The sequence below is a fragment of the Mobula hypostoma genome (genome assembly GCF_963921235.1).
Source record: "Mobula hypostoma chromosome 10 unlocalized genomic scaffold, sMobHyp1.1 SUPER_10_unloc_1, whole genome shotgun sequence".
NCBI lineage: Eukaryota > Metazoa > Chordata > Chondrichthyes > Myliobatiformes > Myliobatidae > Mobula > Mobula hypostoma.
The window spans coordinates 237,181-377,155 of NW_026948136.1; the positions used below are offsets into that span (position 1 = coordinate 237,181).

General features: G+C 54.7%; 3 protein-coding genes across 4 annotated transcripts in view; 2 read left to right on the forward strand and 1 right to left on the reverse strand.

The window, feature by feature from the left end:
- Nucleotides 1-714: 714 nt before the first annotated feature.
- On the reverse strand, nucleotides 715-55,169 carry LOC134341233 (ER membrane protein complex subunit 9-like). 2 transcript variants are annotated; one of them, XM_063039080.1, is made up of 6 exons: nucleotides 54,868-55,169; nucleotides 52,170-52,404; nucleotides 38,335-38,411; nucleotides 13,846-13,915; nucleotides 5,912-6,006; nucleotides 715-1,028 (listed from the first exon to the last, which is right to left on the reverse strand). In XM_063039080.1, exons 2-6 carry the CDS (start codon nucleotides 52,374-52,376, stop codon nucleotides 848-850), a joined length of 630 nt encoding a protein of 209 aa, XP_062895150.1. In that variant the 5' UTR covers nucleotides 52,377-52,404; nucleotides 54,868-55,169; the 3' UTR covers nucleotides 715-847. The 2 variants fall into 2 exon arrangements, with proteins under 2 accessions (XP_062895150.1, XP_062895151.1); XM_063039081.1 differs by lacking the exon at nucleotides 54,868-55,169 and adding an exon at nucleotides 54,436-54,619.
- Nucleotides 55,170-62,297: 7,128 nt separating this feature from the next.
- Nucleotides 62,298-90,272, forward strand: psme2 (proteasome activator subunit 2). The gene is made up of 11 exons (XM_063039079.1): nucleotides 62,298-62,646; nucleotides 66,759-66,791; nucleotides 71,019-71,081; nucleotides 74,946-75,029; nucleotides 78,530-78,575; nucleotides 79,827-79,924; nucleotides 81,575-81,643; nucleotides 86,209-86,276; nucleotides 88,624-88,678; nucleotides 89,520-89,606; nucleotides 90,024-90,272. The coding sequence occupies exons 1-11, from the start codon at nucleotides 62,605-62,607 to the stop codon at nucleotides 90,105-90,107; spliced, it is 729 nt and encodes a 242-aa protein (XP_062895149.1). The 5' UTR covers nucleotides 62,298-62,604; the 3' UTR covers nucleotides 90,108-90,272.
- Nucleotides 90,273-103,986: 13,714 nt separating this feature from the next.
- Nucleotides 103,987-139,975, forward strand: part of rnf31 (ring finger protein 31) — a 95,205-nt gene continuing 59,216 nt past the window's right edge. The window contains exons 1-10 of the mRNA XM_063039084.1: nucleotides 103,987-104,083; nucleotides 105,187-105,396; nucleotides 113,063-113,209; nucleotides 114,623-114,778; nucleotides 116,616-116,669; nucleotides 117,389-117,452; nucleotides 126,095-126,214; nucleotides 126,560-126,737; nucleotides 136,673-137,039; nucleotides 139,285-139,518. Coding sequence (XP_062895154.1) covers nucleotides 105,220-105,396; nucleotides 113,063-113,209; nucleotides 114,623-114,778; nucleotides 116,616-116,669; nucleotides 117,389-117,452; nucleotides 126,095-126,214; nucleotides 126,560-126,737; nucleotides 136,673-137,039; nucleotides 139,285-139,518 — 1,497 coding nt within the window. The 5' untranslated portion in view covers nucleotides 103,987-104,083; nucleotides 105,187-105,219. The remainder of the gene's footprint in view (nucleotides 104,084-105,186; nucleotides 105,397-113,062; nucleotides 113,210-114,622; nucleotides 114,779-116,615; nucleotides 116,670-117,388; nucleotides 117,453-126,094; nucleotides 126,215-126,559; nucleotides 126,738-136,672; nucleotides 137,040-139,284; nucleotides 139,519-139,975) is intronic.

Here is a 139,975-nt window from a genome sequence, read left to right on the forward strand (position 1 = left end):
TACAGGAGCAGGGAGGTACTACTGCAGTCGTACAAGCCCTTGGTGAGATAACACCTGGAGTATTGTGTGCAGTTTTGGTCCCCTAATCTGAGGAAAGACATTTTTGCCACAGAGGAAGTACAAAGAATGTTCACCAGATTGATTCCTGGGATGGCAGGACTTTCATATGATGAAAGACTGGATCAACTTGGCTTATACTTCCTGGAATTTAGAAGATTGAGGGGGGGATCTGATTGAAACGTATAAAATTCTAAAGGGATTGGACAGGCTAGATGCAGGAAAATTGTTCCCGATGTTGGGGAAGTCCAGAACGAGGGGTCACAATTTGAGGATAAAGGGGAAGCCTTTTAGGACCGAGATGAGGAAAAACTTCTTCACACAGAGAGTGGTGAATCTGTGGAATTCTCTGCCACAGGAAACAGTTGAGGCCAGTTCAGTGGCTATATTTAAGAGGGAGTTGGATATGGCCCTGTGGCTAAAGGGATCAGGGGGTATGGAGAGAAGGCAGGTACAGGGTTCTGAGTTGGATGATCAGCCATGATCGTACTGAGTGGCGGTGCACTCTTGAAGGGCCGAATGGCCTACTCCTGCACCTATTTTCTATGTTTCTAGGGCTGGTCTCCTGATCGGTTGGGAATCTGTGAGAGTAGACAAACACACACACAGATCGGTCGGGAATCTGTGACAGAGTACACACACACACACGGATCAAGGTTCTGAGTGATTTTGTTTATTCTTGGCTGTTACAGAGACCCCGTCTCTCACCTGCCCCCTCCCCCAGAATCTCTACCTCAGCAGGGGAGGGGCGAATGAGGGGCGCGGTTCCTGCCCAGCCCCCACCCGTAGGTCATACGGCGTGGTTGGAGGGAGCAGCCAGTGCCTCCACCTTGTCGTTGATGGGTGCGTTGGTCCAGTCCCGGCGGATATCATCCAGGTGGTCATCGAAGTCCACCAGCCCGCCATAGGCCCGGGCTGTCATCAGCTCTCTCAGCACCGAGCGCGTCACCACCCAGTCCTGCCACATCACCCTGTGGGGGCAAGAATCCCAATCAGTGGGGGCGTGGGGGCTTGAGGGGTAGGGAAGAAGAATAGAGGGCTGAAATGGCATGGGGAGGGGGGAAGGGGGAGAGGTTTTCTCTCTCACACAGACACTGGGTGTTTCCCACCACCCTGCTTTTCACACCACAAGCTTCCCCCGTTAACCTTTCAATCAATGGCTTCACTGATAATTTATCCCCGTTGCAACCCTGGCCTCGCTCTATCAGACATTCCCTATCAGACCATCTCTCCGTCACACCCCTCGACACCTATTTGGACCCCTGCCCCTGTCTGGAATGAAAACTATCATTCCCTATTGGACCATCTCTCTCTCTCTTTCACACCCCTCATCCCCCATTTGGATCTCAAGCCCCACCTGGAATGAATGAAGACTGAATGATTTTATGGGAAAATGCCCCACCAGTGTCGATATAAAGTGCGTGCCTATTCACTCAGGCCCCGTGATGAGCCCTTTGACACAGCCCAACTCACTGGGCCACAATCCTGCAGCCGCTCCTCGGGCCATTCATTGAATGATCAGACATTCCTTTTCTCCTCTCCATCCTCTTGCAACTTGAAACTAGCTCTTTCGGTTCTGATGAAGAGTCGCAGCCCGACAGAAGCTGAGTGAATCCCGCCATCGCTTGCTTGTCGGATTAGGCCAGGCTCAAGTTCAGTTCTACTCCAAGTTCGGAGGTGAGGTGAAGGTCATCAGCGTCATAATCATCTTGACGTGAGAGGCCCCTTGGGTAAGAGTGACCATAATATGGTGGAATTCTTCATTAACATGGAGAGTGACGTAGTTAATTCAGAAACAAAGGTTCTGAACTTAAAGAGGGGTAACTTTGAAGGTATGAGACATGAATTAGCTAAGATAGACTGGCAAATGACACTTCAAGGATTGACGGTGGATATGCAATGGCAGGCATTTAAAGGTTGCATGGATGAACTACAACAATTGTTCATCCCAGTTTGGCAAAAGAATAAATCAAGGAAGGTAGTGCACCCGTGGCTGACAAGAGAAATTAGGGATAGTATCAATTCCAAAGAAGTAGCATACAAATTAGCCAGAGAAAGTGGCTCACCTGAGGACTGGGAGAAATTCAGAGTTCAGCAGAGGAGGACAAAGGGCTTAATTAGGAAGGGGAAAAAAGATTATGAGAGAAAACTGGCAGAGAACATAAAAACGGACTGTAAAAGCTTTTATAGATATGTAAAAAGGAAAAGACTGATAAAGACAAATGTAGGTCCCCTGCAAACAGAAACAGGTGAATTGATTATGGGGAGCAAGGACATGGCAGACCAATTGAATAATTACTTTGGTTCTGTCTTCACTAAGGAGGACATAAATAATCTTCCAGAAATAGTAAGGGACAGAGGGTCCAGTGAGATGGAGGAACTGAGCGAAATACATGTTAGTAGGGAAGTGGTGTTAGGTAAATTGAAGGGATTGAAGGCAGATAAATCCCCAGGGCCAGATGGTCTGCATCCCAGAGTGCTTAAGGAAGTGGCCCAAGAAATAGTGGATGCATTAGTGATAATTTTTCAAAACTCGTTAGATTCTGGACTAGTTCCTGAGGATTGGAGGGTGGCTAATGTAACCCCACTTTTTAAAAAAGGAGGGAGAGAGAAACCGGGGAATTATAGGCCGGTTAGCCTAACGTCGGTGGTGGGGAAACTGCTGGAGTCAGTTATCAAGGATGTGATAACAGCACATTTGGAAAGCGGTGAAATGATCGGACAAAGTCAGCATGGATTTGTGAAAGGAAAATCATGTCTGACGAATCTCATAGAATTTTTTGAGGATGTAACTAGTAGAGTGGATAGGGGAGAACCAGTGGATGTGGTATATTTGGATTTTCAAAAGGCTTTTGACAAGGTCCCACACAGGAGATTAGTGTGCAAACTTAAAGCACATGGTATTGGGGGTAAGGTATTGGTGTGGGTGGAGAATTGGTTAGCAGACAGGAAGCAAAGAGTGGGAATAAACGGGACCTTTTCAGAATGGCAGGCGGTGACTAGTGGGGTACCGCAAGGCTCAGTGCTGGGACCCCAGTTGTTTACAATATATATTAATGACTTGGATGAGGGAATTAAATGCAGCATCTCCAAGTTTGCGGATGACACGAAGCTGGGTGGCAGTGTTAGCAGTGAGGAGGATGCTAAGAGGATGCAGGGTGACTTGGATAGGTTGGGTGAGTGGGCAAACTCATGGCAGATGCAATTTAATGTGGATAAATGTGAAGTTATCCACTTTGGTGGCAAAAATAGGAAAACAGATTATTATCTGAATGGTGGCCGATTAGGAAAAGGGGAGGTGCAACGAGACCTGGGTGTCATTATACACCAGTCATTGAAAGTGGGCATGCAGGTACAGCAGGCGGTGAAAAAGGCGAACGGTATGCTGGCATTTATAGCGAGAGGATTCGAGTACAGGAGCAGGGAGGTACTACTGCAGTTGTACAAGGCCTTGGTGAGACCACACCTGGAGTATTGTGTGCAGTTTTGGTCCCCTAATCTGAGGAAAGACATCCTTGCCATAGAGGGAGTACAAAGAAGGTTCACCAGATTGATTCCTGGGATGGCAGGTCTTTCATATGAAGAAAGACTGGATGAACTGGGCTTGTACTCGTTGGAATTTAGAAGATTGAGGGGGGATCTGATTGAAACGTATAAGATCCTAAAGGGATTGGACAGGCTAGATGCGGGAAGATTGTTCCCGATGTTGGGGAGGTCTAGAACGAGGGGTCACAGTTTGAGGATAGAGGGGAAGCCTTTTAGGACCGAGGTTAGGAAAAACTTCTTCACACAGAGAGTGGTGAATCTGTGGAATTCTCTGCCACAGCAAACTGTTGAGGCCAGTTCATTAGCTATGTTTAAAAGGAAGTTAGATATGGCCCTTGTGGCTACAGGGGTCACGGGGTATGGAGGGAAGGCTGGGTTCTGAGTTGGATGATCAGCCATGATCATAATAAATGGCGGTGCAGGCTCGAAGGGCCGAATGGCCTACTCCTGCACCTATTTTCTATGTTTCTATGTTTCTATGTCACTGGGTGCTGGGTGGTTGGGAGTGGACAGCTGCCCACTGGTCGGAGGTGAGGTTGAAGGTCAGACAATGCCCCACCTCTCAGGAGCAGAGCAGGATATCATTGTGAATCCTCCCCACCCACCCCACCAGCCCCTCCCGCCTGCAATTCAGTGGGAGGTAAATCCCTGTTGCCTGCCATTCCAATTCTCTGATCCACTCCCAGAGTGAACAAAGCACCTTCAACTTCCCAGTGGGAAATGGGAAAGCAGCACCTTACTCTCTGACTGGAGACTTTGTGACTCCCCACGCTCAACCTCTACTTCAACCAATCCTGATAATCAGCCTTTAGCTCTCACTAGCATTCCTTCCCTTTACAACCACTTTCGGGGTCTGGTTTTGCTGGGAGGGTCAGAGTTTATCACCCACCCTGCCTCTTCCTGAAACCTGGGAGTGGACTGGATCTGCCCTCAGGCAGGCAGTGGAACTTCTCAGCAGCTCCGGGAGCATCTGTCGGGAGGGAATCAAAGCGGGTCCCGGAGCACACCGCGTCCCGACGACCATGAAGAGTCGCGCAGTGGTGCAGCAGTTAGACCTGCCGCCTCCCAATTACCGGGGTCCCCGGTTCAATGCTGACCTCTGGCATGGCCCGGCTTGAGAATCGGCTCACTATGTGAGCACACGATGGTTCCCAGTTGGGTGGGGTGATCCCTTGGAGGGGAACCTGCAGGTGACAGTGCTCCCCCCACACCTGTCACAGGTACGGGGCGGCGTTTTACAGGGAGCAGTCTGCTGGTGCAGGGTCTCAATCTTCTTCTGCTGACGGATTTGACACATCTCCCTCCCTCACACGATGGACGAGCCTCCCCCATCCTTCCCCTGCAGTCACCACCTTTCCCTTACATCACCCAGGCCCCCCCAGTCCCCACCTTGTGGTTGGCTGGCGCTCCCTCTAATTCCCCCCACCACCCCTCCCCTCTCACGGGTGAAAAATCTAACGTTCCGAGGGGAAGGAAGGTCATCAGCTTCCCCGCTCCTGCTCTTTGCCTTGTGCGTGACTTGTTCTCCCCACGTTGCCAGCAGCTGATAAACCCAGCAGCCCATGTATCTCTGGGATGTGGGAGGGGACCAGAGCCCCTGGGGTGGGGGTGAGGGGAGCCCACACAGACACACAGAAGGCCCCCTGCCCCTTCCTTCTCTCAGTGACCCGTGACCCAGTCCATCTCCAAACGGCGCTCCCGGGTACCGAGGAGAATGCCGTCCACTCCTTCCCATCCGGGATGTCGGATCCGTTTCCTCTTTCCAGCCTTCCCCAGTTTTTATCTCGGACCTGTGGCATCCGCTGTTTGGCCTTCTGCTTTCCTGACCCTTGCTCAGAGTTTGTTGGGGCGAGGAAGGATGAGCATGTGCCCATCCGAAAGCTCGGTGGGGGGGGGGGTGGTGTAGCAGGATAATATATTAACACTCCTCGTGTGGGTTGGTGGGTTTATCAGCCTGTGGGAATGGCTCCCCCACCCTCTCTGAGTGTGTGGGTGAGAGGGAGAGACTGGGGTTTGTGGAAACGTGGGAAGGACAATACACACAGAAGGGAAAGTCCTGGAATGGGGAAGCTGACCACCTTTATTTCCCCTGGAACGTGAGGAACGTTAGGAATGAAGAGTGTGAGGGGAACGCCCGCCACAAGGAGAGAGGTCAGGAGGACTGGGACGATACAAGTGGGAGGTGGCGCCTGCAGGGAGAGGCTCGTCCGTCACCATGGATACACAGATGGAGGGGGATGTACCCTCGGGGCATTAGCTCCCCATTCCTATCCCACTACTACTGCCAGCAAGGTCAGAGGCCACTCACAAGTTCTTGTCTTTGGGCGTCCACTTGTTGTCCTGGCGCTCATACACGACAACGGCTGGCCCACTGTACTCGCCCGACAGCTTAGTGTTGTCCAGCTGGAAGGGAAGCGAGGATATTTGGTGTATTAGCGACCGTTCCTAGGGACGAACGTCTCCCAGCACCCTGCCCTATTCCAACCACGTAGACAGCAGGGCCCAGAAAGCTCAGACACCCCTACTTCCTCAGGAAGCTGCAGAAATTTGGTGACTCCCACCAACTTTTTATTGATGCCCCTAAGGCGTACCGTGCCACTGTAGGGCGGCACTGTCGTGTAGCATTTGGCACCAGTTCAATTCCCGCAGCCACCTGGAAGGAGTTCATACTGTGACTGTGTGGGTTTCCTCCGGGTGCTCCGGTTTCCTCCCACAGTCCAGTGGTGTAAAGATCAGTATGGATCGGTGAGTTGTGGGCATGCAACGTTGGTGCCCAGCGTGTGGCAACACTTGCAGGCTGCCCCCAGCACACGTGGGCCATTGTGTGAGTGGCCAGTGCTGGAGCGGGCCAGTGTGTGAGTGGCCAGTGCTGGAGGGGCAAGTTTATTTCTTCCTCTATTTTTCACTCCTCATCGGCTAAGGCAGAATTAGTTCAGTAACAATGGCTCCAGGAACCGTGTTTTGTTCGGTATGGGGGATGTGGGAATTCTGGGAGACCTCCAGCCTCCCGGATAACCACATCTGCACCAGCTGCACCGAGGTCCATCTCCTCAGAGAACGTGTTAAGGAACCGGAGCCGCAGCTCGGTGACCTTTCACTCGTATGGGAGAATGAGAAAGTGATAGATAGGAGTTACAGGGAGTAGTCACCCCTAGATGGCAGGAAGCAGGTAACTGGGCGACTGTTAAGAGAAAGGGAATGGGCAGTCAATGTAGAGTATTCCTGTGGCCATTTCCCTCAATAATAGGTAGAGCACTTTGGACACAGTTGACGGGGAGGAACTACCACCAGGAGATAGCCGCAGCGACCAGGTCTCTGGCAGAGTTTGGTGCTGTGGCTCAGAAAGGAAGAGAGGTGAGGAGGACTGCAGTAACGACAGGAGATTTCATAGTCGGAGAAATAGAGAATAGAGATTCTGTGAACGTGATAGAGACATCCGGATGGTATATTGCCTCCTAGATGCTAAGGTCAGGGATGTCCACGGCATCCTAAAGGGCAAAGGTGAGCAGCCAGAAGTTTTGCTACATATTGGCACCAATGACATAGGTAGGAAAGGTGAGGAGGTCCTGAAGGGAGATTTTAGGAAGCTATGAAAAGTGGAAAGCAAGACCCCCAGGGCAGTAATCTCCAGGTTGCTATCTGGGCCGCGCTCTAGTGACCAACACCCTTGCGGGCAGGTTTGCTAGAGCAGTTCAGGAGGGTTTAAACTAATTTGGCAGGGGGTTGGGAACTGGAGTGATGGTGCTGAGGATGAGACAGTTGGTTTACAAACAAAGGCCGTGTGTACTGAGACTGCTAGCAAAGAGAGGCCGATGATAAGGCAAAATTGCAATGAACAGGATTCATTACACTATTAAAAAGGGGGGACAAAACTGAAAAGGGTGATGAATACAGGACTGAAGGTTTTATATTTGAAAGCACGCAGTATACAGAATAAAGTAGGTGATCTTGTAGCACAGTTATACAGTGGCATGTATGACATTGTGGACATCACTGAGTCCTGGCTGAAAGACCATAGCTGGGAGATTAACGTCCAAGGATACACACTGGATCAAAAGGACAGGCAGGGAGGCAGAGGAGGTGGGGTGGCTTTGTTGGAAAAAAAGTGAAATCAAATCATCCAAATAAAAATAAAATTTAAAAAAAAAAGAAATAGGATTGGAAGGTGTAGAATCATGGTGGCCAGAGCCAAGAAACTGCAAGGGTAAAATGACCCTGATGGGAGTTCTATATAAACCCCTTAACAGTAGCAAAGATGTGGGCTACAAATTACACAAGAGAAAATACATGTGAAAGGGCAATGTTACTATAGTCAGGGGGAATGTCAATATGCAGGTAGATTGGGGGAACCAGGTTGGTGCTGGATCCCAATGCAGGGAATTTGTAGAATATCAGATGGCTTTTTAGAACAGCTCATGGTTGAGCCCACCAGGGGATCAGCTATCCTGCATTGGGTGTTATACAGGGAACAAGAATTGATTAGAGAGCTTAAGGTAAAGGAAGACCTAGGGGCCAGTGATCATAATATGATAGAATTCACCTTACAACTTGAGGAGAAGTTAAAGTCAGATGTATCAGTATTTCAGTGGGGTAAAGGGAATTACAGAGACACAAGAGAGGAGCTGGTCAAAATTAATTGTAAGGGAACACTAGCAGGGATGATGGCAAAGCAGCAATGCCTGAAATTTCTGGGAGCAATTCAGAAATAGCAGGATAGATACATCCCAAAAAAGTATTCTAAAGGCAGGATGATTCCACTGTGACTGACAAGAGAAATCAAAGGCAACATAAAAGCCAAAGAGAGGGTGTATAATAGAGCAAAAATCAGTGGGAAGTTAAAGGATTAACAAGCCTTTAAACACCAATTGAAGGCAATTTAAAAAGTCATAAAGAAGGAAAATACGGAATACTAGGCAAGTTAACTAATAATATTAGAGGATACCAAGAGTTTCTTCAGATATATAAAGTGTAATAAAGAGGTGAGAGTGGACATCGGACCACTGGAAAATGATGCTGGAGGGGTAGTGATGAGGGCAAGGAAATGGTGGATGAACTGAATAGGTATTTTGCTTCAGTCTTCATTGTAGAAGACACTCGCAGTATGTTGGAAGTTTAAGAGTGTTGGAGGCAGAAGTGAGCGTAGTTGCTATTACTAGGGTGAAGGTATTTGGGAAACTGAAAGGTCTGAAGGACAAGAAGTCACCTGGACCAGATAGTCCACACCCCAGGGTTCAGAAAGAGGTGGCTGAAGAGATTGTGGAGGCATTGGTAATGATCTTTTGAGAATCAATGATTCTGGCATGGTTCCGGAGGGCTGCAAAATTGCAAATATCACTCTACTCTTCAAGAAGGGAGAGAGGCAGAAGAAAGGAAGTTAATCTAAGCTTAGTGGTTGGGAGGATGTTGAAGTCAATTGTTGAGGATGTGGTTTTGGAGTACTTGGAGGCACATGATAAAATAGGCCAAAATCAGCATGGTTTCCTAAAGGAAAATCTTGCCTGACAAATCTGTTGGAATTCTTTGAAGAAATAACAAGCAGGATAGAGAAAGGAGAATCGGTTGATGTTGTATACTTGGATTTTCAGAAGGCCTTTGACAAGGTGACACACGAGGCTGCTTAACAAGATAAGAGCCCATGGTACTACAGGAAAGATACGAGCACGGAGGAGGCAAAGAGTGGGAATAAAGGGGGCCCTTTCTGGCTGCTGGTGACTAGTGGTATTCCACAGCGGCCTGTGTTGGGACTGATCCTTTTCACGTTAGGTCAATGATTTGGATGAGGAATGAATGGCTTTTCAACATGTTTCCAGACAATACATGGATAGGTGGAGGGGAAGGTGGTGTTGAAGAAGCAGAGGGTCTTTAGAAGGATTTAGACAGATTGGGACAATGGGCAAAGAAGTGGCAGATGGAATACAGTGCCAGGAAGTGTAAGGTCATGCGCTTTGGTAGGAGGAATAAAGGCAGAGACAATTTTCTAAATGGAGAGTAAATCCTTCTACATCCGAATGCGACGGTATTCCTGACATACTATGATCACTGCCTCCTAAGGGTTCCTTTACCCGAAGCTCCCTAATCAAATCTGGTTCATTTAACAACACACAATCCAGAATTGCCTTTCCCCTTGTGGGCTTAACCACAAGCTGCTCTAAAAACCTGTCTTGTAGGCATTCCATAAATCCTGTCTCTTGGGATCCAGCATCAACCTGATTTTTCCAATTTACCTGCATATTAAAATCCACCATGACGATCGCAACATTGCCCTTTTGATATGCTGTTTCTATTTCCCATTGCAATTTGTATCTCATATCTGGCTTGTATACAACTCCCAGCAAGTTCTTATTGATTTTGCAGTTTCTTAACTCTACCCACAAGAGTTCTACATCTTCTGATCCTATGTCACCTCTTTCTGGGATTTGATTTAATCTTTTACCAACAGAGCCACCCCAGCACCTTTCCCTTAACTGTCTGACCTTTCAATACAATGAGTATCCTTGGACATTCAGCTCCCAACTATGATCTTCTTTCAGCTACGACTTATTTCTGCCTACATCATACCTGTCAATCTTTAACTGCACTACAAGATCATTTACCTTTCTCCATATACTGCATGCATTCAAATATAACAGCTTCGGTCCTGTATTCCTCACCCTTTTCGATTTTGTCCCCATGTTACACTTCACCTCATCCCACTGACCACAATTTTGTCCTATTATCTGCTTGCCTTTCCTCACAATCTCGCTACACAGTGCATCTTTTTTCCCCCAAAAATATGCTTTATTCAGAAATATTCCAAAATAAACTTATTTACAAAAAAAACATTCGTTGACTCTCAGTCCTTATTCGATAAATAAAGTTATTTACAATAAGTCATGCGTTGACTCTAAGTCCTTATTCAAAATAAGGATGTTTACAATAAATCATTTGTTGACACCTGCAAACCTTAGTCAAGAATAAAAACTTACTTAGAATTAAAAAAATTTACAATAAAAACCAGGCGTTGACTCTCATTTCTTTACCGAAGTTCCTTTACTGTCTATACCTTTCCACAATTCCAGCCACTCCTGGGGCACCATGTTGATTCAACTGTCCACACCGCTGATGAGGGGTATACTCCCCCCCCCACCCGACCCCTCCCATTCCTGCGGGTGACGAACCTTAAACTGTGCTCCTTCCCCACCGGGCCTTCGCGGTGGCCGCACCAAGCTTGAGTGCATCCCTCAGCACGTACTCCTGCAGGCGAGAGTGAGCCAGTCGGCAGCGGTCAGTCACCGACATCTCCATGTGCTGGCAGACCACCAAGTTTCCGGCAGACCAAAGCGCGTCTTTCACCGAACTGATGATCTGCCAGCAGCACCGGATGTGTCCCCGGGAACAGCCCGTAGATCAGGGAGTCCTCGGTAACGCAGCTGCTGGGGATGAAACGTGACACTAGCCCGTCCCTACCATTCTCCTCCACACCTTCGTGAACCCACAGTGTGCAAAGAGGTGGGTCATCCACTCCACCTCATTACATTCCTCCCGTGGGCAGCAGGGTGTGGAGACAACGTTCCAGGCGTACAGGAGGGATCTGACTGGGAGGGCCCCTCTCACCGGCAGCCAGGCGAGGTCTTTGTGCCTGTTGGTGAGGTGTGGTGATGAGGCAATTTGCCAGATGAACTGGACGGTCTGCTCAGGGAACCACCCCACTGTGTCCATCACATCCTTCTCCTGCAGTGCCTACAGGACAGTACGTGCAGACCACTGTCTAATTGCCTTGTGGTCAAATGCGTCGGCCTTGAAGAACTTTTCTACGAAGGACAGGTATGGAGGTAACGAGCAGCTGACTGGGGCGTTGCGCGGGAGTGGGGCCAGACCCATCCTTCGTAGCTAGGGCGACAGGTTAGTGTAACTTAGTGCCCACGTATCTGGGATCCACGGACAGCCTGATGCAGTCACTCACGAAGCTGGCCATCAGGGTGAGGGCGACGTTGGGGACGTTCTTGCCCCCATTGTCCAGGGACTTGTGCATGACGGTCCGTCTCACCCGCTCCATCTTGGATCCCCAGACGAATCTGAAGACAGCTCGGGTAATTTCCGAGCAGCAGGAGCGGGGGACGGGCCACACCTGCGCCAAGTACAGCAGCCCTGAGAGCACCTCACACCTGATGACCAGGTTCTTGCCCGTTATCGACAGGGAGCGCCCTCCCCACAGTCCCAGTTTCCATATCACCTTGGCAGTCCGCTCCTGCCAGTTCTTGTTGCACGCCTCGGCCCCTCCGAGCCAGATCCCCAACACCTTCACGTGGTCAGACCCGATGGTGAAGGGGACGCTGGATCGGTCGGGCCAGTTGCCGAAGAGCATGGCTTCGCTCTTCGTGCGGTTGACCCTGGCCCCCGACGCTAGCTCGAACTGTTCGCAGATGCCAATCAACCTGCAAACTGACCTCGGATCAGAGCAGAAGACGGTGACGTCGTCCATGTACAGGGAGACAGTGCATCAACTGTACAGCAACTGCTTCATCCTGAGTCCCATCAATCTGGCTCCCATCACCACCCCCTGGTGTTATAAGACTATTGAATCATTCCCTAATATGATAAAATGGATTCTTGATGTCACAGTCCTCCAAGGGGACCACAACCTCGTTGTAGGGTTTGGAGGCTTGTGTGCCTCAGTGACTCAGAGAGCCACGTTGGCTGGAGTCAGGGCTTTCTGTTTTGGCTCTTGGTAGGGTCACCCATGCCAAACAGGTCAAAGGGCAGAGGCCAGACTAACAGCGGTCCACCGGTCCTCCAGGTTCGGGGGTTCAGCTCAGAGCTAGCAACCCTGACTGGTCAAACAAAACTGTTACAGAAACATCAATGAAGAACCCTCCCACATCTGAGCGTGACGATATTCCTGAGTCTCCACCCGGGACTTGCGTGACGGACAGGAGTGAAAACCCAGAGGAAGCTATCGACACGATGAAAAGGGAACCTTGACACCACCAGAGATGGCGGACCTCCATTGCTGCCGAAACACCAGAGTCATAATGGGCAGTGTCTACTTACTGCCCATTGTGTCTACGCAATCTATCTCATTGTGACCCTGCACCTTCCTGTCTGCCTGCACTGCACTTTCTCTGTAGCCGTTACTATTTATTTTGCATTATATATGTTTCCCATGTTTTTTTTACCCTTGCAGTTTCTTAACTTCACCTACAAAGATTCAACATTCTCTGACCCTATGTCACCTCTTTCTAAAGATGTAATTCCATCTCTTACCAATAGAGCCACACCACCGCCTATGCCTTCCTGCCTGTCCTTTCAGTACAAAGTATATCCTTTGATGTTCAACTCCTCACTGTGACCTTCTTTCAGCCACGATTCAGTGATGCCCACAACGTCATACTGACCAATCGCTAATTGCACCTCGAGTTTGTCCGCCTTATTCCAAATACTACGTGCACCTTCAGTCCTGAATCCTTCGCCCTTTTGAATTTTGCTTCTATGGTACAATTTAACTCCATCTTGCCTGCATTTGTACCCGATCATTGGCTTGTCCTTCCTTACATTCATATTACACCCATCATCTACCTGTAAACCTGCTGGCTCATCCTCAGCTCTATCATACTGGTTCCCATTCCCCTGCCATAACAGCTTAAACCACTCCCAACAGCTCTAGCAAACCTGCCTGCGAGAACATAGGTCCTCCCTGGATTCAAGTGCAACCCGTCCCTTTTGTACAGATCCCACCTGCCCCAGAAGAGGTCACAATGATCCAGAAATCTGTATCCCTGCCCTCGCTTCAATTCTTCAGCCACGCATTTATCTGCCTCCTCATTCCATTCCTATCCTCACTGTCACATGGCACAGGCAGCAATCCTGAGATCACTACCCTTGAGGTCCCACTTCATGATCTCCTCCTCTTTTCAACCTTTGTCATTGGTACCAATTACGTACCACGACTTCTGGCTGTTCACCCACCCTTCTCAGGATATTGTGGACTCATTCAGAAACATCGTGGAGCCCGGCACCTGGGAGGCAAGCTACCATCCGAGCTTCCTTTTCGCGTCCACAGAATCACCTGTCCCCTGTGGGGGGACTGTGGTCTCACTGAATGATGGAAGGGTCAGGAACGATGGGCCGAGTGGCCACACTCGTTTCTCACCTTGTGAAAGGAGGAGGGGGTGAGAGTGGAGGAGGCAAAGGTTGCAAAGACAGGCAGTGCCACTGGAGGGGCTTACAGCACAACTGCCCCCTTTCTGTGCAGAGAAGACTCACCGTGATCAGCACGGCTCCTCCCAGGTGTTCAGCTATACGGTCCCCAATCTTCATTGCGACCAGGTTGGGACTGTTGCCGGGAAATGATGCAGCATGGTCGGAGAGAGGTGGAGTGGGGGGAGTGAGAGAAGAAACAAGAGTTAGTAGCGGAGTGCCAGCTTTGATCAGACTTACCACGGGCGAGGGGGAAACAAGAAAGGCAGAAATATCCAGCAGGTCAGGCAGCATCTGCGGAGAGAGAAGCAGAATTCACTTTTCAGGTCAATGACCTGTCATCAGAGAAGTTGGAGTCCAGGTTAACACTTTCTGTGCCAGTGCTGAGGGCATCCTGGCCCCACCCACCTTCAGGCAAAACGTTACAAATGCTACGTTTTGTAGGGGAACTTTCCCTGGGTCTGGACAGCAACAACACTCGCCCATTCAGCAGGAGCCAAAACGCCGCAAGTCCGACATTAAAAGGCAGCAAGTGTTGGGAACACCCAGCAAACTGGGCGGCGACTGTGGAGGGAGAGGAAAAAAGGTGTTGCTTCAGGGCAATGCTTCTTCTCATCAGAACTAGGAGCAGTCGGAAAATGCTGGAGGGATTTGGTGTCTCAGGCAGCATCCATGGAGGGAATAAAGAGTTCCAGAATCTGCAGAATCTCTCTGGTTTCCTGTTGGAAACCAAGCCCGCTTTATGGTTTGAGAAGGGGGAGCAGTTGGCGAGCATGGACGATTAAGATTTAGCTTTATCTGACACATGTACAGTCCATCGAAACAGGCAGTGAAATGCGTTGAAAGGCAGTGAAAAATCAAATCGGGAGCGCCGGTGACCGTGGGGGTGACTCGGAGAGATGAAAGGGCACGTGGCAGGTGGTACCCGTCAGGAGAGGGTGGGGAAGGTTTGTTCATTAAACCTGATCTGTCTGAGACAGGAATACGCTGCAAAATCCAGTGCAGGGTCGTCTAGCATAGAAACATGCCCTTCAGCCCGTCATTTCCATCCTGACCTTATTGCCCACATTCACTGATCCCATCTGCCTGCATTAGAATTGGTTTATTATCGTCCCCTGTGGAGGGACTGTGTATCTCACTGAACGAGGGGAAGGGTCAGGATCAAAGGGCCAAGTGGCCAATTCCCACTCTCGTTTCTGGCCTTGTGAAAGAGGGAGGAGGGGAGAGTGGGGGTGGCAAAGGTTGCAAAGACAGGCAGTGCCACTGGAGAGGGCACGAACCGGGATACAGTGAAATGTTTGTCTGTACATACAGATCAGATGCATTGAGGTGGAACAATCACAAGATGCAGAATAGAGTGCAACAATTACAGAGAGAGTTCAGTGCAGGGAAATAATAAGGTGCAAGGTCATAATGAGGTAGTGAGATCAGGAGTTCATCTTATTATACTAGGGAAACATTCAATAGTCTTACGACGCTGTGGCAGAAGTGGTCCTCGAGCCTGGTGGTGTGTGCTTTCAGGCTTTTGCATGTTCTACCTGATGGGAGGGGAGAGGAGAGATCGTTCAGGCTGATTTCCCAAGACAGTGCGATGTTCGACAGAGACCATGAAGCAGCAGACGCTGGTTTCTGTGACGTGCTCAATTGTGTCCACAACTCTCTGCAATCTCTATTTAAAACACAGAAACAGGCCCTTCGGCCCAATTCAAAGTGTCTATCCAAGCTGGTCCCACTTCCCTCTTACACAAATTGCTGTCCAATTAACTGTCCAACAAGCCTTCCATCATAGCCATTCCCACCGCACAGCCTTCTCTCTACACTGACACAAGCAATGAAATGCATTGTTCCCTTTCATTGCCAACGCACCCGAGGCTGTGCTGGGGGCCACACAGCACGTCCACAATGTTGAACACAACACCCAACACAGAGCAACGCGCCCCCAGCACAACACATTTGTTTTGATGTCCATATGACAAATAAAGCTAATCTTCCTTCCTTCAACTGCAGTTCACCTCTCTCCTAATCCCAATTTCCTTACTTATCGAATCCAACTCCGTATCTTCCTCCAGCAGCTGCCCTCCCACCACAACTTCCACCTGTTTTTTTCCTCTTTCCTTTCTCTCTCCCACTCCCTACTCCCCACTATCAATCATCCACCCAACCCTCTCCTCTCCCCTTGCAGGCACAACCTGTCTGTCAATGTACACCCCTCCTCAGTCCACCCATCACCTTACACACCTGTGGCATCACTCAAAAAGCTCAAAGTAAATTTTATTATCAAAGTGCATATATGTCACTATATACAACCCTGAGATGCATTTTCTTGCGGGTATTCTCAGCAAGTCTATAGAATAGCAACTCTGACAGGATGACTGAAAGATTAACTAGAGTACAGAAGACAACAAACTGTGCAAATGCAAATATAAATAAATAGCAATAAATAATGAGGGCATAAGATAATGAAATAAAGAGTCCTTTAAAGTGAAATAATTGGTTGTGGGACGTTTCAGTGATGAGGCAAGTGAAGTTGAGTGAAGTTATCCCTTTTTGTTTAAGCCTGAAGATTGAGGGGTAGTAACTGTTTTTGAAGCTGGTGGTGCGAGTTCTGAGGCTCCTGTACCTCGTACCCTGATAGCAGTGAGAAAAGAGCACGGCCTGGGTGGTGGGGATCTCCGATGATGGATGCTGTTTTCCTATTTCAGTGCTTCAAGTCGATGTGTTCAGTGGTTGGGAGGGCTTTACCCGTGATGCTCTGGGCCAAACCCACTACCTTTTGTAGATTTTCCATTCATACGCTTCCCTCTTTATACTGGCCGTGTCTGCTCTCCATTTTCAGTCCTGATGTGGGGCTTTGACCTAGATCCTGTATGATCTTGTTGAGATCCTCCATTAGATAGTGGGCTGTCCAGATTCCAGCATCTGTGGGGTCAAATCTCCAATTCCACCCCCCACCCCACTGATCCCACTAAATCCTGATGAAAGGTCTCAGCCCGACAAGTCAACTGTTAATTCCTTTCTATAGTTGCTGCCTGACTTGCTGAGCCACCCCAGCATTTAGTGTGTGTTCCTCTGGACTTCCAGCATCTGTATAATCTCTTATGTTTATAATCTCACCTACAAAATGGTTAGCATGTTCTCCCAGCATTCCCAAGATTCTGCCCCACACTCAAACATTGGGGGGCAATTTACAGGTGCCCCACATGTTTGGGACGCGAGAGGAATCCCATGTAGTCATAGGGAGAATGTTATTGATGGTATGCCACAGCAGATGATGTGGACGATCATGGTCTTGACCATCATTGTTCCTGGCTAATTCTTCTACAGAAGTGCTTTGCGTTGCCTTCTTCTGGGCAGTGTCTTTACAAGATGGGTGATCCCAGCTTAGCCATTATCAATATCCTTCAGAGACTGTCTGCCTGGTGTCAGTGGTCGGATAACCAGGACCTGTGATCTGCACCGGCTGCCCGTACGACCATTAACCAGCTGCTCCCGTGGCTTCATGAGACCGTGATCAGAGGGTGGGGGGCTACCAGGTCCTGCCCCTTGCCCAAGGGTGACCTGCAGGCTAACGGAGGGAAGGAACACCCAACTCCTCCACTGGTAGAGACGCACCTCCACCCCCTCCCACCTCAGGGGGCTGGTGAAACTTGGTGTCTGAGGGAGATGGAGGAGGAGAGGATCTGAATGACGAATAAAATTATTAGAAGAATCAAGAGATAAATCAGATGGGAACAATAAATAGTTACAGCAAAGAATGAATTCATCAGTCCTGTGACGGACATAGAGTGTGCCTTTAGGAGGGGGAGAGGGGGAGAGGGGGAGGAGGGAAGGGGGGAAGGGGGGAAGGGGGGAAGGGGGGAAGGGGGGAAGGGGGGAAGGGGGGAAGGGGGGAAGGGGGGAAGGGGGGAAGGGGGGAAGGGGGGAAGGGGGGAAGGGGGGAAGGGGGGAAGGGGGGAAGGGGGGAAGGGGGGAAGGGGGGAAGGGGGGAAGGGGGGAAGGGGGGAAGGGGGGAAGGGGGGAGGACAGTAGTGCTGCCTGCTTCTGGGTTGCCATGGTGAGAGTTATGTGATGGACAGTTCGATGCTTACAGATGCTTCGCAGCGTGTTTATTTAAGCAAGGTCAGATGACTCTCACGGACACACAGAGTGGAACACGGTTAAGGCGACCGGTCAGTGAAAGGAAGCCAGTGGCAGCTAAGTCACTGGGTGGATCTTTCGAGTGCCCACAAGGGTGGGTTGAAGATCGATCAGTGGCTGTCACGGTGTGTGGAAGGGCTGACCCCGTGGAGGCTACCGGTGTGTCTACCCTTGCCTGGGTGGTAGCTCACCCTCGAAGATGGTCCCATTTGTGATAAGCTACGTCTGGCTGACTCGAGAGTGGATTTGGAGTCCGACGACGGAAGACAAATGGCACCCGCTTATTCGTTCCTCTCCTACTGTGGATTTCACCTCGGCTTACAAACACCCCTCTCTCCCCACCACCGACTCCGTGCATTGAACTGAACTTCCTTACATTACCATCGTAAGCCTTTAATCTTCCCATCCGAGTCTGAACGGGTTTGGGCATTATATTTACACACATATACACACTGCATAACACTGCTAACTTTGGATTTACCTGGTTTAAATTACTATATTAAGTAGTTACTAATAAATGGTGGCTTTCTCATCAAAACCAGACTCCAGGTGTGTTCTATTGCTGCTGGTTCATTTAAACCATTGCGTGTACATTACAGTCCAAAATGTGCCAACCTTTTATCTTACTCCACGATCAATCTACCGTTTCCCTACCGCACTGCCCATGGCCCTCTACCGCACTGCCCATGGCCCTCTACCGCACTGCCCATGGCCCTCTACCGATGTTAGCGTCTCTGAATTGTCCCTAACGGATCTACTTCCACCGGCACTGCCAACAATGCATTCTACGCACATGATACAATAAATTGGGGCCTTGTCGGTGCCCATGTGTTGGACGAGGATCCAGATTGCAGTTTGCTTGTAGTTTTAGCTTTCTTTACCCTTGCTTATACGCTTATTTGATCACCTCTTTGTGGACTTTCCCTGGTGTATTTGGTCCCACATTTTGGTGGTGTCTTCACAGCAAAGTTGAAGTGCGACTCAGTCAGTAGCTGGTTCAGACTGGGTTGCAACACAAATGGAGAACATGTGCTCAGGCCCCTTTGCCTTGCTTGCCAGTACAGGCTGCTCCTGTCTGATCTGAACCATGACGAACATCTAATCTAACAACTGTAACCACAAAATTTGCACCTCCTTCATGACTTCCGAAGAACCTTCCGGACAACATCACCTCCAGATCAGCAGATCTTCCGGCCTATTTGATGTGATTCCGTGTTAGCACAGCTCACGTGCGGGTGACGTTCCACAGTGCTGGAAGACTATTTCCCGTGAACGGATCAGGAGGCACGCCATGCCGATACCAGGAGCACGGTGACAACTGTGTTCTGCCCCCAGCACATCCTCAATGTGTGGTGTCTCAATGTTCAGGTGACCAAAAAAAACTCATCTTGATGGTTTCAAGGGGAATGTGGGAACTGGGCTTCTTTTGAAATTGAAGGCAGCGCAGTAACAGCACCCTGAGGTGAGCTTAAAGGGTGTGTGGGGTACAGGGACCCTGGACCCCAGTGGGATTTAAGGGAGTATGGGAATGGGGACTCCTGGTGGGGGGGGATCAGTGTGGGGTAACAGGCTCACTGGGGGGGGTCAGTGCGAGGGAATGGGCTCCTGGGGGGGGGTCAGTGTGGGGGGGGAATCAGGCTCCCAGGGAGGGGGGGGGAGGTCAGTAGGGGGGGGAATGGGCTCTCTGGGGGGGGTCAGTACGAGGGAACGGGCTCCTGGGGGGGGGTCAGTGGGGGGGAGAATAGGCTCCCAGGGGGGTTAGTGTGGGGGGGAAAAACAGGCTCCTGGGGGTGGGTCAGTGTGGGGGGGCAGCAGACTCCCAGCAGGGGGGGGTCAGTGTGCGGGGGAACGGGCTCCCAGGGGTGGGTCAGTGTGGACGGAATGGGCTCCCGGCGGTGGGAGGGTCAGTGTGCGGGGGAAACGGGCTCCCAGAGGGGTCAGTGTGGGGAATGGGGATGGCAGTGGAAGAGGGATGAGAGTCCACCCTAGCCCCAGTCAGTGTTTAATCCCCTACATCAGGGTGACACGATGGAGGTACATCCCACTGAAAGTTTCTCTAATCACTTCATCCCACATTCTCATCTGTCCCCTGTTCCCTCCAACCCCCCAGCAGATTCTGTCCCTCATCGACACACCAGGGGAGGAACACAGCCTCCGACTGACCCACCGACTCATGTCTTTCGGATGTGGGAGGAAATGGGAGTCCACTGGGGTGAACCCATGGTTGAAGGTGCAAACTCCACAACACAGGCAGAGGCAGAGAATGGGATCGAACCTGGAACTCTGGAGCCGAGAGGCACAGCTCTAACCGCTGGGCCACTGTGCTATATCCAGAAGTCTTTTCCTTCTCCCAAGTCAGCAGTCCCAGCCTCTCTATCCTCTCCCTGCCACTCACTCCAGAAACCCAAGTTTTAAATCATGTCTGGACCCTCTCTCACACTCGCCTATCGTCAGCTGATCCTAGCAGGAACACCACACTCCAGATGAGGACTCTTTGGTCTGTTCCCCTTCCCACAGACACAGGCAGACATGCAGAATATCCGGATCGGATGGACAGGATCATTATGGTGCTATATGCTGGGGCACAGCTTCTCCTTCTGACTGCTTACTGAACAAGATCAAACCATTACGCGGGGCATTGAGGTAGAAACTTGCTAAAACAGCAGCAGAATAAAGCGTAACAGTTACAGAGGAAGTGCAGTGCAGGGAAATGATAAGGTGCAAGACCCTAATGAGGTCAAGAGCAATCTTATCACATTAGGGATCGCTCACTGTTTTATAACAGCGGGACAGAAGCTGTTTGAGCCTGGTGGCAAAGGCTTTCAGGCTTTTGTATCTTCCACCCAATGGAAAATGGGAGAAGAGGCAGCATCGGAGGCGGTTGGGTTATTGATTACACTGGCTGCTTTATCAGGCCGCCAGAGCTCCTGGAGGGGCGAGGCCAATTTGCGTGATGTGCTGAGCTGCATCCACAGCTCCGAGCCGTTGCCTGTGGCTGTAGGCAGGGCCATCGCGAGACCCAGCGAAGACACAGCCAGAGAGGCTGATCACAGCTTGGTCACCAGTAAATACCAGAGTGGGTCAACAGCGGCGTACCAGGTGTCTTCAGCGCCCCGAGGAAGTGGAGGTACTGGTGAGGTTTCTTCAGCGCCCCGAGGAAGTGGAGGTACTGGTGAGGTTTCTTCAGCGCCCCGAGGAAGTGGAGGTACTGGTGAGGAGTCTTTAGCGCCCCGAGGAAGTGGAGGTACTGGTGAGGAGTCTTTAGCGCCCCGAGGAAGTGGAGGTACTGGTGAGGTTTCTTTAGCACCCCGAGGAAGTGGAGGTACTGGTGAGGTTTCTTCAGCGCCCCGAGGAAGTGGAGGTACTGGTGAGGTTTCTTTAGCGCCCTGAGGAAGTGGAGGTACTGGTGAGGTTGCTTTAGCGCCCCGAGGAGGTGGAGGTACTGGTGAGGTTTCTTTAGCGCCCCGAGGAAGTGGAGGTACTGGTGAGGTGTCTTTAGCGCCCTGAGGAAGTGGAGGTACTGGTGAGGAGTCTTTAGCACCCCGAGGAAGTGGAGGTACTGGTGAGGAGTCTTTAGCGCCCCGAGGAAGTGGAGGTACTGGTGAGGTGTCTTTCGCGCCCCGAGGAAGTGGAGGTACTGGTGAGGAGTCTTTAGCGCCCCGAGGAAGTGGAGGTACTGGTGAGGAGTCTTTAGCGCCCCGAGGAAGTGGAGGTACTGGTGAGGTGTCTTTAGCGCCCTGAGGAAGTGGAGGTACTGGTGAGGTGTCTTTAGCGCCCTGAGGAAGTGGAGGTACTGGTGAGGAGTCTTTAGCACCCTGAGGAAGTGGAGGTACTGGTGAGGTTGCTTTAGCGCCCCGAGGAGGTGGAGGTACTGGTGAGGTTTCTTTAGCGCCCCGAGGAAGTGGAGGTACTGGGGAGGTGTCTTTAGCGCCCTGAGGAAGTGGAGGTACTGGTGAGGAGTCTTTAGCACCCCGAGGAAGTGGAGGTACTGGTGAGGAGTCTTTAGCGCCCCGAGGAAGTGGAGGTACTGGTGAGGTGTCTTTCGCGCCCCGAGGAAGTGGAGGTACTGGTGAGGAGTCTTTAGCGCCCCGAGGAAGTGGAGGTACTGGTGAGGAGTCTTTAGCGCCCCGAGGAAGTGGAGGTACTGGTGAGGTGTCTTTAGCGCCCTGAGGAAGTGGAGGTACTGGTGAGGTGTCTTTAGCGCCCTGAGGAAGTGGAGGTACTGGTGAGGAGTCTTTAGCGCCCCGAGGAAGTGGAGGTACTGGTGAGGAGTCTTTAGCGCCCCGAGGAAGTGGAGGTACTGGTGAGGTTTCTTCAGCGCCCGAGGAAGTGGAGGTACTGGTGAGGTGTCTTTAGCGCCCTGAGGAAGTGGAGGTACTGGTGAGGAGTCTTTAGCGCCCCGAGGAAGTGGAGGTACTGGTGAGGAGTCTTTAGCGCCCCGAGGAAGTGGAGGTACTGGTGAGGAGTCTTTAGCGCCCCGAGGAAGTGGAGGTACTGGTGAGGAGTCTTTAGCGCCCCGAGGAAGTGGAGGTACTGGTGAGGTGTCTTTCGCGCCCCGAGGAAGTGGAGGTACTGGTGAGGAGTCTTTAGCGCCCCGAGGAAGTGGAGGTACTGGTGAGGAGTCTTTAGCGCCCCGAGGAGGTGGAGGTACTGGTGAGGTTTCTTCAGCGCCCCGAGGAAGTGGAGGTACTGGTGAGGTTTCTTTAGCGCCCCGAGGAAGTGGAGGTACTGGTGAGGAGTCTTTAGCGCCCCGAGGAAGTGGAGGTACTGGTGAGGAGTCTTTAGCGCCCCGAGGAAGTGGAGGTACTGGTGAGGTGTCTTTAGCGCCCCGAGGAAGTGGAGGTACTGGTGAGGTGTCTTTAGCGCCCCGAGGAAGTGGAGGTACTGGTGAGGTGTCTTTAGCGCCCCGAGGAAGTGGAGGTACTGGTGAGGTTTCTTCAGCGCCCCGAGGAAGTGGAGGTACTGGTGAGGTTTCTTCAGCGCCCCGAGGAAGTGGAGGTACTGGTGAGGTTTCTTTAGCGCCCCGAGGAAGTGGAGGTACTGGTGAGGTTTCTTTAGCGCCCCGAGGAAGTGGAGGTACTGGTGAGGAGTCTTTAGCGCCCCGAGGAAGTGGAGGTACTGGTGAGGAGTCTTTAGCGCCCCGAGGAAGTGGAGGTACTGGTGAGGTGTCTTTAGCGCCCCGAGGAAGTGGAGGTACTGGTGAGGTGTCTTTAGCGCCCCGAGGAAGTGGAGGTACTGGTGAGGTTTCTTCAGCGCCCCGAGGAAGTGGAGGTACTGGTGAGGTTTCTTTAGCGCCCCGAGGAAGTGGAGGTAATGGTGAGGTTTCTTTAGCGCCCCGAGGAAGTGGAGGTACTGGTGAGGTTTCTTTAGCGCCCCGAGGAAGTGGAGGTACTGGTGAGGTCTTTAGCGCCCCGAGGAAGTGGAGGTACTTCTTTAGCGCCCCGAGGAAGTGGAGGTACTGGTGAGGTTTCTTTAGCGCCCCGAGGAAGTGGAGGTATGGTGAGGTTTTAGCGCCCCGAGGGTGGAGGTACTGGTGAGGAGTCTTTAGCGCCCCGAGGAGGTGGAGGTACTGGTGAGGTTTCTTCAGCGCCCCGAGGAAGTGGAGGTACTGGTGAGGTTTCTTTAGCGCCCCGAGGAAGTGGAGGTACTGGTGAGGAGTCTTTAGCGCCCCGAGGAAGTGGAGGTACTGGTGAGGTTTCTTTAGCGCCCCGAGGAAGTGGAGGTACTGGTGAGGTTTCTTTAGCGCCCCGAGGAAGTGGAGGTACTGGTGAGGAGTCTTTAGCGCCCCGAGGAAGTGGAGGTACTGGTGAGGAGTCTTTAGCGCCCCGAGGAAGTGGAGGTACTGGTGAGGTTTCTTTAGCGCCCCGAGGAAGTGGAGGTACTGGTGAGGAGTCTTTAGCGCCCCGAGGAAGTGGAGGTACTGGTGAGGTGTCTTTAGCGCCCCGAGGAAGTGGAGGTACTGGTGAGGTTTCTTTAGCGCCCCGAGGAAGTGGAGGTACTGGTGAGGTGTCTTTAGCGCCCCGAGGAAGTGGAGGTACTGGTGAGGTTTCTTCAGCGCCCCGAGGAAGTGGAGGTACTGGTGAGGAGTCTTTAGCGCCCCGAGGAAGTGGAGGTACTGGTGAGGAGTCTTTAGCGCCCCGAGGAAGTGGAGGTACTGGTGAGGTGTCTTTAGCGCCCCGAGGAAGTGGAGGTACTGGTGAGGTTTCTTTAGCGCCCCGAGGAAGTGGAGGTACTGGTGAGGAGTCTTTAGCGCCCCGAGGAAGTGGAGGTACTGGTGAGGTTTCTTCAGCGCCCCGAGGAAGTGGAGGTACTGGTGAGGTTTCTTTAGCGCCCCGAGGAAGTGGAGGTACTGGTGAGGTTTCTTTAGCGCCCCGAGGAAGTGGAGGTACTGGTGAGGTTTCTTTAGCGCCCCGAGGAAGTGGAGGTACTGGTGAGGTGTCTTTAGCGCCCCGAGGAAGTGGAGGTACTGGTGAGGAGTCTTTAGCGCCCCGAGGAAGTGGAGGTACTGGTGAGGTGTCTTTAGCGCCCCGAGGAAGTGGAGGTACTGGTGAGGTGTCTTTAGCGCCCCGAGGAAGTGGAGGTACTGGTGAGGTTTCTTTAGCGCCCCGAGGAAGTGGAGGTACTGGTGAGGTTTCTTTAGCGCCCCGAGGAAGTGGAGGTACTGGTGAGGTTTCTTCAGCGCCCCGAGGAAGTGGAGGTACTGGTGAGGTTTCTTTAGCGCCCCGAGGAAGTGGAGGTACTGGTGAGGTGTCTTCAGCGCCCCGAGGAAGTGGAGGTACTGGTGAGGTGTCTTTAGCGCCCCGAGGAAGTGGAGGTACTGGTGAGGAGTCTTTAGCGCCCCGAGGAAGTGGAGGTACTGGTGAGGAGTCTTTAGCGCCCCGAGGAAGTGGAGGTACTGGTGAGGAGTCTTTAGCGCCCCGAGGAAGTGGAGGTACTGGTGAGGAGTCTTTAGCGCCCCGAGGAAGTGGAGGTACTGGTGAGGTGTCTTTAGCGCCCCGAGGAAGTGGAGGTACTGGTGAGGTGTCTTTAGCGCCCCGAGGAAGTGGAGGTACTGGTGAGGTGTCTTTAGCGCCCCGAGGAAGTGGAGGTACTGGTGAGGAGTCTTTAGCGCCCCGAGGAAGTGGAGGTACTGGTGAGGAGTCTTTAGCGCCCCGAGGAAGTGGAGGTACTGGTGAGGTTTCTTTAGCGCCCCGAGGAAGTGGAGGTACTGGTGAGGTGTCTTTAGCGCCCCGAGGAAGTGGAGGTACTGGTGAGGTTTCTTTAGCGCCCCGAGGAAGTGGAGGTACTGGTGAGGTTTCTTTAGCGCCCCGAGGAAGTGGAGGTACTGGTGAGGTGTCTTTAGCGCCCCGAGGAAGTGGAGGTACTGGTGAGGAGTCTTTAGCGCCCCGAGGAAGTGGAGGTACTGGTGAGGTGTCTTTAGCGCCCCGAGGAAGTGGAGGTACTGGTGAGGTGTCTTTAGCGCCCCGAGGAAGTGGAGGTACTGGTGAGGTTTCTTTAGCGCCCCGAGGAAGTGGAGGTACTGGTGAGGTTTCTTTAGCGCCCCGAGGAAGTGGAGGTACTGGTGAGGAGTCTTTAGCGCCCCGAGGAAGTGGAGGTACTGGTGAGGTGTCTTTAGCGCCCCGAGGAAGTGGAGGTACTGGCGAGGTGTCTTTAGCGCCCCGAGGAAGTGGAGGTACTGGTGAGGAGTCTTTAGCGCCCCGAGGAAGTGGAGGTACTGGTGAGGTTTCTTTAGCGCCCCGAGGAAGTGGAGGTACTGGTGAGGTGTCTTTAGCGCCCCGAGGAAGTGGAGGTACTGGTGAGGAGTCTTTAGCGCCCCGAGGAAGTGGAGGTACTGGTGAGGAGTCTTCAGCGCCCCGAGGAAGTGGAGGTACTGGTGAGGAGTCTTTAGCGCCCCGAGGAAGTGGAGGTACTGGTGAGGTTTCTTTAGCGCCCCGAGGAAGTGATGGTACTGGTGAGGTGTCTTTAGCGCCCCGAGGAAGTGGAGGTACTGGTGAGGAGTCTTTAGCGCCCCGAGGAAGTGGAGGTACTGGTGAGGAGTCTTTAGCGCCCCGAGGAAGTGGAGGTACTGGTGAGGAGTCTTTAGCGCCCCGAGGAAGTGGAGGTACTGGTGAGGTTTCTTTAGCGCCCCGAGGAAGTGGAGGTACTGGTGAGGAGTCTTTAGCGCCCCGAGGAAGTGGAGGTACTGGTGAGGAGTCTTTAGCGCCCCGAGGAAGTGGAGGTACTGGTGAGGTTTCTTCAGCGTCCCGAGGAAGTGGAGGTACTGGTGAGGTTTCTTCAGCGCCCCGAGGAAGTGGAGGTACTGGTGAGGTTTCTTTAGCGCCCCGAGGAAGTGGAGGTACTGGTGAGGTTTCTTTAGCGCCCCGAGGAAGTGGAGGTACTGGCGAGGTGTCTTTAGCGCCCCGAGGAAGTGGAGGTACTGGTGAGGTTTCTTTAGCGCCCCGAGGAAGTGGAGGTACTGGTGAGGAGTCTTTAGCGCCCCGAGGAAGTGGAGGTACTGGTGAGGTGTCTTTAGCGCCCCGAGGAAGTGGAGGTACTGGTGAGGTTTCTTCAGCGCCCCGAGGAAGTGGAGGTACTGGTGAGGTTTCTTTAGCACCCCGAGGAAGTGGAGGTACTGGTGAGGTTTCTTTAGCGCCCTGAGGAAGTGGAGGTACTGGTGAGGAGTCTTTAGCGCCCCGAGGAAGTGGAGGTACTGGTGAGGAGTCTTTAGCGCCCCGAGGAAGTGGAGGTACTGGTGAGGTGTCTTTCGCGCCCCGAGGAAGTGGAGGTACTGGTGAGGAGTCTTTAGCGCCCCGAGGAGGTGGAGGTACTGGTGAGGTTTCTTCAGCGCCCCGAGGAAGTGGAGGTACTGGTGAGGTTTCTTTAGCACCCCGAGGAAGTGGAGGTAATGGTGAGGTTTCTTTAGCGCCCCGAGGAAGTGGAGGTACTGGTGAGGTTTCTTTAGCGCCCCGAGGAAGTGGAGGTACTGGTGAGGTTTCTTTAGCGCCCCGAGGAAGTGGAGGTACTGGTGAGGTTTCTTTACGCCCCGAGGAAGTGGAGGTACTGGTGAGGTTTCTTTAGCGCCCCGAGGAAGTGGAGGTACTGGTGAGGAGTCTTTACGCCCGAGGAAGTGGAGGTACTGGTGAGGTTTCTTCAGCGCCCCGAGGAAGTGGAGGTACTGGTGAGGTTTCTTTAGCGCCCCGAGGAAGTGGAGGTACTGGTGAGGAGTCTTTAGCGCCCCGAGGAAGTGGAGGTACTGGTGAGGTTTCTTTAGCGCCCCGAGGAAGTGGAGGACTGGTGAGGTTTCTTTAGCGCCCCGAGGAAGTGGAGGTACTGGTGAGGAGTCTTTAGCGCCCCGAGGAAGTGGAGGTACTGGTGAGGAGTCTTTAGCGCCCCGAGGAAGTGGAGGTACTGGTGAGGTTTCTTTAGCGCCCCGAGGAAGTGGAGGTACTGGTGAGGAGTCTTTAGCGCCCCGAGGAAGTGGAGGTACTGGTGAAGAGTCTTTAGCGCCCCGAGGAAGTGGAGGTACTGGCGAGGTGTCTTTAGCGCCCCGAGGAAGTGGAGGTACTGGTGAGGAGTCTTTAGCGCCCCGAGGAAGTGGAGGTACTGGCGAGGTGTCTTTAGCGCCCCGAGGAAGTGGAGGTACTGGTGAGGAGTCTTTAGCGCCCCGAGGAAGTGGAGGTACTGGTGAGGAGTCTTTAGCGCCCCGAGGAAGTGGAGGTACTGGGAGGTTCTTTAGCGCCCCGAGGAAGTGGAGGTACTGGGAGGGTCTTTAGCGCCCCGAGGAAGTGGAGGTACTGGTGAGGTCTTTAGCGCCCCGAGGAAGTGGAGGTACTGGCTTTAGCGCCCCGAGGAAGTGGAGGTACTGGTGAGGAGTCTTTAGCGCCCCGAGGAAGTGGAGGTACTGGTGAGGAGTCTTCAGCGCCCCGAGGAAGTGGAGGTACTGGTGAGGAGTCTTTAGCGCCCCGAGGAAGTGGAGGTACTGGTGAGGAGTCTTTAGCGCCCCGAGGAAGTGGAGGTACTGGTGAGGAGTCTTTAGCGCCCCGAGGAAGTGGAGGTACTGGTGAGGAGTCTTTAGCGCCCCGAGGAAGTGGAGGTACTGGTGAGGTTTCTTTAGCGCCCCGAGGAAGTGGAGGTACTGGCGAGGTGTCTTTAGCGCCCCGAGGAAGTGGAGGTACTGGTGAGGAGTCTTTAGCGCCCCGAGGAAGTGGAGGTACTGGTGAGGAGTCTTCAGCGCCCCGAGGAAGTGGAGGTACTGGTGAGGAGTCTTTAGCGCCCCGAGGAAGTGGAGGTACTGGTGAGGTTTCTTTAGCGCCCCGAGGAAGTGATGGTACTGGTGAGGTGTCTTTAGCGCCCCGAGGAAGTGGAGGTACTGGTGAGGAGTCTTTAGCGCCCCGAGGAAGTGGAGGTACTGGTGAGGAGTCTTTAGCGCCCCGAGGAAGTGGAGGTACTGGTGAGGAGTCTTTAGCGCCCCGAGGAAGTGGAGGTACTGGTGAGGTTTCTTTAGCGCCCCGAGGAAGTGGAGGTACTGGTGAGGAGTCTTTAGCGCCCCGAGGAAGTGGAGGTACTGGTGAGGAGTCTTTAGCGCCCCGAGGAAGTGGAGGTACTGGTGAGGTTTCTTCAGCGTCCCGAGGAAGTGGAGGTACTGGTGAGGAGTCTTTAGCGCCCCGAGGAAGTGGAGGTACTGGTGAGGTTTCTTTAGCGCCCCGAGGAAGTGGAGGTACTGGTGAGGTTTCTTTAGCGCCCCGAGGAAGTGGAGGTACTGGTGAGGTTTCTTTAGCGCCCCGAGGAAGTGGAGGTACTGGTGAGGTTTCTTTAGCGCCCCGAGGAAGTGGAGGTACTGGTGAGGAGTCTTCAGCGCACCGAGGAAGTGGAGGTACTGGTGAGGTTTCTTTAGTGCCCCGAGGAAGTGATGGTACTGGTGAGGTTTCTTTAGCGCCCCGAGGAAGTGGAGGTACTGGTGAGGAGTCTTTAGCACCCCGAGGAAGTGGAGGTACTGGTGAGGAGTCTTTAGCGCCCCGAGGAAGTGGAGGTACTGGTGAGGAGTCTTTAGCGCCCCGAGGAAGTGGAGGTACTGGTGAGGTTTCTTTAGCGCCCCGAGGAAGTGGAGGTACTGGTGAGGAGTCTTTAGCGCCCCGAGGAAGTGGAGGTACTGGTGAGGAGTCTTTAGCGCCCCGAGGAAGTGGAGGTACTGGTGAGGTTTCTTTAGTGCCCCGAGGAAGTGGAGGTACTGGTGAGGTTTCTTTAGCGCCCCGAGGAAGTGGAGGTACTGGTGAGGTGTCTTCAGCGCCCCGAGGAAGTGGAGGTACTGGTGAGGAGTCTTCAGCGCCCCGAGGAAGTGGAGGTACTGGTGAGGTTTCTTTAGCGCCCCGAGGAAGTGGAGGTACTGGTGAGGTTTCTTTAGCGCCCCGAGGAAGTGGAGGTACTGGTGAGGAGTCTTCAGCGCCCCGAGGAAGTGGAGGTACTGGTGAGGAGTCTTTAGCGCCCCGAGGAAGTGGAGGTACTGGTGAGGAGTCTTTAGCGCCCCGAGGAAGTGGAGGTACTGGTGAGGTTTCTTTAGCACCCCGAGGAAGTGGAGGTACTGGTGAGGAGTCTTTAGCGCCCCGAGGAAGTGGAGGTACTGGTGAGGAGTCTTTAGCGCCCCGAGGAAGTGGAGGTACTGGTGAGGTGTCTTTAGCGCCCCGAGGAAGTGGAGGTACTGGTGAGGAGTCTTTAGCGCCCCGAGGAAGTGGAGGTACTGGTGAGGAGTCTTTAGCGCCCCGAGGAAGTGGAGGTACTGGTGAGGTTTCTTTAGTGCCCCGAGGAAGTGGAGGTACTGGTGAGGTTTCTTTAGCGCCCCGAGGAAGTGGAGGTACTGGTGAGGAGTCTTCAGCGCCCCGAGGAAGTGGAGGTACTGGTGAGGTTTCTTTAGCGCCCCGAGGAAGTGATGGTACTGGTGAGGTTTCTTTAGCGCCCCGAGGAAGTGATGGTACTGGTGAGGTTTCTTTAGCGCCCCGAGGAAGTGGAGGTACTGGTGAGGTGTCTTTAGCGCCCCGAGGAAGTGGAGGTACTGGTGAGGAGTCTTTAGCGCCCCGAGGAAGTGGAGGTACTGGTGAGGAGTCTTTAGCGCCCCGAGGAAGTGATGGTACTGGTGAGGTTTCTTTAGCACCCCGAGGAAGTGGAGGTACTGGTGAGGAGTCTTTAGCGCCCCGAGGAAGTGGAGGTACTGGTGAGGTGTCTTTAGCACCCCGAGGAAGTGGAGGTACTGGTGAGGAGTCTTTAGCGCCCCGAGGAAGTGGAGGTACTGGTGAGGAGTCTTTAGCGCCCCGAGGAAGTGGAGGTACTGGTGAGGTTTCTTTAGCGCCCCGAGGAAGTGGAGGTACTGGTGAGGTTTCTTTAGCGCCCCGAGGAAGTGGAGGTACTGGTGAGGAGTCTTTAGCGCCCCGAGGAAGTGGAGGTACTGGTGAGGTTTCTTTAGCGCCCCGAGGAAGTGGAGGTACTGGTGAGGTTTCTTTAGCGCCCCGAGGAAGTGGAGGTACTGGTGAGGTTTCTTTAGCGCCCCGAGGAAGTGGAGGTACTGGTGAGGTGTCTTTAGCACCCCGAGGAAGTGGAGGTACTGGTGAGGAGTCTTTAGCGCCCCGAGGAAGTGGAGGTACTGGTGAGGAGTCTTTCGCGCCCCGAGGAAGTGATGGTACTGGTGAGGTTTCTTTAGCGCCCCGAGGAAGTGGAGGTACTGGTGAGGTTTCTTTAGCGCCCCGAGGAAGTGGAGGTACTGGTGAGGTTTCTTTAGCGCCCCGAGGAAGTGGAGGTACTGGTGAGGTTTCTTTAGCGCCCCGAGGAAGTGGAGGTACTGGTGAGGAGTCTTTAGCGCCCCGAGGAAGTGGAGGTACTGGCGAGGTGTCTTTAGCGCCCCGAGGAAGTGGAGGTACTGGCGAGGTGTCTTTAGCACCCCGAGGAAGTGGAGGTACTGGTGAGGAGTCTTTAGCGCCCCGAGGAAGTGGAGGTACTGGTGAGGTTGCTTTAGCGCCCCGAGGAAGTGGAGGTACTGGCGAGGTGTCTTTAGCGCCCCGAGGAAGTGGAGGTACTGGCGAGGTGTCTTTAGCGCCCCGAGGAAGTGGAGGTACTGGTGAGGAGTCTTTAGCGCCCCGAGGAAGTGGAGGTACTGGTGAGGTTTCTTCAGCGCCCCGAGGAAGTGGAGCTACTGGTGAGGTGTCTTTAGCGCCCCGAGGAAGTGGAGGTACTGGTGAGGAGTCTTTAGCGCCCCGAGGAGGTGGAGGTACTGGTGAGGAGTCTTTAGCGCCCCGAGGAAGTGGAGGTACTGGTGAGGAGTCTTTCGCGCCCCGAGGAAGTGATGGTACTGGTGAGGTTGCTTTAGCGCCCCGAGGAAGTGGAGGTACTGGCGAGGTGTCTTTCGCGCCCCGAGGAAGTGGAGGTACTGGTGAGGAGTCTTTAGCGCCCCGAGGAAGTGGAGGTACTGGTGAGGTTTCTTTAGCGCCCCGAGGAAGTGGAGGTACTGGCGAGGTGTCTTTAGCGCCCCGAGGAAGTGGAGGTACTGGTGAGGTTTCTTTAGCGCCCCGAGGAAGTGGAGGTACTGGTGAGGTTTCTTTAGCGCCCCGAGGAAGTGGAGGTACTGGTGAGGTGTCTTCAGTGCCCCGAGGAAGTGGAGGTACTGGTGAGGTGTCTTTAGCGCCCCGAGGAAGTGGAGGTACTGGTGAGGAGTCTTCAGTGCCCCGAGGAAGTGGAGGTACTGGTGAGGTGTCTTTAGCGCCCTGAGGAAGTGGAGGTACTGGTGAGGAGTCTTTAGCGCCCCGAGGAAGTGGAGGTACTGGTGAGGTTTCTTTAGCGCCCCGAGGAAGTGGAGGTACTGGTGAGGAGTCTTTAGCGCCCCGAGGAAGTGGAGGTACTGGTGAGGAGTCTTTAGCGCCCCGAGGAAGTGGAGGTACTGGTGAGGAGTCTTTAGCGCCCCGAGGAAGTGGAGGTACTGGTGAGGTGTCTTCAGCGCCCCGAGGAAGTGGAGGTACTGGTGAGGTTTCTTTAGCGCCCCGAGGAAGTGGAGGTACTGGTGAGGAGTCTTTAGCGCCCCGAGGAAGTGGAGGTACTGGTGAGGAGTCTTTAGCGCCCCGAGGAAGTGGAGGTACTGGTGAGGTTTCTTTAGCGCCCCGAGGAAGTGGAGGTACTGGTGAGGTGTCTTTAGCGCCCCGAGGAAGTGGAGGTACTGGTGAGGTTTCTTTAGCGCCCCGAGGAAGTGGAGGTACTGGTGAGGTTTCTTTAGCGCCCCGAGGAAGTGGAGGTACTGGTGAGGTGTCTTTAGCGCCCCGAGGAAGTGGAGGTACTGGTGAGGTGTCTTTAGCGCCCCGAGGAAGTGGAGGTACTGGTGAGGTGTCTTTAGCGCCCCGAGGAAGTGGAGGTACTGGTGAGGAGTCTTTAGCGCCCCGAGGAAGTGGAGGTACTGGTGAGGTTTCTTTAGCGCCCCGAGGAAGTGGAGGTACTGGTGAGGTGTCTTCAGCGCCCCGAGGAAGTGGAGGTACTGGTGAGGAGTCTTTAGCACCCCGAGGAAGTGGAGGTACTGGTGAGGAGTCTTTAGCGCCCCGAGGAAGTGGAGGTACTGGTGAGGAGTCTTTAGCGCCCCGAGGAAGTGGAGGTACTGGTGAGGTGTCTTCAGCGCCCCGAGGAAGTGGAGGTACTGGTGAGGTTTCTTCAGCGCCCCGAGGAAGTGGAGGTACTGGTGAGGTTTCTTTAGCGCCCCGAGGAAGTGGAGGTATTGGTGAGGAGTCTTTAGCGCCCCGAGGAAGTGGAGGTACTGGTGAGGAGTCTTTAGCACCCCGAGGAAGTGGAGGTACTGGTGAGGTTTCTTTAGCGCCCCGAGGAAGTGGAGGTACTGGTGAGGAGTCTTTAGCGCCCCGAGGAAGTGGAGGTACTGGTGAGGTGTCTTTAGCGCCCCGAGGAAGTGGAGGTACTGGCGAGGTGTCTTTAGCGCCCCGAGGAAGTGGAGGTACTGGTGAGGAGTCTTTAGCGCCCCGAGGAAGTGGAGGTACTGGTGAGGAGTCTTTAGCGCCCCGAGGAAGTGGAGGTACTGGTGAGGTTTCTTTAGCGCCCCGAGGAGGTGGAGGTACTGGTGAGGTGTCTTCAGCGCCCCGAGGAAGTGGAGGTACTGGTGAGGAGTCTTTAGCGCCCCGAGGAAGTGGAGGTACTGGTGAGGAGTCTTTAGCGCCCCGAGGAAGTGGAGGTACTGGTGAGGTTTCTTTAGTGCCCCGAGGAAGTGGAGGTACTGGTGAGGTGTCTTTAGCGCCCCGAGGAAGTGGAGGTACTGGTGAGGTGTCTTTAGCACCCCGAGGAAGTGGAGGTACTGGTGAGGTGTCTTCAGCGCCCCGAGGAAATGGAGGTACTGGTGAGGTTTCTTTAGCGCCCCGAGGAAGTGGAGGTACTGGTGAGGTTTCTTCAGCGCCCCGAGGAAGTGGAGGTACTGGTGAGGAGTCTTTAGCGCCCTGAGGAAGTGGAAGTACTGGTGAGGTTTCTTTAGCGCCCCGAGGAAGTGGAGGTACTGGTGAGGAGTCTTCAGCGCCCCGAGGAAGTGGAGGTACTGGTGAGGAGTCTTTAGCGCCCTGAGGAAGTGGAGGTACTGGTGAGGTTTCTTTAGCGCCCCGAGGAAGTGGAGGTACTGGTGAGGAGTCTTTAGCGCCCCGAGGAAGTGGAGGTAATGGTGAGGAGTCTTTAGCGCCCTGAGGAAGTGGAGGTACTGGTGAGGTTTCTTTAGCGCCCCGAGGAAGTGGAGGTACTGGTGAGGTTTCTTTAGCGCCCCGAGGAAGTGGAGGTACTGGTGAGGTTTCTTTAGCGCCCCGAGGAAGTGGAGGTACTGGTGAGGTTTCTTTAGCGCCCCGAGGAAGTGGAGGTACTGGTGAGGTTTCTTTAGCGCCCTGAGGAAGTGGAGGTACTGGTGAGGTTTCTCAATGACGGCGTCTGCAAGGTCAGACCAGGTCAGGCTGCAAGTGATGTTCACAGCTCGGAACTTGAACTCAGCCGCGCTGATTTAAACAGGAGCATGTGCACTGCCCCCCTGCCTGAACTTCATGACCGGTTCTTTTGGTGTGTTGACATCGAGGGAAAGGTTGTTGTCACAACAACAAGTTACTGAGCTCCTACCTCCTTCCTGTACGCTTGACGTTCCCAACACTGCCAGTTTTTACTTCAGACTCTCCGCATCTGCAGGAAATTTACTTACTGAGAATCAGCGTGGGGTAGGCCACCCAGCAATCCCCCGATTTACTCCTAGCCTAAGCACAGGATTAATTAATCTACAAGCTGGTACGTCTTCGGACTTCTCCATGGATCGTCACCTTGTCATGGTGGAGAAGCTTGTGTGGTCCTGTGATCCCCAGAGCGATGCCGTCTGGAGCTGTGCTCCTGGTAGGGTCACCCATGGCGTTAAGGTCGAGGGTGAGGTCCCTGACAAAGAACAATCCAAACAAGACCTCAACGGTGGAACAGGCGGACGAAGTTACTTCGAACTCAACGGCTGTGAAGGCGGATGAAGCCTGCAACAAATCCATCAGCTCCAATCGTCATGGTTTCCATGCCATTGGAATCAGCTGGTTGATTTGTGAAGTGTCGTGTGCTTCTTGGAGTGCAACATCAAGTACATGTTAAACAAATACACGCACAGGCGTCTTCGCTCTGTGGGCCACTTCTTCAGAACGAAGACCATCATCCTCGACCTCGAGGGGTAGCCACGACGACAACGTTTTTGGACTGTGGGAGGAAACCCACGCGGTCGCGGGGAGAACGTACAAACTCCTCGCAGACAGCGGTGGGCATTTGTATTGCCTATGCTGTATTGAGTGGACTCCCACAGAAATGGAATCACCTCTCCCTAACCACCTGACTAAAACTTCATAAAGTCCTCTTCTCCCACAACCTCCTCTTACTTTGCCTGTTCTTCCTGACCTGGAGTGTAAGCGTCCTTCTCTTTGACAGTGATGAGGGAATGCATAATATACCAGGCCAGAAATCCACAAACATGGGTACAAATCCCAAAAAATAATTTAAAATCAAAAAAAAAATTCCAGCTAATAAACACAAGAGATTCTGCAGATGTTTGAAATCTTGAGCTACACACACAAAATGCCAGAGAAACTCAGCAAATCAGGCAGACTACAGAATAACTGGATTGTTCCTAAAGAACCCCATGGTCACCAACGTGCTTCAGTGCAGGACTATGCCAAGGAGGCCGCTCAGCCCCTGCACTCTTGCTTGCCCATTCGCCGATGCCGTGACTGACCTTTAACCTCGGCAGTAACCGGGACCCCTGAGGGCCACTTTCACCCCTCCCCCCCGATCGCACCCCGGGCACTGGCGGTGTCCAGCCACAGGCATACTCTGGTAGCGACTGGGTTTGGATTTGGTCCAGATGTGTAGAGCGGAGCCCAAGGAGGGTGGTGGGGTGGGGGAGGGGTGGAATACGGGCGAGAAGACCAAAAGGGAGAGGGGGAGAGGGCAGAGAGAGAGAGTTGAAAAGTGAGCGCGAGAGGGGAGAGGGAGACAGATCAACGGAGAGGCTGAAACAGAGGGGAAAAGGCAGAGAAGGGAGAAAATTCCTCCCCAGCTCAGCCTTAAATGGGTGGATCTCATCCTCCTTTTATCATGATTAACTATATTCTAGAGTTTGGGAGGCCTGGTATACTTGTATTATCCATAGTTTTATTGATAATAGACATATGCAAATAATGTAATTCCAATCTCTTTGTATTATTATTGTTACTATGTTTTTGAACTTGAAAATCAATAAAAAAATTAAAGAAAGAAAGGAAGGAAGAATCTCATCCTAAATCGTATGACCCCCCTCCCCCCCACCTCCAACCCTGGTTCTGGATTCCCATTCGGGGAAAACACCCTCTCAGTGTCTCTCCCACTGAGCCACAACACCCCAGGATCTCACGCTTTCAATAAGGTCACCTCTCATCCTCCTTCGCAAGGGCTGAGGATATTCTAGGGACAGGCATACTCAACACGGGAGCTCCCACCCCACACTTCCCACCAATGCACTTCTTCACAGGGGGGCCCACAGGGATTCCCAAACAACCCACAGTTATCGGAGTTCAGTAAATCACGAGGGGGCACGAATACGGTGACGGTCATTGTCTCTTTCCGGGGGGGGGGGAACCAAAGTTCAAGGGCACAGCTGCAAGAAAAGAGATGACGTCTTTACACAGAGCTTAGTGAGCACCTGGAACAAGCAGCCAGAGGAAGTGGTCAAGGTGGGTACAATCACAACATTTAAGAGGTGTTTGGATAGGTACGTGGAGGGGAAGGGCCTGGAGCATCATGGGGTGAACGTGGGCAGCCGGCACTAGCAGAGAATACAGATGGGCCGAAGGGCCTGTTTCTGCGCTATCTGGCACATGGTTCATCGGCCGGTATGAATTGTTCCTGGTGCTGTGGACGAGGGGAGGAGAAGGGCCAACAGAGAGTCTGTGCATGGGAATCACCAGAAGTGGATGGGACAGCAGGAAATTTGATGGGCCAAATGGCCACTCCAAGCAGTGCAGCGGAGGTTTATGAAGATGCTGCCAGGAATCGAGGGGCTGAGTTACGGAGAGAGATCAAGCAGGTTGGGACTGGAGTGTAGGGTGAAGAGTGATATAACCATATAACATATAACAACCACAGCGCGGAAACAGGCCATCTCGGCCCTTCTAGTCCATGCCGAACTCTTACTCTCACCTAGTCCCACTGACCTGCACTCAGCCCATAACCCTCCATTCCTTTCCTGTCCATATATCTATCCAATTTAACTTTAAACGACAACATCGAACCTGCCTCAACCACTTCTGCTGGAAGCTCGTTCCACACAGCTACCACTCTCTGAGTAAAGAAGTTCCCCCTCATGTTACCCCTAAACTCTTGCCCTTTAACTCTCAACTCATGTCCTCTTGTTTGAATCTCCCCCACTCTCAATGGAAAAAGCCTATTCACGTCAACTCTATCAATCCCCCTCCAAATTTTAAACACCTCTATCAAGTCCCCCCTCAACCTTCTACGTTCCAAACAATAAAGACCCAACTTGTTCAACCTTTCTCTGTAACTTGGGTGATGAAACCCAGGTAACATTCTAGTAAATCTTTTCTGTACTCTATTTTGTTGACATCTTTCCTATAATTCGGTGACCACAACTGTACACAATTCTCCAAATTTGGCCTCACCAGTGCCTTGTACAATCTCAAAATTACATCCCAACTCCTATACTCAATGCTCTGATTTATAAAGGTCAGCATACCAAAAGCTTTCTTCACCACCCTATCCACGTGAGATTCCACCTTCAGGGAACTATGCACCATTATTCCGAGATCCCTCTGTTCTACAGCATTCTTCAATGCCCTACCATTTACCATGTATGTCCAATTTTGATTAGTCCTACCAAAATGTAGCACCTCACATTTATCAGTATTAAACTCAATCTGCCATCTTTCAGCCCACTCTTCTAACTGGCCTAAATCTCTCTGCAGGCTTTGAAAACCACAACGCCACCTATCTTAGTATCATCTGCGTACTTACTAATCCAATTTACCACCCCATCATCCAGATCATTAATATATATGACAAACAACACTGGACCCAGTACAGATCCCTGAAGCACACCGCTACGCACTGGCCTCCAATCTGACAAACAGTTATCCACCACGACTCTCTGGCATCTCCCATCCAGCCACTGCTGAATTCATCCATTTTACTACTTCCATATTAATGCCTAATGATTGAACCTTCCTAACTAACCTTCCGTGCGGAACCTTGTCAAAGGCCTTACTTAAGTCCATATAAACAACATCCACTGCTTTACCCTCATCAATTTTCCTAGTAACCTCTTCAAAAAAAATTCAATAAGATTTGTCAAACATGACCTTCCACGCACAAATCCATGTTGACTGTTTCTAATCAGACCCTGTCTATCCAGATAATTATATATACCATCTCTAAGAACACTTTCCATTAACTTACCCACCACTTAGAGGTGTATAAAAACAGGAGGGGCACAGACAGGGATGGGTGGGGTGTCAAGAAGTAAAGGTCAGAGGTTTAGGGTGGGAGGGGACCATTATAATGGGGACCCGAGGGGCAACTTTTTCACTCAGAGGGTGGCTCATATATGGAATGAGCTGCCAGAGGAAGCAGTCAAGGTTAACGTTTAAAACGTTGGACAGGCGTAGGAATGGAAAAGGTTTATACCACGGGTTCCCAACCATTTCCCTGCCATGGGCCCCCACCATTAACCGAGGGAGGAGTCTGTGGACCCCAGCTTAGACAGATACGGGTCAAACAAAGGGAAATGGGATTGGCTTCGATGAGTATCATGGCCCACTTGGCCAAAGGGTCTACTTCATTACTGCGTTGGATTTAGTGTTCTGGCAGCTGCTTCTCCACCCCTGCCCCACCGCCCAGAGCTCAGGAAACCGCCCCCCCACCCCCACTTACCTCCTGTCCCGCAGCTGGTCATTGGCCTGGTAGTAGCCGGCGATCACCTGGTTGTTGGCGGCACTCCAGAGGTCTACCTTAAACACCAAGGGAGACCGGCAAAACGCAGGGTCAGTACATCAGCTTGGATGAGAGGACACCCCCCCCCCCACCGCTGCACCCCCTCCCTTACCTCCAGCCTGCTGATGAGCTGTGGAGCCAGAACAGACGGGCTTTATAGAACACTGCACCACAGAAACAGGCCCTTCAGCCCATCTAGTCTGTGCTGAAACATTAATCTGCCTAGTCCCGTCAACCTGCACCCGGTCCAGAGCTCTCCATACCCCTCTCATGGACGTAACTAACCAGATTTCTCTTACATGTAGAAAACGATCCCACATCCAACTGCTTCCACTGGCAGCTCGTTCCACACTCTCAGCCCCTCCGAGTGAAGTTGTTCCCCGCTTAAACATTTCACCTTTCACCCTTCACCCATGGTCTCTAGTTGTAGTCCCACTGAACCTCAGTGAAAACAGCTTGCTTGCATTTACCGCCCATACCCCTCAAAATTCTGTATACCTACCTCTATCAAATCTCCCCTCAATCTTCTATGTTCTAGGGAAAAAAGTCACAACCTATTCAACTGTTCCTTACAACTCAGGTCCTCCAGTCCTGGGAACATCCTCGTAAATTTTCTCTGCACTCTTTCAAACTCATTCACATCTTTCCTGTAGGGAGGTGGCCAAAACTGCACACAGTACTCCAAATGAGGCCTCACCAACATCTTGTACACCTTCAACACAACATCCCATCTCCCGTACTCAGTACTTCGATTTATAAGGACCAATGTGCCAAACGCTTTCTTAACTGCCCTATCACTGATGCCACTCTCAATGAATTCAAGCGGGAGTATTCAAGGACATTTTCAACCTCTCACTGCCGTGGGCAGAAGTTCCCACTTGCTTCAAAAAGGCAACAATTATACCAGTGCCTAAGAAGAATAATGTGGGCTGCCTTAACGACTACTGCCCGGTAGCACTCACATCCACAGTGATGACAGGTTGGTTATGACTAGACTGAACTCCTGCCTCAGCAAGAACCTGGACCCACTGCAATTTGCCTATCTCACAATAGGTCAACGGCAGATACAATCTCCATGGCTCTCCACATGGCTTCAGACCACCTGGACAACACAAACACCTACGTCAGGATGCTGTTCATCGACTACAGCTCAGCATTTAATACCATCATTCCCACAATCCTGATTGAGACGTTGCTGAACCTGGGCCTCTGTACCTCCCTCTGCAGTTGGATCTTCCAATTCCTAACCAGAAGACCACAGTCTGTGTGGACTGGTGATAACATATCCTCTTCACTGACGATCAATACTAGCACACCTCAGGGGTGTGTGCTTAGCCCACTGCTCTACTCTCTATATACACATGACTGTGTGGCTAGACATTGCTCAAATACCATCTACAACTTTGCTGATGATACAACCACTGTTGGTAGAACCTCAGATGGAGACGCGAGGGTGTACAGGAGTGAGATATGCCAACTAGTGGAATGGGGCCATGGCAACAACCTGGCACTCAACGTTAGTAAGACGAAAGAGCTGATTGTGGACTTCAGGAAGGGTAAGATGAAGGAACACATACCAATCCTCATAGATGGATCAGAAGTGGAGAGAATGAGCAGTTTCAAGTTCCTGGGTGTCAAGATCTCTGCGGATCTAACCTGGTCCCAACATATTGATGTGGTCATAATGAAGGCAACACAGCAGCTATACCTTATTAGGATTTTGAAGCGATTTGGCATGACAACAAATACACTCAAAAACTTCTATAGTTGTATGTTGGAGAGCATTCTGACAGGCTGCATCACTGTCTGGTATGGAGGGGCTACTGCACAGGACTGATAGAAGCTGCAGAGGGTCGTAAATTTAGTCGGCTCCATCTTGGGCACTAGCCTACAAAGTACCCAGGATATCTTCAGGGAGCAGTGTCTCAGAAAAGCAGCATCCGTTATTAAGGACCTCCAGCACCCAGGGCATGCCCTTTTCTCACTGTTACCATCAGGCACACATTCAGCAATTCAGGAATAGTTTCTTCCCCTCTGCCACCCGATTCCTAAATGGACATTGAAGCTTTGGACACTACCTTGCTTTTTTAAAATATGCAGTAATTCTGTTTTGCACATTTAAAAATAATCTATTCAATGTATGTAATTGACTTACTTGTTTATTTTTTTAATTTATTATTATTTTTCTCTGTTTCTAGATTATGTATTGCATTGAACTACTGCTGCTTAGTTAACAAATTTCACGTCACATGCTGGTGATAATAAACCTGATTCTGATTCTGAATTATGGGCCTGTATTCCCAGATCCCCCTTGTTCTACCACACTCCTCAGTGCCCTACTGTTCACTATGTGACCTACCCTGACTGGTCCTCCCAAAGGGCAACACTTCTCACTTTTCTGCACTAAATTCCATCTGCCATATTTAGCTGGTCCAGTTCCCGCTGCAAGCTTTGATAGTTTTTCCTCGCGATGCACGGCACCCCTAATCTTGGTGTCATCTGCATATTTACTGATCCAGTTAACCACATTATCATCCAGATCATTAATCTAGATGACATACATCCATGGACCCAGCACCAACCCCTACAGCACACCACTAGTCACAGGCAGTCAGAGAGGGAACACTTTACTACCAATCTCTGGTTTCTCCCACAAAGCTATTGTCTAATCCAATTTACTACTGCATCTTGAATGCCAAGCGACTGAACCCTCTTGACCAACCTCGCATGTGGGACCTTGTCAAAGGCCTTCTTAAAGTCCATGTAGACAACATCCACTGCCTTTCCTGGTAACTTCCACAAAAAGCTCTGCAAGATTGGTTAGAAGTAACTTACCACACACAAAGTCACGTTGACTATTCCTAACCAGTTCCTGTCTATCCAAATACTCATATATCCAGTCCCTTAGAATACCTTCCAACAACTTTCCTACAACTAATGTCAGACTCACTGACCTATAATTTCCTTGTCTTATTCGTACAGCTTTTTTCAAACAATAGAACGACATCAGCTATCTTTCAATCCTCCAGCACCTCACTCACAGCTAAAGGCTGATTTACACTTTAATTGTACCAGCTTACGCTGTAGCCTATGCAAGTGGGCTACGCCATTGTGAACATTTCATAGTCATACTATATTGATCCCGGGGGAAATTGATTTTCACTACAGTTGCACCATAAATAATTAAATAGTAATAAAACCATAAATAATTAAATAGCAATATGTAAATTCTGCCAGGAAATAAGTCCAGGACCAGCCTATTGGCTCAGGGTGTCTGACCCTCCAAGGGAGGAGTTGTAAAGTTTGATGGCCACAGGCAGGAATGACTTCCTATGACGCTCTGTGTTGCATCTCGGTGGAATGAGTCTCTGGCTGAATGTACTCCTGTGCCCAACCAGTACAGTATGTAGTGGATGGGAGACATTGTCCAAGATGGGATGCAACTTGGACAGCATCCTCTTTTCAGACACCACCGTCAGAGAGTCCAGTTCCATCTCCACAACATCACTGGCCTTACGAATGAGTTTGTTGATTCTGTTGGTGTCTGCTACCCTCAGCCTGCTGCCCCAGCACACAACAGCAAACATGATCGCACTGACCACCACGGACTCGTAGAACATCTCAGCATCGTCCGACAGATGTTAAAGGACCTCAGTCTCCTCAGGAAATAGAGACGGCTGTGACCCTTCTTGTAGACAGCCTCAGTGTTCTTTGACCAGTCTAGTTTATTGTCAATTCGTATCCCCAGGTATTTGTAATCCTCCACCATGTCCACCCTGACCCCCTGGATGGAAACAGGGGTCACCGGTACCTTAGTCTTCTCAGGTCTACCACCAGCTCCTTAGTCTTTTTCACATTAAGCTGCAGATAATTCTGCTCACACCATGTGACAAAGTTTCCTACCGTAGCCCTGTACTCAGCCGCATCTCCCTTGCTGATGCATCCAACTATTGCAGAGTCATCAGAAAACTTCTGAAGATGACAAGACTCTGTGCAGTAGTATTTATACTTGTGCGTTGGTGTGTCTGCGTTGCTCTGCAATTCACGCATGTCACGCATGCGCACACACCAGCCCGCGCAAGGCCGCATGGTCATGGTAGTCTTTCTCGGGGTAAAGAAGTTTAAAGCGAGCGTCTTTTTTTGTAAAAGCGAAATGTGTCCTCCATAATTTCGGAGGTCTGGACAGCTTTATGGAGAGCATTGCAGCCAGAGTTCCTTCCCTGTCCTTCAGTCGGCCAACGGAAAGCTATTGCAGCGTAGGAGGAAATGCGATGCTACCAAGCGAACCAATCACAGTTGTTGCGGTCTGCGTTGTTGCGACGCGCAGTTACATTTCGGGAGAGATGCGCATCAGGCTACGGCATAGGGATCCACAAAGGCACTGTGTAGGGTTCGCGCTACGCTGTACCTATGGCGTAGGGATCCACAAAGGCACTGTGTAGGGTTCGCGCTACGCTGTACCTATGGCGTAGGGATCCACGAAGGCACTGCGTAGGGTTCACGGCGATGCCGTACCTATGGCGTAGGGATCCACGAAGGCACTGCGTAGGGTTCACGGCGACGCCGTACCTATGGCGTAGGGATCCACAAAGGCACTGTGCAGGGTTCGCGCTACGCTGTACCTATGGCGTAGGGATCCACGAAGGCACTGCGTAGGGTTTGCGGCTACGCCGTACCTACGGTGTCCATTTGACACACAAGTATAAATCACCCTTAAGGGTGTTGGAAATATCTCTGCTAGGGCCACTGCAATTTCTGCACTCAGCTCTGAGGGAGTATCTTGTCAGGCCCTGGGGATTTACTTATCCTAATTTGCCTCAAGACAGAAAACATCTCATCCTCTGTATGGTCCACAATCTCGCTGCTGCCTTGCCTCACTTCCGGAGACTCTGTGTCCATCTCCTGAGTAAATATGGATGCAAAAATATCTGTTGAAGATCTCCTCCATCTCCACACATAGATTACCACTCTGATCTTCCAGAGGACCAATTTTGTCCCTTGATATCCTCTTGCTCTTAACATATCTGTAGAAGCTCTTTGGATTCTCCTTCAACTTGTCGGCTAGAGCAACCTCATGTCTTCTTTTAGCCTCCTGAAATCCTTCTTAAGCATCCTTTTTCATTTCTTATACTCCCCATGTACCTCATTTGTTCCTGCTGGGCACTTCCTTCTTTTACCTAACCAGGGCCTCAATATCTCTTGAAAACCAAGGTTCCCTGAACCTGTTATCCTTGCCTTTTATTCTGACAGGAACATATAAACTACGCACTCCGAAAAGTTCACTTTTGAAGGCCTCCCAGTTACTATGTACAGCTTTGCCAGAAAACAGCCTGTCCCTATCCACATCTGACAGATCCTTTCAGGTACCAGCAAAATTGGTTTTACTCTAACTTAGAATCTCAACCAGCGGACCAGACCTATCTTTTTGCATATTTACTTGGAAACTAATGGCATTGTGATCACTGGACACAAAGAGTTCCCCCACACGAACTTCTGTCCCCTGCCCTGTCTCATTTCCAGTATCACACTCTTTCTAGGTGGGATATCCATATACTAATGAAGGAAGCTTTACTGAAGACTTTTGACAAACTCTTTTCCATCCAGTCCTTTTACAGTATGGGAGTCCCAGTCAATATGTGAGAAGTTAAAATGGCCTTCTATCACTTCCTTATGATTCTTGCAACAGTCTGTGATCTCACTACAAATTTGCTCCCCTAAATCCCAGACTACTGGGTGGTCTGTAATATAATCCCACTAACCTTTCTTATCCCTCAGTTCTACCCACAAAGCCGCACTAGATGAGCTCCCCAGATCGTCCTGTCTGAGCACTGCTGTGAAATTTTCCCTGACTTGTAACGATACCCCAGTCCCGTTATCATGTCTCCAGCAATGGAACTCTGGCCCAGTGAGCTGCCAGTCCTGCGTCTCCTGCAACCACCTCTCACTAATGGCTACAATATCAGAATTCTACGTGCCGTTCCACACCCTCAGCTCATCCCCACTGAAATATACGCAGCTCAGAACATCAGTCCCACCACGTTCAACCTTCTGCTTCCTGACTTTGCACGTAGGCTGAACACGTCTCCCACAACTACCCCACTATCTGTTCCAGCACTTTAGTTCCCACCCACCCCCCGCAACTCTAGTTTAAACTAACTCCCCCCCTCGCCCATGCAGTATTAGCAAACCCCCATGCTAGGAAGGTGCAAGCTGGCCCTTTGCTGGAAGAGAGCCCAACGATCCAAAAATCTGACGACGTCCCTCCTACACCAACTCCTTAGCCACATCTTAAATTGTACGATCTTCCTACTTTCTGCCTTTACAAACGTGTATCGCAGAGGTCACAACTCTGGAGGTCCTGTCCTTTAACACGGCACCTAACTCCCCAAATTCAATTTGCAGGACCCTGTCACACCTCCTACCCATGTCATTGGAACCGACCCGGACCATGACGTCTGGCTGTTCATCCTCCCACTTAAGCAAGCTGTGGACTCGATCTGAGATGTCCTAAACTCTGGCACCTGGGAGGCAACAAACCGTCCGGGAATCTTGTTTTCATCCACAGAATCTCCTTTCTGATTCCCTAACCATCGAATCCCCTGTCACTACAGCTCACCTCTTCTTCACCCCCCCCCCACCTCCCATGAACCACAGAGCCAGGGACCTGGTTGATGCAGCTTCTCCCTGGTAGGTCATCCTCCCTCCCCCCCCCAAAAAAAAGTATCTAAAGCAGCATACTCATTGTTGAGGGTAATGACCACACGGTACTCTGCACTGGTTGCCTATTTCTTTACCCCCTGCAGACAGTCACCCAGGTACCTGCCTCCTGTATTTTAGGGATAGCTACCTCCCTGTAGCTCCTATCTTTCACCTCCTCATTCTCCCGTATGAGCTGAAGGTCATCGCGCAGCAGCTCCTGCTCCTTAACATGGTCCCTGAGGAGCTGCAGCTTGGTGCAGATGTAGTTATCAGGGAGACTAGATGTCTCCTAGAGTTCCCACATCTTACACAAAGAACATATCACTAACCCTGAACTCATTCTCAGTGCACTAGCGATGTACTAACAGAAACTTACTTAGAGCCTGTGTCTGCACTTGTCCAAGCCTACTGAGCAAAAGCTGGACCTCTCTAATACTGCCCCACTCACACAATGACCGCTCCACCTGTAACCATATAACAATTACAGCACAGAAACAGGCCATCTCGGCCCTTCTAGTCCGCAGCGAACTCTTACTCTCACCTAGTCCCACTGACCTGCACTCAGCTCATAACCCTCCATTCCTTTCCTGTCCATATATCTATCCAATTTAACTTTAAATGACAATATCGAACCTGCCTCAACCACTTCTGCTGGAAGCTCATTCCACACATCTACCACTCTCTGAGTAAAGAAGTTCCCCCTCATGTTACCCCTAAACTTCTGTCCTTTAACTCTCAACTCATGTCCTCTTGTTTGAATCTCCCCCATTCTCAATGGAAAAAGCCTATCCACGTCAACTCTATCCAGCCCTCTCATAATTTTAAACACCTCTATCAAGTCCCCCCTCAACCTTCTATGCTCCAAAGAATAAAGACCCAACTTGTTCAACCTTTCTCTGTAATTTAGGAGATGAAACCCGGGCAACATTTCAGTAAATCTCCTCTGTACTCTCTCAATTTTATTGACATCTTTCCTATAATTCGGTGACCAGAACTGTACACAATACTCCAAATTTGGCCTTACCAATGCCCTATACAATTTCAACATTACATCCCAACTCCTATACTCAATGCTCTGATTAATAAAGGCCAGCACACCAAAAGCTTTTTTCACCACCCTATCCACATGAGATCCCACCTTCAGGGAACTATGCACCATTATTCCTAGATCCCGCTGTTCTACAGCATTCTTCAATGCCCCACCATTTACCATGTATGTCCTATTTTGATTAGTCCTACCAAAATGTAGCACCTCACATTTTTCAGCATTAAACTCCATCTGCCATCTTTCAGCCCACTCTTCTAACTGGCCTAAATCTCTCTGCAGGCTTTGAAAACCACAACGCCACCTATCTTAGTATCATCTGCATACTTACTAATCCAATTTACCACCCCATCATCCAGATCATTAATATATATGACAAACAACACTGGACCCAGTACAGATCCCTGAAGCACACCACTACACACCGTCCTCCAATCTGACAAACAGTTATCCACCACGACTCTCTGGCATCTCCCATCCAGCCACTGCTGAATCCATTTTACTTCTTCCATATTAATGCCTAATGATTGAACCTTCCTAACTAACCTTCCATGTGGAACCTTGACAAAGGCCTTACTGAAGTCCATATAGACAACATCCACCGCTTTACCCTCGTCAACTTTCCTAGTAACCTCTTCAAAAAATTCAGTAAGATTTGTCAAACATGACCTTCCACGCACAAATCCATGTTGACTGTTCCTAATCAGACCCTGCCTATCCAGATAATTACATATACCATCTCTAAGAATACTTTCCATCAATTTACCCACCACTGACGTCAAACTCACAGGCCGATAATTGCTAGGTTTACTCTTAGAACCCTTTTTAAACAATGGAACCACATGAACAATACGCCAATCCTCCGGCACCATCCTCATTTCTAATGACATTTGAAATATTTCTGTCAGAGCCCCTGCTATTTCTGCACTAACTTCCCTCAAGGTCCTAGGGAATATCCTGTCAGGACCCGGAGACTTATCCACTTTTATATTCCTTAAAAACACCAGTACTTCATCTTCTTTAATCATCATAGTTTCCATAATTTCCCTACCTGTTTCCCTTATCTCACATAATTCAATATCCTTCTCCTTCGTGAATACCGAAGAAAAGAAATTGTTCAGAATCTCCCCCATCTCTTTTGGCTCCACACATAGCCGTTCACTCTGATTCTCCAAGGGACCAATTTTATCCCTCACTATCCTTTTGTTATTAATATAACTGTAGAAACTCTTTGGATTTATTGTCACCTTACTTGCCAAAGCAACCTCGTATCTTCTTTTAGCTTTTCTAATCTCTTTCTTAAGATTCTTTTTACATTCTTTATATTCCTCAAGTACCTCATTAACTCCATGCTGCCTATATTTATTGTAGATCTTTCTCTTTTTCCAAACCAAGTTTCCAATATCCCTTGAAAACCATGGCTCTCTCAAACTTTTAACCTTTCCTTTCAACCTAACAGGAACACAAAGATTCTGAACCCTCAAAATTTCACCTTTAAATGACCTCCATTTCTCTATTACATCCTTCCCATAAAACAAATTGTCTCAATCCATTCCTTCAAAACGGTATGCTAGCACTGAGGAAGGTGAGGCCCATGGGGGAGGGGACGAACAGGCTGGGACCCTTTGCCCTGGAGCAGAGGTGGCAAAGGGGAGGCTCATTTGAGATTGAGTGGGTGGGGAAGGAAAGGTTTACTGGAAATACTGGAAAACAAGGGGTTTTCCTGGACAGAGAGGGTGTTAAACAGGGAAGGGGAGGTTTCCCTGGTCAGAGAGGGTGTTCAACAGGGAAGTGGAGGTTTTCCTGGGCAGAGAGGGTGTTAAATAGGGAAGTGGAGGTTTTCCTGGGCAGAGAGGGTGTTAAATAGGGAAGTGGAGGTTTTCCTGGGCAGAGAGGGTGTTAAACAGGGAAGGGGAGGTTTCCTTGGTCAGAGAGGGTGTTCAACAGGGAAGTGGAGGTTTTCCTGGGCAGAGAGGGTGTTAAATAGGGAAGTGGAGGTTTTCCTGGGCAGAGAGGGTGTTAAATAGGGAAGTGGAGGTTTTCCTGGGCAGAGAGGGTGTTAAACAGGGAAGGGGAGGTTTCCTTGGTCAGAGAGGGTGTTCAACAGGGAAGTGGAGGTTTTCCTGGGCAGAGAGGGTGTTAAACAGGGAAGTGGAGGTTTCCCTGGGCAGAGAGGGTGTTAAACAGGGAAGTGGAGGTTTTCCTGGGCAGAGAGGGTGTTAAACAGGGAAGTGGAGGTTTCCCTGGGCAGAGAGGGTGTTAAACAGGGAAGTGGAGGTTTCCCTGGGCAGAGAGGGTGTTAAACAGAGAAGAGGAGGTTTCCCTGGTCAGAGAGGGTGTTAAACAGGGAAGTAGAGGTTTCCCTGGTCAGAGAGGGTGTTAAACAGGGAAGGGGAGGTTTTCCTGGTCAGAGAGGGTGTTAAACAGGGAAGAGGAGGTTTCCCTGGTCAGAGAGGGTGTTAAGCAGGGAAGAGGAGGTTTCCCTGGTCAGAGAGGGTGTTAAACAGGAAAGGGGAGGTTTTCCTGGTCAGAGAGGGTGTTAAACAGGGAAGAGGAGGTTTTCCTGGTCAGAGAGGGTGTTAAACAGGGAAGGGGAGGTTTCCCTGGACAGAGAGGGTGTTAAACAGGGAAGGGGAGGTTTCCTTGGTCAGAGAGGGTGTTCAACAGGGAAGTGGAGGTTTTCCTGGGCAGAGAGGGTGTTAAATAGGGAAGTGGAGGTTTTCCTGGGCAGAGAGGGTGTTAAATAGGGAAGTGGAGGTTTTCCTGGGCAGAGAGGGTGTTAAACAGGGAAGGGGAGGTTTCCTCGGTCAGAGAGGGTGTTCAACAGGGAAGTGGAGGTTTTCCTGGGCAGAGAGGGTGTTAAACAGGGAAGTGGAGGTTTCCCTGGGCAGAGAGGGTGTTAAACAGGGAAGTGGAGGTTTTCCTGGGCAGAGAGGGTGTTAAACAGGGAAGTGGAGGTTTCCCTGGGCAGAGAGGGTGTTAAACAGGGAAGTGGAGGTTTCCCTGGGCAGAGAGGGTGTTAAACAGAGAAGAGGAGGTTTCCCTGGTCAGAGAGGGTGTTAAACAGGGAAGTAGAGGTTTCCCTGGTCAGAGAGGGTGTTAAACAGGGAAGGGGAGGTTTTCCTGGTCAGAGAGGGTGTTAAACAGGGAAGAGGAGGTTTTCCTGGTCAGAGAGGGTGTTAAACAGGGAAGGGAAGATTTTCCTGGTCAGAGAGGGTGTTAAACAGGGAAGGGGAGGTTTCCCTGGTCAAAGAGGGTGTTAAACAGGGAAGGGGAGGTTTCCCTGGTCAGAGAGGGTGTTAAACAGGGAAGAGGTTTCCCTGGTCAGAGAAGGTGTTAAACAGGGAAGTGGAGGTTTCCCTGGTCAGAGAGGGTGTTAAACAGGGAAGGGGAGGTTTCCCTGGTCAGAGAGGGTGTTAAACAGGGAAGGGGAGGTTTCCCTGGTCAGAGAGTGTGTTAAACAGGGAAGGGGAGGTTTCCCTGGTCAGAGAAGGTGTTAAACAGGGAAGAGGAGGTTTCCCTGGTCAGAGAGGGTGTTAAACAGGGAAGTGGAGGTTTCCCTGGTCAGAGAGGGTGTTAAACAGGGAAGTGGAGGTTTCCCTGGTCAGAGAGGGTGTTAAACAGGGAAGGGGAGGTTTCCCTGGTCAGAGAGGGTGTTAAACAGGGAAGGGGAGATTGTTACCTGAGAGCAGAGGCTGAATTAGAAGGAGGACAGACAGTGAAAGTGGAATTATTTCACTGAATGATCATCAGGGATCTGAGACGGTCCCTCCTCATCTCTGCACGGCAAGACAGTTAGCAGAACGCTTTACAGCGCTGGCTGTAAGATCCTGGTTTACTACCCACCGCTGCCTGTAGGAGTCTGTACGTTCTTCCCGTGACCGCATGGATTTCCCGTGGATGCTCTGCTTCCCTCCCACGTCCCAAAGACGTATGGTTGGGGTTACCCTGAGTGAGCCGTGGCCATGCCATTCGCTGGCTGCCCAGCACAATCCTGACTGATTTGATTGGATTGGACTCATTGTATGTTTTGATGCCCTTGTGAGAAATAAAGCCAATCTTTTAAAAAGTCTGGTCAATTTCTGGGCAAACACATAGTCGGTGAGGAAAACTACAGCAGGGAATTTGCACAGAAGTCCGGAAAATTTCACTCCAGGCTCTCAGGTTGATGGGAAGTAATTCAGCAGGATTATTTCCTCTTGGTCTAGTTTCCTTGATGAAACTACAAGTTCAGAGTAGGAGGAGACCACTCCCCCCTCTCGACCTGCTCTCCCATTCTACAAGATCACAGCCCAGCTGGCTGTGAGCCATCCCTCAACGTTCCTACCCACCCCGCTGACCTTTCACCTCCTCCTCTCTTATCGGGAATACACTCCACCTTCGCCTTTTCAAACATCCCCAGACCGCGTCCACCGCCCTTCGAGGAAGAGGTTTCCAAAGACCCTCCTCTCCCTCCAGAGCGAGAAAACTCCTCCCCTTGTCTCTGTCACCAAACAGGTGAGTCCTTACTTCTACAAAACGACCCGCTAACCCTCTCCACACCCGCCCTGCTGAGATTTCCCGCCACGTGGAGTGCGGGTGGGGGGGGGGGAAGAGTCACGTTGCAGTCGTGTACGAGACTGTGCGTGGAGCCTCGCGCAGACTTGCTTATAGGGAAGGCATCGTTAAACTGGAGAGAGAGCAGAGCAGGATGCACTCACTGCGATGCTGTCAGAAGTTGCAGGGAGAGGTCTGGCGGGCTGGGATTTTATTCACAGTGCTCTATGCTTCACTGAGGCCTGCTCTGGTGCTCTGAGCTCCGTGCTTATGGACTCACTCTAGTTCTGAACGCTGCTGGTTTGCCTTCATTGTTTGCACGATTTGATCTTCTCTCTCTCCCTTTGCACACTGGGCGTTTATCGCACTTTTTTTAAAAAGATGGGTTCTTTTGGGTTTCTTTGTTTTGGGGCCGCCTGTAAGGACAGGAATCTCAAAGTTGCACAATGCATACCTACTTTAATAATAAACGCAGCCTGAGATTGAGGTGCATAGAACCATGAGGGTGGACGCAATGGCCTCTTTCCCAGGGAAGGGGAGAAGGGCGAGAGGGAAAAGATTTCGAGGGGGCCCGGGGGACAAGTTATTCACACAGAATATGGAGTAAGCTACCAGGCAACGTGACCGAGGCAGGCACGATATAAAAGACCCATGGACGTGCACAGATTGGAGCCAAGTGCAGGCAACTGGGACCAGCCTGGTGATTGATTGTGGTCACCATGCATGAGACAGGCTGAAAGGCCTGTTTTGACTCGGGACTGCTGGGCTTCTTTGGTTAGGTTGCCTGGGATTTCACATCTTACATCTCACAGACAGGCCACTGAGTCTACACCGGCACACGCAGTTATTCCATTCCCTCCCTCCCACTAAATCCCTCTCCCTCTTCCCCCACTCCAGCCCTCAGGACCTGCCAGTCTCCTCCTTCCCTTCACCGTCACTATGGTCAGTACCCACTGTGGACCGTCCTCTCCCATCAGATTCCTTCTTATTCAGCCCTTTGCCTCTTCCTCCCACCACGTTCCCAGATTCTCACATCATTTCCTCTCCCCCCTCCCCAAGCAGATCTTACTTGACACCCACCGCCTCTTGCTCTTCCCCCCTTCCCCGCCCTTATTCATGCCTCCGCCTGCTCCTCTCCGGTCCCGACGAAGGGTCTCAGACCGGAAGGTCAACCGTTCATTTCCTTCCGACCTGCTGAGTTCCTCCAGCATTTCCTGGGCTTTGCTGAAGATTTCCGGCATTTGCCGAATCCCTTCTGGTCCCCTGGGGGGGGGAACAATTCCCACCGGCCGATAAAACCACCGACCCGCACTTCTGGTCTGGAATGTGGGAGAGAACCGGAGACCCCAGGGGACGCCCACAGGGAGAACGTGCAAACACCACACGGACAGAAACTGCGGCAGAGGTCAGGATTGAACTGGAGCTCGAACCACTGGCCTGAGTGCCACCCCAGCAACGGGCCAGGGCGGTAGTAACGGGCATAAGCAGCACCCACCTGATTGAGGGCCACCTCCAGCATGACGGTGAGGGCGAGGCTGTTGTGGAAGAGGGGCACGCAGTCCGTCAGCACCAGACACTGGCCCCTCCCCACCTCCGGGGCCCTCTCAGCCAGAAGCAGCCCATTCACTGCCCGGGACGGGAACTTGGCCGCGTGCAGCTGCATTTTCACGTAGGCCCTGGCCGAGATCTCCACTTCCACCATCTCTCCTGGAAGGGGCTGGGCAAGCGGCCTGGGGAGGGGGAGAGAGAGAGTGGGTCAGTCTCTGGACAGAGAGGGGAGGTGGAGGAGGGTCAGCGCAGGGCTGAGGGGGGGAGAGGCGGAGGGTCAGCGCGGGGCTGAGGGGGGGAGAGGCGGAGGGTCAGCGCGGGGCTGAGGGGGGGAGAGGCGGAGGGTCAGCGCGGGGCTGAGGGGGGGAGAGGCGGAGGGTCAGCGCGGGGCTGAGGGGGGGAGAGGCGGAGGGTCAGCGCGGGGCTGAGGGGGGGAGAGGCGGAGGGTCAGCGCGGGGCTGAGGGGGGGAGAGGCGGAGGGTCAGCGCGGGGCTGAGGGGGGGAGAGGCGGAGGGTCAGCGCGGGGCTGAGGGGGGGAGAGGCGGAGGGTCAGCGCGGGGCTGAGGGGGGGAGAGGCGGAGGGTCAGCGCGGGGCTGAGGGGGGGAGAGGCGGAGGGTCAGCGCGGGGCTGAGGGGGGAGAGGCGGAGGGTCAGCGCGGGGCTGAGGGGGGGAGAGGCGGAGGGTCAGCGCGGGGCTGAGGGGGGGAGAGGCGGAGGGTCAGCGCGGGGCTGAGGGGGGGAGAGGCGGAGGGTCAGCGCGGGGCTGAGGGGGGAGAGGCGGAGGGTCAGCGCGGGGCTGAGGGGGGAGAGGCGGAGGGTCAGCGCGGGGCTGAGGGGGGGAGAGGCGGAGGGTCAGCGCGGGGCTGAGGGGGGAGAGGCGGAGGGTCAGCGCGGGGCTGAGGGGGGGAGAGGCGGAGGGTCAGCGCGGGGCTGAGGGGGGGAGAGGCGGAGGGTCAGCGCGGGGCTGAGGGGGGGAGAGGCGGAGGGTCAGCGCGGGGCTGAGGGGGGGAGAGGCGGAGGGTCAGCGCGGGGCTGAGGGGGGAGAGGCGGAGGGTCAGCGCGGGGCTGAGGGGGGGAGAGGCGGAGGGTCAGCGCGGGGCTGAGGGGGGGAGAGGCGGAGGGTCAGCGCGGGGCTGAGGGGGGAGAGGCGGAGGGTCAGCGCGGGGCTGAGGGGAAGGTAGATCATTTTGGGGAGAGCGCGACAGGGAGAGAGAGCAGGTGAAGGATCAGTCTGGGGGAGAGGGGGAGAGGGGGAGAGGGTCAGGCTGCACTTCCACCACCTGAATCATACAGTGAGACACCTGAACAACCAAAATGATTTCAGCCCCTTTGAGCCGCCCACCTACCCATAGGATCCCAAAAGCACCTCTTACCAAAGGATCGTTCTTGGGACCCCTGCTCTCTTCTCATTGCTCCCATCAGAGAGGAAGTACAAGAGCCTGAACACACACAGATACACCCCACACCTAGACACATACCCCGCATAGACACCCCCCCCATACAGATACACACCCCACCTGCACCCCCCATACAGATACAACCCACACCTACACCCCCCAGACACAGATACACCCCACACCTACACCCCGCATAGACACACCCCACACCTGCACCCCCCATAGATACACCCCACACCTACACCCCCCAGACACAGATACATCCCACACCTGCACCCCCCAGACAGATACATCCCACACCTACACCCCGCATAGACACACCCCACACCTGCACCCCCCAGATACATCCCACACCTACACCCCGCATAGACACACCCCACACCTACACCCCCATACAGATACATGCCCCACCTGCACCCCCCATACAGATACACCCCACACCTACACCCCCACACAGATACACCCCACACCTACACCCCCGAGACACAGATACACCCCACACCTACACACCCCCAATAGAGATACACCCCCACACACAGATGCACCCCACACCTGCACCCCCAACACAAATACACCCTACACCTACACCAACACAAATACACCCCACACCTACACCCCCATACACAGACACACCACCAGACATACCTAGACACACCAACACACTCGCCTCCATACACACACACACACACACCCACACATAGACATAGACACACACACATTTGAAGAACAGCTTCCCCTCTGCCATCAGATTTCTGAACGGACCCCGAACCCACGCTCACTACCTCACAGTTTTTACTTTCTCTTTGGCCTGCTTACTTTTATTTCTCATTACAATTTACGGTCTATTTTCCGTATCGCACAAAACAACATTGCGCCATGTGTGACGATTCTCATTCTGCACCGTGGCGACCCCCACCCAAAGCACCCTGGAGATCTCTACCCCGTGGGGTCGTCCACAGCAGGTTAGAGAACCCCATCTCCTCCGTGACGTGTTCCTCGGGATTCCCGAGATTATCACCCACGACCCTCCCCACTGCAAACTCCCGATCTCCCGCGAGAGTCCTACACTGCGGCATTCTGAGCTGCGATTGGCTTCACGCCCTATCAGTCTGCACCGTTCTGCCCTCCCATTGGAACAGCTCCCCCCGATGTCAACATTAATTGGCTCGCACACAACATATCCCGCCCTCTGCAGCTCGCGGAAGGGCATCCCGCGCAGTAATTGGCTGTTTTCCCTACGACACGCACCTTCTTTGGCCGATTGGCCTGAGCGGATTGATTGACGGCAGAAGTCCGGCGGCGATTGGACAGAACTACGAAGGGGGTTCTTGTTGCCTGGTCTTTGATTGGTCGGGCAGTCGCAGCAGCAGCCAATCGCAAGAGAGAGGGGGCGGGGCAGGAACGGATTGAGTTGGGGTCCGCACGGGAGGGTTCAGCCGCTTTTTCCTGGATTTCCCGGTGGCCTTCGGTGCCCGGTCCCGCGGAACTCGAACTACACCGCTCCACAAAATGGCCGCCTAGCAACCACCGGCGGAGAGAGCGGCCATTTTGATCCCCGTCTTGCTGCAGTGCGGCGCCAGCGATTGGCCACATCCGACCGCCCGCCCAGCATTGCGGCTCCGCTGAGTGGTCAGCAGGTACGTCAATCATCCTGCCAGGCGCGTTAACCCCGTCGGAGAAAGATTGCCGCCGCCCATTGGTCAGGACGGCAGCGACGAGCAAACACTGGCGGAAGGGGTCTCAAATGCCGGCTGTCGATTGGTTAGAGAGTGCGGGGAGCAGCCAATGATAAGTGGGTTGGCAGAAAGAGAGACCAATAGAGGATTGGGCGAGTTCTACCGACATGTGGTCTGGTCTCAGACGGGGAATTAGAATCAAAATTGGCTTTATTATGTCGTGAAATTCATTGTTTTGCAGCAGCAGAGCAGACATAAAAGTTACCATAACATTACAAGAAATAAATATTGCAAAAAAAAAATTGGACCATTCAGTAACATGATGTGGAGAGAATAGCTCTCAAATAGAGGTTGGGCAAACTTGGATTCGTTTCTCCAGGCCACCAGATAAAAACTATGAGATTCCTAGGTGGAGGAGATGGCCAGAATCTTTTCCCCCACTTGCAGATATCAAGTACTAAGTTTAGGGTGAGAGGAGAAATGCTTTTAACACCCCAGTTAGTTATACACGGAGAAGGGTTGGTATCTGGGGCACGGTGCCAGTGGAAGTGGTGGAATCAGATACAACCAAGAGGCAGGCACCCTGTCAGGGTATACAGTCCTAATGCAGGAAAGTGGCATCAGTGCAGGCTGGTTAGCGTGGGCACTGTGGGACCAAGGCCCTGTTTCCGTGCTGGAAGGCTTTGTGACCATGATATAGGAGCAGAATTTGGCCCATCGAGTCGGCTCCACCATTCAATTACGGCTGATCCTTTTTCTCTCCCCCGCCTCCTCAGCCCCACTCCCCGTAATCTAGTCAAGAACCGATCAATCTCTGCCTTAAATACACCCAGCGACCTGGCCTGCACAGCTGCATGTGGCTACAAGTTCCATATATTCACCACCCTCTGGCTGAAGAAATTTCTCTGCATCTCTGTTTTGAAAGGGCGCCCCCCCCCATCCTGAGGCAGTGTCCTCTTGTCCTAGAATCCCCCACCATGGGAAACATCCTTTCCACATCTACTCTGTAGGCCTTTCAACATTCAAAAGGTTTCAATGAGATCTCCTGTCATCCTTCTAAATTCCAGAGGGTACAGACCCAGAGCTATTAAAACAAAACCTTCACACCATCTTAAAAGTTTCCTCCCCAAGCAGTTAGTCTGATCAATCATTTGAGTTAACCCCCCCCCCGCAACCCCTCTCTGTCACTGCATGGTAGCCACTTTAAACCACTGTTTATTATACTGTTTACATTGTAAATACAAGTGGGTCTTTATATATTTATCTGTTTGTTATTTATTTTCAATGTGCTTTCACTTCTGACTTTTTTTTTGCTGCATGAAACCTGAATATTGGAAGTCCTAGGCGGAGAGGATGTTTCCTTCAGTGGGGGAGTCTAGCACCAGACAGCAGAGCCTCAGGGTAGAAGATCATCTCTTTTTAACAGAGATCAGCAGGAATTTAAGCAACACACATGGAAGTTGCTGGTGAATGCAGCAGGCCAGGCAGCATCTCTAGGAAGAGGTACAGTCGACGTTTCAGGCCGAGACCCTTCGTCAGGAGGGTGGTGAATCTCTGGAATTCGTGGAGGCTAAGTCACTGGGGGATATTTAAAGCGGAGGCGAGTATTTTGTTGATTCGTCAGGGAGTCAAAGGTTACGAGGAGAAGACAGGAGAACGGGGTTGAGGGGGATAATAAATCGGCCATGATGGAATGGCAGAGCAGACTCGACAGACCAAACGGCCTAATTCTGCTGTGATGTCTTCTGGTCTAAAACGCTTTTTATAGTCCTGTTTACATTGTAAGTACATGCTGGTGTTTATGCATGTGCAGAAACAGATAAATATCAGCCTGTAGAATATTTAAACATCCTTTAACCTCTAACTTTATGGGCTGTTCTGGTTGCATGTTTTGCTGACACAGCACAGCAGATTCCTCATCCACAGAAGCGCAGCTGCTGATTAAAGTGGATCCCCGGATCCCCTTTGATCAGCTGCCGGTCAGCATTGAACCCGAGCACCTGGGCCTCTGGAGCTGGGGGGCAGGGGGGTTGGTGGCACCCAGTGAGTGGACTTGAATTCCCAGCCCGGTTGCTGTTCAATGCGGTACGTACTCTGGAACTTCTACGCCTGTGCCCTGTCACCACAGGAACAGCTTCCCCCATCGGGAGCCCGTACACGCAGAAAGTTGTGCGGGGGTGTGGTGTCTTCCCGCAGCCACTGCTGGCCGGGGGGTACAGAAGATCCCCCACCACCAGACTCAAGGACAGCTACTTGCCCGCAACCACCTGGTTCTTGAACCAATTTGCTCCACCCAAACCCTCCCTCAGCAGTAGGATGCCGCAGACCACCTCTTCCACAACCAGACACCTCTCTGGTCGGGGGATCTTTTCCCCCGCACTGAGGGCTCACTCTTGCACAGCCCTTTCGCAGCGTGCGGAATCATTTCTACATTCCGTGCAGTCTTCACACCGTTTTTCATCTGACTGGAATGATGCCCATGGCTATAAACCTGGCTCCGCTAATCAGCCCTACTCCCCACCCCCCCACCTCAGTGTGTGGGTGAAGAATGGAGCCTGGGGGTGGGGAGAATAAAATGGGAACTAATGAAAACTATTCTGGGCCCAACACGGTGATGCAGTTACAACAAAAAACACCGGCAGTCTGAGGAGACGTGATCATTGATTTATTGAGATACAGTGTGGGGTAGGCCCCCGAATTTAATCCCGGCCGAATCACAGGGCAACTTACAATGTCCTGGATGTTACCTGGATTGGGGAGCAGGACTTATGAGAATGGGTTAAGTGAGCTTGGCCTTTTCTCCTTGGAGCGACGGAGGATAAGAGATGACCTGATAGAGGTGTGTAAGATGATGAGAGGCATTGATTGTGTGGATAGTCAGAGGGTTTTCCCAGGTCTGAAATGGTTGCCACAAGAGGACACAGGTTTAAGGTGCTGGGCAGTAGGTACAGAGGAAATGTCAGGGGTGAGTTTTTCACTCAGAGAGTGGTGAGTGTGTGGAATGGGCTGCCGGCATCGGTGGTGGAGGGAGATATGATAGAGTCTTTTAAGAGACTTTTGGATAGGTACATGGAGCTTAGAAAAATAGAGGGCTATGGGTAAGCCTAGTAATTTCTAAGGTGGAGACATGTTCGGCACAACTTTGTGGGCCGAAGGGCCTGTATTGTGCTGTAGGTTTTCTATGTTTCTATGTCCAATCAGCCTACCAAATGGTGCAGGTTTGGATTGCGGGAGGAAGCCTGCACGGTCATGGGGAGAATGTACAGGCAGCGGCGGGAAACGCTGGCAAATTTCTACAGATGTACAGGGGGGAGAGCATTCTGACTGGTCACACCAGTCTGGTGTGGAGGCTTCCATGCAAAGAACCAAAAGGGGCTGTAGAACCATGCTGCTGCCTCGTGGCCACCAACCTCCCCACCAGGGGCTCCCAAATCTTTGGGCGCACCCCAGCTTGGGAAGCCCTGCCTCCCACCACCCAGGACGGTGAGGACCTTTAACGACCTGAAGGCCTCCCACCATCGGGGAAGTGGCCTCTTCTCATCACTACCACCAGAGAGTGGGGGACAGGAGCCCGAAAACACACACTCAACTTCTCCACCTCCGCCATCAGAGTTCTGAACACTACTTAACTATTTCGGCCTCTTTTTTCTGCACTATATATATATATTTCTCCTTAATGTTTTATGTATGGTACGGCTACAAAAGATCAAGTTTCGGTGCGTGGGCCGACGGTAATAGATCGGATTCTGGATGTAATCAGGGGCGTCTGATCGGCCGAAAGGACTGACTCCACACACACACACACGGGGGTCGAAGCGGTTCCCAGCCAGCCATCCCCCCCGAGACGTGGAATTCCCAAACCGGCTGCCTGCCTCACAGGTCCGGGGGTGAAGCTTTGCCTCCGGGGATTTCTGTTTAGGAACAGATACTTGGGCAGCCATGAGGAGCGGAGGGGTGGGTGGGGTTGCTCCCAAAGCTCACCCCCTGAACCCTCCCCTTTCACCCCTGAACCCCGAGAAACTCGGGCAGTTTAAAAACATTCTTCCCACTTCCGCAATCGGCCTTGGCCTTAGGGACCGTCTCTAAATCGCCGTTTTGCACCCAGATGAAAACGCGCCAACGGAGGGCAGCTAGGCCGTTCAGCCCCTCCCCCTCGTTCTGTCAGCCATTCGGTTCCTGAACCAACCTGCACACAAACCCCATCAGTAGCAGCAACACCATGAACACTCGGCTCCACAACAAAGTCCTGCTAGAGGGTCTCGGCCTGAAACGCTGACTGTTTACTCTTTCCCATAGATGCTGCCCGGCCTGCTGAGTTCCTCCAGCGTTTGGTTGCTCCCAGCACCGTTCACAACAAGTTACAGTATTCACGAATTATACATGATCTTGATAACAAAGAGCACAAATATAATTATTTAAAAATGTTCATTCTGTGGTGCTGCAAATGAGGGGAAATCTGCAGATGCTGGAAGTCCGAGCCACACACACAAAATGACTGGAGGAACTCAGCGGGTCAGGCAGCCTCTATGGAAATGAGTAGAGTCGACGTTTCGGGCCGAGACCCTTCATCAAGAACCACAGTAAAGAGCTGGGAAGTTGATTGGTGAAAGAGATAAAGGGCTGGAGATGGGGGAATCTGATAGGAGAGGACAGAAGACCATGGAGGAACACCAGAGGGAGAAGGAGATAGGGTGAGAGGGAAATGGTGTGAGTAAAGTTTTCATTGCACCAGTGCAGATGATAAGAAGCTGGACTTCTCCCTTGCCCAGGGACAACGTGGAGATGCAGAGCAGATGCTGGAGATCTTGAGCAACAGCACAAAATGCTGGAGGAACTCAAGCATGTCAGCATCTATGGAGGGAAATGAACAGTTGCTGTTTCACGCCTAGACCTTCACTGGGATTGGAAACAAAGGGAGGCAGAAGCCAGAATGAAAGGGAAGGGGGAGGAGCGGAAGCTGTGGGTCCAGCTGAGACGGGGGCAGATAGGGAATGATGTGAGAACTGGGAGGTTGCGCAGTAACTAAAATGCTCCCACGCACGTGGCCTTCTTTGCCATGCAGCTGAAATGTTCCTTTATTTGAAATGCTGCGCAGTTTTCAGGCCGTGTGAGAGTTCCCTGTTCAGAGTGGTTGGTCCACACGGCTGTGAAGAGGGGATGTATGAATGAGGAAAAAGGACCAATGAGAAAGGTATCTGACGGTGGGGAACTGTGAACCATTGAACAAAGGGGAGAAGGTGGGGAACCAGAGGGAGGTGAGGGAGGAGAGGAGAGAAAATAAGAAGTGTGTGTGTGTGAGAACACACAGGCGTAAGAGGAGCTAAGTTTCCTTTTGTTCCTGTGTAGCCTGGGTCTAGCAGACTCCTGCAGACGTACGGTGGTGAGCGTTCCAACGGACTGGTGTGGGAGCCCCAACGCACAGGATCTGAAAGAGGCTGCAGAGGGTTGGCAACTCAGCCAGTTGCATCGTGGGCACAAGCCTCCCCACCCTCATTGAGGACCCTCACCACCTGGGACAGGACCTTCTCAGCACTACCATCAGGATCGAGGTTCGTGACCCACACTGAAAAGTTTTAGGAGTGGCTTCTTCCCCTCTGCCATCATAACGGTCCGTGAGCCCACCAACTCTACGGCGCTGACCTTCGGAGTGATTTATTTATATATTGTGGCTCGGTGCAGACGGGGGAGCGTAGAGGGATGTCGTCTGATAGGATGCAGAGGTTGGGATGAGAAGTGGCAGCTTTTGATAAAGGAGAAGTGTGAAGTGATTCACTTTGGAAGGCCGAGAAACAGGAATCTTCGCGGTGTGGAGGAACAGGGAGATCTTGGGATCCCTGAAAGTTGCCCTGGGAGTTGATAGGAAGGTTGAGAAGGATTTGGCCTTCATTTGTCAGGGGAATGAGTTCAAGAGTCATGAGGTAATGTTCTTAGACCACATTTGGAGCTCTGGGCACCTTATTGGAGGGAGGATGTGGAAGCTGTAGGGAGGGAGCAGAGGGCATTCACTGGGAAGATACCAGGGTTAGAGAGCATGTCTTGCATCTGGGCCGTGCAAGCTGGAGCTTTTCCCTGTGGAGCTAAAGGAGGGTGAGAGGTGAGGCGTTCGAGATGATGAGAGGCTTGGATCGAGTGGACGGCCAGAGTTTCTTCCCAGAATGGAAACGGGCATAACTTTAAGGTGTTGGGAGGAAAGTGTGTGTGTGTGTGTGTGTGTGTATGGGGCAGGGGGACGTCAGAAGTGTTCTTATTAAGCAGAGTGGTGTGTATGTGTACACCAGGGGTGGTGGTACAGGCAGATACATTAGGGATGTTTAAGAGATTAGGGAGGTACATGGATGATGGAAGATTGGAGGGCTATGTGGGAGAGAAGGGTTAGATTGTTCTTGGAGTGTTGAAGGGCCTGTACTATACTGTTTATAGTATTTTAAAGGGCCGAAAGGCCTGTACTGTACTGTTTATAGTATTTTAAAGGGCCAAAGGGCCTGTACTGTACTGTTTATAGTATTTTAAAGGGCCGAAGGGCCTGTAATGTACTGTTTATAGTATTTTAAAGGGCCGAAGGGCCTGTACTGTACTGTTTATAGTATTTTAAAGGGCCGAAGGGCCTGTAATGTACTGTTTATAGTATTTTAAAGGGCCGAAGGGCCTGTACTGTACTGTTTATAGTATTTTAAAGGGCCGAAGGGCCTGTTATAGTATTTTTGTCTTGCTGCCACAAAACAACAAAATTGCATGCCATTTATTAAATAATAAACGTGATTCTGAACCTCACGCCTCAGATCTCCTGGCACCGTGTCTGTGCAGAACACGTTCGACCCGTGACCCGTGACCTGTGACCCGTGACCCGTGCTTGTCTGCCTGGGTGGCCCGACGTGTCTCCCCCCACCCTCCGACCCTCCAGAGGGGCTTGGGCTTTCCGTCCCGGGGAAGGGAGACCCGGGGATCCATGGATGCTGCCCGGCATCCTTCAGCTTTTCTGTCTGTGTGAAGGTTTCCAGCGCCCGCAGGGTCTGCTTTGCCCCCAGTGTTTGGGGAGCGGGTGGGGACACCGGGGGTGTGGAGGGTCGGGGGGCCGGGCGCTCCTGTCGGCCCCCGGGCCCCTCAGGCCGACCGAGCCGCGCGGTTGAGGGACGCTCCCCAGCACCGAGGCTGGGACCGAGCGAGCGAGCGGCGGCTTCCGAGGGTAGGAGGGGCCCGGCGATGGAAAGTGAAAGAGATTCTGTGCCGGGAAGGGGTTTTTCGTGCAGTCGGTCGGCTAGGCGCTCGGAGTCGCAGCGGGCGTTCGGACAGACGCGGGGGGAATCGAACCATGGCCGCGGTGCTCGAGGTCAAACAGACGGTGCAAGCCAAGGCGAGTGTGTGCGGCGGGGCGGGCGATGTGGGGACGGTGATGGGCTGGGAGAGTCGCGGGGGACAGTATGGGGTTACGGGCAGGAAGCGCCGTGGGGTAGGTAGAGGGTGAGAGTAATGGGGGGATCTGAGAGGGAGGAGGGTTAGAGTGAGGCTGAGGGAGGAGGGTGAGGGAGAGGGAGAGCGAGGAGGGTTAGGGTGAGGGAGAGGGAGAGCGAGGAGGGTTAGGTGAGGCTGAGGGAGAGGGAGGAGGGTTGGGTGAGGCTGAGGGAGAGGGAGGAGGGTTAGGTGAGGCTGAGGGAGAGGGAGGAGGGTTGGGTGAGGCTGAGGGAGAGCGAGGAGGGTTAAGAGTGCGAGGGAAATGGGTATTAAACACTTATCAGGGCTTGAGAGAGGGTAAAGGGGGAAAGAAAAGCAGGTGGGATGATAACCCCATTTGGATCTACTGCGCTGGGATGGGGAAGGCCATTCAGCCTATTGCTGATAGGACGATTCGGGGGGGGGTGGTCAGCAGGTCGACGTTTCAGACCCAGACCCTCGTCAGGAGTCAGCCCGAAACGTTGACTGTTTATTTCTCTCCACAGACGCTGCCCGACCTGCCGAGTTCCCCCAGTATTTTGTGTGTGGTTTCTGCAGAATCCCTTGGTTTCGTTTTGGGGAGGGTGGAGTGTGTTCAGATGGTGGAGGGGTCCAGAGAGTGAGGGGAGTTTAAGATGGAGGAAGGGGTTGGGGGTTGAGAGGAGCCCCATGAAACCGGGTGGGGGTGGGGGATTGTGTTGTGTGTTGTCCTGGAAGCGGGGAGGAACTCCTGGGCCTCTCCCACCTGGTGGGGAGTGGGCAGGAATTCTCACTTTCCCTCCCACCACCCGGTCCAATGCGCATGAGTGCGAAGGGTGGGGTGTGTGAGGCAGGACCATCACCCTGATCTGTGTTTAGGTGCCTGTAGGCCTCGGTTGGCAACGGGCCAAGCTCTCTGCATGAAACAAAAACCAAACTGTGGCTGCCCCAGCCTGAGGACATTGGCTCCCTCTTCCTCCTTCCCCAGTCCCACTGGGGCTTGGGAACCCAGCCCACACCCAGCTGGATCTGGGCTCAGGACCAGCCCCACGTTTTCTCAACTCGACCTGGGAGGCTGAGACTCTGGCGACCCTGGGGGAGAGCCTGCAGACACGTTGCCCCCTTCCCTGCCACACCCCCCCCACCACACCTTGCTGGAGCAGTGGCCCGGAGTGGGCCACACTCCTGTGCCTCGTCTCCCCAGCACTCTTTGGGCTCTGCTTCCCGTCTCTGCCTTTGAAGGGGAGTGTGGAGAGAACCAGTCCCTCTTCTTTTCTACCCCAGCCCCAGAGAGTGGGGAGATGCAGGGGGAGAGATCCAGTCCCTCTCCTCTACCATCCCAGACCCAGAGAGTGTGGAGATGCACAGGGGTGGGGGGAGAGATCCAGTCCATCTCCTCTACCATCCCAGACCCAGAGAGTGTGGAGATGCACAGGGGTGGGGGGAGAGATCCAGTCCCTCTCCTCTGCCATCCCAGACCCAGGGAGTGTGAAGATGCACAGGGGGAGAGATCGAGTCCCTCTCCTCTGCCATCTCAGACCCAGGGAGTGTGGAGATGCACGGCGGGGGGGGGGGGTGAGAGATCCAGTCCCTCTCCTCTACCATCCCAGACCCAGAGAGTGTGGAGATGCACAGGGGGAGAGATCCAGTCCCTCTTCTCTACCACCCCAGACCCAGAGAGTGTGGACCCTCAGGCAGCACCCAAAATCCGGAGCCTGTTCCCCCCCCCCCCCACCACACCTGGGACGTGGCCAGGGCATGTTCGTGTCCTGGCCCCAATAGTTTTACTGGTCTTGGACGCAGGAAGGCAGCTCTGCTCCTGAAACCTGCTCAGTCGTTAATACAGTGGCCTCATCCTCTCCTCTGTACCAGCCCCCAGCTCTCCAAATCTTTGAAACGTGCTACCTTCGTCCTTTTAGAATGATGTGACCTCCAAACCCCACCCCCACCCCCGGGTACAGAGGACTCCTTAGATTCATCACCATCCATGGGAGAAGTTCCTGCACTCCTCTGCGTTAAATGATCCTACCCTCTTCTGAGACTCTCTCACTGGGGGACATCACTACGTCTCCCCTGTAGCACCCACCTTACCCAAACCACCCCAGGGATATGAGGGTGTTTAATGCCTCTGGCTTTGTACTGGATGCAGCTCAGAATGACGAGGAAGAGGGGTCTATTGAAACATACCACGACGGAAAGCCCTAGATAGAGTGGACGTTTCCACCAGCAGGAGGGTCTGGGGGCACATCTTCAGTATAAAGGGGTGACCCTTTGGAATAGAGATGGGGAGGGGGGTTTCTTCGGCTGGAGGGTGGTGAGTCACTGGAATTTGTTGACACGGAGATTGATCGGCAAGCAGGGTTAAGGGTTACAGTGGAGAAGGCTGGGGGGAACGGGGTCGAGGAAAGGAAACCGACCACGATTGAATGGTGGGGCAGACTCAATGGCCCGATTCTGCTCCTGTGTGCAGCGGCCATGCGCACCTGTACTGGGCATGAATCTGGTCACATGACTATGTCACCTGATCGTCGATAATTTGGCCCTGTGGTGTCGGTCAGGTGACGGGGTCATGTGACCATGTTTACACTAAGCATTGGTGAGTGGGGTCAGAGCTGGTTCCAAGGTCAGTGACCGGGCCTGGGGTTGAGTGACTGCAGAAAGCTAGTCTAAAGTGCTAAATAAATGGGTTTGTCATTGTCATGTGTACTGAGGTACAGTGAAACACCACCCCTACAGATGGTTTCACCGAGGCAGTACAGGGAAAAACAACGTAAGAATGCAGGATAAAGTGTTACAGTTACAGAGAGAGTGCAGTGCAGGCAGACAGCAAGGCATGAGGGCCACAACGAGGAAGAGTGAGGGATCGAGGGTCCACCTTGTCGTGCAAGAGGTCCGTTCAGTAGTTTTACAACCGCCTGTCCCTGAACCTGGTGGTGCACCCTGTCTTCTGCCTGATGGGAGAGGGGAGGAACGTGAATGCCCGGGGTGGGCCTGGCCTGTGATCAAGCTGCCTGCGAGATGTGTATTCCGAGCCCGTGGAGGAGGCGAGGCTGGTTCCTCTGAGGTGCTGAGATGTGACGGCTCTCTGCTGTCGTGGTGGAGCAGTTGCCAACCGAGCTGTGATACGTTCACATAAGATGCTTTCTGTGGTGCATCGATTTAAAAAAAACACACACAAATTGATGGAGCCAACAGGGTCATGTTGAATCTCTTGACCAAGGGTTCCCAACCCTTTTTATGCCATGGACCCCTGCCATTAACTGAGGGGTCCGTGGACCCCTGTTCTGGTGAGCTTTCTTGGTCCAGTTCTGTCTGTGGTCAGATCAGGACAGGCTTTGCTGATGATCAGTCCACAGCACCGTTGATGTAAGTGGCAGAGGGGTGTTGGTGCTCTGTGCTATCAAACTGCAGTTTCACTGTGAATGAAGTTTCGGTGGAGTCTCACCAGCTGAGAGTGTAAAAATGAATAAATTCACTGGCTTTGACTGGCCTCCTATTGCAGTCACTTTTAATAAATGGCCCGGTATTTCAAACACCAGCTCTGTGTGGCTTTTCCATTTGCCCCTATGCACCAATGACCTGGATTGTTAAAAACCCATCTAGTTCTTGGACATCCTCCGTCCTTACTCAGTCTGGGCTGATACAGAACTCCAGACATCCCCCATCCTTATTCAGTCTGGGCCAGTACATAACTCCAGATATCCCCCTGTCCTTAGAGACTGACTTTTCACCATCCTGGTGGAGAGGAACATTTTCAGAGGTGGGCACTCCCTGATGGGGAGTGGAGGTGGAGACTCTCACGCCATCTCAACAGCATGTGGACGAGCACTCAAATTGTCAGGAGCTGAGGGCTAGGAATGAGATCAGTGTAGCTGGGTCCTCGAGGGCCAGCACAAACTTAGCGGGCCGAATGGCCTGTTTCTGTGCTGTGTAACTCTGTGACTTTAACGGTTGAGGTGGTGTTCTGTGGAAGGACTGCGTGGGGCTTCGCCTGTGTTTGTACATGACCCACAGAGCGTGACGGTACTGTAACGCTTCTGATTTCATCTTCCTCAGGTGGAGAGCTTCCGCGGGCAAATCTGCAATGATGTAAGTAAAACATGTGAGTGAGTGTGACTGTGAGAGACTGAGTGTGTGACCGCACGGGAGAGAAAGAGAGAGAGACTATGAGTCAGTGAGTGAGAGAGACTGAGTGTGTGACTGCACGAGAGAGAGAGAGCGAGCGAGCATGGGGGGGGGAGACCACACGAGAGAGAGTGCGCGAGGGGGGGACTGCACGAGAGAGAGACTGTGAGTCAGTGAGTGAGAGAGACTGAGTGTGTGACCGCACGAGAGAGAGAGAGCGAGCGAGCGTGGGGGGGGGAGACCACACGAGAGAGAGTGCGCGAGGGGGGGACTGCACGAGAGAGAGACTGTGAGTCAGTGAGTGAGAGAGACTGAGTGTGTGACCGCACGAGAGAGAGAGAGCGAGCGAGCGTGGGGGGGGGGCGGGGGGAGACCACAGGAGAGACAGAGACTGGGCGTGCGCGCGAGGGAGAGGGAGGCTGCGTGCGTGAGAGAGAGGACAATGAATTCTCCATTACTCCTTCTTGGTCTAATTTGTTTCTGTATGTTCAGATATGTGTCTGTGCTGTGTGTGTGAGAGTGAGAGATAGCACTGACGAAATCATGTCTGTGAAACCATACGTGTCTGAACACTGTGTGTGTACTCAATCATGTACATCTACACGTTGTGTTTATATGTGTGTACACGCAGCATTTGTGAATCTGTGTAACGTGTGTGCCCACAGACATTCTGTGTGGCTCTTTGTGTGCTGGGTGGCCACGTGCACGGTGTGTGAGTGAGGATTAGTGTCCAGTTCACAGGGACAGTGAGGTGTAGGCAAGGAGCATCGTGGACAGGTAGGTAGATAGGGACAACACACACAGGTACAGCACTATCATGGACAGGTAGGTAGATAGGGACAACACACACAGGTACAGCACTATCATGGACAGGTAGGTAGATAGGGACAACACACACAGGTAGAGCACTATCATGGACAGGTAGGTAGATAGGGACAACACACACAGGTACAGCACTATTGTGGACAGGTAGATAGGGACAACACACACAGGTAGAGCACTATCGTGGACAGGTAGGTAGATAGGGACAACACACACAGGTAGAGCACTATCGTGGACAGGTAGGTAGATAGGGACAATACACACAGGTACAGCACTATCGTGGACAGGTAGGTAGATGGGGACAACACACACAGGTAGAGCACTATCGTGGACAGGTAGATAGGGACAACACACACAGGTAGAGCACTATCGTGGACAGGTAGGTAGGTAGGGACAACACACACAGGTAGAGCACTATCGTGGACAGGTAGGTAGATGGGGACAACACACACAGGTACAGCACTATCATGGACAGGTAGGTAGATAGGGACAACACACACAGGTAGAGCACTATCGTGGACAGGTAGATAGGGACAACACACACAGGTAGAGCACTATCGTGGACAGGTAGATAGGGACAACACACACAGGTAGAGCACTATCGTGAGGTAGATAGGGACAACACACACAGGTACAGCACTATCGTGGACAGGTAGATAGGGACAACACACACAGGTAGAGCACTATCATGGACAGGTAGGTAGATAGGGACAACACACACAGGTAGAGCACTATCGTGGACAGGTAGGTAGATAGGGACAATACACACAGGTACAGCACTATCGTGGACAGGTAGGTAGATGGGGACAACACACACAGGTAGAGCACTATCGTGGACAGGTAGATAGGGACAACACACACAGGTAGAGCACTATCGTGGACAGGTAGGTAGGTAGGGACAACACACACAGGTAGAGCACTATCGTGGACAGGTAGGTAGATGGGGACAACACACACAGGTACAGCACTATCATGGACAGGTAGGTAGATAGGGACAACACACACAGGTAGAGCACTATCGTGGACAGGTAGATAGGGACAACACACACAGGTAGAGCACTATCGTGGACAGGTAGATAGGGACAACACACACAGGTAGAGCACTATCGTGAGGTAGATAGGGACAACACACACAGGTACAGCACTATCGTGGACAGGTAGATAGGGACAACACACACAGGTAGAGCACTATCATGGACAGGTAGGTAGATAGGGACAACACACACAGGTACAGCACTATCATGGACAGGTAGATAGGGACAACACACACAGGTACAGCACTATCATGGACAGGTAGATAGGGACAACACACACAGGTACAGCACTATCATGGACAGGTAGATAGGGACAACACACACAGGTACAGCACTATCGTGGACAGGTAGGTAGGGACAACACACACAGGTACAGCACTATCGTGGACAGGTAGGTAGGGACAACACACACAAGTACAGCACTATCGTGGACAGGCAGGTAGATAGGGACAACACACACAGGTACAGCACTATCGTGGACAGGTAGATAGGGACAACACACACAGGTAGAGCACTATCGTGGACAGGTAGGTAGGTAGGGACAACACACACAGGTAGAGCACTATCGTGGACAGGTAGATAGGGACAACACACACAGGTAGAGCAATATCGTGGACAGGTAGGTAGGTAGGGACAACACACACAAGTACAGCACTATCGTGGACAGGCAGGTAGATAGGGACAACACACACAGGTACAGCACTATCGTGGACAGGTAGATAGGGACAACACACACAGGTAGAGCACAATCGTGGACAGGTAGGTAGGTAGGGACAACACACACAGGTAGAGCACTATCGTGGACAGGTAGGTAGATAGGGACAACACACACAGGTAGAGCACTATCATGGACAGGTAGGTAGATAGGGACAACACACACAGGTAGAGCACTATCGTGGACAGGTAGATAGGGACAACACACACAGGTAGAGCACTATCGTGGACAGGCAGGTAGATAGGGACAACACACACAGGTACAGCACTATCGTGGACAGGTAGATAGGGACAACACACACAGGTACAGCACTATCGTGGACAGGTAGGTAGGTAGGGACAACACACACAGGTAGAGCACTATCGTGGACAGGTAGGTAGATAGGGACAACACACACAGGTACAGCACTATCATGGACAGGTAGGTAGATAGGGACAACACACACAGGTAGAGCACTATCATGGACAGGTAGATAGGGACAATACACACAGGTAGAGCACTATCGTGGACAGGTAGATAGGGACAACACACACAGGTAGAGCACTATCGTGGACAGGTAGGTAGGGACAACACACACAATGTACAGTTTACATAAATTGTACTTGAGAGTCTCCATTAAATAACTGTAAAGCACAAAATGTAGACAATTATAGACAAGTGCACAGGGTATGTGTGTGTGCATGTGTTAAGACCTTCTCTGTGTTTTATGTCGTATTGCTTGGCACAGTTGGATGTGTTTGTGGGTGCATTTGGTTGTGCCCGTACGTCTGAGTGTGTCAGGACCAGAGTTGGGCCTTTCAACCCATCGAGTCTGCTCTGTCATTTCATCATGACCGATTTAATTTCCCTCTGAACCCCATTCTCCTGCCTCCCCATAACCTTTGTCACCCTGACTAATCAAAATCCAGTCAACCTCCACTTTATGTACACACAATGACTTGGCCTCCACAACCATCTGTGGCAAAAATATTCTACACTTTCACCACTCTTGGGCTCAAGAATTTCCTCCTCACCTGTGTGCTTAAGGGACGTCCCTGTATTCTGAGACTGCACCCTCTGGTCCTGGACTCACCCAGTATTGGAAACATCCTCTCCACATTCACTCTGTCTAGGCCGTTAAACATTCGATAAGTTTCAATGAGATTCCCCCTCATTCTTCCAAACTCCAGCTAGAACCGGGACCAGACCTCAGACGCTCCACATGTTAACCCTTTCATCAGTGGCATCATTCTTCTTAACCACCACTGGACCCCCTCCAATGCCATCACACACTTCCTTAGAAAGGGGGCCCAAATCTGCTCACCATACACCAAGTCTGACCAATGCCATATAAAGCCATGGCGTCACACCCTGTTGTCGAATCATTGCATTTACCTTCCTTACCTCTAACTCGATCTGCAAATTAGCCTTTAGGGAATTCTACACTAGGGTCTGGCGTTCTCTTGCGAGCGTGTGCGTGTGTGTGTGTGTGTGTGTGTGTGTGTGTGTGTGTCCCTGTCCCTGTGGATGAACGAAGGATGGCTTTCAGCAGTGAACGCCTGTACTCTCTGGCTGGGTTAGTGATGGACCGGGCATTGAGGTTGGCACTGATACTGTTAATCCCCTTTTCTCTCTCCACAGGCCATCCTGCTCATCTCCAGCCACCTACCCAACAAGCTAGTGGAGCTGGACAACTTACTCCGGGTAACTGCGCTGCCTCCCAACATCCCAGGTCCCTTCCCTGGGGCTGGCACAGGAGGGGCAGGCTCCCAGAAAGCCCCGGCCCGCGCCCGGTGGCTGAGACGCACCGAGTAGGAGCGGGAGGGGGCCACTGGGTCCTTCCCACCTGCTCATTCGCTCTACCCGACAGCAGCCGAGCTGAGTGTGATGCCCAGCCTCGCAGTCAGTCGTCCCTCTCCCCAGCGACGTTTCACCCCACGAATGTGGAGAATCTGCCTATCTCGGTCTCGGAATCAGTCCCAAACTCTGCTTCCTTTCAGGAAGATGTGTGAGAGAGAAAATCTCCCCTTGACTCTACCATAAATAGGCAATTCTGTTTTTCTTTTAAATGGGTGAAATATGATTTACAGCCTCAACTTAACTGAAAAAGCAGGAAATGCTGGAACTTTGGTGCGACCCGTTGTGCCCACTTCATTGGGCACCTCTGCTTCAAGTGGGACTTCCCAGTGGCCAAACATTTCAATTCCGATTCCCATTCCCGTTCTGACATGTCAGTCTGTGGCCTCTTGTGCAAAGATGAGGCCACCCTCAGGGTGGAGGAATGACACTTTATATTCCATCTGGTAGCCTGCAAAGTGATGGCATAAATATCGATTTCTCCTTCCAGTGAAAATAAATTCGCCCCCACCCCTTCCTCTATTCCGCACTCTGACTTTTTAACCTCCTGTTACCTGCCTGTCACTTCATCTGGGTCCCCCTCCTTTCCTTTCTGCTATGGTCCACACTTCTCAGTTCTCAGATTCCTTCTTCTCCAGCCTTTGATCTTTCCCAGTCCCGATACAGGGTCTTAGCCTGAAACGTCGACTGCCTATTCATTTCCACAGATGCTGCCTGACTTGCTGAGTTCCTTTCCTCCAGCATGTTGTGTGCGTTGCTTTGGATTTCCAGCATCTGCAGACTTTCTGAAATGCTGGAATCGTTCAGTGGTTCAGGCAGCGTCTAGAGGCGAAGCAAGAATGAATATTTCAAGTCTGGCACATTTCTTTAGGAGGGCAAAACACAAAAGTTAGTTTGATGTTGTTGGGAGGTTGGGGATGATGAGAAGGATGAAGTGAGCTATCCGTGATCAAGTAAAGTTGGGGTTGTCTTTGGGGAAAGTTCCACTAGATGGACGAGCAAAGGGGAGACGAATGCTGGGCAGGCATGGAGGGGAGAGGAATGGAACGGGATTCACAGCAGAAATCAGCAGTTCTGATGCAGACACAGAGAAAGAAACTGCGAGTGATGTGAAGCTGGAGAATTCGATGTTGATAAACACAATATTCTGGAGATCTGGAGCAACACACCCGGACTGTTGGGGGATCTCAGCAGGTCAGGCAGCAGTTGGCGTTTTCGGCCCAGACTCTTAATTTGATGTTGAGCTTGGAAGGCTGTAATTCGTCCCGAGGGAAGATGAGGTGCTGTCCCCTGCGGTCACGCTGGGCCTCATTGTAACAGTGCAGGAGAGAGGGCAGATGTGGGTGTGGAATGGAGAATTGGTCGCCTGGGTGTAACTGGGGGAGATGCGTGGCTCGTTTGACTGGAACGGGCCTGTTACCACGCCGTCCCTCTAACTAATAAAAAAACAAGGTGACCGGTCACCAGTAGCTCAGGGTCAATCCCGTGGGTGGGATGCAGGTTCTCCGCAAAGCGGTGACCCACTTCGGTTCCTCCGGTCTAGAGCAGGCTGCGTTGTGAGCGTGGAGCTCAGTTCCCATCGTGGTTGGCCGACCCAGCGATACGACTCCCCCTTGGCTGAGTCCGGGCCTACGTTAGCCTCACCCAGCTCTGAGCAAGTTTCTAACCACGTGGGGTTGTAGGGCATGGACATGGGCTGACCCTTCTCCCGCCGACACTAAATCCCATTTGCCCGCATTAGGACTGTGGCTGCCTTCCCAAAGTCTTTTTAAACCCCCGTCCCAATACCTCTTAAACAGGGATCGTTTCATACTCCACCACCTCTTCCAGCAGCACGTCCCAGAACTCAACCCCTCTGTGTGTTTCAAAAATTTACCTGCCCTCTTTAAAACTCCTGCTCTTCACCTTTAACCAATACTCTAGTGTTTTTTGCCCCCACCATGGGGGAAGTTCACTCCGTGGCTACTTTATTAGCTGCTACTTGAACCAAATGGACTGTACGATCATGGTCTCCTGCTGCTGCAGCCCATCCACTTCAAGGTTCAATGTGTTGTGTGTTCAGAGACGCTCGTCTGCATGTCACTGTTGTGATGTGTGTTGTTAGAGTTACTGTCGAGTTCCCGTCAGCTTGAACCGACCTGGCCATTTTCCTTTGGTCTCTTGACAACAAGGCATTTTAGTCCAAAGAACTGCCGCTCACCGATGATTTTTGTCTTTCACACCATTCTCTGTAAACTCTAGACTGGGCGTTCCCAATCTTTTTTTTAAATGCCATGAACCAATACCATTAAACAAGGAGTCTGTGGGCCCCAGGTTGGGAACTCCTGCTGTAGACACTGTTGAGCGTGAAAATCCCAGGAGAACAGCAGTTTCTGAGATACTCAAACCACCCCGTCTGGCGCCAACAATCACTCCATGGTCTAAGTCACTTAGATCACATTTCTTCCCCCATTCCGATGTTTGGTCTGAACAACAATCTGAACCTCTTGACCGTGTCTGCATGCTTTCATGCACTGAGTTGCTGCCACATGATTGGCTGGTTAGATATTTGCATAAACGAGCAGGCGTACCTATAGCGTGGCCACTGAGTGTAGTTTCTGATTACCTTCCCCCTCTACCTCAAAGTTAAAGTTGGGTTTATTGTCACCTGCACAAGTACAGGTGCAGTGAAAACCTTACTGGCGGCCGGGACACAAACACGAGAGAATTACGACAGCCATGTTCATAAGAAAAACATGAATCACTCACAATTAAATAAAATACAAAGTTCTGTGTAGGTGCAAAGTGGTCCCGGTACTACTGTACTGGGGCCGTGCCTGTGGGTTCAAGAAGCTTCTATTCCTGAGCTTGGCGGTTTAGGACTTCACGTTTCTGGTGGTCGCCGTGAGAAGGCAGTGGGTATCTATGATCACCCCCGAGCCAGTCCCTCCTGTAGATATTTCCGATGGTAGGGATGTGTCGAGCAGAATCCACGACTGTCGGCAGCTTTGTACGTTTCCGACTGTCGTGCATGTAGGCAGGATGCTTTTGACGATATATCTGCGGAGGTCTTCTCGTGCCCAGTGACAACCCTTACTCTCTTAACAAAGTCAGGCAGTCTCTATGGGGGGTGAGTGAACGGCCCTGCCAAAGGCTCCTAATGAACCAGCCCCAGCAGTGGGTCTTGGCCCAAAATGTCGACTGTTTACTCCCCTTCATAGGTGCTGCCAGACTTGCTGAGTTCCTTCAGCTTCCTGTCCGTGTTGCTCAACATCCTGCTAAATCTTTTCTGCCCTCTTTCAAGTTTCATAACATTTTTTTCCCTACAACTCGGTGACCAAGACTACACGAAGTACCCCAAGTGTGGCCTCACCAAGTCTTACATAACTATGTCATAAATTCCCAACTCCAGTCTGCCCCGGCTGATGTTCCTCGTGTGGGAATGTTTATTTTACCTCCACCACCCCTCGATTGCCCTGTCTGTATTTCTCTCACCCAACGTTTGAAAGCTTTCCTCCCAGCCCTGTCATCTAACAAGCCCCTTACCTGCCCCCCACCCGTGCCCTCCTTGTCTCGGGGTAGAAAGTCCTGCACGCCCACGATGGAGGGTGGAGGGTGTCGTAGGTGGAGGTGGGTTTGGGGACAGGGAAGGAGGGTGCGGCAGGGCGGCGGGGAGTTGTGGGAAGGTTGCCAGAGTCCGGCTCTGACCTGCCCTGATTGCATCTGCTGCAGGCTGACATCTTCAATGTCTCCAACTTGTCGCTGATCCATGCCGAACTGGACATACCAATCCCAGATCCACCCAAGAAAGAGGAGGTGAGCGGCTCGGGGTGGGGACGGGGTGGTGAGATGGGGCAGGGAAATCTATCCCATGTCCTGAACTGGGCTGTCCCATTTTAAAGTTCAAAGTCCATACATGTCACCATATCCAAGTCTGAGTTTGTTTTCTTGTGGGCATCCAAGAAACACAATAGAATCAATGAAGGATTGTACCCAACAGGACGGACAAACAACCAGCGTGTGAAAGACAACAAACTGCAAATACAAAAGAAAAACAAAGAAATAATAATAAATACTGAGAACATGAGATGATGAGTCCATAGGTTGTGGGAACTGTTCAGAGGCGGGACAGGTGAAGTTGAGTGAAGTTATCCCCTCCGGTTCAGGAGCCTGGTGGTTGAAGGGTAATAACTGTTCCTGAGACTGGGCTTGTGGGTCCTGAGACTCCTCCACCACCTTTCTTGATGGCAGCCGCGAGAAGAGAGCATGGCCTAGTTGGTCCTTGATGAAGGATGCTGCTTTCCTGTGAGAGCGCTTAGTGTAGATGTGCTGAATGTTGGGGAGGGCTTTACCCGTGATGGACTGGGACGTATCCACTACTTTTTTTACATATAGGATTTTTCATTCAAGGCCATTGGTGCTTCCAAATCAGGCTGAGATGCAGCCAGTTAATATACTCTCCACGTTTATAGAATTTTGCCAAAGTTTTAGACGCCATGCCAAATCTTCACAAAACTTCTGAGAAAGTAGAGATGCTGCCACGCTTTCTTTGTAATTCCACTTGCGAGCTGGGCCCAGGACAAATCGTGTAAAATGATAACGCAGAGGAATATAACATTGATAACCCTCTCCACCTCTGATACTCTGATAAGGACTGGCTCATGGACCTCTGGTTTCCTCCTCCTGAAGTTTATAATCTTGCTGAATTGAGTGAGAGGTTGTTGTCATGGCACCACTTAGCCAGATTTTCAATCTCCCTCTTATACGCTGATTCATCACCAGCTCTCTGATTTGGCCTTCGACAGAGGTGCCATCAGCAAACTTAAATAATGGCATTGGAGTTGTGCTTAGCCGCACAGTCGTTCCTCCATCGACTGCCCCTCCCTCTCTCGTGCCCAGCCGAGTTGGCAGGAGGTTCCTAGATCTTGAGCCTTCGACCTCTCGGGCTAGGAAAGGCAAGGACAGCAGGCGTGACAGGAGAGTTGTACCTCTGCCTACATGTTCCCCTCCTCCGTATCCCCGTGGAGGGACACCGGGCATGCCTTCATGGCAGAATTCCAAAAATCCCCTATCTGACAGGACCGCAGGGATGCTTTTATCACCATGTCCTCTAGGAGCAGCAGAGGATGAGTAATAAATGCTGACCTAAGGGCAGCAGCCATTCAATGGTTTGTTTCCTCCCTCACTAAGATGGCTGCCATCCTGCTCCCTCACCAAGATGGTTGCCACCCCCCCCCCTTCACCAAAATGCCTCTGGGGGGAGGGAGTGGAGGAATGACATCACTCTCACTCGTCCCAGCTAGGAAATTTATATTGGCCTTTTCTTCGCTGGCCTTGGTTTTAAATCGCTGCTTGATGGCATCAGGGAGCACCTTCACCACAAGGCCTGGGCCTTTCATGGAGGCAGCTCACTGGTTGCCTGGGCAGAGCTGATGAATGGCAGGCTGGAAGCTCCCTCCCACACTGTGGGAAGGGGAGTGACGGCACCTGGGAGGGAGTATGTCTGAGATTCCAGTCCGTCCCTCAGCTCCAGCCATCCGGGGTCAATCTCCACCTCTGTCTGTGTGGGTGGAGTCTGCACATTCCCCTGTGACCCACAGGTTTTTCCAGGGGGCTCCAGTTCCCTCCCGTGGCTCATGGGCGTGTAGGGTCCGTGGGTTAGTCAGCTCCCGTGACTTGTTTCCCCCGACCCCGCTGTGCGTAGGTCTGTGCCCCCTTTCTGAACTAGGCCCAGCTGCCTGCATTTGGCCCATGTCCCTCTGGACCTGTCCTATCCATGTACCTGTTCAACTATCTGTTAAACCTTGTACTTGTCTCAGACACTTTACCCTGGCAGCTCGTTTCATACAGGGACCACCCTCTGTGTGTTTTAAAAAAAAACACAATGCCCCTCAACTTCCTGTTAAATGTTTGCTCCCCCCCCCCACCTTCAACCTGAGCCCTCCAGTTCATCACCACCTGGTATGTGGGAGGGGGCTACTGCACAGGATTGAAATAAGCTGCAGAAAGTTGTGAACTCAATTTGCTCCATCGTGGGCACCAACCTCCCCAGCATCCAGCACATCTTCAAGGAGCAATGCCTCAAAAAGGTGGCATCCATTATTAAGGACCCCCATCGCCCAGTACATGCCCTCTTCTCATTGCTACCATCAGGGAGGCGGTACAGGAGCCAAACTCAATGATTCAGGAATGCTGCGTTCACCAGCAACTTTGATGTGTGTTGCTTGAATTTCCAGCATCTGCAGAATTTTTTGTGTTTACGTGATTCAGGAACAGCTTCTTCCCTTTTGCCATCTGATTCTGAATCGACATTGAGCCCATGAATACTACCTCACTTTTTTTTACCCTCTTTTTGCACTACCTATTTAATTTAACTTTTTAAAATACCTATTTTTCTTAGTATAATTACATTTTTATTGTGATGTACTTCTGCCGGAGAGTAGCCAGGATGTATGCTGGTGATACTGAGTCTGACAGTGTGCGTTCACTCCACCTACGCTGCTATGATCTTATTCACCTCTACAAGGCCATCCATCAGTACCCTGCACTCCGAGGGTTCTAGCCTGACCACCTGCTCCTGTAACTTGAGCCCTTGAGTCCTGGCTACTCTCTGGCAGGTCAGAAACGCTCCCGACAGCAGGGTGGTGACACCCGAGCGCGGGCAGGATACAGTACAGCCAAGCGACTGAGCTGGAGGTTGTCAGCCATCAGCTAAGATCCTGCCTCTGCCTGTTCCCTGGGACCAGAATCGGACTCAGGTTTATTATCTGATTTAAAGTTGTGAGATTTGAAGTTTTGCGACGGCAGCAGCGCAGATCAAGACATAAAGCGTTTCACTAAGGTACGATGAGAAAAGAGGAATAGTGAGGTGGTGTTCAGGGGCCAAGGGGAAGAAGCCGTTCTTAAAACGTTGAGTCTTCAGGCTCCTGTCGCTCTCCTCTAATGGAAGCTAAGAGGGCACATCCTGGGTGGTGAGGGTTCTTGATGGTGGATGCCACTGCCTTGAGGTACCAGCTCTTGAAGATGCCCTCGATGGTGAGGAGCTTGTGCCCGCGATGGAGCTGAGTTTACAGTCCTCTGCAAGCTGCTTGATCTCGTGCGTTTCAGCCTTTGTGCTGGCCGGCGTGCTCTCCACGGCACATCTATTGAACCCTTGGTGACTTGCCAAATCTCCTCAAACTCCTAGTGAAGTGTAGCCTGCCTTGTGATTGCCTCGATATCTTGGGCCCAGGATAAATCCTCAGAGACTGTTTTAATACAGGGTGGGGGGGGGGGGTTGAGTGGCCTTTTTAACTGCTGCTGTTGTCTGTCTGCAGGAGGACAATGGGAAGGACGAGGGAAAGGATAAAAAGAAAGAGAAACGTGAGTGACCAGACCAGGGATGAGCTGAGCTTCTATTCAGCTGGGGCGGTGGGGGGAGGGGAACTGCGTCGTGTTGCTCTCGCCGGGAGTCAGGAGCTGTGACCGGCACAATGTCCACAGGAACTGAACTCGGCTATTCAGCCCATTGAGTCCACACCACTATTCAAACATGGCTGATTTATTTCGCCTCTCGATCATTTTCTCGATGTCTTTTCAATTGAAAAACCTGTCAACCTTCGCTTTAAATATACCCAATGATTTGGCCTCCACAGTCATCTGTGGCAAAGACTTCCAAAGATTCACCACCCTCTGGCGAAAGAAATTCCCCCTCATCGCTAATGAAATTCCTTTTCATGTTATAAATTGAAATTCTTCTATTTTGAGGCTGAACCCTCTGATCTGAGACTCCCCCTACTGTCGGAAACGTCCTCTTCTTGTCCACTCTGGGCCTTTCAACATCGAATAGGTTTCAATTCTTCCAGAAGGTTCCCCTTCAGTCTTCTGAACTCCAGTGAGTAGAGGCCCAAAGCTGTCAAGCACACCTCGTACATTAACCCTTTCGATGCCAGTATCATTTCTGTAAACCTCCTCCGGACCCTCCACAATGCCAGCATATCCTTTCTCAGATTTATGGCCTGGATCTGCTCACAATACTCCAAAAGCAGTCTGACCAGTGCCTTATTAAACCTCAGCATTACAACCCGGCTTTTATTTTCTAGACCTCTCAAAATGAATGTTAACATTGCATGTGCCTTCCTCACCACCAACTCAACCTGCAAGTTAACCTTTAGGGAATCCTGCACAACAACTCCCAAGTCCTTCTGCACCTCCAATTTCTGAATTTGCTCTCCATTTAGTAAATAGTATATGTCTCTATTTCTTCTACCAAAGTGCATGACGATACACCTCCCAATGTTGCCACTTCTCTGCCCATTCTCCTAATCTAAGTCCTTCTGTAAACTCCCTGCCCCTCTACCTATCTGTACCATCCAAACACCTGGCCACCATCATCCGGGGAGCGAGTAAGGGACAGGGAGGGGTCGGTAAGGGGCGGGGCTCGGGTATGGGGCAGGGTGCGGATAAGGGGTGGGGGCCACCCCTCAGACGCTACCTGCTGCAGGGAGGATGGAGGACTGTGGTGGCCAGGGTCCCATGTCCCAGAGTGAGCTGCGCTACGGTACAGTCCCGGGCAGGAACAAGCTGGGTAGAGCTGCTGCTAATGCTCTTGACTCCCCACCCCCCGGAAAACAGCTCCGAAGTGCGGGATGCAGAAGCCGAACGAGAAGGTCACGGCCTTGGTCCAGCGGGTGAAACCTGAACTCAGATCGCTGAAGGAGACGTGCATCATGGTGAGTGACGGGGGCTCGGCCAGCGAGGCCAGCCACGTGTTCAGTGCAGCACCGCGGGATAGAACACCTCAGAGACAGTCCACTGTAGGGTCTCAGGGGGACAGAACACCTCAGAGACAGTCCACTGTAGGGTCTCAGGGGGACAGAACACCTCAGAGACAGTCCACTGTAGGGTCTCAGGGGGACAGAACACCTCAGAGACAGTCCACTGTAGGGTCTCAGGGGGACAGAACACCTCAGAGACAGTCCACTGTAGGGTCTCAGGGGGACAGAACACCTCAGAGACAGTCCACTGTAGGGTCTCAGGGGGACAGAACACCTCAGAGACAGTCCACTGTAGGGTCTCAGGGGGACAGAACACCTCAGAGACAGTCCACTGTAGGGTCTCAGGGGGACAGAACACCTCAGAGACAGTCCACTGTAGGGTCTCAGGGGGACAGAACACCTCAGAGACAGTCCACTGTAGGGTCTCAGGGGGACAGAACACCTCAGAGACAGTCCACTGTAGGGTCTCGGGGACAGAACACCTCCGACAGTCCGCTATAGGGTTCAGGGGGATAGAACACATCCGACAGTCCGCTGGAGAGTCTCAGGGACAGAACACATCCGACAGTCCGCTGGAGAGTCTCGGGGACAGAACACATCCGACAGTCCGCTGGAGAGTCTCGGGGACAGAACACATCCGACAGTCCACTGGAGGGTCTCAGGGACAGAACACATCCGACAGTCCGCTGGAGAGTCTCAGAGGACAGAACACATCCGACAGTCCGCTGGAGGGTCTCAGGGGGATAGAACACATCCGACAGTCCGCTGGAGGGTCTCAGGGGGATAGAACACATCCGACAGTCCGCTGGAGAGTCTCAGGGGGATAGAACACATCCGACAGTCCGCTGGGGAGTCTCGGGGACAGAACATATCCGACAGTCCGCTGGAGAGTCTCTGGGACAGAACACATCCGAACAGTCCGCTGGAGAGTCTCTGGGACAGAACAAATCCGACAGTCCGCTGGAGAGTTCAGGGGGACAGAACGCATCCGACAGTCCGCTGGAGAGTCTCGGGACAGAACATATCCGACAGTCCGCTGGAGAGTCTCGGGGACAGAACACATCCAAACAGTCCGCTGGAGAGTCTCTGGGACAGAACAAATCCGACAGTCCGCTGGAGAGTTCAGGGGGACAGAACACATCCGACAGTCTGCTGGAGGGTCTCAAGGGGACAGAACACATCCGACAGACCATTGGAGAGTCTCGGGGACAGAACACATCCAACAGTCCGCTGGAGGGTCTCAGGGACAGAACACATCCGACAGTCCGCTGGAGAGTCTCGGGGACAGAACACATTCGACAGACCATTGGAAGGTATCCATGGGATAGATACACCTCAGACAGTCCGCTGTTGGGTTTCGGGGATAGAACACATCAGAGGGTATTCTACCCCTGGGTCACCCCCAGAGTCTGGGTCAGTTCTGAACTTCTTCAACTCCCCCCAGGTTTCCTCAAGTGTCTGTGACGTATCGGGGCTTTTCTGCAGCTCCAGAGTCTGTGACAGTACACAGACCCTTCGACACCCTTCCCCGAGGGTCTGTGATGTACAGAGACCCCCCCCCCACATGGGGCCTGCACTCACCCCTCTCTCCTCTTCTCCCCACAGCTCACCACCTGGATCACCTACCTGATCCCCAAGATAGAGGACGGCAATGATTTTGGTGTCGCAGTGCAGGTGAGTGGGTGCGGGAGTGGGAGGGGCATTGGAGAGGCTGGATATGTCTTGTGACACCTCATTCCCCCCCTTCCCCCCCCCACAAGGGCCATGACACAGGAGCAGAATTAGGCCATTTGGCCCATTGAGTCTGTTCCACCATTCCACCAAGTCTGATTTATCATCCCTCCCCATCCCCCATTCTCCTTTCTCTCCGCCCCCCCCCCTGTAACCCTTGACACTCTGATTAATCGAGAACCTATCAACCTCTGCCTTATATCCCATGAACAGGTGTCTCTGGCAATAAATTCCACAGGTTCACCACCCTCTGGTTAAAGAAACTTTTCCTTATTTCAGTTCTAAATGGATGTCCCTCAATATGGGGTTGTGCCCTCTGGTCCCAGACTCCCCCACTATACCGTACTGTGGAAAACCCTTGGGTTCTATAATGTTTTGTATGGCACTGAACTGCTGCCACAATCTGAAGAATAATACAAAATACTTCATAAGTTTGTAAGCCATTTCCTTGTCCCTCACTCCTACCACCCGAGCATCATTTTCCAGTGGTCCAATATCCTCTCTTTTACTCCTTCTGTACCTGAACAAAACATTTTCTATCCTCTTTTTATATTACTAGCTAGCTTTCCTTCATAATTCATCTTTTCTTTCTTTATGGCTTTTTTAGTTGCCTTCTGTTGGTTTTTAAAAGCTCCACAATCCTCTACCTTCCCACTAATTTTTGCTCTATCATGCGTCCTCTCTTCTGCTTTTATTTTGTCTTTGACTTCCGTTGTCACCCACAGTTGCATAATTCCTCCCTTTAGAATACTACTTCATCTTTGGGTTGTGTTTATCCTGTGCCTTCCGAATTGCCCTAAGGAACTCCAGCCATTCTGTTCTACCATCATCCCTGCTAGTGTCTCTTCCAATCAACTTTGTCAGTTCCTGTCTCATCCTCTGCAGTTCTCTTTACTCCACTGTAATACTGATACGTTAGACTTTCCCTATACCTTCTCAAATTGCAGGAGAAGTCTATCGTATTATGTTCACTGCCTCCTAAGGGTTCCTTTACCTCAAGCTCCCTAATCAAATCTGGGTCTTTACATAACACTCAAACCCAAATTGCTGTTCCCCGTAGTGGGCATAACCACAAGCTGTTGCAGAAAACCATCATGCAGGCATTCTACAAGTTTCCTCTCTTGGGATCCAGCACCAACCTGATTTTCCCAATCTACCTGCATATTGAAATCCGCATGACTATTGTAACATTGTCCTTATCTATCTACATGCCTTTTCTAGCTACTGTTGTAATTTGTAGCCCACATCCCCGCTACAGTTCGGAGGCCTGTATGTAGCACCCATCAGGGTCTTTTTACCCTTCCAGTTTCTTACTCTACCTACGAGGGTTATACATCTTCTTATACATGTCACCTCTTTCTGAGGATTTGATTTCATTTTTTTTTACCAACAGAGCCATACACGCCCTCTGCCTACCTGCCTGTCCTTTTGATATAATGTGTACCCTTTGATGTTAAGCTCCCAATTGTGATCTTCTTTCAGCCCCCAACTTGGTGATGCCCACAATGTCATACCTGCCAATCTCTGACTGTGCTAGAAGATGATCTCCCTTCAATGCACCATATACTGCGCGCATTCAAGTCTAACACCTTCAGTTGTGTACTCATCAGCCTTTCTTGATTTTGTCCTGTTACACTTTTAACTCATCCCACTGACTATAATCTTGCACTATCACCTGCCTGTCCTTCCTCGCAGTCTCACTACACACTGCATCTAGTTGTATACCAACTGCCCCATCCTCAGCTCTATCACTCCGGTTCCCATTCCCCTGCTAAATCAATTTAACCCCTTCTGCACAGCTCTGGCCAACCTGTGGGTTCAGGTGTCACCCTTCCCTTTTGTACAGGTCATGCCTTCCCCAGGAGTGATCCCAGTGGATCCAGGAATCTGAACTGCTGCCCCCTGCACTGGTTCCTCAGCCACGTGTTCATCTGCCACGTCATCCTATTCTGGGCCTGGTAGCGACCCGGAGAATACTGCTCTGGAGATCCTCCTTCTCAGCTTTCCACCCAATTCCCTATATTCTTTTTTCAGGACCTCCTCCCTTTTCCTGCCTACGTTGTTGGTAGCGGCAACATGCGGCTGTTCACCTTCCTCCTCTAGAATGCCGTGGACCCGATCAGAGACATCCCTGACCCTGGCACCTGGGATGCGACACACCACCCGGGTGTCTCTATCACGCCCACAGAATCTGCTGTCTGCTCCTCTAATTATGGAATCCCCTGAAACTACTACACTCCTCTTCTCCCCCTTCCCTGCTGAGCCACTGAGACAGACTAAGTGCCAGAGCTGTGGCTTCCCCTAGTAGGTCACCCTCCCAACGGTATCCAATGCAGTGTACTTATTATTGATGGGAATGGCCACAGGGGTACTCTGAAATGGCTGCCCATTCCCTTTCCCATTGCCAGCAGTCACCCAGGTACCCGCCTCCTGCAACTGAGGGGTGACTACCTCCTGTAGCTCCTATCTGTCACCTCCTTGTTTTCCCATTTGCGTCAAAGGTCATCCAGCTGCAGCTCCAGTTCCTTAACGCAGTCTCCAAGGAGCTACAGCTCGCTGCACTTTGTGCTGATGTAGTTATCTGGAGGGCTCCCACAGTTCCCATATCTCACACAAAGAAGATACCACTACCTCCAAACCCATTTTCGATGCCCTAGCTTTGTATTAACAGGGGGAAAAAAACGTACTAGAAACTGACTTACTTAGAAACCTCTGGCTGTGCTTACCTAAGCCTGTCCACTCTAACATCGGCCCTCTCCAACAGTGGCCACTCCACTTACACCACCCCTCCTTTTATTGGCCCTGTGCTGATGGCAGCCTGCCAAAAATAGCTGAAAGTACTGGAGCTCTTTTAAACCTTTGCACTATATCACCAACAAACGATCTCTCCCGCTGAGAGGACGCCCATTTGAGGAAGAAAACAGCTCCCTCCCAGGCGGCAGCCTATTCCAGTGTGTCTGGGGCTCCCTGACCCTTTCCCACCCACCACTGGCTCCGCTCCCTGGCCAGATGGACTCAGTGGTCTAGTGATGGGTGCAGGGACCCAAGTTCAATCCCCGCTATCCCCAGAGATATGCAGATTGATGGGTGTGAACTGTCCCTCCCAGTGAGGGAGCGAGAGATGGTCTGGGGGAGGGAGTATTGACAGAAATGTGATGGGGGAGTAACAGAATGGTAGCCCACGGTATCGGAGTAAGGTCTAGTACATTCCCACAGGAAATTCAGGCCACTGTACTGGTTTCTGGAGGCATCCCTCACACCCTTACCTGCTTGGAAAGAGGAGATGGCCACTCAGCCCCTTTAGGGCCTGTTAGACTGCTGGGGATCTTTAAGGGGTTGTGGAGATGGGTGGGTTGTTGTTGCAGGTGGTGAAAGGTGGGTTGGAGGGTGGGGGGAGAGGTTACGGAGATGAGGTGGGTGGGGAGCGGTTACGGAGATGGGGTGGGGGTGGGGAGAGGTCGTAGAGATGGGGTTGGGGTGGGGAGAGGTTACGGAGATGGGGTGGGGGGAGAGGTCACAGAGACGGGGTGGGGGTGGGGAGGTTACAGAGATGGGGTGGGGGAGGGAGGGGTGAGTGGGGGGAGATTGTAGAGGTGGGGTGGGAGGTGATTGTAGAGGCGGGGTGGGGGGAGAGGTCACAGAGATGGGGTGGGGGTGGGGGAGGTTACGGAGATGAGGTGGGGGGGAGGCAGAGGTTACGGAGATGGGGTGGATGGCGGAGAGGTCACATAGATGGGGTGGGGGAGGTTACGGAGACAGGGTGGGGGAGAGGTTACGGAGATGGGGTCGGGGGAGGGAGGGGGTGAGTGGGGGGAGAGGTCACAGAGATGGGGTGGGGGTGGGGAGAGGTTACTGAGAGGGGGTGGGGGAGGGATGGGGTGAGTGGGGGTGGATTGTAGAGGCGAGGTGGGAGGTGATTGTAGAGGCGGGGTGGGGGAGAGGTCACAGAGATGGGGTGGGGGAGGTTACGGAGATGAGGGGGGAGAGGTTACGGAAACGGGGTGGGGGTGGGGGAGAGGTTACGGAGATGGGGTCGGGGGAGGGAGTTGCAGAGATGGGGTGGGTGGGGGGAGGGAGGTAGAGATGGGGTGGGAAGTCGCAGAGATGGGTCGAGATTATGTGAGCCGGAAGGGGACGGCACTGACAGGTGGGGAAATGTGTCTGAGGGGGGAGTGATGTGGTGGGGGCGGGGGGAAGGTGCCTCTCTAACAAGGAGCCAAGGCAGGTCAGTGAGTTGGGAGGGTGTGTGAGTGTTGGAAGTGAGGGTCTGATGGGTCTCAGACACTTGGGACTGATTAAGCTGACATACCCATAACCCTGTCTTCCCCAGTGAACAGACAATGGAGAATCTTGGGTGTTGGGGATGTTGAGGTGAATGCGGGGGAGTTTGGGGTGTAGTGGACTGGGACGGTGGCTGCTCGGTCCCACGGGTTGAGGGTCAATGACGGGTTGGTTACAGGACGGGTTGGGTGCTCAGAATGACATTTGCCGGTTGTCCTCCCCTCCAGGAGAAGATTCTGGAACGTATTGCGGCCATCAAGACCAAAGTGGAGGGATTCCAGACTGCCATCACCAAGTAGGACCTCCACCTCGAACCCCACCCCACCCAAAGAGCCTGCACAAATCCCGGCTCCTGACCTGTGCCTCCACACGTACACGGGCCGGTGCACATGCGCGTGCCAGTGCACACAGGGTCACACCTGTGCCGGCAGATGCTTGCACACTCAAAGGCGTGCCTGCACCTTTGTGCTTGCACACTCACTCACACATCGTATCTAGTCTGTCACATATAGATCCAGATGCTTGGCTGTGGGAGTGCACACACAGTCCAGCGATTGTATACCAGCCACTAACTGCACCCCCCCCCTTCCATGAATGTCCCATCTCCCCGACACCCCGGTCCGACCAACTCCCCCAGATTCCACTCCTCGCCCACACACTGGGGAGTGGAGGCGGGGACAATTCCCAGCGGCTGACCCACGCCTCTCCGGGACGTGGGAGGGAACTGGAGCCCTAGGGGGAAAACACGGGTTTAGAGCGAGTGCGTGCAAACACCTCCCACCCCCCACCCCGTCACTGCTGGAAGTCAGCAGCGGGCGTAGCTGCCAGAGGCTGGAGACTGTGGCTTTAGTATCACCGACTTGTTTCTTTAATTTCTTTTATTTTATTCTGATTAACTGCAACATTCGGGTAGATCGAGCTCATCAGCCTGGGAAGGCAGTCCATCTAAGAAAGGGAAAACTCTGCTTTCAAACCTCGGCTGCCTTGCGGCCATACCCACTCATGGGAAAGGCTTCGAGAGTAAATCCTGAGGACAGATCCGGAGCGGGAGTCCCTAAGGCAATCCGACACTGCCTTCAACCTCATTCTGGCAACTCCTGCGACGACACTGGTGCCAAGTTGTATCGGCCCTTGCCCTTCCCTTGGACAACGTCGGTGTCGTGGAGAGGGGAGACTTGCTGCATGGGCAACTGCCGGTCTTCCATAAAACCTTGCCCAGGCCTGCGCCCTGGAGAGGACAGACTTTCCAGGCGCAGATCCATGGTCTCGCGAGACTAACGGATGCCACCACCAACTGCAATATTTTCCCTGTCATCATTTCAGCATGACCGTTATATCACATTCCCACGTGCTGATCATCACTGGGTCTTTCCAGTCAAGCTCAGCCTTGCGTTCCTCCCCGTCTGCTCTGCCAGCCGGGCTGACCTGCCCTTCCTTCCCCACTGCTTAGTGTCTCAGTCTCCCTCCCCAGTGAGGTTGGTCACCCTCCCTGCCTGGCTGTCGAGGTGTAACCTGTCCAGCCTCCACAGAGCCCGTCCTCTCCGGAGACGGGTCCACATATCCAGAGATCTAATCGCGTCCCACGAGGCAGAGTGCACTCTACCCTGCCTTGCTGGCACGGCAGTCGGGCGCACGCAGGCCTGCCTGCGCAAACGCGCTCATTCGCACATAGAGGTAAAGTTCGGGTACGCACAAATGCATATTTACCTACACGTACAAATACATTCATACACACCAAAGGCCAATTTATACTTCTGTGTCAAATCAACGCCGTAGGTACGCCATAGCCTCATATCCTACGCCATAGCCTGACGCGCACCTCCCCAAAAATGTAACTACGTGTCGCGGCGACGCAGACTGCAACAACTGTGATTGGTCTGCTTGGTAGCATCGCATTTCCTCCTACGCTGCAATAGCTTCCCACTGGGCGACTGAAGGACAGGGAAGGACCTCTGACTGCAATGCTTTCCATAAAGCTTTACAGACCTCCGGAATTATGGAGGACCCTGTGCTTGACGCCAGTTTGTAGCTAGCTGCTACAGCCTGTTGACTTCTACCTGAAGCTAAAACTCGAATGGTGATTGCCAGTCTCTGAGTATACTGTGCGTACACTGATGCGAAATAAACGGTTGGAGACGATGAACCAAATCGTCAAATCTACCTGCCGACATCAGAAAATATTTGAAATGCATTTCCACGTCCATGTCTCTCAGAGGCCGGACAAGAACAGAAAATTCACCCTCCTTCAGTTTCTGTCGCCATTGTTTGAAGTTTGAGTTTCTTTGTGTTGAGTTTCAACAGGAAGAAACTCAACACAGTGGCATAGAAACCCCACCGCCAACTAGCGTTTTGGCGGTGAATTTCAGAGAGACGCAGATACACCAACGCACAAGTATAAATGCTCACAACGGCGTAGCCCACTTGCGTAGGCTGTGACGTAAACTACTATGCAGGAGTATAAATCAGCCTTAACGGTAAAACACAGAGAGAGAGAGACAGGCCAACACAGACACATCTGTTTTTGCACGAACATTTCGGCATGCGTCAGTTTTCTCGCGCACACGAGCTCCCTGCCACCGTGGGAGCACCCCGCGCAGCCTTCCCCCCACCCACCCTGACACCCTCCCTCCTTCTCACCGCAGGTACTTCACGGAGCGAGGGGACGCCGTGGCCAAAGCTTCCAAGGACACCCACGTGGTGAGTGAGCTGCCTTGTCTGGGGCGGTCTGGGGGAGGGTGGGCTGCGACACAGAGGAATTGATGAGTTCTCGATGGGTGAGGGATTAGGGGGTTGAGGGAATTGACTGGTGGAACAGACACGATGGGCCGAGTGGCCTAATTCTGTTCCTCTGCTTCGTTGTGGCTGTGTCTCTGATTTTGGGCCTTCTCAGTCAGACCCATCCCCAGGCCTCCAGGGGTGAGCACTCCTGGGGACCGGGTCACAAGGACCGAAATCTATCGGGTATTGGAGCAGAATTAGGCCATTTGTCGCACTCGGTCACTGCTGAGTTTCCTTCAACTCCTAACCCTCTCACTGATCAACAGCCCGTCAATCCCTGTCTGAAATACACCTGGTGACTGGGCCTCCACTGCCCCCTAGTAAGGATTCCACAGCTTTACACCCCCCGGGCTGAAGAAATTTCTCCTCGCCTCCTCCATTCTAAAGGGATGTCCCGTTATTCTGAGATGGCGGCCCTGGATCCCCGACTCCCACTGAATGAGACATCTTCTCCCTGTCCATTCTGCCCAGGCCTTTCAGTATCTGATAGTTTCCAATGACATACTGCCTCTTTCTTCCAAGCGTTGAGCTCAGGGCCAGAGATGGCAAAGTGTCTCATCCCCAGGACTGTTCTCGTTACCCTCCCGTGGACCCTCTCAGAAACAGGATCCAGCATTGCTCACCGTATTCCGGTCAGGGCCCTGTAAAGCCTCAGCCATTCGTGGTTAGAGGCCTGCCCCATGATCCAGAGCCCTCAGTAGTGACAGAGGTAGGGGAGGGGGTTCCTGCCCTGGTCAGCTCAGCACTCTCCCTGTTTCAGATGGACTACCGCCAGCTGGTCCACGAGAAGGATGAAGCAGCCTACCTGGATCTCAGGACCATGGTCATGGACGTCCGAGGGTACTATGTGAGTGAAGCACAAAGGGTGGGGCAGGGTCCAGGTCTACAGGGTGGCTGGTGGGGGGGGGGGTGGAATTACTGGGGGAAGGGAGATCACATACACACAATCTGAGGGGTGTGATCTGCTAATACGCTGTTTGGGGGCGAATATTACAGATCTATACAGTCGGGGTAGCAGATTACTGATGTACAGGGTCTGGGGAGGGAGACTGGGGATGGGGATTACTGGGGAGGGCAATTCTCTGGCTCTCTCTGTGTGTCTCTCTTCCTCTCTGTGTCTCCCCTTCTCTCTGTCTGTCTGTGTCTCCCTGTCTCATTTTCTGTCTGTCTGTCTCTCTTTTTCTCTCTGTGTCTCCCTGTCTCTGTCTGTCTGTGTCTCAAACTGTGAAACCCTTGTTTCACCCTCTACCTCTGTTCCTTGCAGATTGAGCTGCTGGATTTGATCATGAAGAACGCAGAGAAGGTCACCAGCCCCAAGGGAGAAGAGAAGTCCTATTCGATGTACTGAGCAGATCTGTGCGAGGGAGGGGCTATGGGGTCAGGTCAGGCCAGCATGGCGGGGCAGGAACGACCTCTGACAGATCCCCTCTCAGCCTCCCAGTACACACTGGCACACACATGCCTTGTCTGTTATGTTGTATCGGGTATTAATAAAGTAAATTTATTATTTCAACGTAGAACAGTTTCGGACCGGTGACTACTGCCTGGTGTCTCTCTTTTGGGTGTCTGCTCAGGGTCACTGCCACTCCACTGCAGTCCTGTGGGGGGGGGGGGCGACATTCCCAGTGGAACTGCCCCTCTGACACGACCATGGAAATTCAGAAGGAAGTGGGTAGGAGTGGGTCTTCCCCCTGCTCCCAGAGCTTTAAACCAGAGCCTACCTGTCCTCTCCTGAGAAATGAGGAGGAGGAGGAGGCCACTCTGCCCCTCAGCTCTTCCTCTCCCATTCAACATGATCATGGCTTATCAGCCCCAGCAACTCTTCTCCTTTCCCAAAGCCCCAAATTCTTCTCTTTAAAAAATAAACCAGTCTCCATAACTTGATGGAGTAGAAAACTCCAGAGATTCTCTTGAGAGGAGAGGTCTGTGTTAAATGCCTGGCCCCATGATCTTGTGAGTCTGTCCCCTCGTTTGGAGGTCTCTCCCCAGTGGGAACATCTTTACGTCTTCCCTCCATTTCCCGTCCTTATTGCTTTATGCTCCGAGGAATGCACTCCCAGTTTCTTCAGCCACGCTTGGCTGTCCCTCGTGCCCTACCCTCCCTCAGATTGGGATTATCCGCGCGGACGTGCTGTCGGATCTTGCCTGAGGAACATGGGACCATGGAGTCCATCCCAGTTCCCTGTGGAGCGATTCCCAATCTGTCCCGTCTGCCTGCTCTGACCGGGTATTTGGAATGGTGGGATGCATCTGTATGGGGATAACTTCCCCTCCTCCACCTTTCCCTTCCCTGTCTCATTTCTCCGCCTGGTTCACCCCCCCCCCCCCCGTTTGTACCTCTGCACGCAAATCCTGGGAAAATCTCGCTGTATGGCCTGTGCAGTTCGCTGAAAGTGGCGGGGAAGTTTTCGGACGAATTAGAGGAGACGAGAAGCTGGTTAAGCCGCAGAGAGGATGGGGTTGGGTGGGGGGATTGTCTGTGATGGACCAGGCTGACTGATGGGGGGGGGTGTTGAAGGCGGGTCAGCTGTGAACAAGGATACCCGGTCAATGGGAACTGTCCAAGAAGAACAAAAGGATGTAGGAATTGCAAAGCAGAGAGCGGGGGATACAAACCCAGCAGGGCAGCCTGGGCACCTCTTCCGCTCCCCCAGAGGGAGACCAAGCTGGCGAGGAGACGTGGGGTCCTTGAATCTGGAGCAACAGACTATCTGTCGGAGGATCTCAGAGTCTGTTGGCGGGGGGGTTGTTTGCGTTAACAAGCAACACAACCCAGGGACGTTCTGGAGGCAGGCCCCAAGTGTTAGCTGGTGGTGACTTTCAGGTTGAATCCCTGCAGTGGGACGGGCGAGGTGAGTCCGTGGGGAGGGGTCAGTGCAAAGGAGCAGCCCATGTGGGGGTGGGGGGGGGCCTCTGCAGGCACAGAGGGGTCAGCCCTGTGTTTAAAAACTTTGGACGGGCAGCTGCTGCCCCCTCCGGATGGGGGTTTGGGACCTGGGGGAGGTCCAGAGCTTCCTGGGCAACTTTGAAAGCGGGCATTTGCAGTGGTGCCATTGCCTCTCCCAGCGTGGGGCGTGGGAGGGAGGCCGGTCAGCTCCCAATCCGGCGGAAGGATCATCGTCATCACGGCTGTGGGGGGGTTAGGATGAGTGGCTCAGCACTGTCTGGTTCTCGCAGCACAGAGCAGACATTGGCCCCGTGGTCTTCCCGGACTGTGGGTGGAACTGTCTGGCTTATGATGGTGGTGGTTGGGACAGCCAATCAGCCCATCTCCCTCTCCCCTTCCCAGGAATCCCAGAAGTTATGGGCTTTGGTGATGATGTCCTGGAGGGGTGAGAGGTCTCCAGACCTGGGACAGAACCTGTGACTGATGGGGTCATTAAGGGTCTGGAGTGTTGGCCTTCTGTAGATCTCCAGACCTGGGCCAGAACCTGTTACTGATGGGGTCATTAAGGGTCTGGAGTGTTGGCCTTAAGTAGTTCAGGAACTGGGTTCAAGAACCACAAGGTAATGTTGCAACTCCATAAAACCTTGGTCAGACCACACTTGTGTTCAGCCCACGATGGAAAGGATGTGGAAACTTTAGAGAGGATGCAGAGGAAGTTCATTGGGATTAGAGAGCATGTCTCGTAAGGAAAGGTTGAGTAATCCAGCGCCTCTTGCTTTGGAGCGGAGGGTGAGAGGTGACTCGAGGTTTTGTGAAGGAGGGTGAGAGGTGACTCGAGATTTTGTGAAGGAGGGTGAGAGGTGTCTTGATAGAGATGACAAAAAGGCAAAGTCAGAATAGCAAATGATAAACACGAGGAAGTCTACAGATGATGGAAATCCCAAGTAACACACACACAATGGTAGAGGAGCTCAGCGGATCAGGTAGCGTCAATGGAAATGAACATTCAACATGTTGGGCCAAGACCCCTCCTCAGAACGGAGAAGGAAGTGGGAAGATGTCAGAATTAAGACGTGGGGAGATGGGGAGAGGCTAGCTGGAAGGTGACAGGTGACAGGAAGGGGAAAGGCAGGGGCTGGAGAAGAAGGAATCTGATAGGAGAGGAGAGTGGACCATGGGAGAAAGGGAAGGAGAAGGGGACCCAGGGGGAAGGTGATGGGCAGGTGACAAGTGAAAGGCCAGAATGGGGAATAGAAGAAGGGATGGGAAGGGAATTTATTTTTATCGGAAGGGGGAAATTGATACCCGTGCAATCTGGGCGGAGGCTACCCAGATGGAATATAAAGTGTTGCTCCTCCAACCAGAGGGTGCCCTCTTCTTGGCACAGGAGGAGGCCACGGGCCAACATGTCAAAACGGGAATCGGAATTAAAAAGTTTGGCCATCAGGAAGTTCTGCTTTTGTTGGGTGGAGCAGAGGTGCTCGACGAAGAGGTTCCCCGATTTACAACGGGTCTCACCCATGAGGCCGCACTGGGAGCATCATCATCATCAGTTGCCGTGCCCAGTTTGAGCTTTGACTGCCATGGCCCACACACTCCTGTTTCAGGTCAAGTGGATCAATTCATTGGTATTCATTTCCAGTTCTCTGGCTGCTGTCTCCATCATCATTTGTCTTTGTCTTCCTCTTGCTTTCTTCCCTTCAATCTTTCCCATAATTACCAAAAATTCTAACTCCTCTTTCCTAATCACATGTCCAATGAAGTTACGTTGCCTTTTCATGATCTCATACATTATTTCCTTCTTGTGCTTGCTCTGTTCATGACATCCTCGTTAGATGTTCGTTTCATCCATGATATTCTTTGCATCCTCCTCAGAAACCACATCTCTGCAGAGGAGCACCGGACACAATAAACGACCCCAGCAGATCCACAGGTGAAGAGTTGCCTCACATGGAAGGACTCTTTGGGGTCCTGAATGGAGGTGAGGGAGGAGGTGAACGGGCAGTTGAAGGAAATAGGCCGCTTGCAGGGATGAGTGTCTGGAGGGAGATTAATGTTGAGGGACGAATGGACAAGGGAATCACAGAGAGAGCAATTCCTGCAGAAAGCAGGGTGGGGGGGGGAGGTAAAGATGTGTTTGGTGGTAGGGCCCTTTGGGGATGGCGGAGGTTGCTGAGGAGGGTGTGTTGGATGTGAACGCTGATGGGGTGGTAGGTAAGGACATGAGGAACTTATCACTGTGAAGGTGGTGGGACGAAGGGGGAACGAGGATGTTCAGGAAATGGAAGAGACGCAGCATCGATAGCAGAGGGAGAGAAACCCCGTTCTTTGAAGAAGGACATCTCTGATGTCCTGGAAAAGAAAGCCACATCCTGGGTGGAGGCAAAGAAACTGAGAAAAGGCACTTTTATAGGAAATGTGATGCGTAAATGTACAATCAAGATAACTGGGTTTATAAAAGATACCAGTTGACAGTTTGTCTCTAGAGATGGAAACAGATTGAGAAAAGGGAGGGGGGTTGTCAGGAATGGACCAAGTGAATTTAAGGACAGGCTGGAAGTTAGAGGCAAGGTTGATGAAATTGATGAGCTCAGTATGGGTGCATGAAACAGCACCAATTCAGTTGTCAATGTTGTGGAGGAAGTGTTGGGCAGTATTACCAGGGAAGGCTTTGGTTGTTGACTGTTCTACGTAGCCAACAAAGGGGCGAGTAGAGCCGGGGCCCATGTGGGTGCCCATGTCTACCCCTCGAGTTTGGAGAAAGTGTGAGGAGCCGAAGAAAGATTTGTTGAGGGTGAGGACCAGTTCTGCTAGACAGAGGAGGGCAGTGGTGGAGGGGAACTGGTTGGGTCTTTAATTAAGATAGAGTGAACAGCCAGTGTCTTTTTCCCTTAGTGGAAAGGGTTAATTTGAGAGGGCATAATTTTGGTGATTGGAGAAACCCAGAAACAGGCCCTTTGGCCCATCTAATTTGTGCCAAACCATTTTAAACTGTCTACTCCCATCGACCTGCCCCAGGACCATAGCTGGGATCTGGGTGGCACCTTTGCTGCGCTGAGGTCCTCCCAGCCTCTGGGTGACGCCATCACGTCACGGCAGTCCTCCCAACCTGTAGGTGTCACCCTCGGCCTGCTGTGGTCCTCCCAGCCCCTCAGCAGTGGGGTTATTTGGTGTGGCAGCAGTTCCTCCCGGTCTGCAGGGGGCGCCACTTGGCACTCCCCACCCTCCCAGTCCTTGGCGGGGTGCTGCTCAGAAGAACCCTACCCCCGACACCACCCCTGGGTGGGACACACACTTGCCTGGGATCCTCCCAGCCTACGGTGGAATGGCTGCTGAAGCCTCCCCTCTCTTCCCTCTCCGTGCTCCCTGGCGGAGGGTGGCAATGGGTGCTGTCAGACTGGGCTGCCTGTGGCTGCTCTCGTGCCTATTCTCTCTGCCTACAGCCTGGCCAGAGGAACGTGGAGGGGGCTGCACATTTCAGAAACAGGTCCTTCGACTCGCGTGCCCCCCGCCGCCCCGTTTACATGGAATTCATTCACCTTGTGGCTGCAGTACTGTGCAACATAAGTAACAATAAGTTACAACAAATAAAGAAATAAATAGACGGGGTGAATGAGGGATCGCGAGGTGGTGTCTGTGGACTGTCTGGAAATCTGATGGCCGAGGGGAAGAGGCTGTTCTGGGTCTTTCGGCTCTTGTCCCTTCTCCCTGATGGTGTTAGGTAGAAGAGGGCAGGCCCCAGGTGGGGAAGGCCCTTGGCGACGGATGCAGGCTCTTGATGATGGGGAAGCTTGTGCTCACGATGGAGGGGCTACAACCCTCGTCATATCCTGTGCATCAGAGCCTGCTCTCTGTTGTCTATCTGTCGAGTCTTCGGTGACATACTCGTCTAGGTGAGTAGTCATAGTGAGGTGCAGTACACAAACAGGCCCTTTGGCCCGTCTAGTCCATGCCAAACCATTGAAACTGCCTGCTCCCATCGACCTGTACCAGGACCACAACCCTTCATACCCCTACCATCCATGTACCCGTCCAAACGTCTCTTAAACTTGAAGTTGAGCTCACCTGCACCACTTTCACTGGCAGCTCATTCTTCACTCCACCGCCCTCTGAGTGAAGAACCCTCATGTTCCCCTTAAACTTTTCACCTTTCACCCCTAACTCATGACCTCTAGTTGTAGTGCCACCCAACCTCAGTGGAAAAAGCCTGCTTGCATTCACTCTATCTGTACCCCTCATAATTTTGTATACCTCTGTCAAATCTCCTTACAACCTTCTGAGGAATAAAATTGTAACCTATTCAATCAGGTCCTCCAGTCTTGGCAACATCCTTGTAAATTTACTCTCTACTCTTTCAACCTTATTTACAGTAGGTAGGTGACCAAAACTACACACAATACTCCAAATTAGGTTTCACCAATGTCTTTTACAACTTTAACATAACATCCCATCTCCAGCAACCAATACTTTGATTTATGAAGGCCAAGGTGCCAAAAGCTTTCTTTGCGGCCCTATGACACCACTTTCAATGGATTATGTACCTGTATTCCCAGATCCTTTTGTTCTAGTGCCCTACCATTCATTGTCTGGATTAAATTCTGTCGCCCGTTTTTCCAGCTGGCCCAGATCCTGCTGCAAGCTCTGATAGCCTTCCTCACTGTGCTCTACACCCACAATCTTGGTGTCACCTGCAAATTTGCTGATCCAGTTAACCACATTACCATCCAGATCATTGACAAACAACAATGAACCCAGTAGCGATCCCTGTGGCACTCCACTCGTCACAGGCCTCCAGTTACCCACTACCACTGTGAATTCTCCCACAAAGCCAAAGTCTAATCCAATTGACTAACTCATCTTGAATGCCGAGCGACTGAAACTTTTTGACCGACCTCCCATGCTGGACCTTGTCAAATGCCTTGCTAAAGTCCACGTAGACAACGTCCACTGCCCTGCCTTGATTAACTTTCCCGGTAACTTCCTCGAAAAATTCTGTAACGCCCTGGTTAAGATTTTTACTGCTTTGCTACAGGTATTTCATTTTAGCAGTTTCATAAGAGCAGTCTGTTCTGCCTTCAGCTTGTTTGGGGTTGAGGTGAGATAAGAGGCTTTGTTGCTCAGCTTAGGAATGTTCTGACAGCCAATCGGGATGGTGGAAATGGGCGGACAGGCTTTGTGAAGGACGGTGGCGTGGGTCGAGGTCTGTTTTGGTGGGAGCTGGGGGAAGACGGGAGGGAAGGTGGCTGAAGATTGTGTCCCTGTTGCACAAGGTGCTTTGTGCAGATGAACAGCTTCAAGGAGGAAGGACTGACACTCCCACATTCGAGATAGAGTCTAAGCGATGTTCGGGAGGTGAGTGTGTGCTTCAAGCAGGCCAAGGGTTCAGCACGTGAGTGACAGACCAACTTATGTGCACATTTGACTGTTTAATTGTAACAGACCTGCTTGTTTTCTTTCTTTCTTTTCTTTAATAACTCTTTGGTTGAGTTAATGTTCATAAGTATACTTTCTTTCCAATTGTAAGCAGTGTACGACCTGTTATTTTTTGCCAACGGGTGATTGTGAGATGGCAGTAAATCACACAGCATTCACACAAAGCAGGATGAATATTTTACCATTTTGGATACTGTTGTGGGGGATGCCCTCCCGGGGGAACACCACGCAGACCGGGTTACTGACATTGAGCAGGGGTCCGCGGTGCAGAAGGGAAAGAGAGAGAAGAAGGGGGCGGTGGTGATAGGGGACTCAGTAGTGAGGGGAACAGACAGGAGATTCTGTGGACATGACAGGACACCCGGATGGTATGTTCCCTCCCAGGTGCCAGGCTCAGATCGCATCCACAACACTTTGGAGAGGGAGGGAGAGCAGCCAGATGCCTTGGTACATATTGGTACCAATGACATTGGAAGAAAAAGCAAAGAAGTCCTGAAAAGAGAATTTAGAGAGCTAGGTAGAAAGCTGAGAAGCAGGATCTCCAGGGTATTAATTTCTGGATTGCTGCCTGTGCCACGTGCTAGTGAGGGTAGAAACAGGGCGTTTTGGCAGATAAATGCGTGGCTGAGAAGCTAGTGCAGGGAGCAGGGTTTCAGTTTCTTGGATCATTGGGATCTCTTCTGGAGGAGGTGTGACCTGTTCAAAAACAACAGGTTGCACCTGAACTCAAGGGGGACCAATAATCTTGTGGCCAGGTTTGTGAGAGCTGTTGGGGAGGGTTTCAACTAACTTGGCAGGGGGATGGGAACCGGAGTGAAGGATAGGACAGATGGTAAAAAAGTAAAGATAGCGTGCAGTCAGACTGTTGGGAAGGGCAGGCAGATGACAGGACGAAACTGCAGCCAGCAGGGTGAGTATCAGTGCATTGGGGATGCAGAATCGAAAAGGGTAGCAAATATAGGTCTTTATATCTCAATGCACGGGGTATAAGAAATAAGGTGGACGGCCTTACAGATTGTCAGATATGATGTTGTGGCCATCACTGAATCGTGGTTGAAGGGTGGTTGTGGTTGGGAGCTGAATATCCAAGGTTACACGTTATATCGGAGGGATAGGAAGGTAGGCAGAGGGGGTGGCGTGGCTCTGTTGGTAAAGAATGGCATTAAGTCAGTAGAAAGATGTGACATAGGATCAGAGGATGTTGAATCCTTGTGGGTTGAGTTAAGAAACTGCAAGGGTAAAAGGACCCTGATGGCAGTTATATATAGGCCCTACAGTGGCTGGGAGGTGGACCACAGTTTACAACAGGAAATAGAAAAGGCGAGTCAAGGGTAATGTTATGGTAGTTAAGGGAGATTTTAACATGCAGATCGATTGGGAAAATCAGATTGGTAATGGATCTCAAGAGAGTGAGTTTGTTGAATGCTTAAGAGATGGCTTTTTACAGCAGTTTGTCATTGAGCCTGCTGGGGGATCACCTACACTGGATTGGGTGTTATGTAATGAACTGGAGGTGATTAGGGAGCTTAAGGTAAAAGAACCCTTGGGAGTAAGTGAACACAATATGATTGAGTTCAACTTGAAATTTGATAGCAAGAAGGTAAAGTCTGACATAGCAGTATTACAGTGGACTAAAGGAAATTACAAAGGTATGAGAGAGGAATTGGCCAGAGTAAATTGGGAGGAGATGCTGGCAGGGAAGACAGCAGAGCAGCAATGGCACAAGTTTCTGGGAAAAATGAGGAAGGTGCAGGATGGATGTATTCCAAAAACAAAGAAATACTCGAATGGCAAAATAGTACAACTGCGGCTGACAAGGGGGAAATCAAAGCTAATGTAAAAGCAAGAGAAAGGGCATACAACAAAGCAAAAATTAGTGGGAAGGTAGAGGATTGGGAAGCTTTTAAAACCCTCCAGAGAGCAAGAATTAGGGGGGATGATATATGAAAGCAAGCTAGCAAACAATATCAAAGTGGATAGTAAAAGCTTTTTCAAGTATGTAAAAAACAAAAGAGAGATGAGAGTATATATAGGACTGCTAGAAAATGAGGCCAGAGAAATTATAATGGGAGACAAGGAGATGGTGGATGAACAAAATGAGTATTTTGCGTCAGTCTTCATTGTGGAAGACACTGGCATTGTGTCAGATGTTGAAGGGAAGAGAAGTGAGTGCAGTTACTATTACAAAGGAGAAAGTGCTCAAAAAGCTGAAAGACCTAAGGGTACGTAAGTCACCCACACCCCAGATGTTCTGTACCCTAGGGTTCTGAAGAGGTAGCGGTAGAGATTGTGGAGGCATTAGTAATAATCTTTCAAAAATCACTGCACTCTGGAATAGTGCCAGAGGACTGGAAAATTGCAAATGTCACTCCACTGTTTATGGAAGGAGGAAGGCAACAGAAAGGAAATTATAGACCAGTTAGCCTGACCTCAGTGGTTGGGAAGATGTTAGCCAATTGTTAAGGATGACTACTTGGAGACACAGGTCAAGATAGTTCAAAGTCAGCATGGTTTCCTTCAGGGAAAATCCTGCCTGATGAACCTGTTGGAATTCTTTGAGGAGATTACAAGTTGGATAGATAAAGGGGATTGAGTGGATGTTGTATATTTGGAATTTCAGAAGGCCTTTGACAAGGTATGACACATGAGGCTACTTACCATGTTAAGAGCCCATGGTATTACAGGAAAGTTACTACCATGGTTAGAGCATTGCTTGATTGGTAGGGGGCAGCGAGTGGAAATAAAAAGAGGCTGTCTGCCAGTGACTAGTGATGTTCCACAGGGGTCAGTATTGGGACCATTTCTTTTTATGCTGTATATCAATGATTTAGATGATGGAATAGATGGCTTTGTTGCCAAGTTTGCAGATGATACGGAGATTGGTGGAGGGGCAGGTGGTGTTGAGGAACAGGTAGGATGCAGAAGGACAGATAGATTAGGAGAATGGGCAAGAAAGTGACAAATGAAATACAATGTTGGAAAATGCATGGTCATGCACTTTAGTAGTAGAAATAAATGTGCAGACTATTTTCTAAAACGGGGAGAAAATCCAAAAATCTGAGATGCAAAGGGAGTTGGGAGTCCTCATGTAGATCACCCTAAAAGTTAACTTCAGGTAGAATCGGTGGTGAGGAAGGCAAATGCAATGTTAGCATTCATTACAAGGGGGTCTAGAATACAAGAGCAGGGAGGCTTTACAAGGTACTGGTGAGGTCTCACCTTGAGTTTTGTGAACAATTTTGGGCTCCTCATCCAAGAAAAGATGTGCTGGCATTGGAGAGGGTTCAGAGGAGGTTCGCAAGGATGATTCCGGGAATGAAAGGGTTATCATAGGAGGAAGGTTTGATGGCTCTGGGTCTGTACTCGTTGGAATTCAGAAGGATGAGGGAGGATCTCATTGAAACCTTTCGAATGTTGAAAGGCCAAGACAGAGTAGATGTGGAAAGGATGTTTCCCATGGTGGGGGAGTCTAGGACAAGGGGGCACGGCCTCAGCGGTGTCCATTCAATGTGTGGAGAAATTTCTTTAGCCAGTGGGTGGTGAATTTGTGGAATTTATTACCACAGGCAGTTTGATAGGTTCTTGATTGGACACAGCATCAAGGGTTATGGGGAGAAGGCCGGGGAGCTGGGTTGAGCAGGGGGGGAAAAAGGATCAGCCATGATTGAATGCTGGATGCTGGAGCAGACTCGACGGGCTGAATGGTCTAGTTCTGCTCCTATGTCTTATGGTGAGACATCCCGACCTCATTGGTTTAGCAGGACCACAGTCGTATACACCCTAGACGTTTGGAGCCTGAGAAAGGTGGGTTCCTCGCTGTGGAGTCCAGTGGCTGTTAGCGAGGGGTTAACGGACCGTATTTCCAGAGACTGCCAGTAGGAAGGGGTTTCAGCTCTATAAGTTTAGTTAGGCACCTACGATGCACAAAGGCCTAATCCGTCAAGATACTCATATATCCAGTCCCTTAGAATATCTTCCAGTAACTTTCCCAAGCCTGATGTCAGGCTCATCGGCCTATCATTTCCTGGTTTAATTTTGCAGCCTTTCTTAAACCGTTGGACAATCTTGGCTATCCTCCAATCCTCCGGTACCTCCCCTGTCACCGAGGATGATTTAAATATCTCTGCTTGGGCCCCTGCAGTTTCTGCACTTGCCTTCCACAGGGTCCGAGGGAACACCCTGTCTGGCCCTCGGGATTTATCCAACCTAACTTGCCTCAGGAGAGCAAACACCTCCTCCCCTGTATAGGGTCCATGAAGTTGGTGCTGCCTTGTCTCACGACTATAGACTGTGTCCATCTCCTGAATAAATACAGATGCAAAATAATTAACTTATGATCTCCCCTCAGCTCTTTGGGTTCCATACATGAATTACCACTCTGATCTTTCAGAGGACCAGTTCTGTCCCTTGCAATTCTTTTGCTCTCAATATATCTGGGGAAGTCCTTCGGATTCTCCTTCACCTTGTCTGTTAGGGCAACCTCATGCCTTTCTTTAGCCCTCTTGATTTCTTTCTTAAAGTGTTGTCTTGCATTCCTTAAACTCCATAAGCACCTCATTTCTTCCTACCTGCCTATACTTGCTATGCACCTCATTTTTTCTCAACCAAGGTCTCAGTATCTCTTGAAAACCAAGGTTCCTACTCTTGTTATCCTTACTTTTTATCCTGACAGGCACATACAAGATTTGTCCTTTCAAAATTTCACTTTTGAAGGCCTCCCACTTACCAAATACACGTTTGCTAGAAAACAGCCCGTCCCAATCCCCACTTGCCAGATCCTTTACGATACCTTCAAAATTGCCCTTTCTCCAATTTAGAATCTGTATCTGTGGACCAGACCTATCTTTTTGCCTATTTACTTTGAAACAAATGGCATTGAGATCACAACATACAAAGTGTTCCCCTACACAAACTTCTGTCACCTGCCCTGTCTCATTCCCTAATAAAAGTATCACACACTCTCTCATTGGGACTTCTACATGCTGATGAAGGAAACTTTCCTGAACACTATCCCATCTAGTCCTTTTACAGTGTGGGAATCCCAGTCAGTATGCGGGGAGTTAAAATCACCGACTACAATAACCTTATGCTTCCAGCTACAGTCTGCGATCTCGCTACAAATTTGTTCCTCTAAAATCCGTCGGACTGTTGGGTGGTCTATAGTATAGCCCCATTAACACGGTGACACTTTTCTTATTTCTAATATAAACTCACTAGACAAGTTCTCCCGTCTATCCTGACTGAGCACTGCTGTGATATTTTCCCAGACTAGTAATGCCACCCCTCCCCCTTTAACCCCTCCCACTCTGTCACCTCTGAAACAATGGAATTCCGGAATACTGAGCTGCCAGTCCTGCCCCTCCTGTAACCAAGTCTCACCAATGGCTACAATATCACAATTCCACGTGTGGGTCTATACCCTGAGCTCAGCTGCCTTTCCTACGATACTTCTGGCATGAAATATCCACAGCTCAGGACACTAGTCGCACCATGATCCACCATTTGGTTCCTGACTTTGTCTGAAGTGTCAACAACATTGGTGTCCCACAACCCCTCCATCTCTCCCCCATCCGTTCTGGCAGTTTGGTTTCCATCCAGCTGAACTGTAACCCCTCCTCCCCAGCCCCAGTGCAGCTCTAGCAAACCTTCCCACTGGAATATCAGTCCCCCTCCAGTTCAGGTGGAAATCGTCCCTGGGAGAGAACCCAATAATCCCTACACCAACTCCTTAGCCACGTGTTAGACTGTATAACCTTCCTTTTCTGGCCTCACTAGGACTTGGCATGGGATCACAACCCCGGAGGGCCTGTCCTTTAACCCAGCACCTAACTCATTTTGCAGAACCTGTAACTCTTCCTAGACATGTCATCGTCACCCACCTGCGCTGCTCACCCTTGCACTTGAGAATGCCGAGATGTCCCCGGACCCCGGCAACACGCCGTCTGGGATTATCATTCTTGTCTGCAGAACCTCCTTTCTGTGCCCCTAACCACAGCCCGCCTCATCTCCCCACCTTCCCAGAACCCTTCTCAGTGCCAGAGGCTTTCCGCTGTGACTTCCCTCTGCTAGGCCATTCCCCCCTCAAAAAACAGTATCCAAAGTGATACACCTGTTGTTGGGGGGGGGGAATGGCCCATGGCCACAGGGGTTCTCTGCACTGTCTGTTAACCCCTTTCCCCTTCCTGACTGTCACCCAGTTTCCCGTGTCCTCCGTCTACATGGAAGTTGGTAAACACAGAGCAGATGCTGGAGAGCCCCAGCAGACCGGGCAGCATCTGTGGTCGACGTCTCGGGCCGAGACCCTTCAGCAGGAAGCTGGTTTCCGTGACGGGCTGGGCTGGGCTTGTGCCTACAGCTCGCTGCGGTCCCGGACAAGCGGTCGCCGAACCATGCCAGACGACCGGATAGAAATGCTTTTTTTTAAAAAATGGGGCATCAATAAAGCTTGGTGAGGCTGGTACTCACCCTCCCTGCACAGAGCGGGCTCCCACCCACACAACGCTGCGGGGAGCACCTCAACCACATCCGCCCCCCACCCCACGGGAATCACAAACGAGAAAATCTGCAGATGCAGTAAATCAAAGCAGCACACACGCAAAATGCAGGAGGAACTCAGCCGGCCAGGAAAAGAGTAAACAGTCCATGCTTCGGCCCAGACCCTTCGTCAGGACCACACGGGAATGATGGGGGGGGGGGGTGAACTATTACAGCCGATGGATCGGGGCGATTGCAGCCGCCGGGCGAGTGGTCCTCCGAGCCTTTCGGTGACGCTGTCTGGGAGGACTGGGAGTTGGGACCTCCCGGTCAGTGGGTGGCGTGTACGAGAGTTCCAGTTGCGCCTCCGAGCCGCTGGGTGGCGCAACCTGGAGGGCCGGGCTCACTTCGAGCGCCGGGGAGTCGGGACCTCCCGGCCGCTAGGTGGCGCTTGTTCGAGCGGATCCGCCCAGGGGACCTTCTGTTTTTGACAAACACTTCCGGGAAAGTGACAGGCAGTCGGGAAGGAGGTGAGGGATCCGGAGTGGGAACGTGAGGGATCTGGAGTGGGAACGTGAGGGGGCTGGAGTGGGAACGTGAGGGATCTGGAGTGGGAACGTGAGGGGGCTGGAGTGGGAACGTGAGGGATCTGGAGTGGGAACGTGAGGGGGCTGGAGTGGGAACGTGAGGGATCTGGAGTGGGAACGTGAGGGGGCTGGAGTGGGAACGTGAGGGATCTGGAGTGGGAACGTGAGGGGGCTGGAGTGGGAACGTGAGGGATCTGGAGTGGGAACGTGAGGGGGCTGGAGTGGGAACGTGAGGGATCTGGAGTGGGAACGTGAGGGGGCTGGAGTGGGAACGTGAGGGGGCCGGAGTGGGAATGTGAGGGATCTGGAGTGGGAACGTGAGGGGGCCGGACTGGCAATGTGAGGGGGCCGGAGTGGGAACGTGAGGGATCCGGAGTGGGAACGTGAAGGGGCCGGAGTGGGAACGTGAGGGATCTGGAGTGGGAACGTGAGGGGGCCGGACTGGGAACGTGAGGGGGCTGGAGTGGGAACGTGAGGGGGCCGGACTGGGAATGTGAGGGGGCCGGAGTGGGAATGTGAGGGATCTGGAGTGGGAACGTGAGGGGGCCGGACTGGGAATGTGAGGGGGCCGGAGTGGGAACGTGAGGGATCCGGAGTGGGAACGTGAAGGGGCCGAAGTGGGAACGTGAGGGATCTGGAGTGGGAACGTGAGGGGGCTGGAGTGGGAATGTGAGGGATCCGGACTGGGAACGTGAGGGGGCCGGAGTGGGAATGTGAGGGACTGGGAGGGTGAGGGTGGGGGTGGGGGCCAAAGAAGAGAGAGAGTTACAGGGGAGGGTAGATAGGGGTTGATAATGGTGAAATGGAAGGATGAGGAGGGGACCAGGGGGAGGAGGAGGAGGGGAACGGAGGGCTGTGGGAGGAGAGGAGGGGAGAGGAACAGGAGGAGGAGAGGTGAGGGGTGAGCAGCATTGAAGGGAGGGGGGTGAGGAAGACTGGGCGGAGGTGAAGGGAAGAGTCGCACGGGAGAGGGAGGACCGGGACCCATTCCCCCTCACTGCCCAGCTCCCAGATCTCTGTGACCAGGAATTTTCTCCCCACTTCAGCTCTTATCAGCCGCGGGGAGCTGACCGGCAGCCATGATCGAGGCGGGGGCGCCCTCCCTCCCTGACCTGTGGAACCGGGCTGTCCTCGCCCTGACTGACGCCTCCTCAGAGAAGTTGGGTCACGTCCTGCAGGAGCTGATCCAGGTGAACCTACCCCTGGCGGACAAGTACCGGGAGGTGGATGTGCTCTCCGTGCTGCGGGACAACGCGGTAAGCTGGAGCGGGGAGGCTGGGGACACCGGTGTGCGGTGGTAGGCCCATCTCCCGGACCAAGAGTCCAACAGGTGGCGGGGAGGGGAGGGGTGGGGTGGGGATAAGATGGTGCCTGTGATTGTGTTGTCCCATGCCAGAGGACGGAAGCAGTGATCTGAGAGACACCGAGCACAGCGGAGTCTCCCTAAGAAGATGTCCCACCTGTGTGAGCTCTGCTTTCAGTATTAGGGAGCATCATCCCCCTGTCCCTCCTTATGTAGTTGTTTATCTGCACCCACCCTCCCATGCTGGAAATTCCCCCTTCTCCCTCCTCCCGTTGGGCAGAAGCTTGAGGTGTCCAGGTTCAGGGACAGCTTCTGCCTCGCTGTTCGAAGACTATTGAGTGGTTCCCTCGTCTCTCTCTGGCTCTCCAGCCCATAGGACGATGATGGTTCCTTACAGTCAGTTAGTGGGGTTTACCCTACTCCTCAGAAAGGAACAGCGTGTGTGTGAATGGATTTTAGGTGAATAGGTCCAGACCCACCCTCTCGACATCCCCTCCCGGATCCAGCGGCATGGTGGGGTCGGAGACGGCTGGGGGAAGTTCTGTTGCAGTGAATGGCCAGACCAAGCTTCGGTGCAAGGGATGCCCTTTCCGCGCTTCACGGCACGTGTTTGCTAGATGGCCGTTGACCCTACGAGGGGGTTCATCCACTCTTTGACAGGTCTTGTTTATCGTCCTGCAGGGTGTCCAGCCCCCTCCTCGCCCCCATGCGACAGGTAGTACTGGGTTACATGGTACCAGTAGCACTCAGACCAATGACCCTAGTTCGATAATATGGTCTCCTGACTCACAGTCTATTTAATTGTGATTTTGCCTGCACTGCACCTTCTCTGTGGCTGTTACCCTTTATTCTGCACGCTGTATCTGTTTCACCTGGTTCTACCTCGATGCACTTTGCAATGATTTGATCTGTGTTGCTCAGTGTGCAAGACCAGCTTTTCACCCTGCCTCAGTACAGGAGACAGTATTAAAGTAATTCCCATTCCTGACAAAGGGTCTCAGCCCAAAACGCAGACAGTTTTATTTCCCTCTGTAGACGCTGCCCGGCCCGCCGGGTGATTCCAGCATTTTGCGCGTTGCCCAGATTTCCGGCGTCTGGCGTTTATCGTTCTGTTTCCTTTCGGTCCAGCGTAAACAAACTCGGCCGCTGCCTCTGTGTGTCATCGTCGTCAGAGTCTTGTATGGCATTGCCACCGGCCCTTCAGCCCTTCGCCTCTCTGCTAGACCCATCCACCCCAATCCTATCAACCGGAACCGTTTTTGTTTTATTGCCACATGTGTCAAAAGGTGCACCGGCTGGCGGGTGAATGGGTCGTTGTAAATTGTCCCGCGATGAGGGTTAAATCGGGGGTTGGTGAGCGCCGTGGCTCAAGGGCAATTCCACGCTGTATTCTGACAAATACATTTTTAAAAAATCCAGCAAGAAGCTTGTCTCTCGTACAACAAGGTAAAATAGTAGCAAGGCAGAATAGAGTGTCACAGCTACAGGGAGAGTGCAGTACAGGGAAATGATGAGGTGCAGGATCATAACGGGGTAGATTGTGAGGTCAGGAGACTCTCTTATTGTGGGAGGGAAACATTTACTGCTCTCATAATGGCAGCAGAGAAGCCAAAACGATCCTTACTCAGTCTTGTGCAACCTGCCATCTCAATAGTTGATCAGCCCACCCGCTGCATGTCTCCGGGCCCTGGGAGGGAGCCAGAGACCCCCACCCCCAGGGGAAACCCACGGGGGTCACAGGGAGAAGGTGAAAACTCTGCACAGGCTCTCCCCCAGGCTGGTGAATGCATTTGGCCTTGGGACATCAGAAGTAGGCGAGGAGTTGGCCTTCGGGACGGTCGAGCTGCCTCCTCCATTCACAGTAGGTCAGCCCCACCCAGCTGCACTCTTAACTCCCCTGCAACGCAAATATCTGTGACTCTCATAGAGTTAATGAGGTGGCCTCCATTGCTTCCATGGCCAGAGAATTCCACAGATTCACCACCCTCTGGGAAAAGCAGTTTCTCCTCATCTCCGTTCTAAATCTACCCCCCCCCCCAAAATCTTCAGGCTGTGTTCCCTAGTTCTAGTCTCACCCACCAGTGGAAACAACTTTCCTGCCTCTACCTTAACCATGTGGCCAGGTGGTTAAGGCATTGGACTAGCGACCTGAAGATCGTGAGTTCGAGCCCCAGCCGAGGCAGCGTGTGTATCCTCGAGCAAGGCACTTAACCACACATTGCTCTGCGATGACACCGGTGCCAAGCTGTATGGGTCCTAGTGTCCTTCCCTCGGACAACATCAGTGTCGTGGAGAGGGGAGACTTGCAGGTCTTCCATACAACCTTGCCCAGGCCTGCGCCCTGGAGAGTGAAGACTTTCCAGGCGTAGATCCATGGTCTCGCAAGACTAATGGATGCCTTAAAATCTTAACGATCCCAGTCATAACTTTATGTTGTGTAAGATCTGCAGTTCATTCTCCTGAGCAGCGAGTTCCAGCCCCTGCGGCGTTGCCTCTCCTCACAGGCGAACCCCAGTTGTGGATTTGTCAGAATCCAACCACAGGGTTGTGACGGTGGGTGAAAAATCACCAAAGACGGGTGGGGAAGAAATGACAAGCAGGGAGAGGGAGGAAACGCACACAGAATGCTGGAACTCAGCAGGTCTGGAGGGGTGGGTGGGGAAGGAGGGTGGGTGTGGGAAGAAGGGGTGTAGGTCTGAAGGTGATGGGTAGAAGAGGCCGAGGTCTGGAGGACGATGGAAGAAAGGGAAGGTCAAGGGGACAAGAAGGAGGTGATGAGAGGAGCTGACAGGCTGACTGAAACGGGGAATGTAATGAGAGGGGGCGAGAAACTCCCAGAAGGTAGAGCAACTGCTGATCGTCAGAAGTTAGAACGAACTAGTACTGCCGTTCAGAGGGACAAACATCTCTATGGGCAGTATGATGGAATTTCAAATCGTATTACAGGAGCACACTTGTGTGAAGCTGTGTCTGCCACAGTTGTTTGCAACCCAGGAGTGGGGACACACACTCACACTCACACTCACACACTCTCTCACACACACTCACACTCACTCTCACTCACACACACTCACACTCTCTCACAGTCTCTCTCTCACACTCACTCACACACACTCACACTCACACACTCTCTCTCTCACTCTCTCTCTCACACTCTCTCACACACACACTCACTCTCACTCCCACTCACACACACTCACATTCACACTCTCACTCACACACACTCACACTCACACACTCTCTCACTCACACACACTCACACTCACACTCTCACTCACACTCACACACTCTCTCACTCTCTCCCTCACACTCTCTCACACACACACTCACTCTCACTCCCACTCACACACACTCACATTCACACTCTCACTCACACACACTCACACTCACACACTCTCTCACTCACACACACTCACACTCACACTCTCACTCACACTCACACACTCTCTCTCTCACTCTCTCCCTCACACTCTCTCACACACACACTCACTCTCACTCCCACTCACACACACTCACATTCACACTCTCACTCACACACACTCACACTCACACACACTCACACTCACACACTCTCTCTCACACTCTCACTCACACACACTCACACTCACACTCTCACTCACACTCACACACTCACACTCTCTCACTCACACTCTCACTCTCACTCACACACACTCTCACTCACATTCACACTCACACTCTCACTCACACACACTCTCACTCACATTCACACTCACACTCTCACTCACACACACTCACACACTCACTCTCACTCTCTCACACTCTCACTCACACACACTCTCACTCACACACACACTCACACTCACACACTCTCACACTCTCTCTCACACTCTCTCACTCACACACACTCACACTCACACACTCTCTCTCTTTCACACTCACACACACTCTCTCTCACACTCACACTCACACACTCTCTCTCACTCTCTCTCTCTCACACTCTCACACTCACACACACTCACACTCAGACACTCACACACACACAGACAGACACAGTCAGTGCCAGAGGCTGGGATTAAAACGAGCTCTCTGGAGTTGTGAGCCAACCCCTGCAACGACAGACCCACAACAGTGTCCCAGGAGAGGACTGGTGATGGAAGAAAGGCAGGGCGAGGTGCGTTCACGGTCAGCGTGAGGGTCGGGGCGAGGTGCGTTCAGGGTCAGTGTGAGGGTCGGGGCGAGGTGCGTTCACGGTCAGCGTGAGGGTCGGGGCGAGGTGCGTTCAGGGTCAGCGTGAGGGTCGGGGCGAGGTGCGTTCACGGTCAGCGTGAGGGTCGGGGTGAGGTGCGTTCAGGGTCAACGTGAGGGTCGGGGCGAGGTGCGTTCACGGTCAGCGTGAGGGTCGGGGCGAGGTGCATTCAGGGTCAGCGTGAGGGTTGGGGCGAGTTGCGTTCACGGTCAGCGTGAGGGTCGGGGCGAGGTGCGTTCAGGGTCAGCGTGAGGGTCGGGGCGAAGTGCGTTCAGGGTCAGCGTGAGGGTCGGGCGAGGTGCGTTCAGGGTCAGTGTGAGGGTGGGGGCGAGGTGCGTTCAGGGTTAGCGTGAGGGTCGGGGCGAGGTGCGTTCAGGGTCAGCTTGTGGGTCGGGGCGAGGTGGTTTCACGGTCAGTGTGAGGGTCGGGGCGAGGTGCGTTCAGGGTCAGTGTGAGGGTGGGGGTGAGGTGCGTTCAGGGTCAGTGTGAGGGTGGGGGCGAGGTGCGTTCAGGGTCAGCGTGAGGGTCGGGGCGAGGTGCGTTCAGGGTCAGCGTGTGGGTCGGGGCGAGGTGGTTTCACGGTCAGTGTGAGGGTCGGGGCGAGGTGCGTTCAGGGTCAGTGTGAGGGTGGGGGCGAGGTGCGTTCAGGGTCAGTGTGAGGGTCGTGGGGAGGTGCGTTCACGGTCAGCGTGAGGGTCGGGCGAGGTGCATTCAGGGTCAGTGTGAGGGTGGGGGCGAGGTGCGTTCAGGGTCAGTGTGAGGGTCGGGGCGAGGTGGTTTCACGGTCAGCGTGAGGGTCGGGGCGAGGTACGTTCAGGGTCAGTGTGAGGGTCGGGGCAAGGTGCGTTTTGGGTCAGCGTGAGGGTCGGGGCGAGGTGCGTTCAGGGTCAGTGTGAGGGTCGGGGCGAGGTGCGTTCAGGGTCAGCGTGAGGGTCGGGGCGAGGTGCGTTCACGATCAGTGTGAGGGTCGGGGCGAGGTGCGTTCAGGGTCAGCGTGAGGGTCGGGGCGAGGTGGTTTCACGGTCAGCGTGAGGGTCGGGGCGAGGTGCGTTCAGGGTCAGCGTGAGGGTCGGGGCGAGGTGCGTTCAGGGTCAGCGTGAGGGTCGGGGCGAGGTGCGTTCAGGGTCAGCGTGTGGGTCGGGGCGAGGTGCGTTCAGGGTCAGCGTGAGGGTCGGGGCGAGGTGCGTTCAGGGTCAGCGTGAGGGTCGGGGCGAAGTGCGTTCAGGGTCAGCGTGAGGGTCGGGGCGAGGTGGTTTCACGGTCAGCGTGAGGGTCGGGGCGAGGTGCGTTCAGGGTCAGTGTGAGGGTCGGGGCGAGGTGCGTTCAGGGTCAGTGTGAGGGTCGGAGCGAGGTGCGTTCAGGGTCAGTGTGAGGGTCGGGGCGAGGCGGTTTCACGGTCAGTGACGGTGGGTTTGCATCTGAGAGGTGATCCCTCCTTTCTGCCTCTAGCCAGAGCACCCCCCCGCCCCCCGTTCTTGCTCTGATCAGTCCCTGTGGGGAAGCTGGCTCCCAAACACCCTCTGATTTGGATGGAGCTGTCGGAAACCCAAAGGAGACACTTCTGGGACTCCCCACTCACCCAGTCGAGCCGCGGGAGGGTTTCCAATGAGAGTTCACCACATTATGAACACCCGACAGTACGGTCTGCTTCATCTCCCCCTGTCGGACGATTGCCACATCCCCAACCCCACACCACCGCAGGATCCACTGTCACATGTCTCTCCTTCCTGGGTCGGGAGACCATACCTGCACACGATATTCCACAGGACGTCTCCCTGGGACCCTGTCTCGCTGGAACAAGGAGTCTCCCCACCTGCACTCCCTCCAGCACGACTTTGCTGCTAAAATCACTTGCGACTTCTCTTTTCAAAGTCTACAATGCAGTATCTAGCTGTCCCTGGGGGTGTGTGACGGGACGGTGTGGGGGGAGCCTCACCCTGTGTCTGACCCTGTCCCTGGGAGTGTGTGACGGGACTGTGTGGAGGGAGCCTCACCCTGTGTCTGACCCTGTCCCTGGGAGTGTGTGATGGGACGGTGTGGGGGGGAGCCTCCCCCTGTGTCTGACCCTGTCCCTGGGAGTGTGTGACGGGTCGGTGTGGAGGGAGCCCCACCCTGTGTCTGACCCTGTCCCTGGGGGTGTGTGACGGGACAGTGCGGAGGGAGCCTCACCCTGTGTCTGACCCTGTCCCTGGGAGTGTGTGACGGGACAGTGTGGAGGGAACCTCACCCTGTGTCTGACCCTGTCCCTGGGAGTGTGTGATGGGACGGTGTGGGGGGAGCCTCACCCTGTGTCTGACCCTGTCCCTGGGAGTGTGTGATGGGACGGTGTGGGGGGGGAGCCCCGCCCTGTGTCTGACTCTGTCCCTGGGAGTGTGTGACGGGACAGTGCGGAGGGAGCCTCACCCTGTGTCTGACCCTGTCCCTGGGAGTGTGTGACGGGACGGTGCGGAGGGAGTGTGACGGGACGGTGCGGAGGGGGTGTGTGACGGGATGGTGCGGAGGGAGTGTGTGACGGGACGGTGCAGAGGGGGTGTGTGACGGGACGGTGTGGAGGGAGCCTCGCCCTGTGTCTGACCCTGTCCCTGGGAGTGTGTGATGGGACGGTGTGGAGGGAGTGTGACGGGACGGTGCGGAGGGAGTGTGACGGGACGGTGCGGAGGGAGTGTGTGACGGGACGGTGCGGAGGGAGTGTGACGGGACGGTGCGGAGGGAGTGTGTGACGGGACGGTGCGGAGGGAGTGTGACGGGACGGTGCGGAGGGAGTGTGTGATGGGACGGTGCGGAGGGAGTGTGACGGGACGGTGCGGAGGGAGTGTGACGGGATGGTGCGGAGGGAGTGTGTGATGGGACGGTGTGGAGGGAGTGTGACGGGACGGTGCGGAGGGAGTGTGTGACGGGACAGTGTGGAGGGAGTGTGACGGGACGGTGCGGAGGGAGTGTGTGACGGAACGGTGTGGAGGGAGTGTGTGATGGGACGGTGTGGAGGGAGTGTGACGGGACGGTGTGGAGGGAGTGTGACAGGACAGTGTAGAGGGAGTGCGTGTCGGGACAGTGTGGAGCTAGTGTGTGTCGGGACAGTTTGGAGGGAGTGTGACGGGATGTGTGGAGGGAGTGTGTGACGGGACGGTGTGGAGGGAGTGTGTGACAGGATGATGTGGAGGGAGTGTGTGACAGGATGGCGCGGAGGGAGTGTGATGGGACGGTGTGGAGGGAGTGTGTGACGGGACGGTGCGGAGGGAGTGTGTGACGGGATGATGTGGAGGGAGTGTGTGACAGGATGGAGCGGAGGGAGTGTGACGGGACGGTGTGGAGGGAGTGTGTGACAGGATGATGTGGAGGGAGTGTGTGACGGGATGGTGCGGAGGGAGTGTGTAACGGGACATCTGTTGCTTATCCATCTGCTCTGCGTCAGTCTCAGCAGGGTCTAAATGCCATTGCAACAGCCTTCAACATCCTGGAAAAGTATGGCCGGAACTTACTGTCCCCAAACAAGCCAAAATTCTGGAGGGCCGTGAAATTCAACAACCCTGTGTTTAAATCCACTGTGGATGCTGTCAAGGTAAAGACCTGCGAATAGGCTGGGTCAGTGTACAGATATCCCCCTGAGAGGAGAGGGACAGAAGGACACCAGTCAGTGTACAGATATCCCCCTGAGGGAGAGGGACTGAGGGACACCGGTCAGTGTACAGATATCCCCCCGAGGGAGAGGGACTGAGGGACACCGGACAGTGTACAGATATCCCCCCGGGGGAGAGGGACTGAGGGACACCGGACAGTGCACAGATATCCCCCTGAGGGAGAGGGACTGAGGGACACCGGTCAGTGTACAGATATCCCCCCGAGGGAGAGGGACTGAGGGACACCGGACAGTGTACAGATATCCCCCCGGGGGAGAGGGACTGAGGGATACCGGTCAGTGTACAGATATCCCCCCGAGGGAGAGGGACTGAGGGACACCAGACAGTGTACAGATATCCCCCTGAGGGAGAGGGACTGAGGGACACCGGTCAGTGTACAGATATCCCCCCGAGGGAGAGGGACTGAGGGACACCGGACAGTGTACAGATATCCCCCCGAGGGAGAGGGACTGAGGGACACCGGTCAGTGTACAGATATCTCCCTGAGGGACACCGGTCAGTGTACAGATATCCCTGAGGGAGAGGGACTGAGGGACACCGGTCAGTGTACAGATATCCCCCCGGGGGAGATGGACTGAGGGACACCGGTCAGTGTACAGATATCCCCCTGAGGGAGAGGGACTGAGGGTCACCGGTCAGTGTACAGATATTCTCTGAGGGAGAGGGACTGAGGGTCACCGGTCAGTGTACAGATATCCCCCTGAGGGAGAGGGACTGAGGGTCACCGGTCAGTGTACAGATATCCCCCTGAGGGAGAGGGACTGAGGGACACTGGTCAGTGTACAGATATCACCCTGAGGGAGAGGGACTGAGGGTCACTGGTCAGTGTACAGATATCCCCCTGAGGGAGAGGGACTGAGGGATACCGGTCAGTGTACAGATATCCCCCCGGGGGAGAGGGACTGAGGGACACCGGTCAGTGTACAGATATCCCCCCGAGGGAGAGGGACTGAGGGACACAGGTCAGTGTACAGATATCCCCCCAGGGGAGAGGGACTGAGGGACACTGGTCAGTGTACAGATATCCCCCTGAGGGAGAGGGACTGAGGGTCACTGGTCAGTGTACAGATATCCCCCTGAGGGAGAGGGACTGAGGGACACCGGTCAGTGTACAGATATCCCCCTGAGGGAGAGGGACTGAGGGACACCGGTCAGTGTACAGATATCCCCCCGGGGGAGACGGACTGAGGGACACCGGTCAGTGTACAGATATCCCCCCGAGGGAGAGGGACTGAGGGACACCGGTCAGTGTACAGATATTCCCTGAGGGAGAGGGACAGATATCCCCACGCTGGTGAAGTTTTCTGTGTTAATGTTGCTGACTTGTTCCACAGGGAGGCCGGGACATCCTGCGTCTGTACGGATACACAGTGGAGCTGCGGGATGGGATGAGTTTTCCGGAGAATGTGGCCGACCCCGATCCCCGCAGGGTTGCCGCGGTGACAGTGGAGGTGGCCTTGCTTCAGGTCGAGCTAGACCTCCTGCGCAAGGTGAGGCCGCGCCAGCCGCCATCACGAGCCAAGTTGGTGATCCATCCTCAACACACTCCTCCCCACCCCCCGCGCACCCCAGTCCCACCTCATTCCCGTATTTGTCTCTGACCTCCAGGGCCCTCTTCTCCTTCCACGTCCAAAATTGAGCCACTGGCCTCCCTCCGGTGATGGGGGAGAATTCCAGAGAGTCACCTCCCTCCAAAGGAGGGAGTTGAGGATGGAGGAGGCGAAGGAAACCCATCACCATCCCTGTCCTGAATGGCTGAGCCCTGACCCCTTATTCTGAGGACTCCCCCCACCCCTCCCTCCTGCTGTGGGACGTCCCAGTCTGGAGTAAAGCTGGAGTCTGCCCCCCTCTCCCTCACATGCACCCTTCATTCAGGGAGGGTTTTCAGTGAGATCTCCTCGAGTTTTCCTGGCCTGTACAGTTCCAAGTCCTACTTTCGTAATCTCACCTCACAGGACAGTTTCACCCTTCGTGGTGCTTCCTCTGTCGAACATCTGCCCTTCCTTTGGCCGGGAGACCAGGCCTCCTGTGCACAATATCCCAGGGGAGGTCTTGGAGTGGGCCCTCTCTGCTCCTGGGCTCGTCATCTCCCATTACAGCGAAATCCCATCTTCCTTCCAAACTGTTCACTCGCTCCTTCTGAAACCCACTGGAGGGTCTGTGATCGAAGTCTCTTCAAACTGAGACGTTTGGGAAACCACTTCCCGGCCGCACCCAAAATCCCCAACCATTCAGAGAGAGAGAGAGAGAGAGAGAGAGAGAGAGAGAGAGAGAGAGAGAGAGAGAGAGAGAGAGAGAGAGAGAGAGAGAGAGAGAGAGAGAGAGAGAGAGAGAGAGATAGATTGTGATTGTTTCTATTAGGGAGGGAGGGTGACAGTGTGTGTTAGAGAGAGAGAGAGAGAGAGAGAGAGAGAGAGAGAGAGAGAGAGAGAGAGAGAGAGAGAGAGAGAGAGAGAGAGAGAGAGAGAGAGAGAGAGAGAGAGAGAGAGAGAGAGAGAGAGAGAGAGAGAGAGAGAGAGAGAGAGAGAGAGAGAGAGAGAGAGAGAGAGAGAGAGAGTGTGACTGAGGGAGAGGGAGGGAGGGTGAGTGTAGAGGAGGGAGGGAGTGTGACTGAGGGAAAGGGAGGGAGGGTGACTGAGGGAGAGGGAGGGAGGGTGAGTGTAGAGGAGGGAGGGAGGGTGACTGAGGGAGAGGGAGGGAGGCTGAGTGAGGGAGAGGCAGGGAGTGTGACTGAGGGAGAGAGAGGGAGGGTGACTGAGGGAGAGGGAGGGAGTGTGACTGAGGGAGAGGGAGGGAGGGTGACTGAGGGAGAGGGAGGGAGGGTGAGTGTAGAGGAGGGAGGGAGGGTGACTGAGGGAGAGGGAGGGAGTGTGACTGAGGGAGAGGGAGGGAGGGTGACTGAGGGAGAGGGAGGGAGTGTGACTGAGGGAGAGGGAGGGAGGGTGAGTGTAGAGGAGGGAGGGAGTGTGACTGAGGGAGAAGGAGGGAGGGTGAGTGTAGAGGAGGGAGGGAGGGTGACTGAGGGAGAGGCAGGGAGTGTGACTGAGGGAGAGGGAGGGAGAGTGAGTGTAGAGGAGGGAGGGAGGGTGACTGAGGGAGAGGCAGGGAGTGTGACTGAGGGAGAGGGAGGGAGGGTGAGTGTAGAGGAGGGAGGGAGGGTGACTCTGTGTGGGAGAGCAGAGCAGTGTATTGTGTTTTCTGTGACATTTTCTGGGGGGGTAATGTGACATTGCTGATGTTGTGGGGAGTGGGGTGTTCATGACGATGTGACCATGAGGACAGAGCGACTTCTCTCCCCATTGAAACCCCTGTCTGTTTCTGTTTCAGGGAACGCACCCCCACCCAGAGCTCTTCAGCCAGCTTCTGTCCACCGGCACACAGGTAGGCCGCTTGGCAGCCCCGCGCTTCCGAGGGAGGGGAGGGCTGGACGGTGTGGTGAATGTGTACGGAGTAGAAATGTGGGTGGGGTAGAGCAGCAACGGGGGATGGGTGATATATGCTGGCCTCCCCTCTCTCCCTGGCCCCCCCCTTCCAAATGCATCCCATGACCCCCCCCCCCCCCCAGAGCAGACAGTCGAAGTTGGTGAACCCCAGGATATTGGGCTGACCTCACTCAGGGTAGCGTTGCCGTGGTTACAGAGGTGGCTGCCAATTCTGCATTGGGACGCACTGCGGGACAGTGTCGATCTCTTTACCGAGAGGGGGGCGAATGTCTGGGGAAGGATTTCCCGGCCAGCCCCTGTGAGGAGGGGTGAGAGAACCATGGTCAGTAGGTTCTGGACAGGGACGAGGGTCTGATCTCTGATCCGGAGGTGCGTTTGGGGACAGGAGGGTGTGCGAGGATAATGTTTCCTCTTGCGAGGAATCTGGAGCTGAGGGTCTGTGTGAGAATGGAGGGTGGGGGCCTGTTGACAACGGAGATGAGAAGAGCTTGTTCCCAGAGAGAGCAGGTGGGGATAAAGGGTCTGGGGGAGATGGATGCGTCTGAAGTGAGGAAAGGTGGGGTCAGGGGTCACAGTCAGATGGGACGTGAACTGGTGGGGGGCGGGGGGTGGGTATTGGCTGATTCCGGCACTCACTCGCGTCCTCTCCCCTCCCAGGTGCAGCAGGTGACGCCCCTGACCCCCAGCGTGCAGGATCCCCGTCCGAAGGCAGACGGTGCCGGTGAGTCCCCGTCTCTGTCGTCCCCATTTGCACCCCCGTCCCCACCATGGGGAGACGCCTGAGGCTCAGCACACTGCAGTAACCAGCGTTCCCCCCCCCCCCCACGGTCTGTCTGCACTTGTCTGTGCACGATCAAAGACCCATCGACTCAGACATTGTCTCTTCTCCCCTCTGTCATCGGGCAGAAAGCACTCCGTCAGGTCAAGGACAGCTTCTGCCGGCTGTTGTAAGAACATTAGACAGTTCCCGAGTCCGACGAGTTACTGTCCAGACCTCCCAATCTACCTCATCGTTCCCCTGCACTGCACTCTCTGTGCAGCTGTTACACTTTATTCTGCACTGTTACTGTCCACTTCGATGCCCTGTGTCATGACCTGTCCCACGTGATCAGTGTGCAAGCCAAGCTTTTCATAGTCAGTCATACTTTATTGATCCTGGGGGAAATTGGTTTTCGTTACAGTTGCACCATAAATAATAAATAGTAATAAAACCATAAATAGTTAAGTAGTAATATGTAAATTATGCCAGGAAATAAGTCCAGGCCCAGCCTATTGGCTCAGGGTGTCTGACCCTCCAAGGGAGGAGTTGTAAAGTTTGATGGCCACAGGCAGGAATGACTTCCTATGACGCTCTGTGTTGCGTCTCGGTGGAATGAGTCTCTGGCTGAATGTACTCCTGTGCCCACCCAGTACATTATGTAGTGGATGGGAGACATTGACCAAGATGGCATTCAACTTGGACAGTATCCTCTTTTCAGACACCACCATCAGAGAGTCCAGTTCCATCCCCACAACATCACTGGCCTTACGAATGAGTTGTTGATTCTGTTGGTGTCTGCTACCCTCAGCCTGCTGTCCCAGCACACAACAGCAAACATGATAGCACTGGCCACCACAGACTCGTAGAACATCCTCAGCATCGTCCGACAGATGTTAAAGGACCTCAGTCTCCTCAGGAAATAGAGACGGCTGTGACCCTTCTTGTAGACAGCCTCAGTGTTCTTTGACCAGTCCAGTTTATTGTCAATTCGTATCCCCAGGTATTTGTAATCCTCCACCATGTCCACACTGACCCCCTGGGTGGAAACAGGGGTCACCGGTACCTTAGCTCTCCTCAGGTCTACCACCAGCTCCTTAGTCTTTTTCACATTAAGCTGCAGATAATTCTGGTCATACCATGTGACAAAGTTTCCTACCGTAGTCCTGTACTCAGCCTCATCTCCCTTGCTGATGCATCCAACTATGGTAGAGTCATCCGAAACCTTCTGAAGGTGACAAGACTCTGTGCAGTAATTGAAGTCCGAGGTGTAAATGGTGAAGAGGAAGGGAGACAAGACAGTCCCCTGTGGAGCCCCAGTTCACTGTATCTCTGTACACGTGTCAATAATAACCAACTCCAGTCTGACTCGTCAGCCCGTTGAACGGTCCTCTTGTCATATAAGATTTTCTCTCTCTCAACACACACACTCACACAACACACGCGCACACACAGTCATTGACAACACACTCACACAATAACAGTTCCAATACCCGTGGGCGAGTGGTGTGGAGGGGACTCACTGGGCCGGATCCTCAGGGGAACTTGGAGTATCTGCCGGGAAGGCCTGGACAGATTGGGGTAATCGTTGGGGTTTAGCGGAATAAAAGGTGATCTCATTGAGAGGTGTTAGATGGTGGACGGATGTGGGTTGTTAACGGTGGAGAGAGGGTGTGATGGAATGCTGGGGGGTGTTTCCATTGGTGGGGTGAATCCAGACTCGGTGGGGGAGGGGTTTGGGATGGAGATTGGTCTCAGATGGGAAGCGGTCCGGTTACTGTAGAGATGAGGAGGGAATTCCTGTGTGGAAGGGGGGCAGAATCTCAGGAATTTGCACCCCCAGAGAGCTAAGCAGGGCAGTCAGGTCACAGAATATACTCTGGGGAGGGGCGTATGTGGGGGTGAGATCAAACAGGCTGGGGATGAAATCCTATACAGGATTACGATTCACCCCTGGCAGGACGGTCAGGGTGAGTCTGTGGGTGGGGGGGTGTGGGGGGTCAGGGTGAGTCTGTGGGTGGGGAGTTGTGGGGGGGTCAGGGTGAGTCTGTGGGTGGGGGAAGGGTGTGTGTGGGGGGGTCAGGGAGAGTCTGTGGGTGGGGGGTGTGGGGGGGTCAGGGTGAGTCTGTGGGTGGGGGGGTGTGGGGTTGTCAGGGTGAGTCTGTGGGTGGGGGTGTGTCAGGGAGGGTCTGTGGGTGGGTGGGGTGTGGGGGGTTCAGGGTGAGTCTGTGGGTGGGGGAAGGTTGTGTGAGGGGGTCAGGGTGAGTCGGTGGGTGGGGGGAGGGTGTGTGGGGGTCAGGGTGAGTCGGTGGGTGGGGGGAGGGTGTGTGAGGGGTCAGGGTGAGTCTGTGGGTGGGGGAAGGGTGTGTGGGAGGGGTCAGGGTGAGTCTGTGGGTGGGGGATGGGTGCGTGGGAGGGGTCAGGGTGAGTCTGTGGGTGGGGGAAGGGTGTGTGTGTGGATGGGGGAAGGGTGTGTGGGAGGGGTCAGGGTGAGTGTGGGTGGGGGAAGGGTGTGTGGGAGGGGTCAGGGTGAGTCTGGGTGGGGGAAGGGTGTGTGGGGGGTCAGGGTGAGTCTGTGGGTGGGGGAAGGGTGTGTGGGGGGTCAGGGTGAGTCTGTGGGTGGGGGAAGGGTGTGTGGGAGGGGTCAGGGTGAGTCTGTGGGTGGGGGAAGGGTGTGTGGGGGGTCAGGTTGAGTCTGTGGGTGGGCGAAGGGTGTGTGTGTGGGGAGAGGTCAGGGTGAGTCTGTGGGTGGGGGAAGGGTGTGTGGGGGGATCAGGGAGAGTCTGTGGGTGGGAGAAGGGTGTGTGGGAGGGGTTAGGGTGAGTCTGTGGGTGGGGGGAGGGTGTGTGGGGGTCAGGGTGAGTCTGTGGGTGGGGTAAGGTGTGTGGGGGGGTCAGGGTGAGTCTGTGGGTGGGGAAGGGTATGTGTCGGGTCAGGGTGAGTCTGTGGGTGGGGAAGGGTATGTGTTGGGTCAGGGTGAGTCTGTGGGTGGGGGAAGGGTGTGTGGGGGGTTCAGGTTGAGTCTGTGGGTGGGGGGAGGGTGTGTGGGGAGGGGTCAGGGTGAGTCTGTGGGTGGGGGAAGGGTGTGTGGGGGGTCAGGTTGAGTGTTGGTGGGCAAGGGTGTGTGTGTGTGGGGAGAGGTCAGGGTGAGTCTGTGGGTGGGGTAAGGTGTGTGGGGGGGTCAGGGTGAGTCTGTGGGTGGGGAAGAGTATGTGTCGGGTCAGGGTGAGTCTGTGGGTGGGGAAGGGTATGTGTTGGGTCAGGGTGAGTCTGTGGGTGGGGAAGGGTATGTGTTGGGTCAGGGTGAGTCTGTGGGTGGGGGAAGGGTGTGTGTGGGGGTCAGGGTGAGTGTGTGGGTGGGGGAAGGGTGTGTGGGGGATCAGGCTGAGTCTGTGGGTGGGGGAAGGGTGGGTGGGGGGGATCAGGGTGAGTCTGTGGGTGGGGGAAGGGTGTGTGGGGAATCAGGGTGAGTCTGTGGGTGGGGGAAGGGTGTGTGGGGGGGTCAAGGTGAGTCTGTGGGTGGGAGAAGGGTGTGTGGGGGGTCAGGTAGAGTCTGTGGGTGGGGGAGGGTGTGTGGAGGGGTCAGAGAGAGTGTGTGCTCTGAGGGGTCAGGTAGAGTCTCTGGGTGAGGGCTGGTCAGGCTGAGTCTGTGGGTGGGGGGAGGGTGTGTGGGGGGTCAGCGTGAGTCTGTGGGTGGGGGGAGGGTGTGTGGGGGGTCAGGGAGAGTCTGTGGGTGGGGGGAGGGTGTGTGGGGGGTCAGGGAGAGTCTGTGGGGGGGTCAGGGAGAGTCTGGGTGGGGAAGGGTGTGTGGGGGGGTCAGGGTGAGTCTGTGGGTGGGGGAAGGGTGTGTGGGGGATCAGGGTGAGTCTGTGGGTGGGGGAAGGGTGTGTGGGGGGGATCAGGGTGAGTCTGTGGGAGGGGGAAGGGTGTGTGGGGAATCAGGGTGAGTCTGTGGGTGGGGGAATTGTGTGTGGGGGGGGTCAAGGTGAGTCTGTGGGTGGGAGAAGGGTGTGTGGGGGGTCAGGTAGAGTCTGTGGGTGGGGGAGGGTGTGTGGAGGGGTCAGAGAGAGTGTGTGCTCTGAGGGGTCAGGTAGAGTCTCTGGGTGAGGGCTGGTCAGGCTGAGTCTGTGGGTGGGGGGAGGGTGTGTGGGGGGTCAGGGTGAGTCTGTGGGTGGGGGGTGTGTGGGGGGTCAGGGAGAGTCTGTGGGTGGGGGGAGGGTGTGTGGGGGATCAGGGAGAGTCTGTGGGGGGGTCAGGGAGAGTCTGTGGGTGGGGGAAGGGTGTGTGGGGGGGTCAGAGTGAGTCTGTGGGTGGGGGGAGGGTGTGTGGGGGGTCAGGGAGAGTCTGTGCGTGGGGGAAGGGTGTGTGGGGGGTCAGGGTGAGTCTGTGGGTGGGGGAAGGGTGTGTGACGGGTCAGTGAGAGTCTGTGGGTGGCGGAGGGTGTGTGTGGAGGGGTCAGGTAGAGTCTGTGTGTGGGGGGGTCAGGGTGAGTCTGTGGGTGGGGGAAGGGTGTGTGGGGGGGTCAGAGTGAGTCTGTGGGTGGGGGAGGGTGTGTTGGGGGGGTCAGGGAGAGTCTGTGGGTGGGGGGAGGGTGTGTGGGGGGTCAGGGAGAGTCTGTGCATGGGGGAAGGGTGTGTGGGGGGTCAGGGTGAGTCTGTGGGTGGGGGAAGGGTGTGTGACGGGTCAGTGAGAGTCTGTGGGTGGCGGAGGGTGTGTGTGGAGGGGTCAGGTAGAGTCTGTGTGTGGGGGGGTCAGGGTGAGTCTGTGGGTGGGGGAAGGGTGTGTGTCGGGTCAGGGAGAGTCTGTGGGTGGCGGAGGGTGTGTGTGGAGGGGTCAGGTAGAGTGTGTGTGGGGGGGTCAGGGTGAGTCTGTGGGTGGGGGAAGGGTGTGTGTCGGGTCAGGGAGAGTCTGTGGGTGGCGGAGGGTGTGTGTGGAGGGGTCAGGTAGAGTCTCTGGGTGAGGGCTGGTCGGGCTGAGTCTGTGGGTGGGGGAAGGGTGTGTGGGGGATCAGGGTGAGTCTGTGGGTGGGGGAAGGGTGGGTGGGGGGGATCAGGGTGAGTCTGTGGGTGGGGGAAGGGTGTGTGGGGAATCAGGGTGAGTCTGTGGGTGGGGGAAGGGTGTGTGGGGGGGGTCAAGGTGAGTCTGTGGGTGGGAGAAGGGTGTGTGGGGGGTCAGGTAGAGTCTGTGGGTGGGGGAGGGTGTGTGGAGGGGTCAGAGAGAGTGTGTGCTCTGAGGGGTCAGGTAGAGTCTCTGGGTGAGGGCTGGTCAGGCTGAGTCTGTGGGTGGGGGGAGGGTGTGTGGGGGGTCAGCGTGAGTCTGTGGGTGGGGGGAGGGTGTGTGGGGGGTCAGGGAGAGTCTGTGGGTGGGGGGAGGGTGTGTGGGGGGTCAGGGAGAGTCTGTGGGGGGGTCAGGGAGAGTCTGGGTGGGGAAGGGTGTGTGGGGGGGTCAGGGTGAGTCTGTGGGTGGGGGAAGGGTGTGTGGGGGATCAGGGTGAGTCTGTGGGTGGGGGAAGGGTGTGTGGGGGGGATCAGGGTGAGTCTGTGGGAGGGGGAAGGGTGTGTGGGGAATCAGGGTGAGTCTGTGGGTGGGGGAATTGTGTGTGGGGGGGGTCAAGGTGAGTCTGTGGGTGGGAGAAGGGTGTGTGGGGGGTCAGGTAGAGTCTGTGGGTGGGGGAGGGTGTGTGGAGGGGTCAGAGAGAGTGTGTGCTCTGAGGGGTCAGGTAGAGTCTCTGGGTGAGGGCTGGTCAGGCTGAGTCTGTGGGTGGGGGGAGGGTGTGTGGGGGGTCAGGGTGAGTCTGTGGGTGGGGGGTGTGTGGGGGGTCAGGGAGAGTCTGTGGGTGGGGGGAGGGTGTGTGGGGGATCAGAGTCTGTGGGGGGGTCAGGGAGAGTCTGTGGGTGGGGGAAGGGTGTGTGGGGGGGTCAGAGTGAGTCTGTGGGTGGGGGGAGGGTGTGTGGGGGGTCAGGGAGAGTCTGTGCGTGGGGGAAGGGTGTGTGGGGGGTCAGGGTGAGTCTGTGGGTGGGGGAAGGGTGTGTGACGGGTCAGTGAGAGTCTGTGGGTGGCGGAGGGTGTGTGTGGAGGGGTCAGGTAGAGTCTGTGTGTGGGGGGGTCAGGGTGAGTCTGTGGGTGGGGGAAGGGTGTGTGGGGGGGTCAGAGTGAGTCTGTGGGTGGGGGAGGGTGTGTTGGGGGGGTCAGGGAGAGTCTGTGGGTGGGGGGAGGGTGTGTGGGGGGTCAGGGAGAGTCTGTGCGTGGGGGAAGGGTGTGTGGGGGGTCAGGGTGAGTCTGTGGGTGGGGGAAGGGTGTGTGACGGGTCAGTGAGAGTCTGTGGGTGGCGGAGGGTGTGTGTGGAGGGGTCAGGTAGAGTCTGTGTGTGGGGGGGTCAGGATGAGTCTGTGGGTGGGGGAAGGGTGTGTGTCGGGTCAGGGAGAGTCTGTGGGTGGCGGAGGGTGTGTGTGGAGGGGTCAGGTAGAGTGTGTGTGGGGGGGTCAGGGTGAGTCTGTGGGTGGGGGAAGGGTGTGTGTCGGGTCAGGGAGAGTCTGTGGGTGGCGGAGGGTGTGTGTGGAGGGGTCAGGTAGAGTCTCTGGGTGAGGGCTGGTCGGGCTGAGTCTGTGGGTGGGGGAAGGTGTGGAGTGGTCAGGGTGAGTCTGTGTGTGGGGGGAGAGTGTGTGGGGGGTCAGGGAGAGTCTGTGGGTGGGGGGAGGGTGTGTGGGGGATCAGTCGGAGTCTCTGATGGGGGAATGTGTGTGTGTGTGTGTGGGGGTCAGGGAGACTCTGTGGGTGGGGGGTTGGGGGGTCAGGGTGAGTCTGTGGGTGGGGGGAGGGTGTGTGGGGGTGTCAGGGTGAGTCTGGGTGGGGGAACGTGTGTGTGTGGGGGTCAGGGTGAGTCTGTGGGTGGGGGAACGTGCGTGTGTGTGTGGGGGTCAGGGAGATTCTGTGGGTGGGGGGTTGTGGGGGGGGTCAGGTTGAGTCTGTGGGTGGGGGGAGGGTGTGGGGAGGGGTCAGGGTGAGTCTGTGGGTGGCGGAGGGGTGTGTGGGGGGTCAGGGTGAGTCTGTGGGTGGGGGAAGGGTGTGTGGGGTTCAGGGTGAGTCTGTGGGTGGGGGAAGGGTGTGTGGGGGGTCAGGGTGAGTCTGTGGGTGGGGGAAGGTTGTGTGGGGGGGTCAGGGTGAGTCTGTGGGTGGGGAGTGTTGGGGGTCAGGGTGAGTCTGTGGGTGGGGGAAGGTTGTGTGGGGGTGTTAGGGTGAGTCTGTGGGTGGGGAAGGTTGTGTGGGGGGGTCAGGGTGAGTCTGTGGGTGTGGGAAGGGTGTGTGGGGGGGTCAGGGTGAGTCTGTGGGTGGGGGAACGTGTGTGTGGGGGTCAGGGTGAGTCTGTGGGTGGGGGAAGGTTGTGTGGGGGGGTCAGGGTGAGTCTGTGGGTGGGGAAGGTTGTGTGGGGGGGTCAGGGTGAGTCTGTGGGTGGGGGAAGGGTGTGTGTGGGGGTCAGGGTGAGTCTGTGGGTGGGGGATCGTGTGTGTGGGGGTCAGGGTGAGTCTGTGGGTGGGGGGTGTGGGGGGGGTCAGGGTGAGTCTGTGGGTGGGGGGTGTGGGGTTGTCAGGGTGAGTCTGTGGGTGGTGGTGTGTCAGGGAGGGTATGTGGGTGGGTGGGGTGTGGGGGGTTCAGGGTGAGTCTGTGGGTGGGGGAAGGTTGTGTGAGGGGGTCAGGGTGAGTCTGTGGGTGGGGGAGGGTGTGTGGGGGTCAGGGTGAGTCGGTGGGTGGGGGAATGTGTATGTGAGGGTCAGGGTGAGTCTGTGGGTGGGGGAAGGTTGTTTGGGGGGGTCAGAGTGAGTCTGTGGGTGGGGGAAGGTGTCTGTGGAGGGGTCAGGGTGAGTCTGTGGGTGGGCAAAGGGTGTGTGTGTGTGTGGGGGGAGGTCAGGGTGAGTCTGTGGGTGGGGGAAGGGTGTGTGTCGGGTCAGGGAGAGTCTGTCGGTGGGGGAAGGGTGTGTGGGGGATCAGTCTGAGTCTCTGATGGGGGAGTGTGTGTGTGTGTGTGTGTGTGGGGGGAGGTCAGGGTGAGTCTGTGGGTGGGGGAAGGGTGTGTGTCGGGTCAGGGAGAGTCTGTGGGTGGGGGAAGGGTGTGTGGGGGATCAGTCTGAGTCTCTGATGGGGGAGTGTGTGTGTGTGTGTGTGTGTGGGTCAGGGAGACTCTGGGTGGGGGGTTGGGGGGTCAGGGTGAGTCTGTGGGTGGGGGGAGGGTGTGTAGGGGTGTCAGGGTGAGTCTGGGTGGGGGAATGTGTGTGTGTAGGGGTCAGGGTGAGTCTGTGGGTGGGGGAACGTGTGTGTGTGTGGGGGTCAGGGAGATTCTGTGGGTGGGGGGGTTGTGGGGGGGTCAGGATGAGTCTGTGGGTGGGGGGGTCAGGGAGAGTGTGGGTGGGGGAATGGTGTGTGGGGGGTCAGGGAGAGTCTGTGGGTGGGGGAAGGGTGTGTGGGGGGGTCGGGGTGAGTCTGTGGGTGGGGGAAGGGTGTGTGTCGGGTCAGGGTGAGTCTGTGGGTGAGGGAAGGGTGTGTGGGGTGGTCAGTGTGAGTCTGTGGGGGGTCAGGGTGAGGGGAGTAATGGAATCCTTTCTCCGTCACAGTCACCCCCACGTGGACCATCGGGAACCCTCCCAGCAGTAGCGGGGTCCCTTCGGGAGAAGGGCCGTGGACTCCACTACAGGAAGAGGGGGTGGCGAAGGGGGGCGGATTGCCCATCCCAGGTGAGTCTGGCCATTAGGGCGGTTCAAACCGAGCTCCACCCCCCGGGACACGAGCCCCTCCCTCTGGACACTGGCCCCTCCCACCCGGTACATCAGCCCCTCCCTCGGGACACTGGCCTCTGCCCCGGCCAATGAGCGAATTCCAAACCTGATCGCTGATCGGTGACTAACACCCCTGAGTAGAGACCCTGTGCCCTCAGTCACGAATGGACCAGCCCCATTGGCAACCGTACCCCCTCCCCGATGGCAGACCCCAACCCTCTCTGGATAACCCCTCCTCTCCGGGACTCCCCCTCCCTCAGAGACGTCCCTTTCCTCCCTCACTGATCCTCTGTCTGCCCGCAGCCTCCCCCAGGACGTCCTGCGCCGTGTGCAGCGCCGAGCTGGTGAGCTCCCACTGCGGGGACTGCGGCCTCCTCTTCTGCGGGGACTGCGGGGACCTCTACCACCGGCACCCGGCCCGGGCCCAGCACCAGCGCTCCCTCATCCCACCCAGGGCGGCAGCTCCCGGCGCCTCTCACAGGTTGGCGAGCTGGCGGGGGGAGGAACAGGGCTGCCGGGGGGAGGAACAGGGCTGCGGGGAGAGGAACAGGGCTGAGGGGGGAGGAACAGGGCTGAGGGGGAGGAACAGGGCTGCGGGGAGAGGAACAGGGCTGAGGGGGGAGGAACAGGGCTGCGGGGGGGGGAGGAACAGGGCTGAGGGGGAGGAACAGGGCTGCGGGGGGGAGGAGCAGGGCTGAGGGGGCGGAGGAACAGGGCTACGGGGGGGAGGAACAGGGCTGCAGGGGGGAGGAACAGGGCTGAGGGGGGGAGGAGCAGGGCTGAGGGGGGAGGAACAGGGCTGCGGGGGGGGAGGAGCAGGGCTGAGGGGGGAGGAACAGGGCTGCGGGGGGGAGGAACAGGGCTGAGGGGGAGGAACAGGGCTGCAGGGGGAGGAACAGGGCTGCGGGGAGAGGAACAGGGCTGGGGGGGAGGAACAGGGCTGCGGGGGGGAGGAACAGGGCTGAGGGGGAGGAACAGGGCTGCGGGGGGAGGAACAGGGCTGGGGGGGGATGAACAGGGCTGCGGGGGGAGGAACAGGGCTGAGGGGGAGGAACAGGGCTGCGGGGGGAGGAACAGGGCTGCAGGGAGAGGAACAGGGCTGCGGGGGGAGGAACAGGGCTGCGGGGGGAGGAACGGCTGCGGGGGGAGGAACAGGGCTGAGGGGGGAGGAACAGGGCTGCGGGAGGAGGAACAGGGCTGAGGGGGGAGGAACAGGGCTGAGGGGGGAGGAACAGGGCTGCGGGAGGAGGAACAGGGCTGCGGGGGGGAACAGGGCTGCTGGGGGAGGAACGGCTGCGGGGGGAGGAACAGGGCTGAGGGGGGAGGAACAGGGCTGTGGGAGGAGGAACAGGGCTGCGGGGGGAGGAACAGGGCTGCGGGAGGAGGAACAGGGCTGCGGGAGGAGGAACAGGGCTGCGGGGGGAGGAACAGGGCTGCGGGAGGAGGAACAGGGCTGGGGGGGAACAGGGCTGAGGGGGGAGGAACAGGGCTGAGGGGGGAGGAACAGGGCTACGGGGGGAACAGGGCTGAGGGGGGAGGAACAGGGCTGAGGGGGGGAACAGGGCAGCGGCGGGGGGAGGAACAGGGCTGAGGGGGGAGGAACAGGGCTGCGGGGGGAGGAACAGGGCTGCGGGAGGAGGAACAGGGCTGCGGGGGGAGGAACAGGGCAGCGGGGGGGGGAACAGGGCAGCGGCGGGGGGAACAGGGCCGCGGGAGGAGGAACAGGGCCGCGGGAGGAGGAACAGGGCCGCGGGAGGAGGAACAGGGCCGCGGGGGGAGGAACAGGGCAGCGGCGGGGGGAACAGGGCAGCGGCGGGGGGAACAGGGCTGAGGGGGGAGGAACAGGGCTGCGGGGGGGGAGGAACAGGGCTGCGGGGGGAAGAACAGGACTGCGGGGGGGAGGAACAGGGCTGAGGGGGGAGGAACAGGGCTGAGGGGGGGAGGAACAGGGCTGAGGGAGGAGGAACAGGGCTGCGGGGGGAGGAACAGGGCTGCAGGGGGAGGAACAGGGCTGAGGGGGGAGGAACAGGGCTGCGGGGGGGGGAACAGGGCTGCCGGGGGGAACAGGGCTGTGGGGGGAGGAACAGGGCTGAGGGGGGAGGAACACGGCTGCGGGGGGGGGAGGAACAGGGCTGCTTGGGGGAACAGGGCTGTGGGGGGAGGACGGCTGCGGCGGGGGGGGGGGGGGAGGAACAGGGCTGCTTGGGGGAACAGGGCTGCGGGGGGGGAACAGGGCTGCGGGGGGAGGAACAGGGCTGCAGGGGGGGGAACATGGCCGCGGGGGGAGGAACAGGGCCGAGGGGGGAGGAACAGGGCTGCGGGGGGGGGAACAGGGCTGCGGGAGGAGGAACAGGGCTGCGGGAGGGGGAACAGGGCTGAGGGGGGAGGAACAGGGCTGAGCGGGGAGGAACAAGGCTGCGGGGGGAACAGGGCTGCGGGGGGGGAACAGGGCTGAGGGGGGAGGAACAGGGCTGAGGGGGGGGGAACAGGGCTGAGGGGAGAGGAACAGGGCTGCGGGGGGGAGGAACAGGGCTGAGAGAGGAGGAACAGGGCTGAGGGAGGAGGAACAGGGCTGCGGGGGGGGAACAGGGCTGAGAGAGGAGGAACAGGGCTGAGGGGGGAGGAACAGGGCTGCGGGGGGGGGGAGGAACAGGGCTGAGAGAGGAGGAACAGGGCTGAGGGGGGAGGAACAGGGCTGCCGGGGGGAGGAACAGGGCTGCGGGGGGAGGAACAGGGCTGAGAGGGGAGGAACAGGGCTGAGGGGGGAGGAACAGGGCTGCCGGGGGGAGGAACAGGGCTGCGGGGGGAGGAACAGGGCTGCCGGGGGGAGGAACAGGGCTGTGGGGGGGAACAGGGCTGAGGGGGGGGAACAGGTCTGTGGGGGGAGGAACAGGGCCGCCGGGGGGAGGAACAGGGCCGCCGGGGGAGGAACAGGGCCGCGGGGGAGGAACAGGCCTGTGGGGGGGAGGAACAGGGCTGCCGGGGGGAGGAACAGGGCTGCGGGGGGAGGAACAGGGCTGCCGGGGGGAGGAACAGGGCCGCCGGGGGAGGAACAGGGCTGAGGGGGGAGGAACAGGGCTGCCGGGGGGAGGAACAGGGCTGCGGGGGGAGGAACAGGGCTGAGGGGGGGGGAACAGGGCTGCGGGGGGAGGAACAGGGCTGCGGGGGGAGGAACAGGGCTGAGGGGAGGGGGAACAGGGCTGCGGGGGGAGGAACAGGGCTGCGGGGGAGGAACAGGGCTGAGGGGAGGGGGAACAGGGCTGCGGGGGGAGGAACAGGGCTGCGGGGGGAGGAACAGGGCTGCGGGAGGAGGAACAGGGCTGCGGGAGGGGGAACAGGGCTGAGGGGGGAGGAACAGGGCTGAGCGGGGAGGAACAAGGCTGCGGGGGGAACAGGGCTGCGGGGGGGGAACAGGGCTGAGGGGGGAGGAACAGGGCTGCCGGGGGGAGGAACAGGGCTGCCGGGGGGAGGAACAGGGCTGCGGGGGGAGGAACAGAGCTGCCGGGGGGAGGAACAGGGCTGCCGGGGGGAGGAACAGGGCTGAGGGGGGGGAACAGGGCTGCCGGGGGGAGGAACAGGGCTGCGGGGGGGGGGCTGGGGGGGAGGAACAGGGCTGCGGGGGAGGAACAGGGCTGAGGGGAGGGGGAACAGGGCTGCGGGGGGAGGAACAGGGCTGAGGGGGGAGGAACAGGGCTGCGGGGGAGGAACAGGGCTGCGGGAGGGGGAACAGGGCTGAGGGGGGAGGAACAGGGCTGCCGGGGGGAGGAACAGGGCTGCGGGGGGAGGAACAGGGCTGCGGGGGGAGGAACAGAGCTGCCGGGGGGAGGAACAGGGCTGTGGGGGGAGGAACAGGGCTGCGGGGGGAGGAACAGGGCTGAGGGGGAGGAACAGGGCTGAGGGGGTGGAACAGGGCTGCGGGGGGGGAACAGGGCTGAGGGGAGAGGAACAGGGCTGCGGGGGGGAGGAACAGGGCTGGAGAGGAGGAACAGGGCTGAGGGAGGAGGAACAGGGCTGCGGGGGGAGGAACAGGGCTGAGAGAGGAGGAACAGGGTTCAGGGGGGAGGAACAGGGCTGAGAGAGGAGGAACAGGGCTGAGGGGGGAGGAACAGGGCTGCCGGGGGGAGGAACAGGGCTGCAGGGGGAGGAACAGGGCTGAGGGGGAGGAGGAACAGGGCTGCGGGGGGAGGAACAGGGCTGCGGGGGGAGGAACAGGGCTGGGGGGTGGCCGCGGGGGGAGGAACAGGGCTGAGGGGGGAGGAACAGGGCTGCGGGGGGAGGAACAGGGCTGCGGGAGGAGGAACAGGGGGGAGGGGGAACAGGGCCGCCGGGGGAGGAACAGGGCTGAGCGGGGAGGAACAAGGCTGCGGGGGGAACAGGGCTGCGGGGGGGACAGGGCTGAGGGGGGAGGAACAGGGCTGAGGGGGAGGAACAGGGCTGAGGGGGGAGGAACAGGGCTGCCGGGGGGAGGAACAGGGCTGCGGGGGGAGGAACAGGGCTGCCGGGGGGAGGAACAGGGCTGAGGGGGGAGGAACAGGGCTGCCGGGGGGAGGAACAGGGCTGCGGGGGGAGGAACAGAGCTGCGGGGGGAGGAACAGGGCTGCCGGGGGAGGAACAGGGCTGCGGGGGGGGAACAGGGCTGCGGGGGGAGGAACAGGGCTGCGGGGGGAGGAACAGGGCCGCGGGGGGAGGAACAGGCCTGTGGGGGGGAGGAACAGGCCTGTGGGGGGGAGGAACAGGGCTGCCGGGGGGAGGAACAGGGCTGCGGGGGGAGGAACAGGGCTGCCGGGGGGAGGAACAGGGCTGTGGGGGGAGGAACAGGGCTGTGGGGGGGAACAGGGCTGAGGGGGGGAACAGGTCTGTGGGGGGGGAACAGGGCTGCGGGGGGAGGAACAGGGCTGCCGGGGGGAGGAACAGGGCTGTGGGGGGAGGAACAGGGCTGAGGGGGGGAACAGGTCTGTGGGGGGAGGAACAGGGCTGCCGGGGGGAGGAACAGGGCCGCCGGGGGAGGAACAGGGCTGAGGGGAAGTGGAACAGGGCTGCGGGGGGAGGAACAGGGCTGAGGGGAGGGGGAACAGGGCTGCGGGGGGAGGAACAGGGCTGCGGGAGGAGGAACAGGGCTGAGGGGAGGGGGAACAGGGCTGCGGGGGGAGGAACAGGTCTGAGGGGGGAGGAACAGGGCTGCGGGAGGAGGAACAGGGCTGCGGGAGGGGGAACAGGGCTGAGGGGGGAGGAACAGGGCTGCCGGGGGGAGGAACAGGGCTGCGGGGGGAGGAACAGAGCTGCGGGGGGAGGAACAGAGCTGCCGGGGGGAGGAACAGGGCTGTGGGGGGGGGGAACAGGGCTGAGGGGGGGGAACAGGTCTGTGGGGGGAGGAACAGGGCTGCCGGGGGGAGGAACAGGGCCGCCGGGGGAGGAACAGGGCCGCGGGGGGAGGAACAGGGCTGAGGGGAAGTGGAACAGGGCTGCGGGGGGAGGAACAGGGCTGCCGGGGGAGGAACAGGGCTGTGGGGGGAGGGCCGGGTGGTGGGACAGAGAGGAGTGAAGGCAGTGTCCTTGGGGAGAGGGAATATTGGGAGAGTCCTGGGTGGGAGGTGTCCTGTGCGAGGGGGACAGAGACTGACTAGGTCATGCTGCAACTCTTCAGGGTACTGGTGAGGCCGCACCTGGAGTACTGTGTGCAGTTCTGGTCTCCTTACTTGAGGAAGGATATACTGGCTTTGGAGGCGGTGCAGAGGAGGTTCACCAGGTTGATTCCAGAGATGAGGAGTTTAGACGATGAGGAGAGATTGAGTCGCCTGGGACTGTACTCGCTGAAATCAGAAGAATGAGAGGAGATCGTAGAGACACATACAAAATTATGAAGGAGATAGATAAGAGAGAGGCAAGAAAATTGTTTCCACTGGTAGGTGAGACTAGAACTAGGGGACATAGACTGAAGATTTGGGGGAAGTGATTTAGGTTGGAAATGAGGAGGAACTGCTTTTCCCAGAGGGTGGTGAATCTATGGAATTCTCTGCCCAATGAAGCAGTGGAGGCTACCCCAGTAAATATATTTAAGTCAAAGTTGGATAGATTTTTGCATAGTAGGGGAATTAAGGGTTATGGGGAAAAGTCAGGTAGGTGGAGATGAGTCCATGGTCAGATCAGCCATGATCTTATTGAAAGGCCTACTCCTGCTCTTATCTCTTAATCTCTTATGTTATGTAGGAGAGTCCCTGGGGGGGGGGTTGTGTGTTGAGAGGGTGCAAGAGGTAAGAGGTAGTCCTGGGGGATGGCAGACTGGTGCTGGGACAGTACTGTGGGGTAGGGCAATTGGCCCAGGGAGGGTCCTGGGATTCTGGGCAGAGTGTTGTCCTTGGTGTGAAGTGCAGGAGGGCTGCGGCGGGGGGAACAGGGCTGAGGGGGGAGGAACAGGGCTGCGGGGGGGGAACAGGGCTGCGGGGGGAGGAACAGGGCTGCAGGGGGGGGAACAGGGCCGCGAGGGGAGGAACAGGGCCGAGGGGGGAGGAACAGGGCTGCGGGGGGGGGAACAGGGCTGCGGGAGGAGGAACAGGGCTGCGGAAGGGGGAACAGGGCTGAGGGGGGAGGAACAGGGCTGAGCGGGGAGGAACAAGGCTGCGGGGGGAACAGGGCTGCGGGGGGGGAACAGGGCTGAGGGGGGAGGAACAGGGCTGCGGGGGGGGAACAGGGCTGAGGGGGGAGGAACAGGGCTGCGGGGGGAGGAACAGGGCTGAGGGAGGAGGAACAGGGCTGAGGGAGGTGGAACAGGGCTGCGGGGGGGGGAACAGGGCTGAGGGGAGAGGAACAGGGCTGCGGGGGGGAGGAACAGGGCTGAGAGAGGAGGAACAGGGCTGCGGGGGGGGGAACAGGGCTGAGAGAGGAGGAACAGGGCTGAGGGGGGAGGAACAGGGCTGAGGGGAGAGGAACAGGGCTGCCGGGGGGAGGAACAGGGCTGCGGGGGGAGGAACAGGGCTGAGAGGGGAGGAACAGGGCTGAGGGGGGAGGAACAGGGCTGCCGGGGGGAGGAACAGGGCTGCGGGGGGAGGAACAGGGCTGCCGGGGGGAGGAACAGGGCTGCCGGGGGAGGAACAGGGCCGCGGGGGGAGGAACAGGGCCGCGGGGGGAGGAACAGGCCTGTGGGGGGGAGGAACAGGGCTGCCGGGGGGAGGAACAGGGCTGCGGGGGGAGGAACAGGGCTGCCGGGGGGAGGAACAGGGCTGTGGGGGGGGGAACAGGGCTGAGGGGGGGGAACAGGTCTGTGGGGGGAGGAACAGGGCTGCCGGGGGGAGGAACAGGGCCGCCGGGGGAGGAACAGGGCCGCGGGGGGAGGAACAGGGCCGCGGGGGGAGGAACAGGGCCGCGGGGGGAGGAACAGGGCTGAGGGGAGGGGGAACAGGGCTGCGGGGGGAGGAACAGGGCTGCGGGAGGAGGAACAGGGCTGAGGGGAGGGGGAACAGGGCTGCGGGGGGAGGAACAGGTCTGTGGGGGGAGGAACAGGGCTGCCGGGGGGAGGAACAGGGCCGCGGGGGGAGGAACAGGGCTGCGGGGGGAGGAACAGGCCTGTGGGGGGGAGGAACAGGGCTGCCGGGGGGAGGAACAGGGCTGCGGGGGGAGGAGCAGGGCTGCCGGGGGGAGGAACAGGGCTGTTGGGGGGGGAACAGGGCTGAGGGAGGGGAACAGGTCTGTGGGGGGAGGAACAGGGCTGCCGGGGGGAGGAACAGGGCCGCGGGGGGAGGAACAGGGCTGCAGGGGGAGGAACAGGGCTGAGGGGAGGGGGAACAGGGCTGCGGGGGGAGGAACAGGGCTGCGGGAGGAGGAACAGGGCTGAGGGGCGGGGGAACAGGGCTGCGGGGGGAGGAACAGGGCTGAGGGGGGAGGAACAGGGCTGCGGGAGGAGGAACAGGGCTGCGGGAGGGGGAACAGGGCTGAGGGGGGAGGAACAGGGCTGCCGGGGGGAGGAACAGGGCTGCGGGGGGAGGAACAGAGCTGCCGGGGGGAGGAACAGGGCTGTGGGGTGGGGAGCAGGGCTGAGGGGGGGGAACAGGTCTGTGGGGGGAGGAACAGGGCTGCGGGGGGAGGAACAGGGCCGCGGGGGGAGGAACAGGCCTGTGGGGGGGAGGAACAGGGCTGCCGGAGGAGGAACAGGGCTGAGGGGAGGGGGAACAGGGCTGCGGGGGGAGGAACAGGGCTGCCGGGGGAGGAACAGGGCTGCCGGGGGAGGAACAGGGCTGCGGGGGGAGGGCCGGGTGGTGGGACAGAGAGGAGTGAAGGCAGTGTCCTTGGGGAGAGGGAATATTGGGAGAGTCCTGGGTGGGAGGTGTCCTGTGCGAGGGGGACAGAGACTGACTCGGTCATGCTGCAACTCTTCAGGGTACTGGTGAGGCCGCACCTGGAGTACTGTGTGCAGTTCTGGTCTCCTTACTTGAGGAAGGATATACTGGCTTTGGAGGCGGTGCAGAGGAGGTTCACCAGGTTGATTCCAGAGATGAGGAGTTTAGACGATGAGGAGAGATTGAGTCGCCTGGGACTGTACTCGCTGAAATCAGAAGAATGAGAGGAGATCGTAGAGACACATACAAAATTATGAAGGAGATAGATAAGAGAGAGGCAAGAAAATTGTTTCCACTGGTAGGTGAGACTAGAACTAGGGGACATAGACTGAAGATTTGGGGGAAGTGATTTAGGTTGGAAATGAGGAGGAACTGCTTTTCCCAGAGGGTGGTGAATCTGTGGAATTCTCTGCCCAATGAAGCAGTGGAGGCTACCCCAGTAAATATATTTAAGTCAAAGTTGGATAGATTTTTGCATAGTAGGGGAATTAAGGGTTATGGGGAAAAGTCAGGTAGGTGGAGATGAGTCCATGGTCAGATCAGCCATGATCTTATTGAAAGGCCTACTCCTGCTCTTATCTCTTAATCTCTTATGTTATGTAGGAGAGTCCCTGGGGGGGGGGGTTGTGTGTTGAGAGGGTGCAAGAGGTAAGAGGTAGTCCTGGGGGATGGCAGACTGGTGCTGGGACAGTACTGTGGGGTAGGGCAATTGGCCCAGGGAGGGTCCTGGGATTCTGGGCAGAGTGTTGTCCTTGGTGTGAAGTGCAGGAGGGTCCTAGCCCTGGGATGGGGACTATGTCTGTGGGGAGGGGGTTTGAGAGGATCCCAGGACTCAGTGAGCTTCCGGAGAGGATCCAGGCCCAGTGAAGCTGGGCTTCAGGGAGGGTCAGGCCAAGAGGAGGGAGATGGAGAGCTCTTGGGCCTTGGAAGGTGGATAGAAGGGGTGTACTTTGTGGAGGTGGACAGAAAGAATGGACCTCGCGTAGGTGGTCAGAGAAGACAGGCCTCAGGGAGGGATGAACAGAAAGGACAGGCCTCAGGGAGGGACGGATAGAGAAGACAGGCCTCAGGGAGGGACGGATAGAGAAGACAGGCCTCAGGGAGGGACGGACAGAGAAGACAGGTCTCAGGAAGGGACGGATAGAGAAGACAGGCCTCAGGGAGGGACGGATAGAGAAGACAGGCCTCAGGGAGGGACGGACAGAGAAGACAGGTCTCAGGAAGGGAAGGATAGAGAAGACAGGCCTCAGGGAGGGATGAACAGAAAGGACAGGCCTCAGGGAGGGACGGATAGAGAAGACAGGTCTCAGGAAGGGAAGGACAGAGAAGACAGGTCTCGGGGAGGGACGGACAGAGGGGACAGGTCTCAGGGAGGGACGGACAGAGGGGACAGGTCTCGGGGAGGGACGGATAGAGAAGACAGGCCTCAGGAAGGGACGGATAGAGGAAACAGGCCTCAGGAAGGGATGGATAGAGGGGACAGGTCTCAGGGAGGGACGGACAGAGAAGACGGGCCTCAGGGAGTGACGGACAGAGAAGACGGGCCTCAGGGAGGGATGAACAGAGAAGACGGGCCTCAGGAAGGGACGGATAGAGGGGACAGGCCTCAGGGAGGGACGGATAGAGAAGACGGGCCTCAGGGAGGGATGGACAGAGGGGCAGGCCTCAGTGAGGGTCGGACAGAGAAGACGGGCCTCAGGAAGGGACGGATAGAGGGGACAGGCCTCAGGGAGGGACGGATAGAGGGGACAGGCCTCAGGGAGGGACGGACAGAGAAGACGGGCCTCAGAGAGGGATGGACAGAGGGGCAGGCCTCAGGGAGGAACGGACAGAGAAACGGGACAGGCCTCAGGGAGGGACGGACAGAGAAGACGGGCCTCAGGGAGAGATGGACGGGACCATTCCTGGGGAGGGGACAAAAGATCCCTGAGCCTTGGGAGGAGTTTGTGGCAGGCCTCAGGAGTGTGACAGATTGGAAGGGGTAGGTCAGTGCAGGGGTGAGCGTGGGGGTTGTGAGTGAGGGACGAGGGGAGGGTTTCAGGTCCTGGACCTGACACCACTAACCCAGGCCTGTTTTCATTCGCAGGGAGGTGCAGAATGGTGAGGTGGTGAGCCTGGGTAAGGAGCCTGAGATCAGGGCCACCCCTAACCAGACTTTGGCCTGGTCCTGCCCTGGCTGTCAGCTCTCCAACCCAGGCCAGGGGCTGGTGTGCAGGGGCTGCCAGCTGCCCCGTGCCAGCCGTGAGCCACCCCCACCGTCCCGGGCCGCCTGGAGCTGCCAGGCTTGTACCTGCCTCAATGAGGCCTCCTCTGTCCTGTGCAGCGCCTGCGACAGGCCCCGGCTGGCTGGCAGGCCCAGCTTCACCCCGCGACCCCCTGCATCCTCCATTGCACCTGCACTGGCACTGGCACCGAACCCGGACCCCTCTCCAACACCCCAGGCAGGCAAGCGGGTAAGCACCTCTCCTCTGCCTCATGGGGGGAGGGGGTGGATAGTCATGGGGATGGGCAGCCATTAGGGGGCATTTGACACCGTATGGGAGAGTCAGTGCGCTCCCTTACTCGGGTGTATGCACGTGTATATATATATATATACACACACACACACACACACACACACACACACACGGACAAACACAGAGGCAGACACAGAGACACACACAGACACAGATACAGAGACACACAGACACACACATACAGACACATACAAACACACAGACACAACAGTGGTGGAAGGGCAGTGACAAAGAGGCTGAGGTTGGATGTGTTTCCCCTCACTGGGATTATCACCTCACAGGCTTGATTCCAACAGCTGCTGACCGTCTCTGTGTGTGTGAGTGTGTGTGTGAGTGTGTGTGAGTATGTGTATGTATGTATGTATGTGTCTGTGTATATACATGCTCCCTCTAAGGTCTCCATTACCTTTTCATATCCCAAAGACGTGCGAGTTGCTGGGTTAATCAGTGCGTGGGTGATGGGTGGAGTGTGTGGGCAGTGAAATGGGATCGGAGTGAATTGAATCCCAGCAGGCTGGTGCTCGTCACGGAATCTGTGGACGAAGGACCTGTCTCCATACTGGGAGTCTAGGGAACGTGTGAGGGTGGGTTTGCTTTCGGAGAGACCCATGCTCCCTGTCTTGAGTGGGCTGGGGCTGGGTCAGGGTCAGGGTCAGGGTCAGTGGCTGGGGCTGCGTCAGAGACTGGGTCAGTGGCTGCGGCTGGGTCAGGGTCAGGGTCAGTGGCTGGGGCTGGGTCAGAGACTGGGTCAGGGTCAGTGGCTGGGGCTGGGTCAGAGACTGGGTCAGGCTGCGGCTGGGTTGGTCAGGGTCAGGGTCAATGGCTGGGGCTGGGTCAGAGACTGGGTCAGGCTGCGGCTGGGTTGGTCAGGGTCAGGGTCAATGGCTGGGGCTGGGTCAGAGACTGGGTCAGGGTCAGTGGCTGGGGCTGCGTCAGAGACTGGGTCAGGCTGCGGCTGGGTTGGTCAGGGTCAGGGTCAGTGGCTGGGGCTGGGTCAGAGACTGGGTCAGTGGCTGCGGCTGGGTCAGGGTCAGTGGCTGGGGCTGGGTCAGAGACTGGGTCAGGCTGCGGCTGGGTTGGTCAGGGTCAGGGTCAGTGGCTGGGGCTGCGTCAGAGACTGGGTCAGTGGCTGCGGCTGGGTCAGGGTCAGGGTCAGTGGCTGGGGCTGGGTCAGAGACTGGGTCAGGGTCAGTGGCTGGGGCTGCGTCAGAGACTGGGTCAGTGGCTGCGGCTGGGTCAGGGTCAGGGTCAGTGGCTGGGGCTGGGTCAGAGACTGGGTCAGGCTGCGGCTGGGTTGGTCAGGGTCAGGGTCAGTGGCTGGGGCTGGGTCAGAGACTGGGTCAGGGTCAGTGGCTGGGGCTGCGTCAGAGACTGGGTCAGGCTGCGGCTGGGTTGGTCAGGGTCAGGGTCAGTGGCTGGGGCTGGGTCAGAGACTGGGTCAGTGGCTGCGGCTGGGTCAGGGTCAGTGGCTGGGGCTGGGTCAGAGACTGGGTCAGGCTGCGGCTGGGTTGGTCAGGGTCAGGGTCAGTGGCTGGGGCTGCGTCAGAGACTGGGTCAGTGGCTGCGGCTGGGTCAGGGTCAGGGTCAGTGGCTGGGGCTGGGTCAGAGACTGGGTCAGGGTCAGTGGCTGGGGCTGCGTCAGAGACTGGGTCAGTGGCTGCGGCTGGGTCAGGGTCAGGGTCAGTGGCTGGGGCTGGGTCAGAGACTGGGTCAGGCTGCGGCTGGGTTGGTCAGGGTCAGGGTCAGTGGCTGGGGCTGGGTCAGAGACTGGGTCAGGCTGCGGCTGGGTCAGGGTCAGGGTCAGGGTCAGTGGCTGGGGCTGGGTCAGAGACTGGGTCAGGCTGCGGCTGGGTTGGTCAGGGTCAGGGTCAGTGGCTGGGGCTGGGTCAGAGACTGGGTCAGGGTCAGTGGCTGGGGCTGCATCAGAGACTGGGTCAGGCTGCGGCTGGGTTGGTCAGGGTCAGTGGCTGGGGCTGGGTCAGAGACTGGGTCAGTGGCTGCGGCTGGGTCAGGGTCAGGGGCTGCGGCTGGGTCAGGGTCAGGGTCAGTGGCTGGGGTTGGGTCAGAGACTGGGTCAGGCTGCGGCTGGGTTGGTCAGGGTCAGGGTCAGTGGCTGGGGCTGGGTCAGGGTCAGGGGCTGCGGCTGGGTCAGACACTGACTGACGGGTTTACTCTCCCTCAGGACCCAGCCTCTGGCTGGGAATGTCGGCACTGTACCTACATCAACCTGAACCGGGGGCGGATATGCGAGGTGTGTGACAGGACCAGCGACCCACGTGAGGGTGAGGGTGAGGGTGAGAGAGTGCCCTGCGGCCCTGTGACCACTGCCCGGCCCGGCCAGCACGGGGTGTCTGCCGAACTGGACAGGCAGCGGGCGATGAGGGAAGATGGGCTGCGGCTGATCACAGCCATCCGGGTGAGTGAGAAACAGAAGGTGTTCTCACGCTCCCCCTCCCCCTCCCCCTCCCCCTCCTCACTCCCCCCTCCACACTCCCTCTCCTCCCTCCCCCTCCTCACTCCTCCTCCCCCTCCAACCTCCCCTTCTCCCTCCTCGCTCCTCCCTTCCCTTCCCCTCCCCTCCCCCTCCCCCTCCTCACTTCCCCTCCCCCTCCTCACTCCCCCTCCCCCTCCAACCTCCCCCTCTCCCTCCAACCTCCCACTCTCCCTCCTCGCTCCTCTATCCTCGCTCCTTCCTTCCCCCTCCCCTCCCGCTCCCCCTCCTCACTCCCCTCTCCCCCTCCCCCTCCAACCTCCCCCTCCCCTCCCCCTTGCTCCTCCCCTCCCCTCCCCTCCCCTTCCCCTCTCCCCTCACTCCCCCTCCCCCTCACTAGCCCCTCTCCCTCCCCCTCCTCCCTCTCCCCTCCCTCCCTCTC

Coding starts and splice junctions, on each gene's coding strand:
- LOC134341233 (XM_063039080.1), bottom strand. CDS start 52,376: ATGGTGGAAGTGGAGATCTCGGCCAGGGCCTACGTGAAAATGCAGCTG. Junction 13,916..38,334: donor GACCAGCTGCGGGACAGGAG/GTAAGTGGGGGT, acceptor TCCCGGCAACAG/TCCCAACCTGGTCGCAATGA. Junction 6,007..13,845: donor GAGGAGCCGTGCTGATCACG/GTGAGTCTTCTC, acceptor CTTCCCTTCCAG/CTGGACAACACTAAGCTGTC.
- psme2 (XM_063039079.1), top strand. CDS start 62,605: ATGGCCGCGGTGCTCGAGGTCAAACAGACGGTGCAAGCCAAG. Junction 66,792..71,018: donor GCGGGCAAATCTGCAATGAT/GTAAGTAAAACA, acceptor CTCTCTCCACAG/GCCATCCTGCTCATCTCCAG. Junction 79,925..81,574: donor TGAAGGAGACGTGCATCATG/GTGAGTGACGGG, acceptor TTCTCCCCACAG/CTCACCACCTGGATCACCTA.